The sequence below is a fragment of the Grus americana genome, chromosome 11, assembly GCF_028858705.1.
Source record: "Grus americana isolate bGruAme1 chromosome 11, bGruAme1.mat, whole genome shotgun sequence".
Taxonomy (NCBI): Eukaryota; Metazoa; Chordata; class Aves; order Gruiformes; family Gruidae; genus Grus; species Grus americana.
In genome coordinates this window covers 23,229,887-23,363,265 of record NC_072862.1, presented here as the reverse complement: position 1 = coordinate 23,363,265, position 133,379 = coordinate 23,229,887, and the positions used below count along the sequence as shown (strand labels likewise).

At 43.6% G+C, this 133,379-nt stretch overlaps 1 protein-coding gene and 4 long non-coding RNA genes across 5 annotated transcripts; 2 read left to right on the top strand and 3 right to left on the bottom strand.

Moving 5' to 3' along the window:
* Positions 1–5,051: 5,051 nt before the first annotated feature.
* LOC129211286 (uncharacterized) lies at positions 5,052–7,326 on the bottom strand. Its single transcript, XR_008578807.1, has 3 exons — positions 7,164–7,326; positions 5,411–5,505; positions 5,052–5,171 (listed from the first exon to the last, which is right to left on the bottom strand). It is a non-coding gene; the product is annotated as an uncharacterized LOC129211286 (long non-coding RNA).
* Positions 7,327–11,749: 4,423 nt separating this feature from the next.
* LOC129211284 (uncharacterized) lies at positions 11,750–15,089 on the bottom strand. Its single transcript, XR_008578805.1, has 4 exons — positions 14,962–15,089; positions 14,780–14,882; positions 14,148–14,269; positions 11,750–11,859 (listed from the first exon to the last, which is right to left on the bottom strand). It is a non-coding gene; the product is annotated as an uncharacterized LOC129211284 (long non-coding RNA).
* A 355-nt stretch (positions 15,090–15,444) lies between these two features.
* LOC129211283 (uncharacterized) lies at positions 15,445–18,055 on the top strand. The gene is made up of 2 exons (XR_008578804.1): positions 15,445–17,559; positions 17,660–18,055. It is a non-coding gene; the product is annotated as an uncharacterized LOC129211283 (long non-coding RNA).
* Positions 18,056–19,072: 1,017 nt separating this feature from the next.
* Positions 19,073–23,225, bottom strand: LOC129211285 (uncharacterized). The gene is made up of 3 exons (XR_008578806.1): positions 22,908–23,225; positions 19,301–19,408; positions 19,073–19,194 (listed from the first exon to the last, which is right to left on the bottom strand). It is a non-coding gene; the product is annotated as an uncharacterized LOC129211285 (long non-coding RNA).
* Positions 23,226–37,129: 13,904 nt separating this feature from the next.
* Positions 37,130–76,421, top strand: WNT7A (Wnt family member 7A). The gene is made up of 4 exons (XM_054838722.1): positions 37,130–37,963; positions 38,937–39,163; positions 50,925–51,196; positions 72,848–76,421. The coding sequence occupies exons 1-4, from the start codon at positions 37,893–37,895 to the stop codon at positions 73,325–73,327; spliced, it is 1,050 nt and encodes a 349-aa protein (XP_054694697.1). The 5' UTR covers positions 37,130–37,892; the 3' UTR covers positions 73,328–76,421.
* Positions 76,422–133,379: the final 56,958 nt, after the last annotated feature.

The following is a 133,379-nucleotide window of genomic DNA, read 5'->3' as shown; positions in this document are numbered from 1 at the left end:
ACCTGATTGGACATACTGTGGAACTGTTCCCTCCTCTAAGCCAAAAACAATGTTGCTTCCCAGGTATGGGTATAATGAGCAACGACCACCAGTGCATCAGCATGCATCTGGCAAAGCCCAGCCCCAAAAGAACACTGTCACTCAATGAATATTTCCTACTTTGAAAATAAACGTGTCATCTATAGAATGCTTCCTTTTTTGGCAAATGCTTCTGTATCCCTCCTCATTTATCTGCTAGCTGGGATGAAGTTCCTTGTTACAGCACTCTGCTCCTCCAGCAAATCCAGGCCTCCAGCAACACGCACTGTAGACACCGTAACAACCTCTAAGTTACTAAAAATGTGTGCTTGGATTTACATACACCTCTTACGACCTGTCTGAATACCACTCCTTTAGTAACCACAACTTCTAGTAAACTTTGTCGGCGTGCTAGCAAAAATTATTACAGTGGTTAAGCAAAACAGAATGGTAAGATGGTATCTGCTGAACGTGTTACTCAGACGGTTATTTTTCTGGGTATTCACACCCCATCTTGTGACCTACAGTGGAAGTGCAGGAGCTCCCAAGGCGCTTCTCGGTTGTGCCTGGCAGACGCAAAAATTTCTCACCCTAACAGGAGCTGTAGCTTCCGTATTCATCAGAAAATGAGCCAACTTATATCTGAAAGTAAAGACTAAACAGTAATTTAGCAGCTGACAGAACGTGCACGACACAGTTTTACCTGCACAAATGTGAAAACTGCACGTGGGTTCTCCTTTTAGCTGTCGAGGGATCGTGATTTTAGTTTGTTCGACGTGCAAAATGTCTGCCTTATCCAGACAGGTGCCGGGTCAGTCTGTTTAATCTGTGTGTTGCTCTGATCACCAAAAACAAGACCCCATGTTCCCTTCTCTCATTTGTGATAAGAATTATTATTTGTGAAGTAAGACAGGACACCACACATGTAAGAACATCATTCAAACTCTAAACTTTTACAAAATTGTTAAGAACTCATGAAAGTTCCATTATTTCCAAAATTTCTCAAAAGAAGAAAATAGAAAAGCTTATTTACAAAGATTGACAAGATTTCTTTGTGCACTCACGCTTTTAAATGTATCTCTATCCCAATGATCCTGTGGAAATTAAGCGACATAGTAAACGGATCTGCGATTGAAGTCTGTTTGTAAACACAGCATTTCCCTCCCTGAACTTTTATGAAGTGTGATTAATATTGCAGACACAGAAGGACCATCTCTCCTCCTCTGAAAGACTTCGATGTGCCCTATAGTCCCTCCACATCCCCAAAATATTAAAAAAAAATAAAATCAGAAACATAACTGGAAAAGCTATTTTGATCAAGTAACACCAGACTAACATAATACTTGCAAGTCAGATTGCTTCTGAAGTAGAAGAGGATAAAGCCCAAATGCAGAGGTAGAGAGAAAAGTACAAACTTTGCCAAAAGTACACAATTCACACTAGACAGTCAAAGGCGAGCTAGAGGTTTAACTTACCCAACTGCAAAGGCCACTGGCATGGAAACGGGAATCACCTACAAGCCCGGCTGGCAGGAAAAAGACTCTCCCTCTTCCCAGCAAGGAGCAGTCCAAACTCATTACTTCAAGAGCCCATTGGGATGGAAGGGAAGGATGAAGAAAGAGAAAGCGCTTCAGCGGCTGCTCCCCAATTAAACAAGATTTATAATCAGACAACGCCATCAGCAAAGCAGTTAAAACTCCAGTTGTGTTGCTCATTCAACCATCTACTTAGACTACAGAAATAGGACAAAAGCAAAAGCTGTTAATGCCAAGGAGGAGCAAAGCCGCTCTTGCAATGCTGGGCAGCTAAGAAGAGCTCTAGATAGAAACTGCGCCTACAGAGAGCATATTTACCTGGAACCGCCACTGCTCGCCCCCTCAGGAGCGCTTGCTAAACACGCCGTGGCTGCCCATGCCGGTTACTTGTTCGTTCCGCAGCTGGCAGTTGTGATTTACCCGGTGCCATACAACTAACACCGCGCCATAGTCCGGAAAGCCACGGCTTGGAAAGGGTTATGCGTTATCACTAGTGTCTCGCCTTAACCACCGTCCTTCTGACCAATTTCCAGCCTCAGCAGCTTATGAGAAAGAACGCAGAAGAGGCTCGAAGGGCGACGGCGATCCGAAGCCCCCAGGTCGGGTGACCGCACTAACGGGAACGGAGCCCAGTGCCTGAGTTCTGCCATCCCGGGAAGCCGAGCCGCTGCTGGCCCCAGCGCTACGAGCCGCGGGCTGAAGGACACAGGCACGCCAGGCGACGCGGGGCCGCCCGAGCCAGACCGCGCAGCCCTTTCCTGAGGGAAAAAAGCCAAGCCGCGGGCTTTGGGCACAGCTGCTGCACCCGCACCGCCGCGGAGAGGCGGCCCGGAGGCGGGAGAGGAGGCGGCCCGGAGGCGGGAGGGGCCGCCTCCCGCTCAGCCCGGCCGGGCGCGGCAGCAGCAGGGCGGCCGCCGGAGGCGCCATTTCAGGGCTACCCCGAAGGCGCCTGAAAAAAATGGCGGAGGGGGCGGAGCTTATTTCCCCGCCATCCAGTGAGGATAGTCCCAGGTGGAGGCGGTGCCGCACGGTCCCAAAGCCAATGAGCGTGAGAAGCGGTGGATGATGGACGGGTGGCTCCCTCCGCCCGGCGCAGCACGTGGGCGGGGCTTAGCACCCGTCGGCCAATGGGGCGGGCGGCGCGGGGCGCGTCGCGCCTTCCCGTGGTGCCGCGCGGCGAGCGGCGGCAGGAGCGGCCGCGACTCCATCCGGGTCCCGGCGCGGCTCCGGGTCACCCTGCGGCAGGTAACGGGGCGCCGGGCGCGGTCCCCGCGGGGCGCCGCCATCGCCCGCGTGGCGGGTGGCGAGCAGGGGGTAGCCCGCGGGAAACGGCCGGCGGAGCCTGGGCGCAGGAGTCGGGGCGCGGGCGGGGCGGCGCGCGGGACGGATGGGCCCGGCCCGGCCCGGCCCTGCCCTGCCCCCGCCGCGGGCGGGCGCCTCGGCCCGGCCCCTCCGCTCGGCGCCGCCGCCCCCGCGGAGTGGGGGCTGTTCCCCGGCGCGGGGAGCGGCCCGGGCCGCGGGCGGAGGCGGTGACTGCGGCCGCCTGCCCCGGTGAGAGGCGGGGGCGCGGCCGCCGCTGCCAGGCGGGACCTCCCCGCCGGCCCTCCCCCCACGCCCGGTGCCGCTGGGGTCTCCGTTCATTATCGCTCTTCTGCTAATTGAGGCCTTTTTTTTTTTTTTCCCTTTTCCTCCCCCTTCTCTCCTCCAGACTAACTTGAAGGCCCGGAAGTGCCGCCCCCGGGCGCTCCTGAATGGTGGCTTGGCCCCGCCGCCCGTCGGGGATAGGCCGCGGATGCCGTCAGCGCCTGGGTACGTCACTTCCGCTATCAAGTGTGTGGGCAGGGGAGACCTTGGCGGTGGGGGGAGGCCCCTCCCGGTACCGGGGCGGCGGGCGGCAGCGGGGGGCACCGGCCCCGCACGGGGCTGCCGCGCCTCGGGGCACCGGGCAGCTCCGGCCGAAGGAACGCGCGGCGGGGCGGGCAGGTAGAGGCGGCGGGCAGGGGGCGGGCAGGGCCGCAGGCAGCGGCGGGAAGGGCGTTAGAGACGGGCAGAGCGGGCAGGAGGCCGAACGGCGGTGGGAGAGGTGAGCTCAGAGAGGAGGCGGCAGGAGCTGAAAGGAAGGAAACACCTTGGCAAACCAAACGTCCTTTGGCGAGTGAGGGTGGCGTCGGTGAAGCGCAGGGCTGGGGCGCAGGACGCTGCGCTGGTGGAGCAAGACGCTGCTCCGGCTTGAGTTGGCACGGTGTAAATCCCTCCCAACACGCAATGCCGCGCTTACGGTGACACTTCTCGCACAGCGCAGTCAGTTGTAGGGAAGGGCATTACTCAATCAAATTATATTTTTATGGCTTATTTCTTGTAGGAGTGGAAACTCAACCCGATGCTCAAGGTTACGATAATCCTCATTCATAGATTTGCCTTTTCTACACTGTGTGTGCACCTTTTGAATCGTACTGCTGTGCACAGACAGTTTTCGGACTGTAATGCAAGTCTTAACTGGCGTGGAAAAATTGCTTCCGTTAAAAACGTACATAGCCATTCTACAGAACAATCCTTTATCACAACAATGGGTCAAATTTAGCGTGTGACAACTTTTGAGAAAAATGAATCTGTCCCTTCAAAAGCAATGATATTTTTTTAACTTAATTAAGCAACAGTTAAGAAACAGGGCATCATCCTCTTCCTAATTTTTCAAGTGGATAAACAGCCCCGGGGGGCTTCACCAGAACAGTTACTCACTGGTGTGGCTCCTGTTGTCAAATTTGACATGTTCTGTTCACAGCAACACGCTGTTGATGTTGAACAGCCTGAACTTACTCAACGAGTTATTTGCAGTAGTTGCTCAAACTTGCTGCAGTCTTTCCAGTCTAGTCAACACGCAGTAATAAATTTAATAGTATTTTTGTGCCCTATGAGCTAGCTTTGTGAAGAGGGACTTACTAAATATCTGTACTGGGATTTTTTTTTAATATAAAATTGTTGGTTGTGATTTTTTTTTTCTCACCGAGCTTTTCACCAAGTTGTGCTCTGTATATCTTAAATGCAACCTGAATTCACATAGGTCATGCTAGCAAGTTACTCTGCATAATAAGACTAGGGACTTGGCAAAAGGAAGTTTAGATAAAACATCAAATCACTTGCTTTGTTTTTCTACTACTACTAAAAAGCCATATCCTTATTTCACTTTCCTTTTGATAAATGTCTGTTGTTAGTAGCGGAAAACATTGGTTCATTTGCAAAATAGTGAAAGGTCACTAGGACTTAGGGCAATAGATGTTTAATTATGTTGCCAATTAGTAACGTAACACAGCATTCTTGAAAACGTTCTCGTGCACTAACTTCATTATTTGCTGAATTTGTGTAATTATATTAACATGCAAACTTTATGCAGAAAAAGTTAGTCACGCTTACTAGTAGCGTGTCCTAAGAGAGACAAATCTGGGGAATAACTACACATTTGTATATTAGTAAGTATACACGCCTGTTTGAAGCAGGAATAAAAAAACCAACATGATGGTTTCCTTGGAGCAGCGCGCTGAGCCCTTTGTGCCATTTGAAGCTGTAGCTAAGCCGAAGTGTGCTCAGATACATATTTCTTCTGCCAGCGTACCGACAGACCTGTATTCAAAAAGGATTTGTAAAAATCTGATAACATTTTAGCATAGTCATTTTCTTAACTACAGTGTGTTACCTAATTTCACTGAGGTTTTTGCCAGTACAGGACTGTAATGCATACACCAGTTATACACAGATACTAACGTTGTGAAATCAGATACGCGTACAGGAAGATGCTAGGATTCGTATTACTTTGGTTCTTGTTCATCTTAGAAATTATTAATTATGATCACATACTTTACCTTTCCATAGGAGATATGCTTCGTTCAGTGCAGGAGTGGGCAGTAGTGACTTCTAATGTCTTTCAGGCTGTCGTTTCTGGATATTTATATTCCATCTGTAACAAAACATGGTTAGAAAAATAAGTCAAATATACTAATTGAAAACATGGCAAACCAGTAATATTTTATGTCATAATTGCTTAAAACCAGAATGCTTTGTGTTAAAGCAATTTAAGTGGAATATAGATCTTGTAAAAAAAAAAAAAATTAAAAGAAAAAATTGGCGTTTCTAATTGAGACATGAGATAAATACATTATTGATGACAGTCAAAAGTATTAATATTACACTCGTATGAAAAATTCCAAGAAATACCGTATGACACACATCCCTGTCTAAGTGCGTGGACTTTGGTACTGCTCATGCTTAGAGTTACAGCACATCTCTAAGTCCGTGTAGCATTGTGCACTGAAGCTGCATGTACTCCTTTGCTCCTCTTTGGCAAATTTGCCTGTCCAAACAAGTATTCTGGTGAGATTTACACTTACTGCAGCGTATTGCTGCTAAATGGACTAGCATATCCAAATAAAGGTCTTAAATTTAAAATTTTTGTAGCATAAGCAAGGGATTCTTGAAAAGGTGCCTGGATATCAGCTGGCAAGCTTTACAATCTGCTGAAAGAATTTTTGCTTTCTTGGTCAGTGCCTGTTCTCAGTGCAGGTGAATTTGCTTGGCACAAAGTGAAAAAAAACCCACCAAAACACAAAACTAATCTGTTTAGTCTTAATCTTCAGCTTTTTAACTTACAGCTTTGACTTCTGTTACACTTAATTTTATCCACTGAATTGCTGAAGCTGAATTAAAGCACTAGAGTAATATAGCCTTTTCAGATAACATGCTGTTTACAGATTTACAATTTCCAAATGATCTTTTCACAGAATGATATACTACGGCATTATATACGTCAAGTTAATGTATCCGTTTACTTCCATGCTGCATATAGTAGGTGTCAGTAAAGCATGATTTGTGTAGGAACTATTCCTTCTACAAACACACTTTCAGCTTTAGATGGTTTCTTCTGTGCTGCAAAGTGGACAAAACTGGGAGAATAAAGCGCTTGTCTTTTAGGATCACTCTGAGAGGAAACAGGACTTTTGTTATTTCGGCAAATGTACATTTTGTTCCTTCAGCAGAGTAATGAATAAAAATCATAACCATCATTTGAGCTATTTTTTTTCTCTCTCACAGGTTGGAGAATAGTTTAACTGCTTATGTTCTGCTTCGTGCTACTAAACAAGAACGTGTAAATTCTTGAGTTTTTTTTTCTATGCAGTTTAGGCTCATTTCGGAGGTTTTAAACTTACAGGTAGCTCAAGAAAACCATGAAAGGCGTACTTCAGAGTGCTAGAACCCATTTAGATTCTACTGCTGTCACTTCTCCTGGACACAGATTAGGAGCAAGGCTCTAGCAGGATAAGCACTATGTTAATACAAAGGAAGGTACAATCCAAAACTCTGAATATAGAAGAGGAAAAACTTTTAAATCACACTAAAACTTTTGTGTCAGTCACTAAGTAATCTTACTGAGCCTCTTAGAAAGGGAAGATACGAGGTATGTAGGTAGCACGTGATGACAGACAGTGTCATCACATAGTAGTTGAGTGAAGCGAGGGGAAGCAATAATGAAGGATAATGGAGTTTGCGTTAATCACGCTGCTCCGTTTCCCCCCCTCCAATTCTCACTGGTCAAACAAAAAGCCCACAGAACGAACAAACCTGAGTTTGTAAGCCTGCACGTAGCCAGTCATCGGGGGTGCTCTGTGTGCAGGCACTACAGGTGCAGCTGGAGAAGGCAGCAGGAGTCAGGGAGTGTGGCTCCGATGCAGGGGGTGCTGCTGAAATCATGGGGTAAAATCTTGAGGATTTGGTGTTAGTGCTGATATCGTAAACCCTGGAGCTCCATCGTGTGGTGAAAGCTGCGTGCAGGCTGGAGCCTGGGCTGCGGTAGGCAGCTTCAGTGAGGTCATGTTTGGCAGCGAACACCTTCATCGGTGCCGGTGTGATGTGAAAGTTGGACGGTTGCACAATTACAGCGTCGCTTCCTTTGCTTTCGCTGCTTTGGGGATTTAAAAATGCAAACACATGGTGACTGGAAAAAGCACTTTGGACTCAGGAAAGCAAATTAACCATTTATTTCTTAAAAGCAGAAAGTCTTTGTTGCTGAAGGAGAGAACATGCAGGTAGATAACCCAGAAGCTCTGGTGCTATACTGAGGTGTGATATCATCAGCGCAGTGACTTCAGCGGCAGGGATGTGTGCAAGAGCAGATTCACTCGACGATGAGAACATACCAAATGAGTAGAGGCTGTGCCAGGAGCATAATTTATCAAGCATGCTGTACGTCAGGCTGCTCTGCTTCTGTGTGTGCCAGAAAACCTTAACGCATGATATCAGAGAAGTGGCATACGGCAGGCCTCCAAGGAGACCTGGCAGATCTCATTCCGTAAAAGGACACTGCAACTTAGGCGATACAGTTTTTAAAAACTATTAGAAACAACCCACAAGTTAGTAACCCCCAAAACTGCAGGATTAATACAAAGCAGAACACTAATTTGCTAGACTTTGCATGAATATGCTGTAAAACAAACAAAGAAAGATAACCTAAGCTTTTTCTAAAAGAAGATTTTTTTTTTTAACTAGAACTTTGTCTAGACCCGTCTGTATTAAACTGAATTAAAAAAAAAAAAAAAAAGATACCTGAGTGACATAAGATCAATAAAATTGATTTTCTGTACGAGAAGACAGGATACCTGATCTTTCCTAAGGTGTATTTGTTAAAGGAGAAGATTTTCCTAATCTCCTACGTACACTTTATGATCTCAAGCCAGACTGCTGTTTATAACCACAGGGTAACAACCGGAAGTCATTTGTAATATTTTTGCATGGACTCTTTTTTTTTAACCTTAATTAACAGTCCATCCAGACCTGTATTAGATGAAAGGCTCTTGTTTCAGGAAGCTGAAAGGAGACAGATTGTTAAGGATTGAGGAGCAGCAAGTACTTAATGGGAAAATCTTTCCGATAACAGAATTTGCTTGGGAAGTCCTACAGTTAATGGAAATAAAAATAAAAGCTGCTTGATAGATTGCCTCAAGTTGGTCAACTTTACAGCTAACTTTTGCCTAAAGGGGTGAAATGCAACAGCTCAGGTTCTAGTTTATTATAGTCCTTGTGTCCTTCAGGCATCATTTAAAAAAAAAGAAATATTGTCTTACATATTTTACACATTTTACATTTTTGACATAAGCTTTTTCTGTGGTGACACCTATTCAGTTTTTCAAAGCGCTTAAACCATTTTCAGTACATCAGAGACTCGTCAGCTTCATCTTAAAGTTCCTTCTGAAATTAAACATCTGGGACTTCATTAACTTCATGGAATCGCTAAGTAACAAACTGAAGACATGGAGTTGGCGCTCTCTGCAGCGAGGCCTCAGCAGGCTGCCTCTCTCCTTGAGAAATGGGTTTTTTACATGAATCCTGCTCAGCTGCTGAGGGTTTGGATTCAGGAAGAGAGAACTGAAAGGACTGTCGGCTTCCCTACTGAATTATCTGCTCGACAGCAGGACCTCTGCCTGAGCTAATTGGAAAGGATGCGATGCGTGCCAGTGCTTCATAACGGTTTGACTTTGTCCTGGTGCTACTGTTCCAATTTATTTCTGTTTCAGGCATTAGGACCAACTGCTTTGTGTCCATCTGTGCATGCTAAAATATATGTTCTGGTAGGCGCGTAAGTTAGGAAAAGCAAATAGTGGGATTTATACCAATTATAAGCAAGATTTTAGGAGTGATTCACCAAAAATTTGTCATCAATATTTGTATAAGGGATTCTGGAGTAAAGCATTGAGGGGGCTGGAAAATACTTCTATTTTTTTTCTCCGTTCAAGGAATAACGTCATCCCTTTGTATATTAATGCATTGGATCACGCGTTGTGTTTTTTGGCAAGGACATTAACATGCATTAGGGCGCTCTTGTTCTATCAAGGCTTTGTTTGAAGAGTGGTCTGAAAACCTCTGTTTAGAATTGGGATGAAGTAGTAGTAAAACATGTATTTAATGTTTTAAAAACTACATTTCTGTAAACATTTTCAACTACCTTCTAAATTACATTGACAAAACAATCAGTTTTCCTCTCCAGCTCTGTTCTCAAGATGTCCTTGCTAAGAAGGGGATTGTAAGTCACACATCCATCTGGCAAGTATTTTGATTTCAGTATTCTAAGATTTTTTACTTCAAGGTCATGTTGAGCTGCATTAACGTAGAAATTCGGTTTCAGGTTCTGTCAGGAGCAGTTGGAGAAACCCACTGGTTTCTGATCTAAAAACAATGTCTATTTTAAGTGGCCTTTTGGTAAGGCAGTTTAACAATTAAATGTCAGGGTATAGGCCATAATCAGGGTTTTTTAATAATAAAAGAATCCCTGTGCACAGGGCTGTATGTAATTTAAGACTAACAGAAGCAACACAAAATACTCCTTTTGACAGTACATGATTTTCTTTGAGCTATTAACTGTTACGATAGCTGAAAAAAGTTGCTATCTGTAATATTAATATTTATTTAATCAGAAATATAAATATTAGGGCCTCATACTGATCCATGTAGATTGGCTGCGTATCTACAGTCCTAGATTTTCCTATTTTTAAGTTCTAAAGAAGAAGAAATTTAGGTCTGCGTATGATGTTTCTGATAGATTTTTCTTCTGATTTCAGATGAGAGGTTACATCTGTGGAACACAAATAGTACTTTAACAGAGAAGTTTAACGACTGTAGTTGCTATGACTACTACAACTTGCTAACTGTCTAAAGATGAAATGTATTAAGACCCAAGCAATTGGTAAAATTTGGAAATTAAGGGATCTTATCTGTAAAATGACTTTATTGCATGACTGGGGGGAGTAAGGGGAATGTTTTTTCTGTGATCGATATTGTATACTGTGGATGCTGTCTGCGGCTAGCCTAACCTGTCTACTAAAGCAACACTCTTTCCCATCAGCTCTGAAGATGCCTGCACTGTGGGATGAGGTAGTAGGTTGTATAGTTTTAGGGTCATACCCACAACTGGGAGATAACTATACAATCTACTGTCTTTCCTAAAGCAGCAGAAAATCAACAATGGAAACTTTTCAGTTTTAAGCTCAATGTCAGATTCTACTGAACTTCTGTACTTCTAATGCTTATTCTAGGGGAAGATATTTCTTTAACACCTATGGGTAATTGTGGTTAGATTTTTCTAATTCTTGGAAAAGCTAGGTTATCATTCTACATCAATTTTTCTCCTCTACTGAGTAAAAAAGACTAGATTGATTCCTATATGTATATGGTGGGGTAATCAAATACAAGTTATTGATGTTCCAGTTGTGTTGTTTAATATTGCTAACTGAAATATCAAATATCCTTTAGAATGAAACTATGGTTAGCGCTTAAGCTCTTTGCTGAAGTATATGCTTCTCTGTCAGAGTGAGGTAGTAGATTGTATAGTTGTAGGGTAGTTATTTTACCCTGTTCAGGAGATAACTATACAATCTATTGCCTTCCCTGAGGAGTAAAACAAACTGCGGTCCTTTGCAGTCATTCATGTCCGCATTGAGTAACAAATAGATCTGTCAGATAAATTTAGGGTCGTAAAGTATCAGATTAATCAGTGGCACGATTTGCAGGATTGATAATCAGTGTATGTGGTACAACCCCCAAGTGATACATTTAACTAATACGACTTTTCTTTCAAGGTGAGCGGCACAGTGCTGACTGGATATTGAAAATGGTTATGTATATATGATATAGAGTGGGATACCTGATAAGAGTGGAAATTATTCTAAACCAATTTGGCTTTGAATGTAAAAATACAGGTAGCTCAAACTTGTACATTGTGACCTAAACTGTTTTGAGACCTCAATTTCTATCGTGCATTAAAGTTCCATGACTCCAACTGCTTAGTGAAAGTTGGAGGGAAAACTTAACATTATACTTTACAAATAAATCTGTTTATTTTTCTCCAGCTTTTCTAGCAGGTGAGACGTAATGTAATACAAAGTTGAAGCATTGAATGGCCAAAAGTGACCCCTCGCCTTTTTGGGGGAGTGTAAAGCTGTGAAGTTTGAGTGTCCAAGATCCAGAACTGTAATTTTTCTCTGAGGTGGTTATTGTTTTATAAAAAGACGTTTTAAGCTTACTGCATTCTTTTTCCTCCTGATGTCCTAGGTGTATCCAGTCTAACTGCTTCTGCACTAGAGTGAGCAGCTAGCATCCTGCTAGAGTAACAAGGAAAAGCATGAAAATGCTTTTTGGGACTGAAAGTTTAGCATAGGAGGTCAGTGAAAATGAAGCCATTTGTGAGTATTTAATCCCAGAGCATTAAAACTGGTGAACAACTTACCAAGCAGTGGTAACAGCGTACACTTGCAGTACGTTCCCAGACCTAAAAGGCAGAAGACCAAAAGCAGCTGGTAAGCTAAACTGACTTCACAGAGCAGCTGCTAAGTAAGAAGAACTGCAAAAAGGAAGCACTGGGCTCCTAGGAAGAGGTAGTAGGTTGCATAGTTTTAGGGCAGGGATTTTGCTCAGAAGGAGGTAACTATACAACCTGCTGCCTTTCTTAGGGCTTTATTATAACACCGGGACCATTTTGGCTCCATCCTAACCTCTGCAGCTTTGGTACGTGAAGAGAAATGACAAGCTGTTTCTAAGCATATCAAGGCTTAATGAAACAGGTTTTTGGTAGCGCTCAAGCATAGTGCTGCTAGCTGGAATGCAGTGTGGTGAAATGCTGCATCTGAGGGCGTGCTTGCCATTTTGGTGACATCGGGTTGTGATATCCTGCGAGTAGGAGGTTACGTTTGGGTAAGATGGAGTTCCCTGCAATTAGGATGGAGGTGGTATGCACTTCTTAGCATTCACTCGGGGTGCTAATACTACGTACTTAAACAGGTAGCTATAATACATCTTTCTTTGGCTTCGGGCATGTCAAGCGGAGAAACTAACGTTTTCCTTTCCCAAAAGGCTCAGCTTACAACTGACCTGAAAGCTGGTGGCTTCTCAACAGGTATAGGCACTCTTAATAAAACAAGCTCTCAGTCATGGATTATTTGCAGTCTTGCAGGAGGGAGTTTTCAGTCCCTTAAAGTGAATGATGGCGTGGTTTGTCCCTCATGGAAAGCAGGCCATGCGTGTTTATGTCATTATGCTGCACAACAGCAATAGTTCTGGTAGGGCTGCAGCTGGACACGCTATACCATGCAACACAGAGACTTTATTTTAACTGCTGAGCATCTTGTAACATTGACATGTTACGTCTATACCAGCCACTATTTAAACTTTTGACAATAGGACAGAATCATAGATACTATAAACATGTTAAGTATGCTTATATTGAACATCCTGTATGAATTTAATTGTACATGTTTGATTTAGTTAATAAAATACAGCATTTTGTGCAACTCTTACGGTGAATGGACTTTACTTTTTCCAAAATAAGGAAGTGAATTTTATAAGAAAACAGTGCCCATATTATTTCAATAAAGTCAAGACCATGTTACAAAAATTATCGTGTTAACTAGAATTAGTGTTAACTAAAAATTATTCTAGCGTTAACTGTGACTTTTGTTAAAGAGCTTTGGTACAAGACTTCACTATGTGAGGGGGAAAATCCTTATTTACAACATTGCTGATGAACGTGCAGGAACTCTTCTTACTCCAGGGCTGGTTTCTGAGCCTAAGTTTAAAATGCTGTATGTAAATCTAAACTTTAGGAGGATGGGCTTGACTAGTCTTAACTGCACCTTGGCTTTTACATAAATGCAGCTGGTAAGGTAAGATGGGTAAGATTCAGGCAGAAACATACCAGTAAATTTTTTTTTTAGCAGTACAAGATGCCTTAAAAGCTTTAATATACTTAACATTCTATAAGTAAGTATAGGGAGTATGCTTATAAATGACTTAATCTGTGCTAGCCACTCCAGCTGTGATACTGCTGTTGTATCTGCCACATTTGTAAAGCCCCTTTTGTGAAAGAAATAAATAGAACTTGGGTCCTAGATGGAAATGAGTAGCTGCTTTATGTTGAGTTTGGAGTTACACACCAGTTTTAGGCTTGATGTGCCTGTTTCTGCCATTCTGTTACTATACCACTTGATATTGGTGCTCAGCGCTGCTGGGTTTCTTTAACAGCATACTTCAGAAAACAAGAAATAGAGGAAGCTTGTCATTGCTTAGTCTCTGACTGAAGTTATATGCGCCTCAATGTTATTAGCGGAGCCAGATTTTTTTTTTTTCTTTTTTAATAACTGTTAAAAGCAGAACACCTCTTCACTGAGTCCTAAGTGTTTCTTAGGCAAAAGTACCTGAATTTGGGGATTAACGTCTGTGTTTTCAGTGTATTGTGATAAGCAGATACTGCAGAGAGCTACTGCAGTATCGGTTCTGGCACATTGAATGTAGCCCCTCTCGTGCAAGTGGCCTTCATCGTGTCTTCATAGAAGAAGGCAGTACTGCTGAGTTAATTTTTTAAATGGTTAATTAGTTCTGCTTTTTATCGAAGGATGCTAACCCTTGACTCCCATCTTTCTACTACTGATTCTGTCTTACCTATAAGAGGTACAGGCATTTATTTCCTTGTAATTGGAAGCAGCTTGATTAAGTGATACGGCTCAAACTAGAAAGGAATTACGCTGTGGTTTAGCAGTCTTGTCTCATCAGATTATCTCTTACCTTGACTTATCTGTGGGCTCCACCTAGTAAATGGTATCTGCTTGGCACAGGATTTGTTTGCCTCTTTCTACATCTGTATTCAGAGAAGAGTCCAAGGATGAGGCGACAACACGGCAAGAATCCTTCCAATAAAGAAACAGTGGTTAAAGAATGCACAGCAAACAGTGCAGAAAAGTTTGCAGTAAGAGTAGAGACACGTTTACCACCCATAGCGAGGTAATTGTGTCATGGTGGTCTTGGAAACATTCCAGTAGAGCTCCAAAAATAGAATACAGCCTCAGCACAGATCCACATCCCAAGAGAATGATTTCTGTTCCGTGCCCTTCCATGCAGGAAGGTGTGCTCTGAAATCTGGTAGTGTGAGACCTGAGACCTGTTGAGCTTTTTCTGTAAGAGAAAACACTGCTAACAAACATCCTTGTGCTTCCGAAGGGCACTGGGCACTTGTGCCCTGTTCACAGCATATGAACGTTATGCATTAACAGTTCTCTCCCCTACGCTGCCTTGTGCCGAGAGCTGGGATTGTGGCAGACAAGAATTGCTGCGGTTATTTTCTATACTTTGTGCTACAGAAGATGACAGAGCTGCTGGAGAACAGCTGCCGCCAGGCACACACAGCAGTTATACCCTACCTCAGAGGGGTGCTCTCTACTGGGCTTTCCCAGGTGGGGAACGGGATTTGCATTCGTAACCGTCAGTTTTTCTTTGTGCTTCCGTATCCAGTCTCCTTCCAGCCTGTGAGAACAGATGCAAGGCAATTAACCTTTAGCTATCAAACATATATAAAAGGATGTTAGCAATCACAGAATCTAACCATGAAAGTTCTAGGTGCACGTTGCGAGGTCTGATACTGTGGCTGTTGGAAATGTCGCCATCCTTATGCCAAAAAGCTCTTCGTGCTCTTTCTTTTGGTACCCAGCAGGCTGGACTCGGCAATAGGTGCCTCCAGGTGGTTCATCTTTTGGCTTTACCATGCAAACTATAAAATATCTGATATATGGGGGGGGGGGAGGGAAAGTCTTAGATAGACTGGTCAAAACAGACAAGTATGACAAGTTCAGCTGAGTACCAGTGGCTTCAGCTGAGACTCCTAAGAGACAACTGAAGTCCCTCAGTTCTAGAGGCGTGGTGTGGCCTTCAGAGCTCTGCTGAGCTGTAAGGAGCCCAGCAGGTGAGACAGTTGGGTTTAGGCAAGAAAACGGATTTCACCTAGCAAGCTTAGTTGTGTATTTATTGGCATAGTTCTGTAAAGATGAGTTACGGCAGGAGCTACCGGACGCATCAGATGTCAATGTATGTTTTGTGGCAACGCAAGGAATGAGATTTGTTCTTATTGCACAGGCAGGCTTACTGGAATTTTGTAGGAGTTTCAGACACTTAAAACCCCTACAGCGTAGAGGGCTTACACACATTAGAAAATAAGACACTGTTCTATTTCAGCTGATTGTATTAAAGCAATCTTCAAAATAAAGCCATTGCAAGTCATGTAATGCTGCTAAGGACTGTATTTTTGGTGACTGAGAAGGTTCTTTCTGAAATGGGAGGATGTTACTGAAAAATACTTCCTTTGACATTAAAACTCTCCTATATACACAATGTTGAGCTGATTAGTTAAACCCAGCACAGCATAAAACCAGAAAGAAGGATCAAATTGTGCAATTGCAAGTCCCAGTTCTGTGAGGGAGTTTAATGCTCCCTGTATACAATACCTTATATATTGTGCAGCCTTGAATACGTTACCCTTGGAGAGATCTGCGGTCTCAGTACTCCCAACAACTACCCATAAATTGCTGGGTGAAAGTAGTAAGGAGTAGTAAATCAGTCCCAGTATCCTGAAACGCTGTTGCACGTGAAACCTGATTCATGTCTGGAGTCTTTGGTGTATAAGTGGCTCCTCCTGCAGCAGCTCCCTAAAATGAAGAGGGATAAAGGAGGAAAAAAAAAAAAAGAGGTGTAGTTTAAACTTCCTAGCTCCTACAAAAATAGATATGTACAATGTCAGAGTGCTAATACTTGTGATTAATGTTTTTATCACAGACCGGTTTGGGTTGGAAGGGACCTCACAGCCCATCCAGTCCCACCCTTTGCCATGGGCAGGGACACCCTCCACCAGCCCAGGTTGCCCAAAGCCCCATCCAACCTGGCCTTGAACACTGCCAGGGAGCCAGGGGCAGCCACAGCTGCTCTGGGCAACCTGTGCCAGGGCCTCAGCACCCTCACAGGGAAGGATTTCCTCCTCAGATCTCATCTCCATCTCCCCTCCGTCAGCTTCAGGCCATTCCCCTTGTCCTGTCACTCCCTGCCCTTGTCACCAGCCCCTCTCCAGCTTTCCTGGAGCCCCCGCAGGGACTGGAAGGGGCTCTAAGGTCTCCCCGGAGCCTTCTCTTCTCCAGGCTGAACCACCCCAACTCTCTCAGCCTGTCTCCATAGGAGAGGTGCTCCAGCGTAATTCTGCCCGAGGAAGCTGTGACTGATGCTATTAGCACCTGGTACATAAAACTAAATCATATCTTATGCCAAAACAAGCACAGTCAAAGACTTTCCTCAATTATTTTACAAAAAAAGTAAGACTGGAGCTGTTTTTAGAGCCTGATGTAATACTGTCCTGATCGTTTCTTCATCAGCTGGCATGTACTGCCCCACTTGCGTTACAGTACATGCTGTAATGAAAGAGGTGATGCATAGCTGCAGAAACCAGTGGGTAGACGGACAAAGCAAAGCAAATTGTCCTCAGTTTTGAACAAATGCAATATATTTCCTTTTTCTGTTACTGTTTCAAGTTAAATACAGCTACTGTGGAGAGTACAGGAGAGCTGGCAGTGAATGCTACTACCACTGCGGTGCAAATAAGCAAAGTCAACGCGTCTGACTAATCTCCCTCGGTGCAGTATTGCTGCCGTTCCCCCCCTCCGCACCATCCTGCTGCTGCACGTACCCTACAGCAACACCGCCGCTGCCGTTCCGATACGACAGCCCAGCACCGATTCGTATCGGGTATTTCTGGTGCTTTAACAGGTGAGAGAGGCAGGTCAAACCTCAGCAGGCCAATGGAAAAAACCTAAAGGTAAGTACACCAGTTGGAGCATTGGGCATGAGAAATAGTGTGAACTAACTAGAGTATATGAGTATCTGAAGGATGCAAATGCAGGAAATGGGATTCTTGTTAGGATGCTGTTAAAAGGTTTCAGCTAACTGTCACAAACATTTGCAATGAAGTACGTGACGCTATGGTGGAGATACTGTAAGTGGATGAAGGGCCAACAAGCGGCTCTGGAAAGCCATCCTCTGGCAGGAACAGACACGTCTAAACCTTCCTTCAGCCGAAGTCAATGGAAATCCTCCCCTTAATCTCAGGGCAGGACTTCACTTTGAGCCCCAGCAGTACAGTTTTTACACAAGTGATTGAAATAAGGTGAACAGCTAACTCATTATTGTGTGAATCAACATATTGATATAATTGACAAGAGATTAATATGCATTAGTCTTTTTTTTTTTTTTAAATCTACTCACAGCTAGGCAAGGCTTGTTGTTTACTGAGCGGGTAGCCAAGCTGCATGAAGGTGGTGATGTGGAAGAGGCAGGAAGCTGTTCTCCAGAGTCATCGCCCTGCCAGGTCTGCATCGCTCAGCAGGCAACCGCTGCTCGTCTGCGCTGCAGGACTGCGACGGCTTCCAGAAGTGGCACTTCCTTCAAGGAGCTCGACCATGTCTGCTTACCCTAACCAAGAAGAGGAAGATGCCAGTTAGTAACCACCTAATACGGAGTTAGTTATTACAGTATTGTTAGTTTATTCATATGGAAGTGAATTAGACCATATGAAATTCTCGAAGACATTTAAAAATATTTCTCAGGTGCATGATGAAGTTTTTACTCTTAATAAAATACCCGTTTTCTGTTTCGCATTTCAACCCTGGTTTGCCCCGTGTCCCCACTGGATTACGATGACTCAGCACACTCCATTGTGTTTCAGAAGTTCTGAAATGCGGCCAAGAAGTGCCTTCCAAAGATTACCTTGTTAAAGAAAAAAAATATCCGCTGTATTGCGTGCCCTTCAGATCTCATCCAGTGACCGCACGTTGTTGTATTTCAAGTAGGGGCAACACAGGCGTTTTCCTGTCAACTTCGCTTAAAATACAGGAACTAAAATTCCCTCCCCAATCCCCCTCTCTCCTTTGGTTTTTGGAGCAGCATCACGGTCCTGTGAAATTCAGAGTCCATTTCTGGACCCACACGTGGCACAGCTGTACCCAAAGCTGCCTACCTTCCCTGCCAAGTCCTTTCCCTCTGGACTCACACACGGACAGCCCAGGTATTTTAAAGCTGCATTTATACACAGCTGTGGCAGTAGCCAAATTTAAGCAGCTCTTGAATAGTGTTTATTAATTTTATGGTGATGAGCGTGAGTGCCAGTGTTCAAGAGCTAATTTCCAAAAATACAAATTAAACAAGTCCAACATGCTGATCAGTAAATTTGATTGTGAACAGTGTTTCCCCCTGGACAGCAGCATCGGGTTGATCACTGTGCGGTCCCTCTCCAACCCAAACAGTTTCCTCCCTCAAAATCAGCAACAGAAAATAATCAAACGCTGCTCTTAGATTCAGTGCAAATTCTGCAACTAGATGACTGCCAGACCTCTCCTGTGCAAAGAGCCTTCAGCGGCAGAAGAATGAGTTGTCAAACAAACTGCCACATTTCTTTGTTCCTTTCTGTCTTTGAGACGGATCAAGAAGCAATGAAATACTCGTACATCCTTGATGCACAGGGGTTTTCTAACATGTTTTAAATTAGGCCCTAAAAACCCCAAGTGATCAGCAACCCAAATACCTGGAGATTTCTGTGTAAGAGCAAATATTTAATTTTATGAAGACATCAGAAAACCTGAGTGACCGGCACCCGTAGATGCTTTTATACACCTCTGGCATGCCATCTGCATTTCCAGCAGAGTTCGCTGTGTCTGACCTGGAAAGAGTTCAGCGTGCAAAATACCGTCAGCTGAAAACTAAAGTTCTCAGATCACAATAGTTGTTTACTAAGCAGAGCAGGATTCTGTAAAAAGGAAAAAGAAGAGGGCATAAGTATTGTGGGATAGATTTGGGCCTAAAATTTCATTTTTAAGGCAAGAGAAAAATACATGAACTCTGTATTTCCTCACCTCCTGCCCTTTCCAGGCTGTGACTGATGCAGTACAAGCAAGAGACCTCCACTTGCCAGCACCAGACGTGTTCCCTGTTGGTCAGATAAGCCATGACAACTGTTTTTCCTACAGTAAAGTTAGAAAACAAAACATCATTAAATAGACCTGAAAGGTTTGATTCTCCACAAGCTCTGTTCAGCAGTGTTTAGAGATGTGGAGCTCAGTACACCCGGAAAAACCTCATGCCCTTTAGACAGTGTATACCAAGTAGGGTTAAATGACTGCATGTGTAAAATGGTTTTCCTCTTGGAGCGTTACGTTATGGATTATTAACAATTTAGATTTTACGGTAGGTTCAAGAAACAGATTTGCAATATTTATAGGTAGATAACACATTAGTCTGTGGATATGCACCTAAATATTTTCTCAAATTGGTTTATGGTCAGGAAAGATGGGAAAAAGACTTTACGAATTATGCCATTTCTTCACCACCATAGATGGCCTAATGAGATACAGTTTTGTGTCACCGTCTTCTATGTAAATTCTTTTTTAGGGTTGGTAAGAGCGGTAACAGTTAGCCACTTCATAAAGAAAATGGAACGGACAGAGCTCAGTTATTAGTCTCCTGAGACTGTAACACACAAACGCCATTTTTCCAGAGGTGATTCCTTGAGTTTCCACATTTCTGCTCATGGTCAGCAGGGCTTTTAGAAGAACCCCCATGTGGATTTGCATCCTAAATTCACACAACAGTTGCATACAAAATTTTTTTTAAAGTGTTGTATCTGATACCTAACATACAATTAACAGGCAGCTCCTTTTAATAGGCATCTTTGAGAGCTTCGTCAAAACTCAATTCATTCCAACTAAGCATTTTGAAAATGGTTTCCTACCGTGACGCAAAACTATTTTCTCTATTGCCTAAGCCTGAACCGCGGTGAATAAATCCCTCCAGTTCCCTTCCCTCAGATTTTTTAGATTCTTTACTGGACATAACATTTCCTGGGTCTGTTATTGCTTGGCTAGTCTGTGTGTCTGTCCAGAAACCAGCCTACTATCAGGGACAGTACTTGGGTATTTTCCTTGTACGGTAGTAAAAACCTAAGTAAATCCATACAAGATGCACCTGTACAACAGGAGTGGTTTCACTTCAACACTGTACAACCAAAAGAAACTTATTTTGATACTTTGGGCATTAAGGAAAAACAAAATTTACTTGCCCCAGGAACTGGTCTTTAAACTGTTATGCCGGGGGGGGGAAGAGAAAAGCAAAAGAAAAAAAAAAAAGGGTTTAGACACTGAAGCTAATTCAAAGTTTTTAACATCTTTTGCTGTCAAGGAAGTAGTAACAGATAGAATCTCTGTTCTGCCACTAAAGCCCCAGTTCTTTGAACCATTGGTGTCACACATTCAAAGAAACTGTAAATGTAAGCATAAGCTTGTGGGAGAATTTTCAAAACAAATCACCGTGGTCATTGTTTCTGTTAACTTTTTCATGGACCTGTGAGAATAAAAATCACTATAATATTCCACTTTATTTTTTTTTTAATGAAAGAGGTCATAACTATATACCATGCAATGAAGGGCAATAAGACTACCATCATGTACAAAATTAATTTGGTATTGAAAATAGTAACCTCAGTCACAAGGAACCACTTCTGCCCCATAAAGATCCCATAAACTGGTCGCTAGGCGCAGCACCTCGCACAGAGTCCGGGGTTGCCGCACCCCCCACCGTTTACTGGCTCGTAGCGGCTGCAGGTCTGAGAAAGCTGTTACCAATTTGTTTGGGCTGGTCCCCGTGCAGGTTTTCACTCTGTGCGTCAGCACTGGGTGCGCTGGTTGTCATTTCTTGATACTGAAAGTTATACGCCCCTGTTTGGAGACGGGCATCGTGCTCCACCTGTATGCGAAAGGTTCACAGGAAAAGTATTCTGCTGTGCGAGTATCCCGATACGGTGACATTAAAACACACAGCCAATTCACCGGGTGAACTTGGTAAAATACAATCCCACGCACCGGGTGAGTTTGGCTGAAGGAGACGGCGCGGGCGCACGCTAAGGCAGCTGGTGCAGGCACCGCTTCGTCTGCCAGAGACGCCCGGCAGCGAGCGCCCCAGTCCCAGGAGCGCGATGGCTTTGTGGGTGCTCAGAGCCCGCACGGAGCTCTCTGGTGCCCGCACAGGCGGCGCAGCTGGCCGGCTCGCAAGAGCAGACGGGGTGGGTTTACTAAGGGCACAGTTCCTCACTGTATTAGCAAGCACATCGCTGTATCGCCAACTGACACCCTTTGAAAGGGTAGCAGGACCAGTTGCAGCTGTTGCCACCTTCATCTTACACGCTCAGCGTACAAAGAAATGAAGTCGAAGCTTATGGTTTTCTCTCCCGTATTCCCTCTGTCCCTAGAGGGGCTTTACTCAAGACTTTGATTTCTGCCAAAGCACCAAAAGTAAAAAAAAAATAAAAATTTAAAAAAAATAAAATCGAGTGAACCTGCAGGTAGCGGCTTGCCACCAAACTGCCATCAGGTTCTGCTGGTCTAAAAGCACCATTGCAGAAAATTTCCCTGCTAATAGGCATTTCCCATCCTACCTGGAAGCTGTGGACCTGAAGCTGCCTGACCCATCTCCCCAGTTAGGGTGATACCTCTGGGGTGAGAGACGCGGTAGCTGCATCGTACAGTCATCTCACAGCCACAGGGCGTCTTTCAGCATGGCGAGGGGAGGCAGCAAAGCTGGGGCACCCTGAGCTCCATCCTGCACTGGAGGGTGTCGTGGTGCTTCCCAGCTCAGCAGCGAGGGCGAGCACAGCCCTGGTCTGCTGGGGAACGGCTGGGGCTGGCGGCCTCGCAAAAGGCGGCATGGTGGAACCACCTGGAAGGGGTTTTGGTCGCTCCCTTTGACGGTGCTCCCCCTCTTCGGCTGCGATGCCATCGGGGAGGGTCCCCGAGCAAGCTGATGCGCTGCGAGCCCATCTCTCTAGCACAAACACCAAGGTTAAGGGGGGGGGGACCTCCCAAGCAAACCCAAACCAAGCTTCTGATCTGCCTTTTTGGTGGCATCGCTGGGTTTCATCCAGCTTCTGTGCCCTGAGAAAGAACCAGAGATTAGACAGCTACAAGTGTTGGGTAACATCTGCCTGCTACAAAGCGTGGTGGTTTGCACCCAAACTGGGAAGCACAGGATGTACGAACAGACCCCGACAAGCAGGTTGGCAGGAAAAGCATAGCCCAGGTCTCGCGAGTGGTAATCCTACCTCTCGGGCATTTTCCCTTCCCCGTAGCCTCCGAGCCATGCAGAACTCATGTTAAAGCCTGCACAGGTTCTATTTTTTCACGTTCAGTAAAATCTGACTCAATTTGTGCCAAAAACTTTCAGGATTGTCCCTCCCCTGTCCCCCCCATGAGTTATGTTTCCTTGAAAAACCACAACCCTCTCTAAGTACCTTAGAAATGCACCATAAGCATTAAGCCAACGCTAGACAATAATAAATGAGGCAAAATTACATGCCAGGATGTGCTGGTGATAATGTTTTCCACTGAAGACAGGAGCAGTGAAATTTTCCAGCACAACAACAGAGGCACCGTTCCCCCCCTCGGCCCCGCGCGAAACACAAGTGACCTCTACCTTACCACCCCGCTCCCGTGCGCCCTGCAAACCTTCACCCATCTGATAATGTCCCGTAGGTGACACGCGAAGCCGCCCGCATAGCGCGCAGAGGTTGGCCAGCCCGGCGATGCCTGACCTTTAAATCCATCTTGTCTTGTCTGCGTGCCCAAGAGGAAATCACATGTGTGGCACGAGCCTGACCCAGAAATATTGCAGGGAGTAGGATATTTTGTGCGAATAAGGAAGGGCAGGGTCTGCAAGATGAATCACCGAAACAATAATTATCCTGAGGAAAAACCTTGGAGGGTGGATTAACCGTGATAACTGCCCTTTCAAGGTAACAACAATGCGAGCCGTCAGCTCTTCTCAACTGTGAGGAACAGAAAATGCTTTAGCACAGAACATAAAAATAAAAATTATGGAAGTTCATAAGAAGAGATGGGCCAAGGAGGCATCCTTCACTTCCCAGCTGCTCTGCCTTCAGCCTGCGATTGTTCTACAATCTGCCACAAAAATTGCTCCAAAAATTATTTTTAGCACACCAGTAGCTCTCAGTGAAAATAAATAAAGGGACAGACAGTTGCTATAAAGGCAGGAAATAAACTTTAGAAACTATTTAGCTTTTGGCTAAGCAGGGCAACTGAATTACACAGTTCCTGAGTGTGCATGATAGTTGCAGATAAGATGAGCTCCAAACGATAATTCTCTTTCTTTCCTCCAATCAGCCCAGCTGTAACGTAACGGTCAGTGCTTTGCGATAGCTCCACACCTGGAGCCAACGCCAGGAACCCCAGGGCGCTGCAGTCTCCGCATCCCTGGCACGCATCAAATCCGACTGCGACGCACGGCATAGGGTGGGCAGCCACCATCTCCCCCTAAGCGCAGCTGTGGTGCGCCTACGCCTGCTCGCCGTCCCTGGGGGCAGCCCCTCCCGGCCACAGCCCGGCCCCAGGGCAGCGTCCCCCTCCCTCCTCCCTGGCTCAGGCGCAGCAGTGCCAGTGCCTCCTGCAGAAGTCGGGATAGCTCTGCTTGCGCCGCACTTAAACCGCTCAGAGGAGCTCCAAGCATCCCAGAGCCACGGCGCCAGCGAGGGAGACGGGACGCGTCCTCCCACCAGAGACGGGAAGAGCCCTGCAGAGCCACAACGCGGGGAGTGGGCGCCGGCAGATACGCCTGCCCCCACAAACTGTTAGTAATAGTCATCTGCTGCTAGTCAGACGTTCGCTGCAGCAAAGGAGGAAAAAGTAAAGGCCCGTTCTGTCTCCCACCTGAAACAATATTCAAACTTCTGGTCATGAGCCAACCTTGCGTCCAGCCTTGGTGACCTTAGCTAAACACGCGCAGCCACCGCGTTGTCAGAGCTGATCGCTGGGAGGGGACAACCTTTTGCCACCTTTCAGTTTTTCAGCCGGTTATCTCCCTCAAGCCTGCTTCGAGCATCAGGCCTGCCACAGCCTCGTCTGCGCTTCGCCCCCATCCACCCCCCCGGGCTGGCGACAGCGGTGGCATTGCTTCTGCAAACACTGCCTGGTGCAGACGCCTGCGGGCGCTGCTTGGGGCGAGAGCTGGAGCGAAAACACCCCTCCGGGGTCACTCAAGCTCCCTATCGCACCTGAACAGAAAACCTCACTGCGGTGACATCATTTGGGGTAAATAAACCAGAATTTGGAAGGTGAAACCGCAGGCAAGCTGTACTCTGCAAAGGTCGCCGTATACAGAGCACGAGGCCTCGTCTGCCCGTTCCTCACCAGCCACGGAAGAGGTGCTACCTCGCACGCAACCTGCGCTTACAAGGAATGTGCCGTCAGACTCGCAGGGGCGCACGCGGAGGAAAGGCTCTTCCTGCTCTTCCCCGAGACCAGCTGAACGGCTGCCAGCAGCCGGCGCAGGGACAGCCACGGAAAGTGAAACCACAGCGCCAGGCGGGAGAGAAAACCGGGAGAAGGTGCTTCTCGGGCACTGCCCTTTCGCGCTGATAGCGAGGGCTCGAGCTTACGGTTACCACAAAATTGTGCCCTTTGCAATTTGTGGAGTAACACTAATAATGATAAAATAAATAAAAGCATTTCCCTGTTCCAATGTCACGTGGATGCCTTTCCATCTCACCGCTCCTGAATTATGAGAAAGAGTAAATACGATGGTTGCAACTTACCATTACTAAAACTGTTTGCCGTTTTCTATGCCTCTGCCACCGCTTCCTCTGACCCAGCCAGCCAGCATCCTCTCCTTGCTCCCCGCAAGCCTTCCCCGAACGTCTCGGACGTCTGTTGTTTGGAGATGGGTCCATCAGCACTTGAAGGGTGGTCTGGGGGTAAGGTGAGGTCAAATTACTTAAACATCCTACTGTTTTATTTGCTTATTTAGCTGTACACGGAGTTCCCTTCTGACCACAGTAACATCCCTCCCCTCTGTTTTCAATTTCAGGTTTAACAACATTATTTTTCAGATTTTTATGTCCCCAACACATAATAAAACCACCTTCAGCTTGGACTCAGTCATGCCTCTCTGTGACAGAACGGGAGTAAAGCACGTTATCAATTTGAACAGATCAGTTTCCTTTATGGTGGAGTTGTTTTCAGTGCGCTGTGATGTGTATTACAAAAGCCAAAGATATAAATGATCAACTGGAAGCTTGAATTAATTTTTCCTCATGTCTAAATTAGGAGAGTGAGTAATTGCTGCAGTAATCACAAGCAGAGCCTGTTTATCAATGCCAGTGAATAATTGGCTATTAAACAATAGTGCACTTTGCCTTTGAAAATTCACAACACTCTAACAGGAAGCACACTGCCAGTTTTATATTAGCTGGATGATTGATGAGAGGAGTGGCAGGATTACAAACGCAGTTTGGGGAAAAGCTTTCTGACATTTCTCCCCCAAAAGCATCCCTATGCCTAAAGAGTTACCCTCGCTGCAAGGATAAGCACACAGTGGGCTTAGATTACAGCATCTGATGTCACAGGGCCAAAATAGCACAAGCCTAATTCTGTAATCAATCAGTTTTGATTGCAGGCAGCCAAACGCCGTACCTAGAAACCACAGGCAGGAGCTGCCTCTTGTTTTCTGTTTTTGTACACGCGTCCGTCTGCCACTCGGCCATTGCTCTGACCTCACCCTTTGTTCAGAGCAGCGTCTGGCCCTGTTATCTTCCTTGTGCCTGCCCATTTTCCATGCCAAGCCTATCCTCTTCCCACCATGCTCCTCATCCCTCCCTTTAACAACTCTGGATCGAGTCCCTGTCATCCTGGAGTTCCACCCTCCCCACCCAGCTATGCCGAGCCCTCACCTCCACCTGTTTTCAGGGCCACCGCTGCATTTCTTTCCTCTCCCGGCTGTTTCTGGGCTCTGTGTGCTCACCCCAGGCACCCACAGCGCCTCCAGCTCTCGGGACCTCCCCTGTGCTCTCTTCCTCTTCTGGGCAGCTTCCTTTCTTTCTCTGAGCTTCCTGGATCGAGAGCAGACATGGTGCAACTGGTCAGGGATCCCTCCTGTTCCTGCTGCTTCCAAGCGCTTTCTCTTGCCCAGCCTCTCCCCATCCTCCTCCTTCACACCTGACCAAAGCTCTTTCTCCTCCTCCCAGATTCCCACATCCACTCGTGGTGGTGTCTGGCTCTGACGTGACAACCCAACCGATTTCTTACATTGGCATCTCCGTACCCTTGTGCCTTCAAGTGATCTGCAGCTCTTCCCTGAGTCTCTCGGTGACTCTGAAATGGTTAATCTGCTCGGTTTTTCACCTAGCACTGCTCCTCCTCACCTCTCTGCTCTGCAAATTCCCCCTCTGGTCACTGCTCATCCAGATAATTCAATTACTTTTTCTTTCCTCCTCTGTTTGCAGACCTCTCCTCCCTGTCCTTTTCTCAATTTGAAAATTGCTCATTTGCTTTCAAGCTTCATTTCAGCCCAGTCTAGACTGCCTTCCCAGAGTCTGGCCTACTGCCTTCATTTCACTGCCCCTCCCCGCCCCAAGCTATTAACACAGCAGCAAATTCATCCTCTCTACCTCTCTGTACTGTCACCTCCCCAACTAAGCAGCTGTAAGACCCAGCTGAATCTGAAGAAGTGCATCTGCAGCTCTGGCTGATGCAACTTCTCACTCCTCAGCCACTGTCTCCTCCCGGCTCCCCTGTTCTCCCAGGCAATACGAGCTGGCTGGTTTCCCTCCTCTCTGTGGTAGGACACTGGTCTGTTCTCCCTTCCAACAGCATCTCCGTACCATCTCAGTTTCTCTCATCCCTTTTAATTCTAATTATCCTTCACTCTCTTCATTTGACCTCGAATCCTGCAATTTTCCCCCTCACTAACATCCTTTAGCATCTCCTTTAAGATGTACCAAAAGGTCCTCGATTTCCCTCTTGTCCATCTAGACGCCGTAGCTCATTGCCCTTTATAGTACCCTGGTGTTCCTCCAACAGTTTCTGCCCCTCACATCTTACTGAAACTTCTCTGGTTGAGGTCTCTCAGATCTTCTTCTTACTGAGATTTCAGCCAGACAATTCCTCTTTCTTCATTTACTTTTAGCACCGTTGACCACACTCTTCTTGAGACCTTGTTCTCTGGGTTCAGCACCCCTTATCCTCTGCTTCCCATCATTCATTCAGCATGTTTGCTAAGTATTCTTCTTCACCAGCCTTGAACAGGTCTTGGTCTCTTTTCTCTTACCATCTCGTTTCCAGGAGAAAGAGACCCGCTCACCAAACAAAACAAAAAACCCCAAACTCGTCTCCGTGTACCACCTCTGCAGAGGTACCTGCTGTTTTACTGCTCAACTCCAGACCTGTCCCTTCGATCCAAACAGAAAGTAAATAATAAAAATAAGAGATCTTTCTGCAAGGTCATCTCTTATTTAGATCGACTTTTAACTGGGGTTCTTCCTGGCTAAGCAAAGCTCCTGCCCATGCCTCCATGTAACCCCTCTTTCCTTCACTACTGACACTAGGACCCCGTGTGTCAGTCACCCTGCAACCCACCATGGCCTCCAATCTCTCCCCTGATGTCCTCTCCTCCAAGTGAGGTTTAATTCTCTTGAATTTTTTCTGCATTGGGCCCTAAGAGCTGACAGCCTTTCCCAAGGGTCCCCTCGGTTGAGCTCTCACTGTCGGACACCTTGATTAGCGTGCCGGTTTTACTCTTGCTTTACTCACAGCAACCCAACGCTCTGCCGCAGAGTTAGTTTGTCGCTGGTGTTTTGACACACACCCCTCCTTTCGCATCCCTCTTCTGACACCTCCTCTTTATCATCGAGCATCAATCAGTTGACTTGGCTTTCAGGGCCCCCATGACATCCTGCCATTCACTAAAGAGAAGCTGCTCTATGGCTGGCCCACTACAACGGTCTTTATTCCTCACTGTCGTATTTCCAAGGAAGCATCTTTCTTCTTTCTGGGTGCCAAACTCCCGCTTAGAGCTCGCTATGAACACTTGCAAAAGCACTTCACTTCTCCAGCCACAGCAGCTGCTCCCCACATGGATGAGCACGGTTTCCTTCTTACTCTCGTGTCTTCCACCCTCATCTTCTACTTACATAGTAATGCTTTTTGGGGATGACACTCTTTTTTCTTCTGCCTTTGTAGATGATACTGCAGAAAGGCAACCTGCTGCACAGATAGGCCTATATCACTATCAAGAAGCCCTGGTTTGCAAAGCGCAGCGATCTGCGGCAGATGGAATTACCAGGGTCTCCCCCACCACACATCCTTTACCAAACACATCCATCCTCCCGGGGACCCTTTCGGTCTGTGCCCTCTGTGCAGCTTGAGTACGATGCTGACACCTTCCAAGTGACCCTTACTCTCTGGTCCACAAGAAAATAATTTCACAAGAGCACAGATTTCTGACAGTTTGTGTGTGCTCTTACACCCTCCCCTGGCCGCGACTCCCAAACGCTTCCCAGGAATATGCCAGAAAAGGCTGAATTCGCTGGTGCCTTTTCAGGCTTTCCCTTCTGACGAGCAGCACAGCAAACTCCCCTACCGACAAGGGCACTCGCTCGAATCAGACCAGCGAGAACACGGGTGGGAAAGCCAACTCACCCTGAACCACAAGTTAAAAGTTACGTCTGGAAGTCGCTCCTAGCTCAGAGAACAGACACGAGCGTTTTGCTTATCCTCCGGGACTGCATGACAGCGCTGGACCTGCATGCGGAGCTTATCAGAAAAATTAGCACAGGAGCTGCGGCAGGACGACAAGGCAGCATCGCTAACGCAGCGTAAAGAGACTTGAGTTCCCTGAGTCTGTTTGCCCTGCTTAAGCCAGCAAGCTCTGCTGAAGTCGGCGAGGCCAGAACAAGCCACGACCACCCAAAACCTGGCCCAGACCCCCAACCAGCCCCTAGCCCCTGTGGCCCAGTACAGGGCTGTTGCGTCTTCTCAACCCTACAAAGTACGCGCTAGGGCTCGATCGCGCTGCCTTCTCTATCACCCCAACAGCTTGCAATGAGATGTTTGATAACTTTATTTACTCCACAATTACCGTCAGGAAATACATCACTGGAGGGCCGCATGGCTCACTTGAAGACGTTACCAGGCGTGCTGTAAGCGTCTGCACAGGCAGCCTTCCCAAAACCACCCGTTAGCTTAGTCAGGTGTTTTCCACGAACGCATTTTTGACAGATCAGTTCATATTGTTTACGTAATTTTAAACGCAATAGTGAATGCAAGCCTGTTTTGCCTTACACCTTGACATAAAAATCTCTCTCTGCCTGGGTAGATAGGGAAGAGTTCCCGGCTTTGCAAAGAGATAGGAAGTTATTGGTAAGAGCCCTGATATCTGCAACACAATACCCTTTCCTAGGGTTCACAGAATTCCCCCAAAGCTCTCCTATGAGCAAAGGCTGTTTGAACAAACTTGGCTGGAAAACAAGATCTAGTTCAGTACTTTTCCTTTTTTAACCTGCAGTGCTATTTTAAGACCACTTTTATGGTTACAGTTTAGGCAATGGCTAAAACGGAAGGGAAAAAAATTACAATATTTCATAATGTTTATGTGCCTTGCTCATAACTCTCTCTCCCACTGTGAGATCACCATGGCCTCGTGCATTTCTAGTGACACCTTGACATCAGCCTTGTAAAAGTGCATCTGAGATCTTTGAATTGAGGGAAAAAAGGGAAGCTTCATTTTGGAGAAAGACAGGTTTCGAGTTCCATTGTTTTAACTATAGCTATAATTATAGTGATATTAATCTCACCACCAGTAGTAATAGTCTCAAAATGTCTTCTGCTGATTGTCAGATTTGTAAATACGTGTCGGTCCAAGGTCAATCTTCGTCAGAACAAAAAGTGGACCTGTGTCTTTCTGTGCCCTCCTCCCCACCGTTCCACTTTCCCCACCCTCTCTCTCCTTCCTGCCATGAACATGAGCTTGCTTCCCCTGATCTCCACATGATTTCCTCATGCTATTTGTTACCCCTTCCCATACACAATTTTGTGACTCCGCCCTGCACACATTCGGGGAACAGACAACACCCTTGTTGTCCAGGCTGCTGTTCTCCACCCAGCCGCACAAGCTATCTGCTCCGCACATCCCCGCGCTCGTGGTCCATCTGTCCAACAAAGAGCTCGCGTTACTTTTGCGGCGGCCAGCAAGATGCACGTTTGACAGCCAGCTCTCCTCTCTTCCCTCCACGTGCGCTATTGCTGCTCCATCTCTCTGTAGACTTGGGGAGAACCTGGCAGTTTTGGAAATACCTGCTTTTAACAGCATCTGTGGCTCTCCGGTTCTTACACTGCCTGGCAGCCCGTGTCATGTTTGCTGGATCAGACCCATGGTGTTTAAGACCTTTCTTTGGCAACAAATAATCTGCTTTGACAGTTCATCTTTTCACCTCTGTGTACATTAATAAATGTGTAAAGGAAATGTCAGGTCTTTTTTTTTTTTTTCTAAAAAAAGGCAAAAATAGTATTTGCCTAAGTGCTTGTTGTGATAACTGAGGAATATTATTTTTTTTGCAAATGCAACATATTCCCCAGTGCGTTTGTAATTAATAACTTGTTATGGGGCAGAATCGGAAAAGTATCCCAAAAAAATCACGCAGGGGGAAAAAAAAAAAGGGAAAAAAGCTTGGATGAGCAGCATTCTCAGTGATGAAATAGCTGTGTTTATACCTGTCAGGGGACAAAAGGTAAAAGAGAGAAACAAAACGAGCCAGGGTAGAACTGGAGGTCTCCGTGTGATGTGCAATGGGCCCCTGGTGACGCTTGCCCATTGCTTGGGGGAGCAGGAGATGCAGATGAGCGGACTTCGCACGCTTAGCTCAAAATGACTGACAAGAAGGGGTCTGTTTCTCTGGTTCTGCTATTGAAGTTAAGGATTACTGTTTGAGAGAGCAATTCCTTCATGGACATTAATCATTAGCTCCTTCTCTGGCAGGTGCAGCCACTGCAGGGTCCAAACTCAGAGCAGTTCAGGTGGTACCTGGGGGGCACAAGCTGCAGCCATAGGCAGGGTTAAGCCCGATCCCATTTTGGGACACAGCCCCAACACCGTGCCTGCGGGAGCCCAGGAAGCCAGAGTACAGCAACAGCGAGTTACCCCATCCTCGAGACGGCACAGAAAAGAGATCCAGGCATTGTCTAAACAGCACACAACCAACCTCCAAGTTCTCCTACCTGTGGTTTTTTAACACTCAACAGTATCGACAAGCATGCCTTCACATGGGGAGACCTCTTCACCTCCGAGACCCAGCTGAGGCTTAGGGCAGCTCCATCAACCCATTACTTCAGCTTTAACGTAAAGTATTCCTTCATCCATACTGAGATTAAAAAGCCTGAGCAAACCCAGAGAAACCCTGGACTCACAGACCTCAGGTCCAGAAGCTCCTCAGGCAGTGTCCAGCTCTGAAGCCAGGAGACGCATTAGAGGCTACAGCAGAGGAATGAAAACGCCTGTCTGGGTACTCGCACACAGACACAGCGCTGCACCACATTGGCATTAAGTAGCTGTGTCTTCCAGGTCACCAAATAGCCACCAGACTCCTAAATCATCCAAACAGAGCAACCTTTCCCTTACCCCAAATCCTCCACTGGCCTCTAGCCATCCATCTCTCCTCATCTCACTCCTAGAACACTCTGAGCCCATCAGTTATTAACCAGATGAAGCTGCAGGTAATTAGCTCCCAGGTACACCTGCTTGCCTGAACGACTTTTGCCGGCTGGCTTGCATTAACTGCCGAGGTGACCGTCCGCCTGGGTGGGATGGGTCCCACCTAGAGCACAACTTGGTGGGACCTGGGGAGCTGGGCTTCCGCCCAAAAGGCTGCAAACCCCCTCTGGGTTTCTCAGCCCCCTGTCCTGAGCTTCCCAGGCAGTTTACATCACCAAGTCCATCAGTCACGAGGCGATTGATCACCACAAGGGACGTGTCACCTATATATTGCCACAAGTGTTCAAAGCCAGATGAGACTCACTCTGGAAACCCACCCTGGCCCGGTGGCGTGGTCAGCCCTGTCAGGCAGGGAGGGTGGCTCTCGCCCTTCCTGAGCCCTGACCCGCCACAGCTCCTTACGTAATTTACTCCTCACAGAGAGAAACTCTGCGGCAGGCTATTTATTGCTCGCTTTGCAGTGCTGGTCATACAGCTGCAAACCGAGAAGTTACTGTGGTTGCTGATGATACGATATATTGCGGGAATGGGCCAAGAAGAGCCTGGGAAATCAACTGGCTTTGCAAATGTTATTTATTTATTGTATTTTTTAAACAAACACCCTTTTAGGAGGTAGGAGATTCTTCACACAAGGAGCGTTGGTATATTAACCTCACATTTTTGCTACTGAAAGGACTCTCCAGTCTGACTTTTGCAGGAGATGTTTTGACAACAAAACAGTGCGGCTATGATTAGCCTGATAAAAGGGAGCCAGAGTTGGAGTATCGATGGTATGCGCATCTAGGATCTAGTTACAAAATGGGCTTTTAACCACATTCTCCCTTGTGAATTCATGTTATCAGAGGCCATCTTAAATAAAAAAAAAAAAGAAAAAGAAAAGACAGACTGCCTTTCTTTTTCATTTTATGTGGGTATGTTTCTTGTATTTCTTTATGTTTATGAAAAATGAGACATTAATAACCTTGACTAGAACCACACACTGAGCAGACAGGCGTTGTGCAAACCTCCTTACTTAGCTTCACTAACCAGCGTCGGCGCAGAGACCAGGAGCAGCGGTGAATCTCTTCAACGAGGGGGAACTACTGGATCCAGTCGTGGTTTTGTGAGGGACTCCAGTAGTCCAGAAGGATTGTATCGAGACCCACAGACTTTCCAAGCTTCTTTTTTTTGTCCTAATTTATTTTGAGAATACATTTTCAGAGCTGATTAGCTAGCGTACTAAATCATTGCGCTGCCTAACCCCAAAAAGCAACCCTGACAAACAATTAACAATAGAAACACCACTGTGGCAACAAGTGATGGATGGCTCCAGGGTGTAGCTTGGGCCTAGGCTTTGTTCAGAAGAAAGTTGCTGCTGCTAAATAAAGAAATGGGCAGTAAAAGGTGAGAGCGAACAGATCATATCTGGAATAAAACTATTCGGTCTGCTCGCGGATATGTTTCCTCATAGCAGCGAGCATCTCGGGAGAGACGGGCGAGCCCCAGGGCGGGCCACGAGCCAGAAACCACCATGCGCCAGCCCTCCTCCTGCCATAGCCTGGGATGGAACGGTCTCTCAAGGTTTCTCCTCTTCCACTGTGGCGAAATACGGCGCCTGCTTGCCCGCAGGCCGGGCGCTGAGGTGGGGTGACTCCCGGGATACATGTTCAGGACTCGTACAGAGGACCTGCAGTTTCAGGCCTGCGGAGACCCTCTCTCTGCCTTGCTCTGACCTCCCTCGTTCCTTGGGGCTCCGCCGCAAACGCCCGGCTGGGGATCCTGCTCTGTCTGCCAGCCCGTGCCCAGCGAGAGCCGCATCCCAGTCCGGCCAGGCTGCCCGACGTCTGCGGAGGGCTGCCCGCCGTGCGCTGGGTGCGTTCCCCGAAGCAGGGCGAGCTGGGCTCTCCCAGCTGCCTCGGGCTCTCGTAGACAGCAAGTTCGTTCCTGCAAAGGGACCACAGCGTTCCTCCAAGTGAAGAATCCGGAGAGCTGGATTTTTACCTGCAGACACTTTATGAACCAGGATGTCTTTTTAACCCTTTTAAGCACATCGTTTCAAATTCATTTCTATTGCCACAGGCAATTTCCTGATTCCTACTTTTCTGTCATTAATTTCTAATCGTTGTTCCAAGTTTTGTGTTAATTTACCAGTTTGCCTGTAACTTATTGCTGTACTTTGTTAGGAGAAATAGAATAATCTATCGTAATGCCTCATATTGATTTTATTATGCAGAGATTAGAAAGTAATAAATATAAGCACATAGTGTAAAAAAGCAAGCTGGATATACATGCACTGTAAAACAGGTGGTAGGTAAAGATTAGTTACTACAGACCACTGGAAAGACCACATGGTTGGAAGGACTATTTAAGGTCTACAACATTTTAAATGGTGATTAAAATGTTTGAGAAACTTTGCCAAACAAGACAAACTACCCTTCTGTAATCTGCACAGGAATGTTATTTTATGTATGCTTCACATGCGCATGCACACATGCGCACATGCTCACATATATCTAGGTTACAATTTTTTTAGGAGCAAACAGAGTAAGAGAAAGTCATTGATTAGTCCAGTAAATTATTTATCTGCATTTTCTGAGGAGGCTTTGCCATTTTCCACTCTTACTGAACCCTAAGACAACAATTTAGTCAGCCTTGACCTATCCCATACCCCCGCTTTGTGTTAAACAGCCGACTTGCTGAGGTTGAATCAGACAAAACATTTCTAGCTTCAGCATTGGAAATACAAAAGAAGCAAAAATGAAGCTGAAAGAGCTCCTGGACCGTATTTTATGTGCCAGATCACTGTAGTGGGGAATATGGACTGAAACTCTGAAGGAAATTTAAAATGACCTCCCAGTTGTTTTAGTGTTCAGAGGTTCACTTTGGGGGTAGATTTGTTCTCTGGAAAGCAGGTTTAGTTTCAGGATGAGACTTCTGAGACTGTTTGTGCCCATTTCTGCTCAAGGACTATTGAACCGCCGTGACCAATTGTACTAAGAGCAACGAAAAAAGCAGCAAACCCCACCTCCACTGTGTGTCCCCAAGTCCTCTTCAGCAGCAGCAGCTCTATTGCTCACCTGCAGTATTTTGGTGGTTGTTTTGACTGCCCCAGCCCTTCAGAGCCCAAGTGGTGGATCAGGACGTCATTGTACTGAGCTATGCATGGAGCAAAGATTAAAAACCTTCATTCACAAATCCACGCAGGCAAAATACATGCCTTGGTGACCAGTGCAGTGATGGGGGTGTTCTGACACTTGGGAAATTTCTGCTCGATATGCAAAGGGGATGGTGCACTGAGCACATCCATGTTTCCTTACAGAACTGATAAAACTTATGCTATAGTGATGCTTCATGCAGGACCATCCCACCTTGCCCAAACCGCCAGCCTATATACCTCCCAAGAGCTAGGTGCACGTCTCTATGCATTTGCTGTAGGAGTGTACTGTGTGCAGGGTACACCAGTTCTCCAAAATCCTCTGGTGTCACACACCTTTCCCCGTCGTTTCCCCACACACGCAGCCGGCAGCGGTGCTGGTGCAGAGTGTGGGGTGCCTGTCCCAGCACGATGTCTGGGGCTGGGCTCACTGTTAGCGTCAACACAGCGTGTTCTGGGCTCATCCGAGGGGACGATGGATAAATGCATGTTGGAATAACGCCTTTCTGCCTCTCTCAATGGCACTTTCCTTTTCGGGGCCGGGGCGGGGGGGCAGTTTCCAGCCCACCCAAAGAGGATATGCCCTAAGCCTCGAATTTAATTCTCATGAATACATGTTGCCCGTACAGGGCACGTATAGCTTCTGCGCTCCGGCGCGCTGGCTTGTGCCTGGCGCTGGGTGCGCTCCGGGGCTAGGGGCCGGCTCTGCTCCGCTTGAGCCTGCAAAACCCTTGGGGGCAGCTACTCCCACTGCCCCTAAACACCCGGCAGGTGCCGGGAGCTGCCCGCTGCTGCCCGCTGCTGCCCGCTCTGCCCGCGCGGGGCTGCGGCGGGTGCCCCGGCGGCGCCCGCCAGGTGTCGCCCTGACAAAGAGCTTGCGGCCTGCGGCCGGCGCTGCCCGCCGCCCCGCGCCTCCTCCCTGCGGTGTGGGCACACGGCCTGGGGCCGGCCCGCCGCTGGCTCCGGCTGCCCGCGGGAAGGACGGCGCGGCCCGCGGTGGGAGCCTGCCGGGCGGAAAGGTGATGCGAAAGCATCTGCTGCGCCGGGAAACACCGAGCAGATGGGAGCCCCCCCCCCCCGCCCCGGGCACTCAGCGGGGACAGGCTGGGCAGGATGCCGCCCCCCGCCAGGGCCGGCCGCCACCCCCGCTCGTTCCCCCCCTTCCGGGGCCGTTACGGGGAGCGGCGGGGCCGGCGGCGGGGCCGTGCGGGCGCACCGGCGGGGTCCGGCAGCCGCTCCGCTCCGGTCGCTGCCCCGCGGGAGGGGCTGCCAACCGGGTTCCTAGGAGGGATCCTGAGGGCCTTTCACTGGGGTTTTTTTTTGTTTTCAGAAAAACACTATCAGCAGAACAATTCCCGCACCACACCCCTGTTATCATTTAGGTAACCTCCCTGTTTGAAATATTTTAAGTGGATAATAAAATAGTCACCATATCCGTGTAAATTCTCGCAACGAGGAGCCGGGATACTCCTCTCGGCCGGGCCGCCCCCCCCCCCGCGGCAGGAAGGGGGCTCTGCGGAGCGTCCCGGCAGCCGCAGCCGTCTGCTTCCCCCGTGGGGTCGGACCAAGTCCCACAGACACCTGACGTGAGCCCACTGCCGCGCAGGGTCCGGCGGGACACCCGGCTGCGAGCGGCTAAGCGTCCCCGTCTTTGTCATTAGAAGGCTCAATCAAAAATTAAGCGCGGAGAGGGCACCGCAGGTACGCGGGCGGGGCGTTTGGGCAACGCGGGGCTTTTTCCGTGCCCGCCGGTGGCCGGCCGCCCCTCCGTACCTGCCGGTACCACCTAACCCCCCCCCCCCCCGGGGCGGGACAAAGCGGCGCTCCCGGGCGCGCCGCCGGGGATGCTGCGGACTGCCAGGGGCTCACCCCGCCGGTTCATCGCGGCTCGGAAACCGGGAGGGAGAGTAGCAGCACGTTACACGCGGGGAGGCAGAGCGAGGGGAGGAGCGTCGGGGCCGGGGCAAACGCATAAAACCAGCCCCAGGTGCTCGGCAGCCCCGGCGAACGGACGGCTATCGCGGAGTAAAAACTTCAGCCCCCCCCCCTCCCCGGTGCCGGCCGGCGCGGAGCAGCGCGGGGTGCGGGAGGAGCGCGGCGGCCCCATGCCGCCCGGCGGGCGGGGGCCAGCCCCGGGGGCACCCCCCGGTGACACCCCCCGGAGCCCCTGCCGCTTTCCCCCGGGCCGTGCCCGCAGGAGGAGCCGCGCTGTCCGCCCGAGGAGGATCGCGGGGAGCCTCCTTGCAGGCAGGTGATCTGCCTGCCATTTCTGGTTCCCCTTCTTCCCACGTCCCCCGCCTTTCTTCCCCCCCGGCTGGACAACTCCCTCCTTTGGAGAACACGCCCAAGTAGCTGAAGAAGAGAGAAAGGGAGGGAAAAAAAAAAAAAAAGGAGAGAGAGAGGGAGATAGTTAACATTGAACCTGGGGGGAGCGCCCGGAGCCGCTGCCGCTCAGGAGGATCCCGCAGCCCATACATTGCCAGCAATAAAGCGCTCCGTGTGACAGGCATACAAATCCGGGATAGAGGGAGAGGAGAGCGAGAGGGGCAGAGGCAGACGGACCGCCGGAGCGCAGAGCCCCGGGAGAGGGACATGGTGAGTGCCTGCGGGGGCTCGCCAGCGCGCAGCGGCGGGCGGCGCGGGGTGCGGCGGGGGCTGCCCCTCTCGGCCGCGCTGCCGTGACCCGCGGCTGCTCCGCCAGAAACGGCCCCGGGCCGGAGCGTGGCAGGCATCGTTTCGCATGTTGGTCTGAGACACGGCAAGCAAGGAATATGAACAGGAAAACAAGGCGCTGGATCTTCCACATCTTCCTGAGCCTGGGGATTGTGTATATCAAGATCGGGTAAGTAACTTTTTATTTTTTTTCTTTTATAACAATTGCGCTCTCTCTCGCTCTCAGCCTAACCTGCCCAGACCTGTTACTATTTAACTCGGGAAGTCTCAAAAAAAAAAAAAAAGAAAAAAAAGGTGATGGTGGTGATCACGATTATTTCTTACAAGACAGGTAGAGCCCCCACACCTTCGAGCGACCCTCGGGGGCGCAGCCTCCACCGGGGCGAGGTGGCGGCCCCGGCGACGTGCGGAGCCGCGAGGGGTCGGGCGGCGGCCCCTGTCGCCGTGGGGGGGTGTGGGGAGGACACACACGACAGCCGGGGGGACCCCGCGGGGCAGCCGGTCCTTCTCCGCCCCGGCCTGCGGTCCCTGGCGCGGGGTGCCGCGGCCGCCCTGCCCCGGCAGCTACCTGCCGCCGCCCGCAGCTCGGGGCGGCCCTCCGCTTCCCCGCACGGAAATCCCTCGGTTGCTGCAGGCGGAGGAGACGCCGCCGCCCGCAGCGAGAGGGGAACAGGGAGGGTGGCGGCTCTCCGGTCTCGCAGCATCCCTGGCCCGGCCCGAGCCGCCGCGGCGCTGCCCGTCCAGGTGCGCCCGGCTGCAGGGGGAGGCGGCGCAGCCCGGGGGCAGAGAAGCGTGGGTTATCCCCTTTCCTTCCCTCCCTCCCTCTAACTGTTCAACCGGAGAGGGAAAACCCTGCCGGCCCCGCTGCCTGTGCGTGGCCCGGACACGCACCGCCGCTGCATGTGCTTTAATTCACGAATGAGGAAGTCGGGTCCCGTTTTGGCAGGAGCCCACGTGCTCCTTATCTCTGCTTTGGCTGTGGAGAGAGGGAGAGGGAGAGGGAAGCGACAGGGGGAAAAGGCGGGTGTTTTCCGGGGGCACCTGCCAAAGCCGGGCCCTGCAGCGTGGGAAGGCGGCGGGGTGCTGCGTCCGCCTCCGGAGCAAGTCTCCCCCCAGCCACCCCCCGTGTCTTGTCGTTGCAGGGGTTTTTCCTCTGTGGTGGCCCTGGGAGCCAGCATCATCTGTAACAAGATCCCGGGTCTTGCCCCCCGGCAGCGGGCGATCTGCCAGAGCAGGCCCGACGCTATTATCGTCATCGGGGAAGGGTCCCAGATGGGCATCAACGAGTGCCAGTTCCAGTTTCGCAATGGGCGCTGGAACTGCTCTGCCCTGGGAGAGAGGACCGTCTTCGGGAAGGAGCTGAAAGTGGGTACGTTGCCTCTCTGCTCGCTGCTGACCAGCTCCCACCCGCGTGACACCAAAAGGGGGACATGTGGGGAGCACCATGGGGCAGAGCTGTTGGCGTTGGGAAAGGCCAGCTAGCTCCCACAGCTTGTGCCAGCTAGGGCAGGGCCCTCACCTTGAGCGTGTTCACCCGGATGCCATGGCTGTCGTTACCAACGTGACTGACGTCCATGCTGATGGTACCTGCCACGGCCCTTGCTGTGGTTCAGGAAAGCACTTCCACCACGGTATTTCACTGTCCTGCTCTCACAAATCCTTTCTGAAACATTTTCCATTTGTGTGCACAGGACAGCAGCCTCGTTCATGTACTTAAGGACGCGAAAAAGGTGTTTGGTTCTGGTTAAAGCTAGCGGTCAGAGACCGAACGCTGAGCGGGGGTAGCATTACATTTCTGGGGTGCTAACGCCTCGACAGCGATACTGGCCTGATGTTTCTGCTTGTTGGGAGTAAGGTCCGGCAATCTGTCTCATTAGAAGAGATTCCCACCACATAAAATAGTTATTCTATAGCAACTATATCTAGTGCCCTCTGTCCCACCAGAAAGAACGGGTGTGTTCTGGTTTGAGATGTTAGGGCATTTACAAATGGACTGTTCCAGTCAACAGGCACAAGATCCCATCTCCAGTTTCCATTTTTTTCAGTTATTGCAACAGTACAAAACATACCAAAATTCTTAGCTAAAACAAGCATTAATAACGACAAGCACCAATACCTCAGGAAACAGAGCTGAGGTTAAAACTCTCATACCCCGGTACTGCACAACACATAGCAGTGGAGCTTACTCAATGTTTGCTGACTCCACAGCACTTAAAATGTGAAGAGCGAGGAAAAGTCTTTTCCAAAAAGAGGTATAGCCATTTTTAGAGCCATCATTGAAAGCCATCACAGTATGGCATTCTGCGTCCAGAAGTTGAAGTTGGGATCTGTAGTTTCCAGCCTTGAGGTCTTTCTGCCTCCTCCCCATCTAAAATGTAGATGCAAAAAAATAGAAAACCAATCAAATGATGCTTAGTGTGAGAGAAAACAGGGATGTTTCATGAGAATGGAAGAAGTGACCGAGGACAGCAGCTAGAAGAGCCCCGAGCAGTCATACAGCAGCTGTGCCTGGCTTCTAGCTTGTTGGGAAACCCTCTGGACTGGGCTGGCTCCAGGCACCGGTTAGTTACATACAGACAGGCAGGATACGGCCCTAGTGCCTCATTCCTTGCGTTCCCATGAAACGCAGAGAGACAGCATTGCCACTCTGCTCTGGAACTCCCGAGAACGCCTGGCATTAACTGAACTTTATCACACGCGGGCACGCCGATATGTGTATTTTCCAAAACTTAGAGATATTTAAGGAAAGAACAGAAAGAGAACAAGACGACTAAATGTGAAAGCCCCGTGTGGGTTACCAGATCTTTCAACACCTTTGATAATCAAACACAGTGAGTCAAGTAGGGAATGTAAAAACCACCCTGCACGACACTGTGAAACATCTGAAAATGGACCATTTATTCAGATTAGCTCATTGTTTCTATTCCTTGAGCTGAGCTGTTCCTGTCAGTGATCCATGCAAGTGTTTGCCACTTATGTCAGTGAAGAGTCCATTTGGATGGCTGACAGGTTTGGGCTCATTTAGTCTAAGAGTAACATTTCCTTAAACAGAAAATGTGAGAAGGATTTCTTCTTCTCCAACAAATCATAAAACTGCAGAGTTATTGTGGTCTGTTGTATAAACATGCGCTCAGTTCCTCCCCCCCCCAAAATTGAATTATTTAGCTAGCGGGTTATATTTAGGACCTTTTAAAGAAAGTCAATATTAAAGGAAGTAGACTTTGATCTGTCTTTGAGGTGATAACTCTTAATACGTTCTATCTATCCATTACCAGGCTAAGATGGATAGGCAAAATTCATTGTTGGTTTCGGAACACTGTCAGGTGTTGAATGGCATCCAAATGATAAGACTCATTTAAAGAATAACCAAAAACTTCAAATTTAAGCAGCTTATACATTTACATTTGAAAATAAACTTTGATAAAAAAATCACACAGGTTTGAAATCTGCAATGGTGGATTCAACTTGCGCACAAGACACGCGTGGTGCCTCGAGGATAAAACACTCAGGCCCTCAACCACCATGAAATAGCGTAATGTAACCACTCCTGCTCAGGCTGTCTCCCTGTTCTTCCGCTTCTTCCCTATCAGCATGTATAGAAACCTGGAATATCTGACACAGCTCATCTTTCTACGGCTATAAGGAGAAAGCAGCTCTTCCCTACATTCCTCTCTCTTTCCCTACGGTCTCTGTGTCGGGATGTGCTCTAGGCGACCATTCAGAGAAATATTTTGCTCTGGATAAAAAGGCTAAAACCTATGTGCCATAAAGCCATAACTCAAATTTGGTGCCCACAAACAGGAGATCAGGCCCGTGTGGCTTACCCTAGACAGGAAAGAGAGAGACACGCGTGACGTGGAGGACCATAGACCCTATAGGATGTATTTTAAGGTTTCTGTGCACGAGAACAGTCCAGGTTAACATCAGGGCAGAGATCCTGCACCCTTGTAGCTTTTTAATTAGCAGCAACAGCTCTAGATTCTCAGTCCTTTGACATGGTCTGTGTTACAAAATACTATTCAAACGTTAGTACCTTCGATAGCATTCAAAGACTCATATTTCTTGGCCAATTGCATCCTTAAAGTTATTACCTCGGAAGTACGCGGGGCACCTTTGTCTTGCCACTTGCAATAAAGTCAGCGGGCCACACATGACCTCATTCCGCTTTCTCTATTAGTGGCTTCGCTCTGCCTCTGGAGTGGCACTGATGTACTCGCTCTATGATTAGGGTATGACTTCAGAATGACAGTAATGCGGCTGGCCTTGCCGCTGCGCTGCTGAACACGTGCAGCGAGCAACGTCTAATATCAATTTGGGAGGATGTGCTTAAGTAACTCTTATGCTAATGGGCTCTGCGTGTGTTAGTCCATACAAATAAGTTCCCTTGGATACCGCAGATCCTTGTGAACTATTTCCCAACCCATGATTTTCGTGGCACGCCAAGCCAAAGCTTTTCAAAACCAGGTTTCATTACTTTTACCTTCACTGGGTAATCTGTTTTATGAATGTTATGCAAACATACCCAGATTATTTAAATTCTCTCGTTGACACTGCCGGGTGATTCAGGAGGGCTAAGTTCTCCTCGTGGCTCTGCCGTTGCGTGGCTGAGGGACCGTGGCACTCCTCTTCCTCTGTGCTTCTCCTTTCCTATTTTTAAAATGGCAACAGGGAGACTAGCCCTGGTGAAACGCTGTGACGTCAGTAGAAGGAAAGCATCAAACAAAATTTTCCTGTTCTAATCTGTAGCACGTGCATATCTGTATTTTAACAAATTCACATATAATCCGTCTCCCAGCGATAATTTAGCTGTAGAGTTATAGTTAGCAACCATTTAAATTCATCCATGCTTCATACGGTGTATTTGTGATCCCAGACTTGAGTTTCCAGCTCATTACAGCATGCTTCCAACCAGCGCACAGCATATCCTCTCCATTTCTTGTGTCATTTTATCAAGTTTGTCCTTCAAAAGAGAGATTCTTCCCTGCTGACATACTGTGGATATCTTATCGTGACAGCTGGTGACAATAGTGCCAATAACATGAAGAGAAATGGCAGAGTAAAAGTGACATCAGTTTACTCCAGCTGAGGACTTGGTCCAATTACGACAGGAAATGATAAAGTTGCGTTCAAGATCAACACAAGGATTTTTTTTTTCTAGACATTTCTGTAGACACCTTATTAATAATGTAAAGTCACAAAGAGAATTTTTAAAATAACCATGGAGATGACGCAACGCTGCAATTATGGACACTTTTAAAAACAAACATATTTGTTACAGTGGTCAGCAGTTCTGGTCCTGCAGAGGGCCACAATCAAACCCAAGGTTTTAAAGCAGGATAGGCCAAAAAACACCTGCCCACCTCTCTTCAGGTGAAATGTGGTTCAAGCCTAATCATCTGAGCACCCGGAGATGCCTTTGATAGAATCTGAAAATCAGATTTGGGCGCTGATGGATCACAGAAAGAGCAAGTGCTATGGTGAAGGCTTTTCACCCGGCGCCGTAGCAGCCCATTCTGCAGTGTGCACCCTTGTGAGAGGTCAACACCCTTGCCAACAGTGACTTTGCTGTTTGTGATGATCACAGGCCAAGGAGTGCCTATCTCAAATAGTTGCCTTAGGACATGCGTACACGTCCTAGAGGACAGCTCCATATTGGTGTCATAGGGCAAACATAAACAAACACGTCCTTTTGTCGTAACTGAGCAGCACCGCCACTGTTAAATGAGACGTCCCGAGTAAAACCAATACAAGCTGTGTGGCTGCATCTCTACGAAGCCATGCAGCAAAGTGGAAACTCGTTTCAGTGCGGGTCTATGAAAAGAGGCACTACAACCTTGCAGAAGCTGTCGTGGACTCTGTATGGGAGAGGATGGGGGGAATCAGCCGAGGGCTATGAAGGCATGTGGTGCTCTCTCCGAAGAGCATTACAGCAAAAGTGGTTTCAACCAAATTTTCATCCTGGTCTTACTAAAATGCGTCAACTCTTTGGTTTCTTTTACACTGATAAATGTTTCAGTATAATCACGTTGATATCTTCATCTATCTGATGTTACTCATGCGCACAAGGAAAGCTGAAATCTGAACAAGAATCCACATGGACAAACTGGTCTTAAAACTTGGGAGCGTAGCAGGCCAACTCGGCACCCATGTACGTTGTGCACAATGCCTTTCACTCGGGGATCACTACACATGTACGCGCTAAAACAGGAGAGGCTGTTAGCTTATACAGGACACTATTAGCTCTACACTGCCCACTGGACTGAATTTAGCAGTGATTTATTTTCCATATATTAAAAAACTTTTCTTCTACGGCTTCAACAACATAAAGCGAGAGGGGACATTCCCACTCTTGCCTATTGAAACAAAGGACAACTATCCTACAAGCCAAACTCTTAACGAGCTTGTTCAGCAGCTATCAGGAACTCTCTCTTTTGCTCGTATGCAAAAGAGAATGAGGTGTAGCTCATTCTCCTGTCTGGTCTGGTAGAATTAAAAGAAAAATAATAGAGTAAAACTTCATTTTGTCACTGTGTTAAAGACAAACACTTTTGGAAACATCCCGGTACAGGTGTGTTCAAGAGAGGATTTCCTCTTCAATCATTTTCTAGAGCTTTTTGATTTTAAATACCAGTGTATTTAAATACTCTTGTGTCAGGTTTTAAAGTCTGATTCTTTGAATTACAAAATATCAGACCAAGGAAGCAAACACTGGTAGATCATCATGAAAATGCTTGCTGCTTTTATATTGCATGGAAGATTCCCTGCACGAGCCTGTGGGAAACTAGGTTCTAAGTGCTGCTGCACTGTTCAGTGTGGTCAATATTTAGAAGAAAGATTGATAGATACTCTCTTTTCTGAACCAGTGGTGTTACGAACCCCCCAAGATATACAGAAAAGAAATACTGTCATTAAGAGGAGTCTTGCTATCTACTCAAGGAAGGTCAGAATTTGCAATTCTGTGCTAAGTTTCCAGCTCTTACAACCAGTTTTTAATGTCAGTATTTTGCACAAGAACAGTTATTTGCAGGCGAAAGAAAGGCCAGGCTGAAATATGGCCTGAACGTCCAAAACCCAGCACGCTGCTTTATGCCAAAAAGTCAATCTTTCTCAGCAGGGACTGTCACAGAAAGATAAAACATTGCCCCAAGGTCACTGCAGTTGGAATTCCCATCAGAAGGTTTTCATACCTGCCTTCGGATGTGTCTTGTGAGTACATGTTTCAGAGAAACAAAAAGATTACATTTCATTCGAAAGGTAGAATCTATCTCCTATCGCAGGGTCAGTACCTGGCGCTTTCTGAAGGCAGGCGGTGGTGTGGAGGGATCAGAGCCGTCCGAAAAGGGGAAGCTGTTGTTTGAACTCCAGAATGCTGCCTGTGATTTCTGTAATGCACATGCCTGGAGTAGTAACTTTCTAAGTTTAAAGAGGGTATCTCCAAAAATAATTGCTATACCTGGAGTGTTTCCTCTCCAAGAATTTCATGTGTTGATGAAACAAACTTTAGCTTGTGAAAGCGGGCAGTGACTAAACTCCCCAAAGTCTCAAATGCCTCTTAGAGCAACTCTACTTATTTTATTTATTGGTACTAATCTTTGCAAAGAACATGCTCCCGATTTATAGGGAACAGTCATTTTCATTTCAAGTCAGTACAATATTTTAAGGCACCAAACCCCTCAAAACTTTCAACCGTTACAGAAGGGGGAAGAAAAACAGGAGAGGGAGACTTCAATGATTTTTTTAAGCTACCATTTTTATTAATCACACATGCTGGGTTAAAGAAAGATAAAAATAAAAAACCTGCAAGACCATTCATAGCCTACCAAGGTAGGAGGAGGCACACCCCAAAGTAGGCAGAGGATGAGTTCTGTTCTTCATTTTTCCTAGCTATGAGTTATGACCTCTATAGAAAGATGTGAAGTAATGTTAGCCGTGGCACATAATTGGCAAGGTACGTTGTATTTTCCATCTTTATATTTTCACATTCATATTTCAGCTCATGTCACTGCAGATAACTCCCTCTCTGACCCTTTGGCTTTAAATAGCAAAAAATACAACCCGTGTTTTCCAGTGAGATAAATAGAAATTTGTCTTTTTTATTTCACAGCTTAGTCAATTTATGAGGGGGACTGATAGGGCGGGCCAAGCTGTTTAGGAACATACCTAGATCCCGAGAGGTACCGAACTGCCGAGCACCTACTGACTTCCTGCAAGTCAATCTACTCTGTATCTTGCAGGCTTAGGTCCCGTTTCCCATGCAACACCAAGGTATTGTGCTTCTTTTTAAAACTTAGTTCTCATTTCTAATCGGTGTGAGGGAAGCTTTTTACAAACTCTTGAAATTTTAAGATGAAACGTAAAAAAAAATTAAGTTAGCTAAATTAAAACCAGAATGCAGACCACTCTTTGCAGCTGGTAGGCAGGCCACTTGCTGATCATGGAAAGCCCAGTCTCACAAACGTTTATACACAAGGGCAAAGAGAGGCATGTGAGCGTTTGCAGGATTAATGCTCCAAGGTATGCATGAGTTGTCTATAATTATGCTCCATGTTAGGAGAGCCACCTGTGCTGGTAATATTTATGTTTGCACGTACCTGCGATAGTCTCAGTGCTTCCCTTTATGACATCTGACACTCTGCGGTGGTGGCTGCCTGTGCAGAGCTCAGAGACGAAGTTAAAGACAGCTTGGGATTGTCACATGCTACCCAGCGAAGGGCCTAAAGACAGGACTCCAGAAATATCGGAAGCCATGGATGCCGAGCTATCTGCCATCAGAGCAAATGGAGCTGCAACACACTGCGTACCTTACTGAAGTCTAGAAAAAAATAGAAAGAGCGGGGAGATGTTTATGCCTGAGACACGAGGAAAAGCCTCCATGTTCATACAGCGCTGAAGCACTCGTTTAGGCTGAGGACAGCCGCCGGTCGGGATGGGGGGAGCAGGCCAGGCAGACGTCGGTGCCCGCACCCCTTGCCAGTCCGAGTGCTGACGAGTGGCACTGCTGGGGTCAGGCACAGGGGGTGCCCCCCCATCTTCCCCCCAGCCCCAGCACATCTGCACGGAGCTTGAACATCGCCTATGGTAAGACAGCAGTTATACCTGGAAACGCTGCCATGGTTGGAAACCCCTATCAGATCACCGGCCTTGTAAAGGACCAGAGCAACCTTGGAAAGACTGCCAGATCCTTTCTGGATGTTTCCAGCGCTTGGAGTTGGGCTCTGGCGTGTGTTTAGCCTTTGCTTGTTGGAGACCACGAGAAGAGCATGTCATTCGGGAGCTGAAATGACAGCTTACGATTCTTGTACGCATGTAGCTAACTCTCCACCTTTGTCCACAACTCCTGTAGGTCTCAGGCATTCTTGCTTTTGCCAGTTCACTCATCGCAAGTGCTTTTACGTGCACCCTTGCAAGTCACTGGCTGGCAAAGTCTCCAAAAAAACCTCCTAAGTGTATCCAGCTTCTGGGATCCTGATTTGCACCAATCCTCTGCAAAGATCAACTGATCAGTTCATTATAGGCATTTTAAAATTTGTAGTTGTTTTTCAAATATTTTAAAAAAAAATCATAGCTTTAAGTTCAGTTTCAGTTTAAGGATGGATTCAGTGGGAATTGACTGCAAGAAGATTTAATTGCTGGGTCTCCACCCAACGCTTCTAGCGAATGGGTCAGAAAATTGTTCAAGAAACCGTTTGAGTAGCTCATGCCAATGAGTACATTTTATTTAAGCTCTGTCCAAAGGTCCTTTCTGATCTCACTGCTGAAAACATACCAGTTTACTTTTCCAGCTACTGTCTGACCTTTCTAGCCATCTAGAGAAGGTAACGACTGCAGATTAGGGTTTTCCACACCCTTTCAGTTCTACAGAAGAGCAGAACCCTTGATGTTACCATCAGCTTACTATCTGTTTTTGCTAGGAAAGAAATGTTTTGCTTATACTGGGCATTAACCAAAGTGGGCTCTGTCTCTCACACGGTTTGATGCATTGCTGCCCGTTCTGTTCTTTCCTTACCCTACGTTCTGTACCGTATCTCCTGTCCGCTTGCTTTGTCCTCCTGAACCAGGCTGTTCCCACCTAGGAAGTATTTTGTGATGCTACAGTCACCATCACTTAAAGTAAATACAAGAGAGTCTCAGTACTGTGTTGATATCAAAGCCTGACCCTTTTCTAAAGCTAAGATCTCGAATTTTTTAACTACTAAGATTTCAGAGGGAAAGTAAGGCACGGGTCTAAGTTGGCTGTCAGATGCACATAAAAAGTGTAGGATGAAAAGTAAACAAGAAAGAAAAAAAGTAGGATCCAATTGTTCTCCCACATTTCTGGATTCCGCCAATCATATCAGGTCATTTCCCAAATAGTTCATCTTTGGGAACCCAGAAGTGATGTGGCTGCGCCTTTCAACCTATCCATGTTTTGAGCTTAGGCTGACAGTGGCGCGGTACTTCCCTTACCAGCCTGCTTTAGAGCTTCGGCAGAAGCTCAGAGGAAACAAACTGTTGCCTGCACGGAGCAGCTGTCTGAGCGTACCTTCTTGCAGCAGTGTTTCCCTCTGAGATCCTCCAGGAATTTCTGCTGAAATCAGAAGTAGAGCCGTAGTATTCATTATTTAAAAGTGGCAGGAAAACACATGTTCTCATGTTATCCCATTTGGTTACAAAAGCCCTATTACACTGTTTTGGTATCTGAAGCACCGTCACAGAAGAGGCTCAAAATGAGCTAAGCCTACCCTGTATGCTGACATTTCTATGAGCCAGCCAAGGGTAATGAAGCTTAAAAAAGTGAATCATTTATGGAAAACAGGGATAGTTTGATGCAGACGTGACAAGCCCGTGCCACTTTATCAATGCTGCACAAGTGCCAAGGTACTTCCTACCAGGATCAATTCCTCCAGACACTTGCTTTGTTTACCTTCTAATCTCCTAACTTTTAGTTTTAAAAAGCTGATAAACTTTCCCCCCAAAAGACAAACTTATAAAATAACTAAATTTGTGTAATATAGTTTATGATCAAGCTTGATATTGGATTCTGATTCTGCTTGTGCTGGTTTTATACCCTTTGCGTTGCATTTTGTTCCCCTCTCAGAAGCAAAAGAGCTGCTTAGGCTTTACAACGTTGAGTGTGTCAGGTGAAAATGATCTCCAAGTGGGTTTTCTTCTAGATCTCGAAAACAACTTGTGCTAGATCAGACACCATCCAACCAAAGGAAAAACAGAACCAGATACAAATTTCAAATCTTTTTTTTTTTTAATCCATTTTTTGTCCATTTTTGCTGCTTCATGAAACAGAAATCTGGTGTAACGCATTGTTCCCTTCTGCGCGGAGAACCCAGGGTTTCTTATTGTACCTTCTCCTGTTTATCAGTGCATTTTTCATAGCGTTGTACTTACAATAGCGATGGTATTGTTGAGGATAAACTGGAAGAGGAACTAGCAAGATGCCCTGGCAGGTCCTTGTGGATTCACTCTGGAGTGGGACCCCACTTCCAGCTGCCTCCTCTGGTCTCTCCACGCAGCCGCAGAGAGGCCCTGGGAGCACAACTCCAAATTTTCCAAATTTCTATGCCACAGTCCGAGTTCCATAAAAAGCTGCTAGTTCTAGAAAGCCTCATCTGCAAAGTCCACAACATTTTACCATTTTTCTTTTTTTTAAATAAGGGAAAACAAGAAGGAAGTCTGATACTTGACAACAAGTTCCTCAATAAACGCAGTGCACAGCAGTATCAACGGATATATTTCCTATGCTAATAAAAGGGCACGAAGTTGCCTATTAACAGATTTTGATTACGTCATCTTGTTTTCCATTTTACTTCCTTGCCATAAGAAAGTGAATATTTTTCATTAAAAGAACCATTTAGTGACAAGTACAAAAATCTAGATCATACACGTGAAAGGGATGTAGCTGAGAATGAAATGCTTGTAAGATTTCTTTCCCAAGTGATTATTTTTTTGTGAAATCAAATAAACAGCAGAAATGTGCTTGTTTCACGTAGAGTAAACTATTGCCAGGAGTTGAGATCTGCCAGAACTTAACTGGCGGGTGTTTGGAGACGGGAAGCTGATCCTCCCATCTGCCCCATCCTAATGAAGAGCCTGATTCTGATCCTACTGATGCAAGGGTACGCTTTGTGATTGGAGAAACGAGAGTAGGGCTGTTGGACATACACGGGCAACCTCTGCAAACCTCCTGGCGTTTTGAAGAGGTTCTCTCTCAGCAGGGCTGGTTCCAATAGCCGCGCAGATCCCATAGGATCCACACGCGGGAAGTCCACACACCGACACGCAAGAAAGCTTCGAGAAGATAAATTAAATCACAGATTTAAAGTGAGAACCCCCCAATAAACAGAAGCCTGTTGTTATAGCCATATTGCACAAAATAACATTGGCTTAACCGCTGCCTCACGGCCTTCTGGTGAGGCTGTTACTTTGCTTTGCTTTTGTCATGGTACCTACAACAGGCCAAGATTTATTTTTCCATCCTGTGAGAAATTTTGAAATTCAAATTGAATTAAACCCCAAACTTATTTCATTGAGTTTGCACAAATGTCCATGTTGAAAACTTTGTGACCCCTACAATGTGAAAAAGTGTTCCAACTCAGCTAGAATATTTTCAGAACAAGATTTCTAACAGAGGTTGTTTTCCTTTAAAAATACCTTTTAGTGTAGAATTAAATTTCTAAATAAAATCCCATTTCCAAGCTGATTTTTTAAAAAGTTGAATATGGATGTTTTATCAGTTTCACCCCCAATTCCACCTATTTTCTTTTTTTTTCCCCTTTCTTTTTAAGCTAGAGCATTTACCACCCCACCATTTTGCTATAGGAAGTTTTGTTTGACTACTTCTAATACCATCTGGAAATTTTTATATATATATATATGTATATATATATATATATATATATATATGAAGTTGCCTAAATAATACTTCATCTCCTATTACCTTATGGAGAGCTGTCATTTTAGAGAGCGAACGTCCACAAAAATCAATACTTAAAAGAGCAGAGACCTGCTTATGCCTGCAGATTTACAGCACTTCTAATAATAGCCGCCTGATGTTTGCACTGCAGGAACTTACCTATCTTTTTCTAACTAATGTCACCGTGTTGTAGCATGTATTCACTGCACTGTTTTCATTTCAGGTAGCAGAGAAGCAGCATTCACGTATGCCATCATTGCTGCTGGAGTGGCCCACGCCATCACGGCTGCCTGTACGCAGGGCAACCTGAGTGACTGTGGTTGTGACAAAGAAAAACAAGGACAGTACCATAAAGAGGAAGGATGGAAATGGGGAGGCTGCTCTGCTGACATCAGATATGGAATAGGATTCGCCAAAGTGTTCGTGGATGCCCGGGAGATTAAGCAAAACGCCAGGACGCTCATGAACCTGCACAACAACGAGGCCGGGCGGAAGGTAAGTGCCTCTGCTCTCCCCCCGACACGGTCGTCTCCGGCCCGGGATGGGAGATGGGGCTGGATCGCGTACAGTGCATGAGAACTACGGCGCGCTTTAATGCTAACCTCCGTTTACAGTAGACAAGTAGGCACCTTTGCAAGTTATACAAGCTTGTTGGACCATCTGTCCGTCACGTTTGTCTAAATGTTACTCTTTACAACCGTAAAAAGAAAAAAGCTAACAAACGTTTTATCTGTAATGTCAAATGGTACTTGTGATAAAAAGCTTGCCTGCTACTGTGTGGGTGAATGGGATTCTCGTCAGGTTCAGACATGAACTTCTCACTCATTTCAAAAGGGATCATTTTCACCCAAGTGTTTAAACCTTGCTCTTTGTGTGAGGACTACCTCTACAAGGAGAAAAATACTTTAGCAAAAGACTGACTCACTGTTACACCATTATAGGGATTTGGTTTATCATTTTGCACAGCGCGATTCCCCCCACCCCTATTCTTTGGGACGAGGTAGCTGAACGCAGGTGCTGCAGAACCAGCGCTCGGGAAGACAGGAATTCAGCACCTCCCACCAGGCAGGCTTCCTGGGGATCCCGGGCATGGCTGCCAGGCGTTTGCCGCCTTTGCCGTTCGCTGCACTCGGCCAGTTCTCGGACTGTCGGCGGCAGCCGCTGCAGATGCAAGACCCAACGTGATCGCTGCTCCTCAGATCGCCGCAGGTCAGGCGCTGCCCAGCACAGCTCAGAGCAGGCTCTGTGGTGGAGGGGCCCTGACCCACACCGGCTGGGGATAGCCAGGGGATGCCTGTGCGCTCTCACACGGCCACGGGCAGGTACCGTCCAGCGCTGCTCTCCACACCGGAGTTACAGTTTTGCCGATCGCATCTTACAGAAGGAACGTAAATCCTCTTGCTCTCTCAGCTCTCTGTTTTACCTTCTCCACTGTTTGCCCTCCTGTGCGTTCGTACTGATTACAGCATTATGTTAGTGTGACTTAGAAGCAAATGGGAGAAGGAAGTTAGGAACAGCAGTTAATTTGTGGATACTATTTTTGTTGTGGTAATTACCTGTAGGCTCTGAGACATCTCCACTTATGCTGGAGCCAAGCAGATGGCATTGAAGAAAAGCCATTTCCACCCCAAACAAAAGCCTAACTTTTCTTTTATTTAATGCTACTGTAGTAGTTTTATAGGTCAGATTATGGTTTTTACTCTGCCTACTATCCCAAATGCCTGTGTCTGGCTCTCCAGTGCAAACCTGGTACTTCAAAACACCAGCAAAATTAACACTGAATTCTGAGAATAACTCGAGGACTAACCATTAATCTTTGCTAATCAAATGATCTGAGGTTCAGTATCTTTAGTACTTGGCTTCTGGCAGCATGAAGGCACATACTGAAAAGCGTGGTAAAACACCGAGGCCCACAGTCTGCTCTGCTATACAAGCACAAATCCACTGAAATCAAAAACAGCAGAGGAGTTTCACCTTTCTGGGCAGGGTCCTTCCCTGAAAGGCCTGCTTTTATTCGGTAGGTGCTGGCAGTAAAAGATTGCCAAGAAGCGACACACCAGCCTGTCGAGGACCGCAAACATAGATGGAACTGGCTACTGGCTTGGAAAACTGTTTCAATTACAAAGCTCACAAATACAGAAGAAAAAAGAAGTTGCATTTCTTGGATCTGTTATCACCCAGGTGTGGACCTAGGGTAGAGGAGGAGGGCTACTAGTCCTGGAGCGGGCCTGTGGGAAGGCAAAACACTCAGCAGCCTCCCCTTGAGGACGTGAGCTCCTTGTGTTTCTCACCTGTATGTGCACAATTTGCTGTCCTAACAGATCATGCCTGGAAGATTCAGCTCTACGCATTGTTATCTGGGAGAACGGTGGTGTGTCCTATCTCTGGCGATCTGCCATTTCTCCAGCAGGCTCAGGAACTGTTCTGATCTAGAGATATTTCTACGCTTCTTCCTGCATCCCTTACAGAGCAAAATTACTGATCTTTGTTCGAACAAATCTCTGTTTGAAATCTTCAGGGGAAAGAAAGAGTAACACGACTGAGAAGAGGCATGTTGCTCCGCCATCCTGTAGAGAATGAATAAATGATGTTTTTGCTAGAGAGATTCCTTTCAGGCTTTGCTCTTATGTGAAAGATCACAGTATTTAAAGACAATTGGCAGAGAGAGGCCATTACGGGTGTTTGGCAAGCTAGGTCTCTCACAACCTACCCCTTTCACAACAAAGACTGTCTTGTTTTGAGGTGGTACTCTCCCTTTTGGAGCAATATGGATCTTATCAGCCTCCACACAATCTGTTCTTGGTGGCTTTCCTCTGGGCTACAAATTCTTGTCTAGTTTTACTTGCCCATGGCTAGGTTTTTGATGATATTTATGCACTCAGGAGACAGACCGGCACCTACTGGGCTTCCAAAAATAAACTAGATGTTCAATTTGTATTGATTTGCTGTCTTCACCTGTAGGCACCGCTATGCTGTTCAAAAGTCAGTCCTCTCTACTTCTCTGGTCTTGCCACGTGAAACTGCACCGTGCACTGTGCTCACTCCCCCGGGGCTCACAAATGACCTGTGAAAGGGTCCTTCTCTAGGATGACACTAGCTGCAGGTGATTCAGGATGCGTTCCAGTAAATCATACATGTATTACTACCTAGCTGTCTTCTTAAGAATCACTAGTAAATAAATCTGTTCCATCTTGGCGAGCAAGAGCTGACAGACTGCGCACTGCAGTAGGCAGGCCTGCTGGGCTTACCAGGGAAACTGGGCTTAAATAGGACTGCACGGTATAAACCAACAGAGGACCACCAGGAAAAGCCTGATCCAGACTTTTTGGAGATCTCATTTCAAGACTTACCGCTTCTCCTAGTCTTGTTTTACCCAGGCAGGTGTGTCTCTGCTGCCTGTGGTGCCAACAACAGTCTCTCTGAACCTACTGAATATGTGGCTCTGTCAGAGCAATAGTATGAGCATCTGTCAGCTCTTTCTAGAAGCAAATAAAAACTCACTGTGTCAGATGTGGAGGGTTTTAGAGGTCATAGGTGGAGAACATCCATGCTGCTATTCCTTTTCCTGAACAGCCTGGCTAGTCCGATGCTTGCAAAATATTTGTGTGCACACCCAGGATGCAGCGAGAAGCAGTCGCACCCGCAATGAGCGTGTGCGAAATGTCTCCGTTGCCAGCTGCTCCCACACTCCAAACTAAAGCCAGCGGTTCCTGCAGGATGCTGCCCATGCTGCCTCCGCTGCTGGGCTGTGGCGAGTAGTTTTCCTTACTGTTAAAGGACAGGGCTCTAACTCTCTGTTCCTCTCTCTGTCTTGGGACGAACCACCAGGACTCAGTTCTGTAGCACTTGGGCACAACTTCAAAGTTCCCCAGCTGCTTGGAGGGGAAGGGGCAGAGTTCAAAACAGGGATCGCAGACACCCTACAAAACCGGCCCCAAGCAGCCCGAGAAGCCTCACATCATTTGTCAAACCTACTGGAGAGCAGCTATTTCTGACCTCCAGAAACAGTTTAGGGTGTCTTTCCTCTTTGAATTAGTATTTCCTGAAATGCTGATTCACTGCAGGAAGAAGCAAGCAGTACAGGGAGAACAGGAGGAGAATTCATAACAGTTGGGTCAGAAAAGAGAGATAAAGCTTGAATTAATTTAAAGGCATAATCCTGATTTGCCCTGCAAATTTCCATCTGAGGGGTTATAATTGCAAGACTGAATTGTCTGTTAGCAAATTTGTCTTCTCAAGTACAAAGTTAATTAAATTACTGTAAGTAACACAATAACGTATGTCTGAGAGATATTTATGCTCCAGGAAATAAAAATGTTATTCTCCAAGTTATCTTGCTAGAAAATAGCAAAGTAGGTACTGAAAGGTTCTACATATTTTGGCTGTAAACTTTTCATTTTGACAGCACGGCAAGGTACATGACCAGATTGCTCTCTCCTCTCTTTTTCTCTGTGACATTGAAATTCCACGAATGGCATCTTGCATCAGCGTTACATCATATTAAGTATAATGCAATATTATGAGTCATTGTTATAAATCATGGGCACAGGCTGCATTAGAAGGCTTTTGCAATTCAAGAGCACATCAAGGTGGATTTTTTTTCAGCTTTTCTCTTTGGAGGCATACCTAGGTGCACTAACTTTGCAATGTATCTTCATCCCCTGAATCAGTAGCATTTCAGTTTTCCCTTTCAGCTCTAAGGCTCACAGGAGGAGCGCAGTATGTGCCTAGCAGAGTTGCTGCAAATACCAAGCAAAGCTATGAGAAACCAGAAGGTGTTTCTGAAGTGGATCATGCAATGATCATAATAGACTGAAGCGTTTACTATTTTATCCTTTAGGGAAAACTGTAATAATGTTGAAGTATCTGGAAAGCAAGGAGTTCAGGAGTTCTCCCAAGCTATTCTGTAAAGCCTACACTTATGACGCTCACTCTTTTTACTTGCTAGCATCTCTGACCTCAGAAGGAGATTGCTGCCATATAACTTTCCTGAACTTCTTCCAGTTCTTGCATAGTGTGCAATCACCACACCACTGCAAGAATTTAACTATCCTCTAGAGGAGGCAGCTATTTCTACTTCATTCAAGACACCTTTTACTTTAACTAGCCTATTAGCCTGACTACAACAAGCAGCACAGAACACAAGCTCTTGCAGAAGAACCACTTGAAAGGTTGTAAGCATCTAGCGCATTGTTAGAAAAGAGACAAGGCTAATATGAGAGACTGCCAAACAATTTAACATTTATAATTTTTCTGAATATAGGCATGAAATTCTAGAGATTTAATAGTTCTGCCTGAACTAAGTCTTAAAGCACATGAAAACCTGGCACTATTCCTGCTTGCACCCGCGGCTCAGCTCAGCTGCCTGCAGAGGAGAGCTTGTGGGCTCGCAGCCCTGCTGGGGTGGCCTTGCCCAAGGAAGACCACAACCTTCCAGGGAGACCCCAGCAGTCCAGCAGCTCCTGGTAGGAGCTCTGCTTCCGGAAGATGATCAGAGATGCATGCTGCCTAGCAAGCGCAGCGCTAGCAGGGTACGGTCAGTGTGCCAGGAGGACACGGGACCCATAGCGGAGCCGAAAGATTCCTTCCCACATATATGCACCAGCTGTAATCTGGCCCTGAGCAATCTCCGCACACTGGCTAATCGTAACCAAAACCATGTGCTTCTGTATTCAGCTGTCTCTCAGCTCCATCAGAAAGAATGTCTCTAATGGTACATGCACACCAGAATAAAGCTTGCCTGTGTCTGGAGCTGCTGAAAATTACCATAGACTCCAGAGAGTCTAGGAGACCAGCTTCGAGCAGAACAGAACTGGGTGAGGCTGCCCTGATACTCCTGGCACCCGCAATCAAGTGATATTATAGTATCAGCAGCACAGCCACATGTTTCTTGGAGTTCAGAACTTAACAGTGTCCTTGCAATTGCACTTCACATTTTCCAATGGGTTTTCACTTTTTTTGTGGCGTGGCACAGAAATATTCCTGATTTTTGTATTCAGAAGCTTCTAGTTCTTAATGCTAGGGATGCTCCTTAAATACAAAGCTGATAAATTATTTTCCTCTTTACTGGTAGATACAAACTCCTGCTGAAATGATCAGACCTGTGGTACATTTGGTACATTCCTGATTTAGAGTGGCTTGAAGTTGGAAAGCATTTTTCGGGAGTAACTTTCCACTTCTAGTTACAAATTCCTGTGAGGCATCCCGAAGAGAGAAGCATACCCAGGACTAGTTGTGATGCCTGCTTGCTCCAGAGCTTGTTCATTTACATCCAGCTCCCCTTACTGCTCCCTCATTTGGACCTCCGTCGTCAACAGATGTGTTGAGCGAGTAAGAGCAACAAGCACAATGCTCAGCCCAGTGCTGCACCCACGCCACACAACCAACCGAACCCTTTCCAACGTTTCTTACCTGGCTGATAAGAGACCAGGAAAAGGTCCTATGCATCCATCCCCGTAGGAAGATGGGGACCTCTCTCTGTTGGCAGGTAGGTGCCCCTTGTTAATAGTGGCAGTAGCAGTTCTGACAGATGAGGTTGCTAGACGTGTGAACACGGAGCCTGGCAGTGGAGGATGGGGCAGAGCAGTGGCACAGCTGAATAAAACAGACAGTAATGGAGATAACCATGCTGAAAACACCACGAGAATAATCTTCAGCCAAAGCAACACGCAACACTTCCACTCACAAAGCAATAGTAGTCTTAACAAATAAAAAATGTGGCTCCACTGCTAAAATGTCCTGTAACATCTAGAAGATCTGGTGTTAGGTGCACCAAATATGCCTATGCAGATTGTCCTGATACCTGTCTTGCTTAATTAAGCTGTACAATATTTTGCCTAAATTTTAAACCGGGCAGATGGAGGTAGTTTAGGAGAAGGTTTATCCATGTGGCTTGTGCCTCACTGTGAGCAGACGGAATATGTAAAAACCGCTACTGAGAGATCTCAAACTGACATGGCTGTCCAAAGAGAAGGAGTGTGCACCCACAGACCTGGGTCCAGTTACAGCACGTTATCCAACGTAAACCCAGTCCTGTCCCACCCTACGGTTCCAGCGTTTCAGAGCCCTCTTGCTCTAAGTACCTCCCTTCTCTCCAAGCACTCCAGCCTCGAGGCCTGGCACCACAGTTGTAGTTCAATGCAATTAGAAAAGGAGCGTTAGATGCAACAAAGTCTTGCCTGGCAACCTCGCCACTGGTCATTTGCTGGGGGGCAGCAGGATTTCCAGAAAGGCCGAGCACTGAATTTGGAGGAAATCCAATTCAGTGAATGGGAAAACTCCCATTGAGGTTGGTGGGACCACAGAGGACACAGCTGAGTGCTTCCGAAAACCCCATCCCTACTGAGCGTTTGTAGTGCACAACGAGACTCTACTGGGCGATTTCCTAGGTGTGAAAAAATATATACATCCTGTGCACTCTTACAGTATTTTGTTTGCACTTGAAAGGATCAAAGTTCTATTTTATGGCTTTCCTACTTTTTTTAGATAATAGTCTTAAAACAAGTCCTAACTTGACAGACAAGCTCTGCATCTTCTCAACAGCCCAGAGGTAAGATAAAGGGAACGTTAATGTTAGTCTAAATTATGAGGGGGATTTGGACTGCACAAGAACTGTAATCCACAAGAATGAATTTTCATTCCACTTGTCCTCCACTTTCAGCTAATCAGAAATTGTGATACATGGTCCTACTTGTATTTTGGCTTTCAACTCCCTCCTATATCTTATGTGGTTGAAAACTGAATTCCTGATTTATGCTGAAGATTAGGGAATGATAAATGCTATCACTTACCTCCAGTTGCAATTTTAGAGGATTCTGGCATTATGGGCAAAACATGCATTTCATGTATATGATTACTAGAGCTGACAATCTGTCACGCTGCTGACAAAGATAGCTGAGACCGAGGGCCAGGGTCTGTTAATAAATAACAAAGATCTCAAATTCCAAATTTTAGACCATGCACCTTTTATAACTGAAATAATCAGATGCTCGCTATAATGATTAATTTGCTCAGCAAAGCCACTGGCTGGGTCACATGTTTTTGGACATTTTTATAATTTAATTTGGTCCTTCTCTTTGGACAGTTAGCAACATTTCCCACAGGGGATACACTTATCATTCAGTACTCAGAGGGGAACATCATCCGGACGAACATAGCTGCTGTGTAGATTATTCAGTTCTCCCACTGTTTTCAGCACCTTTGGATGCGACCCTTGGTAGAGTCTTCAGTGTCTCTCTCATGTTGCAGACCAAAAGCCCCGATTTCTAAACAAACAGTACTGATTTGAAAGAAATGCAGCTATCACAAAGCATAAGCACTTCAAAGCAAATACGTGCTACGTTTGGGTATCATAAAACTTATGCTGATCATGTAATAAAAGTTGTAAGAAAGAGAAACCATAGCACGTACTAACCTTAACTCTGACCTATGAGCATGTTTTGCCTTGTATTATTTCTATTAACCTGTGCTTTTTGATGTTTTATTGGGAAATTAAATCAGAGTCCAACATTTTTGAGCTTCATGCCTAAATTTAGGCCTAAGTTGTTGCAAAATTTTCAGAAATAGCTGATGAGCACAGTTCCGCTTCTCCTGTATTCCCCAGATGACATTCATCAAGCTTCAAGTTTAGGTTTCCAAATCTAAAACTGGTTTAGTTACGTAAAACTAGACACTTCCGTCTCCATATTTTAGCAATTTTAGCAAAAAACAACAGAAGACCGGTATTGGTCTGCTAACAAACTAATGGTTAGGCCAGGCTATTCACTGGGAACGTTTTTAGTTCACAAACAGGCAGCGTTTATACTACACATAAAGTTTACACTGAGTTACGCTGGAAATCTTGCACTGTGCAGTCTCATTCATTACATCTCTGACTAAGTATACCCGCTCATTACGTAACTCTAAGTTTGTGCCGTTGAATCTCTGCTACCATCCTGTGTCAACGGGGACAGAAACAGGAATCTTCTGCAGTTACAACCTGAACCTCTAGAGTCTGTGCTGAAAGTATCTCCAGGAACATTTCCAAGAGCCTTGCAATGATGAGTCAGTAACATGAACTCAGTTACTTGGGCTAAGTAGAGGCGTTTGGAACAACACATAACAGAGGTTTTGGTAAAGATGGAAGTTAAGCCAAGATTTGGTTCAAATGCTTTATTAGAAACTTGGTGGCAGAAAACTCTGAAGTCATGAAGCCCTGAACACTCCCCAAAAGCAATAATTGCTAGCATTTGCTGTACAAATGGATCAGACTTTTGCTTTAATGGAAGGAATTTCCAGGTATTTTCAAGCAAACAATTAAAAAATCGATTAAATGAAGAACAACCGTTTAGTCCAAGGACACAAACAAGGCCTGTTTTGGTCCTGGAAGAATGTAGAATGGATCTATTAAAGGATAAGGGTTTCAGGTAATTGCAGAGAGGATGCTTGGCTCTGCATGCCCAATTAGTGCCAGAAGGCACTAGTATTAATTTGCATTAGAACTGGTTATTGAAATGACCCTGAGCCTTCTGGTGCTTAAAAGTGAGCCGCAGCTAACAGACTACATTTGGTCCCCTGGGACAAACAGCAGGAGAACGTCAGCATTCACAGCCTCCAATGAGATCTAAGCCAACGTCTCTTGCTAGTGCTCTGGTGTTCCTGGTAGCATCAGCTGGTGGCCCACACTAAGGAAACTAGCCTTGCCCTAAACGTACTAGATCTTATTCTAAATATAAGACCACACACAATTACACAACCATGTATTCTCTTACAGGGCTGTTCCCACAGGAGATTTTAATTGAGTCATAGCACATATCGTTATCTTTGGGTGCATAAATCCTGCAGTCGTAAAACAATTAACTGTTGAGATGGCACGATAGTTAGCGTGTAAATAAAGAAGTTCAATAAAGAGTCAAGAATATGTGTCCAAAAGGCTTGGATAAAGACCTTGGTTAAAAAAGAAAAGCTCCAAGCAACGTAAACAGTGGAGATGCTCTCCTGCAAAAGTACATCTTACAGGCGATGGCAAACTCTTTGTTTGTGAATTGCCCAGGATCTAACACCACTGGCCTTCACACTGCCACCTGGAGTATTTATAGGATCTGTGTCCTCCCTGTGGTCTTGTATTTCACAGAAGTTTCTTCTAAATGTCTACCCTTTGTCATATTTGGTTGAAATCGCTAAAAAGGTGCAGCCGTTACGAATGGCATGTGAGCAGATAGGAAGGCAGAAGGGAGACAGACACCAGGCGAGCACTCAGGCTTTGTTTTCTCAGGAAATCAACCTGAGAAGTCTGCCTTGCTATAGTTGGAGCAGATTTAGGCTAAAAGGTGTAACTGCAGTCTGAAAATATTTTCCAGAACATTATAGATTTAATACCTTAGCATTAAGATTTTTCTGTAAGTCTATTTAACAGAATTATACTTTATATTAAGGTTCCTCTTAAAGAGAGATTTATAAAATTAATATCTGATTAATACATTAAACATGCGCTGCAGACATGCACGGTTTCTTTTATTGATAGGTTTATGTACCGGTGAAACTGGTGCTTAGAAGCTATTGTTACAGGCATCCTACGGCCTTCTGAACTAAAGACCTGGAGCAATTGGTTAACCATTTGTTAAAAACACAAATCTTGATATCAAGAGTCATTTATACATGGCTTATAAAGAGAAACTATGAATGGTATTGTTGGATGTTTCTACTTAGCCCATCTCTAAGTAGTAAAGAGGTAGATCTATTAACAAAAAGCAGCAGCTATGTCTGGTCTGGAGGGTGAGCCGACCGACGGGAATTACACGCATCTATATGGTGCACCTTAAAGGCCAATTTCTGTTAATACATGATTGCTCACCTGTAAGGCAAAAGCTTCCACCATTGCTTAAAGCACCTGTTAGAATGAAAAGGAGAAAATCTAATAAGCCAGGTAAGCAAGGCAGAAAACCAAAGAGGTTTGCTTAGACTGCACTAGGCATTATGCATAAAATTAGGAAATTCCACTTTCTTCTGTATAGGAGGAAATTTTCACTGACAACAGGCCAGAAGATCCTTGTTAAAATTCTTGGCCTGGATACGGGCATGCTGATCTTGGCAGCTGCTAGGCTACAGAGATAGGCTCTGCTGGTAGGATCTTATCTCTGATAAGTGGAAGCTATTTGAAAACATGGAAGTGTGGATCTATTGTCCCAGCTGCAACTGGAGGGGGAAAACTTATGCATAAAAATTAATTTGAAAGTCATCTTTGTGGAATAATTATTCTCACAAGAATATTACAATTAACACCAAAATCACATTGCTTTATGATAATGTGAATATTTTGCATTTTAAACACAAACTGTGTGGAAATATGCACACAAAACACGATGTGTTATTGTGATCAAGTTTCTGCCTTTTGATGACTAAAATAATTGCATGCTGATTAGCTGGAGGACTAATGGGCAGTTTCTCTTAAAATGACAAGAATAGCTATCACTTTCCTGAGCAGCTGTTGCTTCCATGGCCACATACCACCCAAGGTACAACCAGCCTTGGCGGTGGGCTTGGAGCCTCTGCCGCAGCGTGGGCTGTGTTAATCTCTGCAAACGAGCGTGACCGAAGGGAACAGAAGTGAGTTTGAGGTAGCTCAGGTGCTCTTTCCTGCCGAATCAGCGGCAGGTCGGCAGAGCGGGCAATGGGTACACCTCCAGTGTCATTCACCAAGTTGTGAAAAGCACGTTAGGAATTAGGTTAAGGATGTCTCTCTGTGACTCAGACATGAAGACACCTGGTGCTTCTTTCTAGACCAAAGGAGTTAATGGAGAAGTTAAGCTAAGAAATACTGCGGTTTTATAAAGGCAGTATTGAAAAAGTAATGTAGGAGTAGTTTGAATCACCTGAAAAGCCTGACAGAAAGGAAGAAACATCCTTTGTTTACTAAAACTGCTGCCTTGGGGAACTGACCTTTTAATAAGTTTTTCAGCATGAGAAATAGGCCTTGCATAGTATTATTTGCCGAGTAGCTAAGGGTTAACTCTCATAGTTTGGTATGCAACTAAATGAACCTATAATTAACTGTGTGTGGCTATTGGTTAAAAATGTTTGGAAGCAATATGAAGTGATATTATTTTGCAACTAGTACTCCTGCCAGTACCTGGCTTTATTAGTTTAGCACAAGAGGTGTTTTCTGATGAGTTGTCTGGAACAAGTAAGACCATTCTTTTGGTTTTTATCACGCTTTGGAAACTTTTCTCTCAACAGCTTAAGCATTTGTCAAAATGCTCTACCTGGTTGCTCCCAGTTCTTTACTATAGAATGCCAGCACCACTTCATTTGAGTGCTTCACCACCAGTGGGGAGAGTTACATGGAAGATGAAGTTTAGTGGGAATGACTCAACCCTGCACCGTTCCTCTCTCTGTGTACATTAGCTGCGATGAGGATGAATTCCACTCGTGTCATTTCCTGTTTTCCCTACGTATTTTTTACATGCAGAATGACTCAGGCTCCATGACATAGCCTAACGTGATGGGCAGCAATGACATCCCGGCCTGAATAACCCCCAAGACTTTAACTCATTGTGTTCCCAAACTGAGCAGCATAAATGAGTTTTAGTTCATCTTGCCTGGGAGTACTTCCAATTTCTTCAGAAATAGCATGCTAAAATATAAACTATAAGCACAATTACTTTCTTTTTTTTAAAAAAAAAAAAACCCACTCCATCCTACATTTTAATGACAGCTTGATGCATTGACATTTAGAAGCTCAGAGTATGGATGAAGATCACTGTCCCAAGATCAAAACTAAAACCAGACACAGTGGACATAGGACGCTAGAAGAATTATATTGAAGAGGTCCAGGTCGGCAGACATCACTCAGTTGAGATTTCATTGACTTTGTTACTCTGATCCATACATTGACTGCAGGACTGAGCTCCTAGACTGAAGTAGGGATTAGGGAAAATGGTGTTTTTAACAATGGACATTTGTCATCTTTTGAATAGATGGCAAAATACTGCACTGATCGCTATTTTAGAGGGGCTTGGTTTAGAAGTATCAGTATTTGGGGGTGATTTTTAATTTGTGACCAGAGCGTAAGGAAGATAGATATGATCTAAGAAGAAATGTTATGTTGGTAACATGTCCAAATCCAGAAAAATTGCTGTCTCATTTACTGTGTAAAATGTCTTAGTGTCAGTGAACACCATGTTGTTTCTTCATTTTCAAAACTCCTTGATCATCACCTTTTATTCACTTCTGGCATGAACATGCTATCCAGTATCTTTTTGGAGAGGAAGACGCGTACTGTAGAAAACTTATGTAGTGATAGGAAGGTAAACTAGATAATATAACCAACAACTCTGTAATTCTGTTAACGCCATCCCCCTTGCCAATCTATTTTAGCTTCATTGTACAAAGTGCCCAGGTAGGCCAGACAACAAGACTATTCAGTATTTCACAAGCTAAAATCCATCATATCCACAGTGTCAGTTTTGCTTGGACAGCAGCAAATAACGAGCCTAGATAAATTTTCCCTTAATCGCACAATCCCATTTCAGTAAGGGGCAAGGAAATCACATTTTCACTTAAACAAATATAGAATATAAAGTAACATGTTGAATGTTTTTAAGGCAATTCAGCTATATTCCAATGGTAGTGGGTGAAAGCACGTTAAAAGAAACCAGAATTTTTTCAGAACTATTTTCTCCAAGTTCCTCTTCATGACTGAGCTTTAAACTTCCTACATGATGACACTTACTTGGCATTGCGTTGATCCAGTCTAATCTAAGTGATAATGGGTCTCCCAACAGTTATTTTTTAAAAACAAGTAGTTTATAAAACACATTGACAGTTATGTTTTCAAATTATTTCCATTTTCTGTTAAAATATTTGCCTTTTAAATAGAAAAACCACAAAACCAAACTGCAGGTCAGCTCAGTCTTGCAGAGAGATGTACCAAGAAGCCATCGCAGCGGTAACTCCTCGATAAACTGCCAAGCCAGCTCTCAAGTACTGAACTTTTGTCATCGGCAACTCAGAAAACAAGAAGTCGGACAGCAAGACCCCCCATCTCACAGCCCGATTGCCAATAGCACAGTAGGAACGTACTGCTTTCAGTCTGTTTCCTGATATAAAACTTACCTAAGCATTAGTTTGGTAATCCGTGGTTGAGAAAAACTTTTAAAACAGGACTTTCTGCCAATACAAGGAAGGGTTGGTAAGAAAGTTTTGTATTTGATATTACGCAGAAAACTTTGTCACCAACCACATCCCTTAAGTGTACGCGAAACTCAACCTGGAGCTCACAGTTCCCACTCGTGAATCAGTGGTTTCAATTTACATTTTGATGACCAGAGAGAGACGAGGGTGCAGGTACTTTCTCTCTGGGGAAAGCTGGAATGTGTTCGTGAGAGACGTAAAAAGGCAAGGAATCCCACAGACGAGCTTGCAGCTGTTATCAGATACGATGGAAAAGGGAGGGGGTGAGGGAGAAGAGAATACCTGGCATGAGACCTGCTCCGAGGAGGGACTGTTTGACGTGGCAGTGTGGATTTCTGCGTGTATCATTCCTCTCAAATCTGTATCAGATTTTGCTGAGCTATTAACATCAGGTGTTGCCACATCATGCCCACTATCTCTGCAAGCGGTATCTTGATGAAGATAAATAAAAACTTAAGAACCTTATTTGACTTTCACGGGCCACGATTAGATTTGCAGAGCTGTCAAAGAAAAATATTGAGGAATGAGCAAGCTAGATACAGACTCTGAGCCACGTACATGGAATCCACTTTCATAGCTACTTTTGCAAAACTGAGAAGGTTTTGGCAGAAGTTTATCCTAGGAGCAGCTACTGCGGGATAGAAGGCGTTCTCCTGGAAGGACCCCTCGGTGACAGAAAGCTGAAGTATTATGACACCTTGTTTTATCTCACATAACAGTTCCTACAGTTTGAAAAATGGCAAAGGCCTTTTAAGGTTTGAGAAGAGCATTATTAGGTTGTGTGAGAATCTGTCGCATTCAATCTCTTTTTTTAAAAACAGCAATGTCCTTTTTATCCTAAGTCCAACTATTCTTCAAAAATAACAATTATGAAAGCATCCCGTGACATTTATTTTCTACTGCTCTTTTGGTTTTTTGGTCCCAGAAGTGCTGATAAATTGATATAGTACATGGCAAGTCATGAACGTTATCAGAAGTATAAGAAAAATATGTAGGAGAAAAAATTTTTTGCTGCATTCCTCTCAGCTTTTACTGGCCTTGCTCTCAGACTTCTGTGTTCATTTGCTATTCTGCACAGTGCTAGTCATCGAGCGAAGGGTACTGGATCTTCTGTCCTCTAATTTAAACAATACAACTTACCCAGGGAAAGAGAAGAACATCTGACTCCGTTTGTGTGTGCTGACAAGCCTGCATGAGTACAGTGACCATACTGAAAGAATATTTTTTTCTTTACTCACTTGATATATTGTAGAAATAGAAGTTGCGTTTAGAAAATAATTGCTGCGATATGGTCAACTTTTTTTATAAAGCTGAAGTAAAGGGCAACTAATATTCCAGGACAGAAAGTATAAAAATCATTACAAAACTCTGTAAAGTGCATATACAAATTGTAAGGAACCTCCTGCTTTGTGGCGGCGTAGAGAAAAGTCAAAGATAGTACACAAATGGTTAAATTTATGAGAGTGCAAAATTTCTGAAGTCTTCATTTTTAAGGGTATCATGAGTTAGAATTTGGGAAAAGTGTTTCTGCTCTTTAAAATAGGATATCCATTATTGAAGGTAGATGGTGGTATTGGGAAATACCACCCATCTGTGATGTTCCTAGCATTATGTCATCGATCAGCATTCTCTTGGCTGTCTTCATAATTAGTCCTCAGACCAGAGTGTCGCCTGATTTTCTTTAGACATCTATTCCGAGGAAAGTGCAATGGTGGTTTGATTGACACAGGTCACGTGCTGTGGTGATCTGTGATTTGAAACAAAAAATTTCTTGTAATGAGAAAAAATGGTTCAGCCTGCCAGGGGCAGTGGTATTTCTGGGATAGACTGAACACTGTGAGCTATAACTATTGAATTTGTTTGATAGCGACTTCAGATATTATTCTTTTGCACAGGTTTATTAATCAAAAACATGAGAAAAAAATCTTTTGGCTGGGCTTAATAAGGTCTTCATAATATGTTCAACTGAAATATGAAAGACTGTCTGGAATGAATCACTCTTAATATGGGACACAATCGGTTCCAAACTCATCCACAGTTAGTTTGCCATGGGATATTAATGCAAAATACGTTATGTTTCTACTGAACACATTTTACAACAGCTCTATTAATATAGTAAGTGAACATCTACTGATGTAAGTAATCTTTTCTCTTTAAATATGTCTTTGCTAACTTTAAGCTTGCATTTGGGTACTTTTTTATTATGCTGTTTCTCACATTTCTTGAAGGTTTCATAGGGTTTTGTCTTTAATGGCAGTGCTGCTTCTTTTGTGCTCACTCATGTTCGTTTGTATTTTCCAATGAAAAAGCACCAAGTATTATTTCTACTTTCCTCAAGTTTCAGAGCTCTGTGTTAAGCCAGTCCTACAAGTGATTTAAACAGTAGCGTCCTTTTGAGATTACTGTCACACTTGAATAAAACAAGTGGCAGAGTCATTTCCTAGTCATTTTAATTAGACACAGTCCTTTAACTGCTTGTCAGATCAATCTTATGTATACATCCACTGCCCTTCCCAATGCCTAGTCTCACTCTAGACCTCACTGCCAGTTGCACTAGATATGATTTAGTTCTGAAGTTAATTCTTGAAAGACTAAATATAACAAAGTTTTATTGTATTACCTTAAAACATTATTTTTACTCAACGAATCCTTCTTCAAAAGCAAACCCCATATCTCTGACGTCATTCCTGAAGTTTGAGGAGCTTTGTCTTATAACCACAATTGCCTCTGAAAGTAATATAAATCATAAATCCTAGTAATATAAATAGTAAATCCTCATCTGCCACAAGCTGAAAGGGGCAGGTTTGCATGTGTCCATTGGTATCTCCAGCCCACGGAAATGTCGTGACCATTCTCCGAGCCCTGCCATGCGTGTTCCTCTCCAGAGTGAAAATTCACTCTTGTTTTGCTGATAGTTGTGTTTTCTTTGACCTATAGTAAATGTGTGTGCAGGCACCTGCAGGAGACAGGTATTTCCTGACCCAGATGATCTGATGTCAGACAAAATTAGGAAAGATTATGGCCTTGGTGGGATAGGAGTCAGTGGCTGCTGTCTCACTAATTACATCTGCTTCACATGTAGACTGGAGCCTTAGTTATTTCTGCTGAAGCAGTAAAGGGTCCGTGGCCTCAGGCATGGTGGTGTTTCTTGGCAGGGTACTGACTGCGCGGCAGGATCCAGTTTGTATGGGAATCCCGTTGGTGAAGGAGAACGCACAGGCTGGAGGTGCGGTGGTCCCTGTATTTCACGCTGTAGGTCCTTCAGGACAGCTTTGGCATCGAGTGTGTTAGTGTTCTGGTGACCAAACGCAGTACCTGAGCGGGGATGTGGGGTCCCAGACTGCCCTGGCTGAGGCGTTTGGAAAGTCAGCTGACTTTAGATGCTGGGAACCCAGGGAGGTACAGACCACTGACGAAGTCGGGTAGAGACACCGAGCTGAGAAAGCCCCCTGCACGAGGGTGACAGTGTTTCTGAGCACGCCAGCCACATAACAACCTCTCCGTTTGCCCAGACCCGAGCACCCGCAGCGCCCGTCCCACCCAGGGTGCACGCCTCCGACGCGGCTGCAGGGCAGCAGTGGCAGCACTCGTAAGCAAATGCCACTCCAGCGCCAAGTTGCACCAGCCAGCACTTTCTGCTGGTTTCACTGGAACCCAGGACGGTTGGCTGAGCCAGCCCCCAGCCAAGGTACTGCTACCGGCCAGCCCTGCTCGTCACTGCCCGCTGCAGGACCACGGTGCTCATACCAGCCCACGCAGCTCCTGGGCTGCTGCGTTCTCCAGAGCTGCAACTTGCCACCCTCACCTAACGCACCCTACGCAGTCTCTGCAAAACTAAAGGCGAAGAAAAAACACGTTTAGTTCCTTGTGGCAGTGCCCAAAGGTACTATATCTGGCGATAACATCAATAGAGAGAGCGAGCGCAAGTTCTCTTCACACAAACTATTTCCCAGAGGCTAATGGCAAGGGGGAGAGAGAGAGAGAAAAAAACAAGTACTGACAGTTTACTGTAGGAGCTCAAAGAAAAAGTGGACAAAGCTAAAAGAACTCCAGCTCTTTGTTCGCATTTAATCCAGTTCAGAGCATTCACTGGTGCATACAGATTTACTTCCCATGGCTGACAGAGCTGGATATGGTCATTTGGTAAGAAATAGAGGACCTAGGATTTAAATTTTGTGCCCTTCAGGCTCTTACATTTTAGGAAAGTCAGTCTACAACATATATAAAGTTTTAATCTAATGTAAAAAGTGTGAGCTGCTGGCTAATACCTTCAAAGAAACAAATCCTAATCTTGAAAGGTGAAGAACACTCTGTTTTTAACACAGACAAAGTTTTTAAGGGGCAGAGCGCTCCTTTTGGCTCATGGAAACCAAGGCAAAGACCGAGGACTCTTGTCCCTACCCAAAGAATTCCCTATTTTATTTTCCTCCTCCTTTTTTCAATTCTTGTCTTGAATTTATAAAGGCACTGATCTATCAGAGGCTACATTAGTCTAATGTAACAGTATTAAAGTACCACCGTCCACATATTTTAATGCAAAACAAATGGTCCAAGCACCTGATATCACAGTACAATAAAACTATCAAATCACCATTGCAGGCTTTTGCTTTTGCTGAGGATAGACAGTTCAAGTTACTATTTTCTAAAGGCTATAGAGTCAATTCATCTCTGGCTGAATTTGCAAAACACCGCGCTGAAAGACAGCACCAGCGAGGAGGATATATCTACAAGAACAGAACCAACAAAAGGGTTTGTGAGTGAAAGGTAAAGGGGCTGGGTTAGAAAAGGCAGAATTGGCAGGGAAAGCTCAGCTGCAGAGTACAGTGGACCCCAATTAGGCAGATGTGCTGGAGCAACACACCCCAACAAGTGGGAAGAGAAAAGGGAAGGTTAGCCAGTAAATCTTAGGAAGTGCTATCTATTAAAAAAAAAAAAAAAAAGAAAAAAGAGAGAGAGATAACAATAAATGTGGCACAGCAAGCATTAAGACAAAACTCTTTCTCACCCCCCTGCCTCCTCCCGTCCCCCTCCAAGCATTTTTGGTCAGCCTAGTACTTAGGCTCATGTAGTGTTGCTCAAACTTCTCATGTTCAGGCAAAACCAGACTTTTTTATCCTAACCACTCGTGCTGAGCCTTAGCTGAGACCAGAAAACCAGAAGCTGGTTCTGGTTGGCATCATGTCACCCGGAGCAGGAGACAAACACGTGACGTGAGGCTGCCCGGTTGCTGAACTGCTCCAGCCGCTTGCTCAGCTCTTTCCAGTGGAGCTGCTCATTCTCTCAGGGATTGCTGGCTGTAAATGGGATGCTAATGAAATAAACCAAAAGGCAATTTAGGCTATTTAACTACACTTCAGGAAAAAAGCCCTACCTGGATAGATGACACTAAGCCATGATGCATTTTGTATAAATGTTTCAAGTCCGTCTGGCAGATCCTGATGGAAGGCGAGTTAGAAATATTTTGTTGCAAGTTTGAACATTGTACCAGGATAGAAGGCCAGCCACTTGCACAAGAGCAGTGATTGAATTAGGGCTGAGAAATGTATCCCTGGCTAGTTTCAAATTAAAAAAACAGAGCTTTTTAAAAGGTACAAATGAGGCTAAAAGAATTTATGTTATTTTTCCGGTTTCTGTGCTATAACTCCTTTTCCATCTCCTCATCTATCTTCTAAGTGTACTACCTTATGAATGAGTGAGCAATAAAAGAAGTATGCAGTGGCTGAGAGAGAAACTCAAGATAACAAGATAATGTAAAACGTAAGCCAAAGCTTGAGCAGAATGCAACTTAAGATGTAGATCTGAATATAAAAGTTTCTCACATCTAAGTTTTAGGGTAGTCATTAGATAGTTTGCATGAAAATGTAATTTAAAAGCAGTAGCACAAAATGTGACCTAACATATGCTAAGTTCACATTTGTCAAAATCTTGGACCTATACTTTCTAGGGGGTTTAATCCTGTTTTCAGAGCACACATGCTGACACTTCGCTCATAGACTAAAATGATTATAAAGCTATTTTAATGCCTTTGAAATCCCTATCTTCATTGGAAAGGGGCAGAGGAAGGACAATGAGTGAAGAAGCAGCTACAAACTCTCCAAAGGTTAGGCAACAGCAGTTACTGTGCCGAGGGGACACGGGAACAATCTCAAGACCAAAAGGTATGAGAACAATAAGCTCCTACGTGCAGTCTTTAAATTACTTGGTTTAAGGCTGCCAAGAACAGGACGGAGCTACGTTCGCCAGTGTTAGTGCACTACTTAGGATCTGCGGGCTGCACAGCTTCAGGTGTGCTCTTCCTCCTTGCCACCCCCAGTTGAGGCTGAGGTTTTAGACCTGAAGTCCCAACACACGCGTCTAGCCTTCGAGCTGGACTTGGCTCCTTCAGCGCAGGCTACTGTTTTCAGCAGCAGCCGGTGATGGTGTCTGCATGGTGAGTTTTCCAAACATCCAAAACTGAAGGGGGGGTGGTTATAGCAAAGGGTTAATTCAAATTTCCGTATCACTGACCTCCCTCCAGCCTTCTAGGCTGCCCAGGTTTGGAGCTGTACAGATCAGCTGGGGTTTCTCAGGGGAAAAATTACGTGGCCACTCCCTGAACCCAGATAATCCCTCTGGCTGGGCTTTCCACTGCTGGTATCTGCCAGGTTAGGCAGAATTTAATCACCAAAATTATTCTGTTCTCTTTCAAGCAAAGACCAGTGGGAAATGAATTGCTGGAATTAGGTGTGTTTGCTAGCATTAACCCAATGTAGCTGCTAAGTGAGGTCAGTTATAGGGCTCAGGACAGGCAGCAGGGACTAAGCCGGTCTCCACTTCTATTTGGCAAAGATTGGGTTGGTAAACAAACAGCAGGAGGGAGAAGGTATGAGGATAAAGTTTCAAGGGATGTGAAGGTTGAAGGGAAGATGAAGCTTGTTATCTTCAAAAGGAAAAGAATGACAACTCAGGCCTAAGTGTGTGAGACCCCTACAAAGAAAAGAACATGAGACAGGGTGGAGCAAGCCATGATGTTGAGGTGGTTGAGACGCTTTCACAGTAATAAGGAGGTAGAAAATTTGTAAACAACAATTGATGAGAAAACGAAACCAGTTCCTCATCTTTACTCGTACCCTTTATGCTCTAAGACAGACCTGGTTCTCTTGCAAAGCAGCTGGGGCATTTTGTATGCTCCATTGTCAATCTGAGAGGAGGCAGAACACTTCAAACCCTCCAGAAAGCGTGAAGAACTTAGGACTATGGTATATCGAAATAATACTTAGATTTCCAAACTGGAGCATTAACTGGCAACATTTAGAAGAGATGATGGCTGTAAGAATAAATGATCATCTGCTCAACACTGTTGATTAATGTGAGACCAACAGGAGGATAAGCATTGGCAGAGTTTATCTGCTTGTTCACATCTTGCACCAGCTTATGTCATTTCCAGGTGCAAGAACCGAAATGCAGTTTATTGTTGAACCTCTGTTTACAAAAATCAAGTTCTAGTGCCTATTGTTGAACTTTCAAAGCATTCTGCATGTGGCATTTCATGTACAGGTGTGATTTTCTGCCAGGTCCTAATTTCACTCCCATACGCCAAAAATCGCAAGAAGAGACAAATCTGAAGCACTCTATTATCATACTGCAAATGAACGTGAAGAAAAGCTGTGGTTAAGGAGGGTTCCATTTTACCTTTGGTCCGTGGGCTGTGAAATTTGGCAAAGTTCTCTTCCCTACTTAACTCAAAGCACAAATGGGCAATCAGTGTTGCAGGCAGAACTCAGTTGATGCTGCTCAACATTTGCTACCTGGGACGGCAGCATCACCAGGCAAGCAAATCCCGCAGCTTTGGTGGGAACGTGGCTCGTGTCTGGTGGCAACCCTTGCTGGAGAGCAAACCCGTCCGTGTCTGTCATTCCATACACATCAAATAACCCTGTTTTTTTGAAGAGATTCTAGCTTGTATTAACGCGTCATTCTTTGTCCTTCCAAATGCAGATTCTGGAAGAAAACATGAAGTTAGAGTGCAAGTGCCATGGGGTTTCAGGATCCTGTACCACTAAAACATGCTGGACAACCCTGCCTAAATTCCGGGAGCTGGGCTACATCCTTAAGGACAAATACAACGAAGCTGTTCAAGTCGAACCGGTGAGAGCGAGTCGTAACAAGCGTCCAACTTTCCTCAAGATAAAGAAGCCACTTTCCTATCGCAAACCCATGGATACAGATTTAGTGTACATAGAAAAATCTCCCAATTATTGTGAAGAAGACCCTGTCACTGGCAGCGTGGGAACGCAGGGAAGGATGTGCAACAAGACAGCCCAGCAGTCCAACGGCTGCGATCTGATGTGCTGTGGTCGAGGTTACAATACACACCAGTACTCAAGAGTGTGGCAGTGCAACTGCAAATTTCATTGGTGCTGCTATGTTAAATGCAACACGTGCAGTGAAAGAACAGAAGTATATACCTGTAAGTGAGTACGGGGCCGGGCAGGCTGACGCGTCCCTGCCCACAAATACATTTGCACATGCACTCAACGTACCTACACAAGACTGTAGGAAAGACCTGCTCTCCCAGAAGAAAAGCTGATGAATGGAGCCCTCTCTCTTCTTCTCATGTTTCATTGCTTATGTGGATACACGTTTCAGACTCTTATGAAAGTCAGCCAAGAAACAAAACCAAACAAACCCCACCCCGAGCCACCTGACACACGAAACAGGGAAAAAGATCATCTCGGCTAATTTGTGCCTCTAAAGCAAGAAGCATTGACCGCCTTGGGAAGAGACACCAGTCAGAGAAAAATCTCTGAGCGTGGCAACTAACTCTTGGTTTGGGAAACGGATGGTCAAAAACTTCAGTGTACAAGGAGCAGGGAGGGGTAGGGGGGAAATCCTCCAGAAAGGGCTTTGCACAGGACGGGACGGACAGTGCCCCACTGTGAACGGCCTGTGCGAGCGTGGGGATGACACAGATTTAGGCTTCTACACTTGCAAAAGGCTTCTGCTGGTCTTGCCCATCTTTCCACTTCGTACCATTTGCTACAGCAAGTAGAACTGTTGAAGTTTTCTGTAGACACTGCTTTATCTGCCTATTTTGTGTGTGTGTGTGCTGCAGATTTTAGCACAGGGATTTGGGACAGTTGGGCATAATAATAGCAATATTTAACAATTCAGATAAAACTAATATTAATTTATTTAATTAAAAAGAACTCTACCAACATTTTTGGAACTATTCTGCAATTAAAGTAGATAGCTGGCTTTCTTTGTGGAATAATTTTGTAGAAACAGCAAGGAAAAACTGGAGCTGTATATATTATTCTTAACTAGGATATTTCTATTAGTTGGACTTGCAGGATATGTTCTACAGTACTAGATGTTTAAGTACAAAAGCTGGCATCTTTATATATATATGTACATACACAAACACACACTGTTGGTTTTGGTTGGTTTTTTTTTTTTTAGTTTTGTGTTTTGTTTTGTTTGGTTTTTTTTCTCCTGTTTGCTGCTAGTTGTCTGGAACAAAAGTCAAGCGGTAGGGGTTACAAATCTTTACCAGTTTTGTTTTGTTTTCTTCAATTAAAGAAAGAAGCATTAATAAAATCCTGTTTGGAATATGCCTAAAAATAAGAAAATCCAGACAAATTTCCATCTTTTGGAAAAATCAACCATAGGATAAGAGAGTATATTTTGTAAGAGACTATTTTTATATAAATATTTTATTTATACTACGTCTGCTTGTTCAACCTGTACTTTTTCTCAAAACAGGCATACAATTTGTAATTCTTAGGCTATTTAACACAGAAAGGGTAATTAGTTTGTGGACACAACAGCAGCAAGCTGGATACATCCAGCTGCAGTCGGTGGATGTGTCAGAAAGCAGAATGAACTTTCTCTCCGGATGTGTGTACAAACTGGCTCTTTTCCTGCAGCTCAATTTGCAGAATATGCAAAACAAGAACAGGGTATGTAGCATCAATTTTGTCACATGGCTTGAATTCATGATTGGTATTAACTGGATGCTCATTTATCCCATTCAAGGAAAAAAAAAAATCCGAATTAGCTTCTCACATGCGTCAGTCATTAAACTGTGGCGTTATGACTAGCAAATGTGCTGTGTGTGCTGTCAGTTAAACCTCTATATTGTGTTACTGTCAAATTTGATTTTAATCACTGGAAGAATGTAGACTATGACTGTAAAAACTAGCATGACACACATCATCTGATTCTCATAGATAGGATACAAGGCTTACTTTTTGTCCAGCTCTTTTTGGCATTTACATTATTCTTCCCCCCCTCCGCAAGGCCAGAGAGCTCAAAAATCCAGAAAAACATCTAGGCAAATTTAAAGACCGCTCACTTGTTTTCCAGCGCCCAGCTAAGCCATTTTGCATTCCCTTCACAGTATTTTCTTTTTATCACTGCTAATTTCTTCAGATATTTGAGTGGTAAATATTTCTCTGGTTTTAGAATCGTTCCATTCCTCCTGCTTGACTCATTTGTCACCAATTAAAAAAAAAATGTATTTTTTATGCTGTTTTTCATTGGGTAAGAAACATGGCCTAGTGCTACCGATGATATTGCATGTTCTGTCCGGGACAGACCAGCCTCTTCCCTACTTCTAGACTACAGGATTTCACGCCTTTAACGTGGGGCATCAGCAAAGGAAACGAACCACCGTCTAGCACGCGGGGCCTTTCGCTGACTCCTGTGGATAACAGCGAGCGTTACAAGGAGCAGATGGCACAGACACATCCTGTATCCATCCAACTTTCTGAGGCAAAGCTCCCACCTATGTCTGCAAAACCAGAGAAAGTTTTCTGAGAAAGTAAACAGAAGCATCACAAAAGATGTTGCAAAGTTTCGCTCCAACAACCTAACCTTTTAGAGCTTGTCTGAATGGGGCTTTTTTTTTAAAAACCTCACTTCTTGTATATACATTATTTATGTAAGAACATGAGCCCATGCAGTACCTGATCCTGGCAAGGTATAATTAGGATTAAATACACAGTTTCTTTGCAGACCTGCCACTTAACACAAAATAGAAATTTAATGCAATCAGACACCAGCACAAGATATCAAAGTAAAATGATTAACATACTTTCCTTTCAAACTTATGACTTGTCGATAGAAAGCAATATAAAAGCAATTCTTTTGGGTAATTGAGTCATTGCTTTTAGTTCTTCTAAATTCCACACATCAAGAATTGATAAAACATAAAATGCAATGAAGTGCAAACAGTATGGATGTTAATTACGATGCTGTATTATGGTTAAATAATTCCGATCTAACATTTAATTTTGGAATCTCTCCCTCCCCGGTTTGTGTTGGTTTTTTACTTAGTGGATACCATATCATAGTCAAAAGTGTGTTTTCTTCACTGATTAGATTTATTTTATAAATTATTACCTTTGCAGCATGTTTTTACCATAGAAAATAATCTGTAAAACTCCTGCTTCCTGTATATTTCAGTATGCAGTGATGTGCAATGTACAGCTAGCAGATTAATTATTGAAGGACAAATATCTTTAAGCAGTTTTACTCACAATAATAAAGAACTGGATGCGCAACGAAATTAATTTGGTACATACTTTCCCTATATTTTACAATATTTCTGGCGATCCGTGCGTTAATTAGAGAAAATGTCGATTTGGTTGATAACTGGAATATCAGTTTGGGAACTGTGAATTAAAGAGCAAGGAAATCCAAATGCTGCATTCAACTATTTGGAAATTTGGCTGTGTCATCTTAGATAGGAGAAATCTGGCCCATCGGAATCTGCCATGATCTGGAGTTAATTGGTCATTCTCTAACTGGGCTTGAATGGCATGAAGAGTAAACAGGAGAAGGAGAAAGATTTACGATTTTGTAGATATTCCTTCCCGCGACAACAGTTTGTTCTTTGTCCTCGGGGATAGAAGAGCTCTGTTTTAACTCGGTGAAGAACCACACAATGGGTGCGAAAGGCACACAACTGCCAAACAATACAGCTCTCAAAAGAAAATACATCTTTTCATCTCTACTAACCAAGGGAAGCGCTCGATCGCTGTCCACATTAATAACCTAGCTGAGGCTTTTAAAGAAAACATACATTGAAGAAGCAGGAAGAGTAAGAGGAATAGGAAGCGTAAGAGAACAAGCATAATTGCAAGTTGGGAAGCTATTATTTATGAATTCTCACTTCCTTATTTGATAGCGGAACCGTGATTCATGGAAATGAAGCAGTTCATGGAAACGAAGCAGTTCTACCTTGGAATTCGTAAGCAAGTGTTAAGGATTTTACCTCTCGGCCTTTTCAGAAGGACAACTAACCTGAAAACAATTAGCTTGACTACTCGAAGTACCTACATAAAACATGAATCAGTCAATGATTAAGTTTTCTTTGCCATGTATGCACAAACCTAATGGAGATATGTCTTTCAACAGTGATAATTAAACTGAAAACATCCTTATAAATGTACTCCTAAGTGGCTCATTTGGTAAAGTTATTGTAAGGGTACATAGTTACTTAGAAAAGGAAAATAATAGACACATACCATATTACACAAGGCTCTTAATGAACTATCTTGTGGATTACAAAACTGTTTTTAACTGACCACACTCAAAAATCAATTTATTGAATACAGAAACATTGCAGACTGCAGTCGAGGTGCAGATATTCAAATTAAGATTCAGCATAAGTATTTCAGACAAAATTTTACATTTATCATTATAATAGATACCAAGAAATACACGCTGTGAATGTCCAAAATGAGTGTATTAACTAATACAGCCCCTCGTCCCCAACTTGTAATGCCAAGAAGCCGAACAAGAAGCCCTGGTAACCCCCACCTGAACAAGCAGCTCTCCAACTCTGCTGTTGGTAGAAGGACTGAACGGCAGACACAGGGACTGACAAGCCTAGGCAGGGCTGCCCAAACCTGTCAACCAACAGGGGTACAGTCCGAGTCAGGCTTGAATGTTCCAAAACTGGCCAAAATTGAACCAAGTACAGGAATTTTATCACACAGCAGAATTTCAGATAATGAAGCTCATCTAGATTCCAAAACATTGTCCCTTAATTGATGGTTATCTCAGATAGTTGTCACCATGGCAAGTGACCTAATTTGCTAACCGCTTTCACGTTCTTCTGGTTAATATCATACCAATAATTCCTCAAAGGCAGGCATTTTAATCTTGAACACAAATTAAGGGAATCCTTCCTCTGGAAACAAACAATTAATAACATATGATTAAGTCAAAATGATGAAGAGATGTACTTGGATCTAAAGGACTCCAGGTGTTTGAAGAAGGACATCAGAACTTTGTGATACCAGAGGTGACACTGTAAACCACTAAAGGCTTCTTCTGATCCTTTGGAGTTTTATGAAATTACTGTTTTTTTCCCATTTTGTTGGTATTACATATTCATAGATTCATCAATAGCACACATCATGTAATTTGCAATTGGGAGGTCAGAAGCAAGTCCCAGAGAAATCACACTTCTAAGTGTAGCACAATGTATTTACTACTGGTGCTCTCAGGCTCATTACCTTGATCTTGTATTTTTGTTAGCAAAGTCACTGCGTCACACTCTTGGTAGGAAAGATGCCTGCTTTGTAAAGAGGTTTGATATCTCTAGGAGAAGATGAGATTATATTTACATTAGAGAAATGTTTCCAGGATTGTATGCACACAAAAAACCCAAAAATGAGGTAAAGAGGATAGTATCAAAATTGCATCGCTTACCTACGATTATTAACACATAGCCAAACTCTCTTAGCATAGAAAACTTAACCCCAGTTTTTGTGTTTCCTATGCTACCTCGCATCCTTTCCCTATACCCCCAAAATACAAGTGGTGTATATCATAGCAGATCCACAGCTGATTTTACGGTTTCTGATGCAAACAATTCACTAGCAGTACATCACATACTTGATACCATCAGCACAGAAACCCCTGTGCAACTCTAATTTATGAGAATGCACCGAAGTTTTCCTTGGGAACAGCACATTATGCACAACTTTCTGTTACTGCAGTGCTTCACTTTCCCATCTTGGCCAGCACGCCTGCTTGCGGTGTGTACGTGCTCAATAGTTTATTCTCTCCAAGCACTTGGAGTTCTAGCTCTCTACCGAGTGCTTGTAAGCTCTCCGATGCCTCCCCAGTCACTGATGGCTTGTGTGTCTTGATTTTCGGTCCCTATGTGGGGCTACGACGCAATAGAGGAGGAGGACTCTCAACGCAAAAAACCATTCATCCTGTGACAGCATAGCTTTAATTTTTCAGACCAGAACAAGAAATATGGAATTACTCCAGTCATCTAATACACCGTGTTGTCCTAACTCACCTTTTCAAGATTATTGAGACAGCTGCACTGGTGGTTATTTAAAACAAAGTTAGAGAGAGTGGACCAGAAGAGGTGTTCTCTCATCAGCTAAACTGGCTTTAGAAATTGTACCAAAACCTGTAAAGACACAGCGCTGAGTTTTGTCCTTCATCAGACTCATCAATTTAAATGGGACTTCACATGAACTGTACCATAGATAGTGCTTAATATTACTGGTTAATCACATTCATTCTTTATTTACAACCCTTTTCCAGCCACTGATTTTTCTTATTATCTCAATGTTATCGAGCTTGTTTCACTCACATGGTGTCAGCAAACACTGCTTTAACTATTAAGATTTTACAAATTAGTTTGGCAGATTCCCTCCTGATCCTTTATGCCATTGCTTCTTTTATCCCGAAATTCTTTTATTATTTACACAAAAAGGCGCCACAAATACCACAACACTCTTAACACCTCAATGACAAGAAAACTCCAAAGCTTATTTTTGACCCCATAGAATTTACAGAATAACTTCAATCAAATTCCAGTCGAGAGGTTTGTGGTATTGTCCCAAGGGTGACATTTTACTGTCACGTACTTTGACTCATTCTCGGTAGTAGAGCATAGAGTTTCTCCAAGCGATGGCAACAGTATCTTGCAGAAAAGTACTTTCTACGCAACTCCGACAGACCGCGTTTTAGTGTGGTCAGAGAAAAGCAGTTCCCCAGACAAGAACTAGTGTAACTAGGAGACAGATAAACTAATGGCCTATTACAGATAGGGTGCAGCCCAGAAATGCTTTAGAAAACAGCAGACAAACCACATAGGAAGGAACCCCCCCCAAAATTCAATGTATGGACGGCACTCTACTGAGTCTACCGGGGGACACAGACAGGGCTTGGCTAAACGGGCAGACCTGAGCCCAGGCTGAGACTGCCCAGTTGTTACGCAGCTCACGGTGCAATCTCATTTGGCTCAAGCCAAATCCAAACTTCTGTTCCATGGACTCAGCAAGAAACCTGTTTCGTGAGTTGTTTCTCGCGCTTAATTTCTTTCCGAGCAACTTAACTTTTGCACGCGGGCCCATGGAAATATGCACTATGGGCATCACATCTGCCCACGTATAGGTTATTTTGGAATGATTTAATTTTGATCTGAACTGTTTTAAACTACAGAGGATATTAAATAGCTGGCACCTTGAGAAAGAAGTTAACGAAGGACAGAGAAGATACGGTACAGGTAGTAGCATTAGACCATAATGCCATCACACAGGACTGGAAGATACATAACTTATCACAAAAGAAAAAAAAAAAAATTCTTTTTCATATATTTCAAAAAAGAAATTAGGATAATTCCTTTTAGCCTTCTATAATGCTGTGGTGTCAAGTTGTAGAAACGTTCTGTGCTGAGCCTGGCCTCAGTCAGCCACTATTATCCCCATAAACAGACAGGAAATCAGGAGACACAAAGCACAAGAGGGTTGGCCAGTAGGCACAAAGGAAGCCTGTGAAAGAATTAGGACTACGGCCCAGATTTCTCAGCTTTTGCCATCCTGTTTTAAGGTACTCCAGCAATGTCTGATTTGCCTCCATTTATAAAAAGACATATCCCAATTTTAGCGCTTTGGAAATATATTCACTGCATGTAGTGGGTTTGCTGCTTGTTGCGTGTAGCTGAAGTAAGGAGATTCCTTCTTCTCAACCTCATTAAATGCTAAGCACACAGTAATTAATATAGCCTCTACATTAAGTATGAGTCATGCACCAGGGAAATTGTAGAAACCTAGTCTCGTGTTTTGTCTCTTAAGTCAAACGATTAACAAAGATGCGAGGCAAAGGAGGTAGCAGAGAGTAGGCTTTTTAACTCAGGAGATGTGGACAGCAGTTCCGCAGGGGGAACAAATAGCCTTTGGCAAGCTGAAACTCAGAGCAAAGCCCGAGGATCGCCGTAAAGCAGGGACGAGTTGCTGTGATGCTTCATCACCACAAGCATGTAAAAAAGTTAACAAATATTCTAATGGAGAGTGTTTAATGGAACAGTGCTAAACCACACTGCATTTTCTGCCACCAAAAGAGGGGGATGTGAGGTGACTGACTCGGGTCACTGAGTTGTACCAACTAAGTACAAATTGTCAGAGTCAGAATAGAAGCTAAAAAAAAATAATAAATGGATTAAAGCCTTTCTGAGAAGTTAGAACGGCAATTTATCTGCTTCTGTCTCTCCTTTTGTACTCCGCTTGGGTACCAGTCAGAATATTTTGATGCTTGCCCATCTTTAGTTACAAGCCACATGAGCTGAATTCAGATTAAACAGTAAAGAAAAAAAGCTTCCCAGAATATAGATTGTGTTTATTTAGGCCAGACCAACTTGGACGAAAGTGCAGAATCAAAGCCTAAAAGGAAGCTGGCAAGCTGTCAGTGCCTCAGCACATCCTATCTGCGCTTCCTCCATGAGAAAGACAACGGCGAGGGGCTGAGAAATTCTTTGCGTTTATAACATAACATTGGTTTATATAACAACAAGATGAGATAAGGTGATACACGGCCCTTAATTAATGACTGCACACCAAAGTTGTCATTTTGATGACTTGTTTGGGCAGGAGTGGTAGTGGCTGGGTGATAGATTATTCTCTCTTTATCCTGCCACAATGACATCTGCTTTATTCACAGATCAGCCACCAGTTGCTACAACAACGCCAGTGTGCTTTAGAAAATGTTGTTGAGCTGCTGAGAGAATCTTGGCTACCCATTAGCAAAATGTTAACTATGCAAAACCAAATAGCGTTTGGTTTTGTTGCAGGAAAGAAGTCAATGCTCCGCAATAAGTAAGAATGTCAAAAAGAATTTACATTCAAAAAGTAGAGAAGGGGTTTAACCCATGATATCACCATGATTCAAAAATCCCCCTGGAATTCATTAGTGAGACATTAGGCCTGAAGAATAGAGAAAATAAATAACGAGTTTTAAAAAGAAAGAACAAATACACTTTCCTCTGAGCAGCTTGTTGTCTGCAACGTTTTAGCATGTCCGTTGCCCCTTCACTTTTCCTGTTCATTGTCTTAGAGTTTTACACAGTAATCCTTTCCTAATAGGGCTTTATTTATTTTTTATGTCTTTCTTTTCTTCCCACTTAGCACTTTGAGGACACGCTAGGTGCTGTTAAACCATGCTAGGAAACTGATTTGGCGGCCAGTAAAGTCCCTCGCTCCCACTTCAGTAGAAGGTGAGAGAACCTCGCTCTCCAACGTGTTCCTTGGAAAGCCAATTATAGGAAAGCATCTGCAGGCATTTGTAGGAGAAGAGCTTTGTCCTCCAGCCAAAGAACGCGGCACCGCATTCGAGAGCCAAAGAGGGCAAACCGTGCCTGAGGAAACAGGAGCACTGCTGGGAGCAGGTGAATGTCCCCTGGTAAGGTAACTGCGGGTGGCATAGTGGCGACGGGGTCAAAAGCACTGAAATCTCCCGCTGCTGAAGTAGCTACTCTGTGGAAGAGGTGTCCGAGCTGCAATGTTTAGAGTGAAATTCCTCCAATTTCTAGGAAAGTGCCGCTTGTCATCTCCCGAGTGATTCATGTTGGGCTGCCTGCCACTGACGGTGGTATTAATACACGTCGGACGGCATCTCACAGAGAGAGGTTTCCCCTGCTCCCGATGCGTGCTTTCTTTTGAAATAGAATGGCTCTATCTGTCTTGGTCATAATTTTTCATCCACCTCAAAGTTAAGTGAATATAATTCTTAATTTGTTTTCCAAATGACTCAAACAATTTTCTTCCCTTTGTCTCCCCAGCAAGATCAGATCGATTTTACAATGTGTTGTACTTCAAATTTAACTTCATTAAATGTTTATAACATTAAGAGACTAATGACATAAGCCCTGTCTGTGGTATTTATAGGCTTTATGAAGAGACTGAAGACCTGAAAGGACTGAAGTTCAGGTTAATTCCTTGAGAACTAATTTCAACACCTATTCTTATCTGTAAAACACAAAATTCTACTGCTATTTCAGGGCTATCATGTTAATTTAACTGCAAGTTTATCAACCGTTGGAGTTCGAAATCTAAAACCAGCCCATGATAGATCATAGGTGTATTGTTTTTCTGTCACAGTAAATAGATCCCAAATGTTAATCTAACGATCTAGTTACATAACCAAGCTCAAGAAAATTTCAGCTACTGATTACTGGAAGAATATATGTGGAAAATCATCAGTAGCTGGTTTTGCTACATTCTGAACGTTTGTTATAGTCGCCTCCCCAAAGTGGTTTACTGGGTTGTATGTGCCCTCAGTTTGATTATTTTTAATAGCTATTTTCACATCATGATTGCCAACCCATACTTTTAAGCGAAGAACGCACCTGTATTTTGCTGCTCTCCACCATCCTCCTGTCCAACTACCATATGTCTGTTTCCCTTCCTTGGTCCTGAGCTTTCTGCTTCTTCCAGAGATTCTTTCTAGAGCTGCTGCTCTTCAGTCCATGGAAATTAAAGGGAGCTCAGGAATACTAGCAGTAATGCTGAATTAGCACTAGTTGGATTATGTTCCAATGCAATGTTAATTTTCAAGGGAGTACAACTGGGAAGTGGGGTTTTGCTTTTTGTTTTTTTTTTTTTTTTCATTCTTGGGGTTTTTTTTGGTTTAGTTCATGGTATAATCAGAGCTTCAGAAGTGCCAGTGGCAAACCGTGTTCAGAAAGGGATGGCTGCAGGAAGCCATACCTGACGTGCACATCGGAGCCTGCTTCTCTGAGCGCTGCCTGTCCCGATCGCCCAGGGGAGGCACTTCTGAAGCGCGAGAAGAGACATACCCCGAGCACTGCTGCTGTAAGCACTCGAGAGAGTAAGTGTAAAACAGGGAAACGAGGTGTAACAGGTGACTAATGGGTTGCTTGAAGTTTTTTAACATGTTGATTCATACCTTCCCAACTTTACCCAGGAATACCAGCAGACATTGCAGTGTAACTGAGCAGCAGATTAAATTCAGATTTCAGTTGGTCTCACATATATGGAATGAGTGTACGGGACTCAGTGCTGCTCTTTTAGACTTAATGCCGTTCAAGACTAAGTTCAACAGCTCAGCACATGTACCCAACGCACTGGCGATTCACTCAGCGTTTCATCTTTTCAGAGGCTAAAGTTCACTCTCGACTTTAAAGAAAGAGCACAGTACAAAAGGTAATTTTTAAAAGGACTCTCTGTATCACAGGTATGGCAAGCAAAGAGAAAAGCAGTATTCGCCGGCATCGTTGTCATGACTACAAATTGAAATCTCTATCTTCCACATGCACGGTATGTAATCTGGGAAAAGTCCAAAGAGCATCCTTAAAAAGCCACTAACATCTGATGGCAGCCTGGAGCCCGGAGTGAGAAGCGGAGGCGGTCATGCTGGCTCAGCCCCGGAGCCGATCTGCTCAGCGAAGCAGCGCCGGCGGGTGCCACGCTCGCTTGGCCACCGCCGGCCCACACCAGCGGCCGTTCTCTCGGTTGTCCCCCATGTTTACGTGCAGTATTGGCAGAGGGGGACGTCTCTTTCAAGCTCTCCAGCTAATAAACCAGTGCATGGCCCTACTGCCCTACGGACTGCCATTTTCAGCTAATTATATACTAGGAACTTTATTTCCTGAAAACGTATATTGCCTTTACCAAGAGGTATGGATAACATCTTCATCTGCCAGAAACAGGATTAGTTTTGACAGAGTTATGTTTACAAACATAAAATTTATCACTTTTTTTTTTCCTTTAAAATAGCACCTGTGTACACCTGGAACAAGACAGTAGCTAATGATTTATGTCGGACAGTAACAACGGCTGGTTTTGCTGGAACTATGCCATAACTTAGTGTCTGTTACTCTGCCCTATTGGGTCAAGACAACACATCAGTCAAGTAAATCACTTAAGTAAATTATTGAGAACTTAAATTGACTTTTTCTACATAATATGTAATTACTTCCTTGAACCAACATTCCCTTACATCACCGATCTAAAAAGCTTTCTATTTATTTTTTAACTGAATATTGATTGAATTTAAATTACAGCCAGCATGTACTATTTTTCTGCAGTTCAGATTCTAGGGAACAAACTTTCCAGCAACTTTGTGAGCCTTTGCTTGCAGTTCCTCACCACCCACATGCCCACGTCACTCAGCACAGCGAGCCTTGGAGCTGCAGATCTGCCCAGCACATTCACAACACAAAACCGAGCCCGATACATCTGCTCAAAGTTTTTCAGTGCCAACGCACTTGAAATTAAATTGCTGGGAGATGCTGAAGGTAGTGCAACAGTACAGGGGAAGATGAAAGACAAATTTGCAACATCAAGTTCTCACCGCAACGTTGTGAAGCAATGAGGATTTTTGCTGTAGCCAGCAAGACAGTTAAAGCCCAGAACTGAGAGTTACAAGTGTAAAGTCTCCACGGGGACTTCTGAGATCTAGAGTTCCCCAAGGCTGCATCTGCTATTGACTACGCATATACTCCTATCACAAGTCTAGAAGAAAAACCAAATATGCAGAGATTTCTCATGTCGCTAAAGAAAGACAGCAAGAGAGATTTTGCAGATCACATTCTGCTCCTGAGCTCCCGCCCTTACTTCAAACACAGGGTGCATGTACCTGGCATTGCAAGGTGTCCAAGCCCAACAGCCCTGAGTCAGAGAAACCTGGCCAGGTCAGCTGCTCTGCACAGATTTTTGACCCGTGATCTGAAGCATGAAGGCAATTCAGTTAATAGGATGTGGGCTTGTATCACTGGAATCATCTCCAAGGGCAGGAAAAACCCCTCTGAGTGCAAATATTCTTCCTGTCAGATGGTCATTGTGTGCTGTCCTCAATCATCCTCCCCAAAACTACCCTTCAAAAACCTATTAAAAAAAATAAAAATCCCTCTGTAAAGTATTTTTCCCACTTTAGGAGATGATAGAGTGGAAAGAGATACCAATCATTTTCAAAAGTGTCTGCATGCAAGTTTGGTGGAGGGGAGGAGAGGCAGGAAGGAGACTCTGGACTCAAAGAAGGAAGTTTTGAAGTTGGAGGAGCCTCACAATAAAACCTCTCACACAGACAGAGATGGCGTACCCTGTGCTGCTTTAGGCATAAATAAAAAGCCCCTTAAATTTAAGTTTGAAACTGTGGTCAGATGACCCTGGGCTGCGAAATATGGCTGGCTTTAAGAAAAGGCTGAGGAGGTGGCTGTCGATCCTAGCAAGGGCTAGCAGGAAATCAAATTTGTCAATGTGCAACCTTTAATATTCCTTAGTCAGAATCATTTCTGGTTAAAATTGGCAGAAGTGGTGAATATAATTCTCTTAGTATTTTATTAGTGAGATGGGAAGTTAATGGGAAAGGGCAGCTAAAACTACGTCTTTCTGCTAAGACTAGAAAATACATTAAAGTCAGTGCTGTCATGGATTACACCCAAGGTCACAGGAATTGATTACTGATATTTACAACTCAACAAATTGCTGCAAGCAAGCGTGACATCATGCCCCACACTATTTACCAGAGGAACTACATACAGTGAGGCTATAAAATAGCTCATCAGTCTGTGAGTAGGTCAATGTGTAGATCTTCAGCTAGAATAAGCATAATTCTACTTGCCCAGTCCAATATTCTGTATGAAGCCACAACTGTGTGATCCTAGGAGAGCAAGAGAGGTGGTGTTAGTCGAGTTCACGCACTCCTGAGCACGCTGCTGACTAACATTCATAGCGATCCCTTTTATTCAAATGTGAGATTAGAGAAAGCCGCTATTTAATGCATTTAATTGTATTTTAATTAAGAATAATTTTAAAAAGCAAGGTCCTACTTGTATCTGTTGCAACAGCATAAAGTGAATCCTCTCAGCACAGCAGCAGACAAAACAGCGTGCTGTGCCCGAGCCAGCTCCTGCCTGTATCCTGAGAACTTCTCGCTAGCAGACAGCTAGGGATGCTTGGACTGGATCTTTGTTCCTCTCCGTACCACAGATCCCCCTTCCGGTTCTACAACACACAAGGTCAGTTTTGTGCTGCTGTGTTTTACATTAGTTGAACGTGTCAGTGCAGACAGACACCAGGGAATCCTCAACCAGGAGTCATTTCGCAGGGTGCCTACGGTCTGTGTGGACAGGCAGCTGGAGGACAAAATTCCTGACCTGCCCCGATGGGGGTCTGCACGGGGACACTTCCTCCACACGTGTCCCAGGAGAAATCTGAGATAGGAGCGCTCCCAGACCCCGCAGACAGCAGGGAGATGGAGCTGGCTTTAGCTCAGAGCACCAACCTGGCCCGGTGGCCGAGGGAAGCGCTGATGGGTGCTCCATTGTGCTGATGGGTGCTCCACCTCAGGCCCCCACCCCAGGGCCATACAGCTCCTCCGCAGGCCGTGGGCTGTGCCCCAAGCACCCCACGGAGCTGTCTGTGAGGGATGTGCCTCCTCAAGCCCCGACCTTCTTGCTCAGCAGTGCAGAGTTCTTCATGATAGAGAGGGCAGTTTTTTCAAGTGCCAAAGGAGGCAAATCCCCTTTCGTGTAATGGCAGGTGCTTCAAGGTGCTTGTGGACTTTGACCAACTGGTTTGTACAATTAGAGTTTTTTCTCCTCCCCACTGGAATCTGTCATTTCCCAATGCATTACATTACACAATAAATTGAATGTGGGTTTGGTTTTGGTTTTTTTTTTTTTTTTTTTGCTAACCTTTATGAATCCTCTTGAGTGATCTGTGGATGGGATCAGCAAACAAATTTTGCTCTAGCTCTCCAAATCCTGACACACGAATTGATTTCAGCAGGACACATTAAGTGAATGATGGATCTCTGCCAAAAAGGCATGTAGGATTTTGCAAGGGGGAGGGGAAGAAGAAAGAGACTTTGCTTTCTCCCTTTTTTCTCCTTCTTAGCCAGTCTTGTTAAGAAAGGGCAAAAGCACTTAAATTCATTGCTCTCAAAGTAAATTGGTTTTCTTTTCTACCCTCTCAGAAGTCCTTTTTCTTCCGGGCTTATCCCATTGTTGCCTGCCTCATCCTTAAAGCAAAAAGAAGCGAGATGTCTGCTCGCCCCCAGAGCCGCGTCCGCCCCGTAGTGCCACTCCACCGAGATGTGCGCTTCACGTGGGTTCAGTTTCCCACTGCCCGCCTTGGCATCGCCATCTCTGCCGTTGGCTTTCCAAGGCTCGCTGACAGTTTCTCAAGCACATTAAGGCTGGCAACAAGAGCGGGGCTGTTGTAATAAATGACAGTAAGATCACAAGCTTTAGGGAGCTTGTTCCTCTCCGTTCGCGGCTCTCTTGAGAAGTTTTCAGAGGCTGTAGTTATCACCCTGCTCTGTATGCTGAGCCAGAGCTTTTGATGCTAATTTGTTGGCACTGCAAACTCCCACTGCAAACGATAGATCCCATGACCTTCTTCAGTTACAGATAACACAAACTACAGTTATATTTAAGTGGCATATTGGTTAACCTCGGTGGCTTGCAATACTTTCCTTTGACTCAATTTCTATCGTTAATAAAGGGTTATGTTACAAAGGCACCTTGGAGTTTCTCTCAGGGAAATCTAGCCAACAAGCTCGCTCTTGTGAGCAGATTTTTGCACTGAGCTTCTGTTTTAGCCGGGCTGCGCATTACAAACGCTCTGAAACACCAGCAGCAATGAAGACATTAACGCTGCATTAGGACAGGTATTCTGGCAAAATGCTTCCAAAATTAGATGCTCTCTGTAGCAACTATTATTACTGCTATTGCTTTCAAATCCTCTGAAAGGATTTGTGGACAGAAACACCACATAAATTCTGGTCTGGCTTACCGCATCCAGTGGGACTATTGGATAAATAAAGACCACTAACAAGAGAATGGGACGGGGGGCATGATTTTGGTCTTCAAGAACACAAGACAGCTACCTCGCTAAGAAAATCCATGAATCCCAGCTCTTCTTCTATTTTGAGGGAGTTGAGTAGTGTTGCATTTTGCAGTCAGAATTCGATTTTCTCACACACATTTCAACGTTCAGTGCTTGACACCAAGAACCCTTTGCCACAACCGTTGAAAACCCATTGCTATCAGTCATTAGCACGACGATGCTAGCTGCTCCTAGCTGCGTTAGTGGAGCACGCGTGGGCTCCCTGCAATAACACCCTTAGGACCTCACATCACGGAGCAGTAGCCAGCGACTGCATGTCAGGAAGCGCATGATATGGGCATTACTTCTGCGTTGGCTGGAGGGGAGCATGAATGCTTAGTGGTGACCAAGCCTCCCTCAGACCTGTCACAAGGTGGTGACAGCATTTCAGCTCCTGCAGAAAGCTGCAGATCAAACTGCCCGAGGGTCCAGAAGCAGCAATAGTGCCAACAAGGAGATACAACTCCTAACCTTTCTGGAAAGACTTGGACAAGGTCCTTTGGTAGCTCTTCCACTCTTAAAGCCAACACACGTCCCTCTATTGAGGAACAGAATTTTCTTATTGAATAAACCCACATCTTTTTATATTAATCTAGTCAAATAATAAGAAAGCAATGAGGGTGCAGAGCTTGGGTTATGTTCCATTAGTGCATTTCAATAAGCTGCAGAACCAGATATACTACACTTCTGGGTACTAGACACGTGGATGACCAACCCAAAATTCGCAATACTTTGTGCTGTAGAAGCCTAGGACACACCATTCTTCAGCACTACTCCAAAAAGCCTCTTTCCTATTATCCCAAGCAGATCTACAATACATTGTTTTCACAAGAAAAATAAATCATAATTTCTTCATCTCCTCTCCTTCCCAGCAACAGAGTAGTGACTTTTGTTTGCTAATGAAGCAAGGCAGCCACCGCAGGCTGTATATACTGCTTCTCCTTCAGCTCTAGATGTGAAACCGGACAAAGGGGTTAATCCATACGAGTTCTTGCTGCCATTGACATTTCAGTCAACTTTTTCCATGGATATTTGCACAAAAATGGTACTCTCAAGAGCAAAACTGGTAGTGTCCACAAAGTGTACTTCTGACCAGTGCTTTATACTTGCATGGTCTGTTAGTCACCTTTGAAGGAAGTGACTAACCAAAAGCAAAAGTCAAAACAGAGTTATACAGATTTTTCTGCTTCTCAGAAGGACATTCAATACCAAACCAAAATATTCAGTAACTCTTAAATTTTACTTCATATGGCTATATCATATCTACTTTTACCTGTAACTGTCTAAAAATCTACGCAGGGTTTCAGTGGACAATGCAATTTTTGTCTTACTACTAGTGGTGGTGTGCAGCTGTAGTAAATTTAGCCCCGTATGTTGTACACTCTTTAGCTTGTAAGTTAAGAATGGTATCATCTTCATCACAGAAACCCTATTCCACATCAGAGTTGAATCCATGGCTCTAGATCTCAAGAAGTTATCATTCTTCTGAGATATAGCACAGCAAGACCTGCAGTATGTTGTGATAAAGTTTACATCAAATGCATACACAGCAGTCAGGTTACAACAGTGTTTCAGGATACCATCAATCTGTGTAAGTACATAGCATACAGGTGATGATAGTAGTCCAAAAGTTGTAAAGTATGGAAAAACTAGTGGGTTCCAAACTTGAACAATTTTTTTTTTTAAACAAGGTTGTTGTTTTACAGTTCAGTCAACATGGCACATAATTTAGAGCTGCCTTTCACTCTGGTGTGCTGCTACCGAAGGGAAAGAAGGTGCAGACAGCTGCTCACTCCTCAAGATAAATAAGTTCTAGATAATTTACCTTGTTTAAAGACACATGGAAGAGCCTAAGAAGTAAAAAATCTACTAAAAGTTTAAGCTTCTCCCTCTTTAAAACAGAGAACAAAATGAATGGGTACCAATCCATGCAGATAGGTTTCATTTACAACTGTGATTCTTATCCATTCCCTTCTACTCTCCATCCCAGTACCTCCATCTTCCATGCACCAGTTCCTCTCCCCTTACTCTTGTTTCTTTCTTCTCACTAGTACCATCTCCCCATTCACTGCTTGATTATGCAGAACCTGGTAACTTCAATCCAGTAAGGCACATCTGCTCCTTGTTTCCAACAGATCGCATCTGAGTCAATTGTGTGCCAAAACTGTCTTAGACCTTCTAAAAGTTGATGTAGTTACATAAACACAAAGTCATTATTGAATTGGCTACAGATTTGCTCATTCATCTAATTCCTCAATAGTTTGTTCAAGAATGTTAATTATTATAAGCTTATCATTAACCTGCTTGCTTTTGTTACCAAGATTTGTCTTTGGTTTGCCAGGGACAAGACTGCTGAAATTCTGTTCTGTTGTCTGACTTGCATCTTGTTGAAGGTTATGAACTGGATTTATACAGAATGAAATGATGAATGGGGATTGAGTCATTTCATATATTAGCATTCCATACTTGCTTAAATGAGACAATTAATTAAGATAATTTCTACAACATGTGTAAGTGTTCCTATACATCTCAAGTAAAGAAATACTACAACTTCACTATGTCATAGTAAGTCTGAGCATCCAAATATGTTTTAATCCTTTCAGGGAGATTTATGCTCATGCAAATGATACATCTTCTCCTTATTACTAAAATAAGGCACTAGCATATGATGGAGATGCCAGCACCTGGCATATCTAGAACAACATTTAAATCCACACAGTGATGCACCTACGCTGCAGCATGTGCACTCAAACAAGTGTTTCTCCCAGAAATATTTTTTCTCTTTTTTGCACTTTCCTGGAAATATTTATCATCAACTCAATATAGTTAAGGAAAGCATTCTGCTTTTAAACATGCCAGGGCAGATTATGCTGCCAGTAAACAGGGTACTCGGTTGCAGCAAGCCCAGAAGAGGTAAAGTCTATCCTTAGGCCTATGCTACAGCACATGGGAAGTGCAGAATTGCAGCAGTTTATGCATCCACCAGGGATGAGTTATCCAACTCACTTTCCCATTTCTCCCAGTCCTAAAGGTGACAAGCAGGACATAGCAACCAGTTAGATAGAGAGGTCTTAAAAACTGACAATGAATAGAAAATCAGAGGGACCTCCCCAATGCTCAGTGCCAAGTGGCACTCTATTTCTAGACAAAAATTTCTAGCAAAGAGAGGGAAAAAAAGAGAGATATCTGCTGGCTTCCGTGAAGTGTGTATAGTGCAAGACTCATTCGATAGAACCCCACTCCATTATGCGGTGTAGGTAACGTCACTAACCTTTGTATTTTACGCAGCTGCAAGCAATATTGCCACAACGGACTCTTCTGAAGCAACCGTTGAGCTACAGGCCCCTCACCTTGGCATTCATAATTCCCGGCAGACACCACCAGCTCCTTCTCCTGAGCACATTGCTTCCTTTCTCCACCTCGAACCCTTTCTAGACTAGCTCCATTTCCTTTCCATAGCAGTCTCAATGTGAAAGGTACCTTCTTGGATTGATATTAGTAGTGTAGTATTTTGAGGTAATTACATTAGATTGATGCCCTCCTTCAGTTATTGCTGCAGCAATTAAAAAGGATTAACTAACAAAGATAGCTAGGCTTACTGAATGACTGCATATATACAACTGTAGCGTACTTTAAATTATTCCTCAGCTTTCAAGAGTAACTATTATAATGTACATTAATGTATTACATTGAGCACTTCCTCCTATTAGATTCTAATGTAATGAGATAATTTTCTTCCTTCAGGAGTAGTATCCCTATCAACATAGGAGAGAAAACACATTTATTTGTTTCTTCTGTGGATTATTTGGAATACCTCCATAGTCCATTCTTACAACTGGTTATTAAAGCATGGGTAGCTCAGCTCAATTAAACAGACTGAAATCACACACAAGTTTGACCTACTAGGGAACGCAATCAAATGATGCTCCACTACATTTCATGATGCAACAATGGAAGAATAAACCCCAGATCCCTACAAAACACATGGCATTAAAAACTACATTGCAATGTGAGACATCAGGGCGTGTATTATTCAGGACAGCTGAATTCACATAGTCAAATATCATTACATGATAATTGCACTACTTACTTAGGTTTGCATTTTGTGGGGGCCCTATTATTTCATGATTTAGAGCACATTGTCTCATTCTCTAAGCTACAAAGCATTACAAATAGGATTTGCAGGGTGGGTGTTTCAGTTTTTAAATGAAAACTGCTATAAAGCAAGTAAAATGAAGATCTGTAGATGTTTGCGGGAAGAGTGGAGACAAGTACAGCATAACCATGATCAGCTGACTCCTATTAGACTACGCATTCAGGTTACAGAATCCTTTAGTAGAAAGACACTCCCTGAAAACAAACAAACAAACAATAAAACCCTCCTCAGCGAAATACACCCCTGATGTAAGACTGTGTGGGAAAATTATTATTATTCTCTACAATGGCTAAGGTCATGCCTGATGAGCACTGAAGAACCATGACTATATCAAGACCAAGTGCAGGGCTTTCATTCTGCAAGACCCTGGTATTCACCTAAACATGGCTTAGTAATTGCTGACTGTGATCTGGACTGTGCTCTGGTATGATGCAGACCCATGTATTTGATGTAGTCTCATACTGAAGCCTAAAAAAAACTTTCATTTAACTCTCCTTCCATGCTTATGAGTTTGAGTATAGCAGCCAAAATATTTGAACGAGATAAGAAGCTCTTTGACTTTTCCAACCCAATTTTTGCAGACGAAATTGGCACAGATAGTCATGTCACAGTTATCATCTGTCCTGAAACTGAGCTTTCCGAGCCATTTCGGCACAAATTCTCAGGCTGTCCTTTGACACACAGATAAAGTCCTTGACTAATGCTGTTGTGAACTAAAGTAAATTCAGATACTGTTGGGGTGTTTTGAAATGCAGGATTTGGCTCAGACCAGATTATCTTCCAACATTTAAACATTTCGGTCTTTTCTTGGATTTCATCATCTTTCATTTGTTGTGATTTAATCCAAGAACAGGGAATGACTGAGTCCTTTCGAACTGCCCCTTCCGATGGCTTCTTTGCCACATCACTCCCTATTCACTCTGTCACTTGTGAAACCATTAAAAATGCCTTTTGATCTCACTGGCCACATGCATTTCAATAACAGGAACCTCCTTCTGCCTGTTTCTCCCATTGCATCTTACACCCAGACTTAAGTCAGTTTGCAGTTCAGAAGATTCTCAGAGACAGAAGGAATGGATACATTCCAACTTCACAGATCACACTGACAATTTTGAATTCCAGAGTCAAAAAACATTACAGTTTGTGACAAAACAGAGTAGTCTTTCTTGAATTTCATGGGTTGTATGGGTTGTGACCCCTTTTTCAAATTCCTTAAATATCTTCAAATTTTCCCCACAGCACATTTGTACTGGTTTCGCTGAAGTCTTTAACCAGCAATCAATAACTCTTGTCAAATCACAGTAGCATCTCAGAGATGTCCAAGGTGCTACTTACAGTCTCCATGGAATTACTCTGTTGGCTTGTCACTTCTGTTTTGCCACTGTTTAAGATGAAATTAGAGTGTGGAGACTAAATGGGTTTTGATACCAAAACACTCTAATCACAGATATATACAATTTTATGAATTATACTACTCCCCTTTCCCATGGGAGAGGCAATGTGGTTCAGGAAAAGAGTCTGCCAGGTCAGTGTAGCGGTACCAGCATTCCTCGTGCAGGGTTGTGGGTTATCTCGGGTTCCCCCTGTTCTCTTGGCGCTGGAAAGATCACCCCAAATTGCGGTGCAGGATGTTGGGGTCTCCTCCAAGTATCTCAGGTTCTCCCTCCTTTCTGGCTTCCCTCTGAACTTTCTCTTCTGGCATCTCTGCCCCCCAGAGTCTCCCCAAAAATTCTGTGGTTTCCCTACTTAAAGGATTGGGCAGAGAATACCTCTTTGGTGACTGATCCAGTCAAATCACACTGCTGTATTCTAATCTGCTGTTGTCGATGTTCCTGGTTTGCTTGATCAGAACGCTTCTGGGCAAGCTTGTGCTTCATGATGAACAGGTTGTTTGGATAGTTTGGCTATCTATTTTCTTGAGTATACAAACACTAATCATTCTATTTGGGACAAGGGGTTGGTCATATTGTGTGTACTTCCATTAAAACATCCTTGTAAGATAGATAAATTTATTTTGTCAGTGAAGAATATATACATACATCTCTAAAAATGAGTGATGTATGAAGCTTTAGATTTAAGTTCTACGTTTCATGAAACCTACAGAAGCATGAATTTGGTGCTCAAGGACCGAATGCTGATTACTAGAAGGGAAGTGCTCACACCAGGCAAAGCAAAGAAGTCCCATGGAAAATACATTCATTCTGTCTGCAGAGTCCCAAGTGTCAAAATTTCGGTGAAGTTAATTGCAAAGTCACGACTGGAGTCAAAATTAATCTGCCGAACTCCTTTTCACATGTATTCACAATCTGTGCACTAGTGATATCAAACTGTTCAGAGCTCTTCATGTGAGCAGTTGTTAACTGACTGGGACTTGTAAACACTTTAAAAAATTCTTGCAACTTAAGGAAATCTTATTATGATTGGGGAAAATTCCTATCCTTTCTCCTCATACTAGGCAGCCAGAAAACTAGGATGCTTTAAATTCCTTGAATTTAAAGGAGTTTGAGATGTACTTTGAAATGAAAAATGTATTTCCTCTTCCTGTCTCAATTTCCATTTACTCTGAATGGCTGAAGTTACCCTAAAAATGTTTTATATTTAACAGAAAAATTAACAGCAAACAGATCAAACACAGAGAATATCAGGACTCAAAGTCTATTTTTTTCTTCCCTCCCCAGCTGCTTCTATGCCAGTTAAAAGAAGGGAAGCAGGGCCATGATGTTATGAAGAAAGTCCAAACCACACCAATCTTGCAGGTGTATGCATATGGGAGAGGAGAAGGAACATCTGAGAGAAAATGCAGTTCTCATTCCTTCTTGGGGTAAACCCCAAAATTTTTCCCTTTCTATGTGTGACAGCACGCAGCCTCGGTGAACACAGCGACTCTCCCCAAGAAACTGAGGCACCCACCTTCACGGGGCTGCACGCTGGACTTGGAGAACAAAGCCGCGAACCTGGTCCTTCCACAGCCCTGCCTTTAGTCCCAAGCACATGGTTATTCAGAGCTGAATAGACTGGGGAAATCTTTCAGCACTTTGGTTTAAATTAGCACATCCTCACGAAAAGTTTTCCCAAATACTTTACAATCAAGTGAAATACTACATAGGTACATCCAAGCTATTAAGAGCATCTGGAAAGGCTCGCTCCATGGCACACGTGAACTCGCCCCGGTGAGGCGGCGTGCTGGAGTACAGCATGCTCTCCCCCAGGCACAGCTGTGCCCTCGGTCCGACAGCCGAGCTGTTTGCTGAGGCCAAGATCGCCGTCCCCAGAGGAGCTCTCATTCCTTGCATTTTTAAGGGAAGAAATTCTGACACTTAACAGAAGCAGAACCAACAACAGTTGGTTGTTTCTCCTCCTCTCTTCTACCAACAGGTGACTTTAGGCTGAATTAAAATGGGACTTGGAATGAAAAATAGCCACTTTTACTGTGCAGCCTCTAATTACTCAAAGCCATTAAGAAGCTCTTGTAGAATGGAAAAGCTGCAGTGTTATTTTCACTTCTCTTTTCCCTTGCTGGTAACCTACGCAGCATCTGAAGCGCTCTCTTTGTGCACACTGAGCTGGATCTGTAAAACAAAGTCTGTACAACACACTCCACCTAACGAAGCTGTTTGAGGTAAATAGCTCCCTGACACCCTTTGAGATTTTCTCTCCTCTTATTTCTTCTCTTTTTTTTTTTAATTCCATCTCAGCAATCGCTAGTGCTGTGGCTGAATGCAAGGCCCTTCCTCTTCAGAAGCTGATTGTGGCAAGACTTAGATTGCTACCCCTTTCGAAGAAAAATGCCTCTTGACAGCTCTTTGGAATGAAGGGGGAGTTACGTGCAGGGGTGACACTGGCAGAAAGAGTTGGCTCTCACCGTTTCTTGAAACTGCATAATGAATGAAATGTTTAACAGCAGAGAGGATGTAGGGCTGGCAACACGTATTAGTTAAAGGGCTTTTTGAAGCCATCTGTCCACCAGCTTTAGCCACTACTGAATGAAAATTCGTTTTGAAAGCAAAAGGGACAGACACTCTAATCTTCCAGCTCTTCATCCTCCACTGCAAGCCAACGAAGGGCACTTGCAATGCTCAGGGAAGGAATGTGCTCCTCAGCTAAGGGAGGACTGCTTTGCAATCATTTAAAATCGTGATGCTGACAATACTTACATCAGTTAACAGTATTTATAAATGCAAAGTACCGCTGAGGACTGAAACAATAAGAGTCAGCTGCATAAAAATCAGCTACCCTTTACATGCACTTCAGAGTGCAAATTATCAGAATTTTAGATAAACCAAAGACAGCTTCAGTCTGTTTTCCAAAAATAAAACTGCAGTTTAGCGCACCAGTCAGAAGTCCCGACTTTCAACTCCTGTCTTTAATCACTGAACCAAAACGTCCCTGCTCTGGCTGGCCCTGCTGATGCTAGTTTTGGAGGTACCGTTCTTAATGATTTATGCTCACCTCTATTTCTGCACAGACTGAAGGATAGAACAATTCCCGTATTGTGGGGATAATTTGTGGTATTTACTCTTCACAGGACATGGATCAAATAAAAAGCTTACTAGTTGGTCAGTGCAAAACTGAGATTTGTAGACAAACGTTTTATTTAAAAGTCTATGAAACTAAAGTACAAATTGCAGACTTAAGAACTCTCTACCATCAGTGAGCAAACAGTAAGAAACAGATTTTCTCACACAGCAGAACATGAAAATGCAGTTACTCTCTGATGAAACTCATCGTACTTGAGACCCACTTCCTACCCAACACTGTACGCTCTCGATTCAACACAAACGTAAAAGAGAATGAAGCCGTGTTTAACCACTAATCCTATATTACCAAATGTGGGAAAATGACGTGTTAATTTATGCAACAGGATCTGAAGAGCAATGTAAAAGGAAAGAAAACCATCCAGGCAAATGTCTTGGGTGCGCCCTGGCCTACTGGATCCGTGCACCTGGCAAATCAGCAAACTAAAGCAAACAAATGTGGGAAGTAAGTTCATGTTTCTGAAGAAAAGAAAATAAGACAATTTCCCTCGCCCCCATTCTAAGTTTGCATTATTATACTTTCCCAGGGCTATTCCATGTTAGTTGTTACCATCATTCACAGCCGTTGTTTAGACAGCTTGAGCCGTGGCAACAGAAGTGAAGTTGATATTTATGCAGTTGAAACTATCGCATACAAGTGCATCTTTGGTCCTAATTTCAGCAGGAAGAGATTATACGGAGAGAGTTAAAACGGATATAATGTTTGAGGGAAAAATAAGTCCTTGAAAGCTTTGTCCCAAAATGTTAAAAAGTAGCATCTGAACAATGCATTCTCTTAGTGGTACCTCACTGCTTAGGTTGCATGGTTTGCCATCTGGAGCCCAAATAGCTCACACAAAATTACAGCCTGGAGAAAAGAGCATGGAGCTCCAGCCCTGCTAACAGAATATTTTACAATCAGCTTGCAAAGGGCCTATTTGGTAGTTACAACGCGTATGTGCGTGTGGTGAGAAGAAATAAGGCGACATTTGGAAACACTTGCGCTCCTCAGTTGGCAAAGCAGTGAGAATCTGTGCGTGAATCACGTACCTGTGAGACAGCTCTGGGACTCAAGGCCCGGAAGGAATTACATTGATCCACCGACGGGGATCGACGTGGTCCCACGTGGGTGGTACGCAAGCCAGAGGCAAAAGCCGGCAGGAGCCCCAAGGGGATCGAAATTAAGACCCTGTAGTGAACGATCAACTTCTCTCCCAGGGGTCTGGAAAGCTGCGCTAAGGGGCTCTGGCAAATCTGAGTCCAGGCTTGGCTGGAAGAGCACGAGCAGAGAGGAGGACTTGTAGGTCTTTAGAGACCCGGAGGAGCGGTGTTAGGGAGGAAGGTGCAGAGCTGCGTGGCCCAGAACGCAGCAAACAGGAACAGCTAACAGACACAGCAGTTTGTTATTACCGTTGCTATATTTATTACCATTGATCAAAATATTTATCTGCAAAGCGAAAATTTATTGAAAAGCTTAGTCCTTTGCTGTACTCAGAGTATCTAATATTTACCAGCCTTTTCAAAGTAGTACCTTGCAGAAAAATAAAGCAAAAAACCTGAAGGTAAATTGGAACCATCTACCAATTCCATCAGTGACGTACTAGCCTGAGTAAGTAGTAGTCCGTAATTTACCACTGGGGAAAAACAGTCACACTGAGCTGCATTTAATTTAAGCAGGGCTGGACAGAACAGATTATAGCATAATATAATGCAAGGCAGAGAATGTGCTTTGTCCAAATGGAAATGGAGTTTGAATGAATAGTCATATAAAATAGAATGTGTATTCTTGTTTATGTGAAACAAGTATCTACAGACTAAAATGACTGAAAAGTATCTATAGAGGTCTATTTAAAACTGGAAAGAGAGAGGCAATTTGAAAAATAACTATTTTATCTGTTAGCAAGCTGATAAGGGAAGCAATGTGACTGAATGCTGCTTTTGTTTAAAAGCAACTGAAAAGATAAGAACCAGAATCCTTGCAGAGATGTGTGGCCAGGCTACATTACTGGCTGGACACAACCTAAAAAACCCAACCCCTAACTAAAATGGCAAATTACTTACTTGGCAAATACAGAAACATAGCCCCGGCTTGTGCCAACTCCCAGTCCCAGCTCCGCCGAGGCACCTGAACAAAGGCCTTTCATAGGCAGTGTAATTTAGGCTACCCGAGTTCGTCAGGATGCTCAGGTGTATAGAGGGGCCTCACGGAGCGCCAGACAGAGACAAATTCACATGGAGTAAGCGAAGCACTTTGCTGGCATGTGGACGTGGGTTCCGGAGGCTATTCCCAACACAGAAGACAATCACTGGCAGGTAATAAAGGAGGCATTTATGCGATATGTCAGCGGTTAGTGCAAAGCTTAAAAGAAATGAGATCATGTGGCAAGATAGCATTCTCTGCCTTTCCCCCAGGGGAAGGAGCATTACTGTTATTACTATAAGCCATTGTTACCGCTACTTCTTTGAAATAAAACGTGACACAGTATCGTCAGCTGATACTTGTGCGATCGCAGCTATCATAAATTGTGGTTTCCAGAATATTAATCTCCGGTTACGCTATGCAACTACCACACAAGTGTGCAGCATGGAGACAGACAGATCCCTAGGAAAAAAAACCCCTGCAACATCCCTCGAACAAGACTGCCTGCCCCCAGACACTGCTTTACTGCGGGCTTTCGAAAGTTGAAAATAAAAAAACAAAGTACAAACAGGTTAATACAAGTTTCACTTACCCTCTTGGCATAGACAGGGTAGCTATAGCAATTCAGCCCAAGACAGCCCAAAGAAATGAAGATCTTCACACCCCATTTGCTAGACTTTATCAGACTAATTTTCCATTTATTTTCTATGTTTTATATAGAAAAAATAACTCCAAATTAATCCTTCATTTGAAATGTAAATCTAATTGCTTGCTGTAATGTACATGACAGGTACAATATGGCTCCTATTAAGATAGGATATCTTAAGCAAAACAGCTTCATTCCAATTTCATAGTACAGGGAGAAAACATAATTTAGTGAAACGAGTTAAAACATTGAAATATCTGAATTTATTTGAAATTTCAAATTAATTTTTATGGTATCCATAAAAAATTATTTTTTTTTCTCCAGAAAACTCATGGGCATGCTATTATTTTCTTTTTAAACTTTACATGAAGCATAAGTATCATAACTGTCCTTTAAAAAATTAAACGAACAGATAATTGAAGACCAGATGAGTGCCTTCTGAGATTGAACTGCTGTGTATCTGTTAAACCCCTTGTTAAACCACTAAATGCAGGGTTTTAGAAGCTAACCCTGTCAGTACACCATAAACCAGCTATAGTTTAGTTATGTCCAACTCACGGTAAGAAGGTTTAACCATGCTAAAAAGTATTAAGCGAAGTAAAGAAAAGAAAACAGTGTGAATGCTCACATTTATCCCTCTGTGACTTGCATCTAACTATCAATTATTTTATGGTTGTCAGTTTTTTGCTGATAACTAAATTACATCACTTATTGAATGGAAAAGTTTTTGCCCATGGATTGCAGGCCAGGAATCAATGATGTAAGAGCAAGAAGTACTAGATGGAACGAAATTTCTGAACTGTGGGAAAAGTGTGCTACTTATTTTCAACATAAGCACACAGAGTTGCAGCGAGTGAGTATGTAATAGCATCAGAGCTATGTAATACCACCAGAACGGAGATCATTAAAAGAAAGTTTCCCACAAGAAGCCCTGGCCAATTCAGTTTCTGTTTAGTTTCTCAAATACTCTTCTGCAAAGATGTTTCCAACTACCTCCTTGATTACCACTTAGGTACCTGCCAGGGCTGGTCCCAGTGCAGCATTTGTCACTAATAATATCCTGGATTGCCCCAACTACAGCAGCTCCATACTTTCATCTGTAGGAGTCAAATATGGAATAAAGGCAATATGCACAGCCACAGCTTCATTTCTATTCAAAATACTCCCTTGTTTCCCTGAACTTTGCAGTTATGCGAGAGATGAGCAAAGAACATCCTACAGTCCAACAGCTACTGAGTTTATATCCTTACTCTCCAGGGAGCAATCTGTTGCAGGTGTAGAGAACGTTTCACATACTATGAGATCCTACAGCTGACGGACTAGCACAGTGGCCCCAAATTGAACTAAACCTGAAGGGAAAGTGGACTAAAGCATCTAATTCCGTCTCTTATACGTTGTAAAATATTTCATACAATAAAACTCCGTAGAATAAGCCAACAGGCTTTGATGTATATTATAACGCAATCAACAGCCCCATTTTTCCAAACACACGTGGTCGTAGTTTCCATTCAGGACAGTTTAAAATCTCAAAGTCAGGTGTAAGTGCATGGAAGGATTGAACTGAATAGCTAGAGACATGTTTATGCCACAGTTATGATTACCAGTGTAAATGTTCTTAGTCAGCTACCTGGCTAACTGTCTTCAGTTTGGCATTTTAGTACAGATCTCTGTCGAAGGGGCTGGAAAGTGGGTCCTAGAAGACAAGCTGGGCTGCTTGTGCACATAATGCATTTCCCAAATCAAGAGCAGACAGTTGCAGAGGGGCTTAATGAAGAAACAGTCAGGTTGTGGATGGAAAGAAACAGCAATGCTGGGTCAAAAAGATGAGTTTTGTCGATCACTGCAGTTGTTATACTACTGAAAGTGAAGCACTGGAGAAAACTGTGGTGTAATGGAAGCATTTCAAAGCAAAAGGAAGTCCTTTACAATGACAGAGAAAAGTGTATATTCCTGCTGTGAACAAGGAGATAGGGACCAGGAGAAATATAAAATATGAACAGTGCAAAAGGGGGCAGGAAGAGACAGAATCAGCCGATACATTTGGAGATATGGAGAATACGAAATAGATAAAGAAGTTCAGACAGTAAAAAATGAGGCTTAACAGATAAGCCAGCACAGAAAGGCTGTAATGCTGGATCCCAGTGGGGGAAAAATTAACAAGCACCAGCGTGTGGATTGTGAGCGTGGGACATGATTTGGCTGACTGGGGGGTGGGACTGTCTCAGCGGACAAGTTTAGGGAGGAAGATAACCTACTACCTTGGACAGAGGAAAGGAAGCAATCGGCACAGCAAATTCGCTAACTCTGGTAGTACAGCAGTGAAGGAAGGAGATGCTGGAGATAAAGCAGAACTAGTGAGATAGGCTGTGAGAGAGGAAAAGGTAATGGCGTAAAACTCAGAGTGGAGCAAGTCCATATCTGTAAGAGAAGCGTAACCATGAGCCAAGAAATTGCTCACGTTCTTCATCTGCTGGGAAGGAAGAAAGTTGAAAATGCAGTAACGGGCACAGCAGTGAGCTCGGCAATCCAGACTAAACTCTTTCTTTCCCTCTTAACCTGTCCTAATTTACAGTTCTATTATATTCCTTAGCTCACTTTATTATGTTCAGGCTGCTTCAGTTTGTTCATAGAGTTTTTAACACACTGGTAAAAGCACACAAGACCTATGACATGAGAGGTTTTAACTGTATGTGTTCCCTTAGGTATAGGGTACTGCTCGCTACAGAGCGGTTCTCACAGAGTTTGTACACAATGCATTAATGACCCAGATGATGTTCATTCTTCTTACTGCCCTGTCGATTAATTTGAGGGTTCTGCCACCATCCACATGTACTCCATCTCCACTCTGCTCTGCAATGGAGTTTCCACCAATAACTTCAAAAACTTAATGGACCCCCAGATATGCAGACAGAACGCTACAATAGATGGATGCTTATTTCGACAAGTAATGCATTCCAGCGCACAGAAAACCCACATCTCATTTTACTGAAAACCCCATACTTCCCTCCAGGCAGCTCACAAAATTAAGAAACCAAGCAGGATTTTATTTCTAGCTTATACTTAGCAACCAAATTACTATGCAAGCTTGAACAGGAGATCCGAGTTTTGGCCTCCCCCCCCCCCCCCCCATTTATACTCATACAAGGGCACCAGGTGGGAAGAGTGGAGCAGCACAAGCAGTCGGCAGAGCTCATCACCAAGCCTGACGTACAAAACCAGGAATGATTAGAAACTGCAGAGCACAGGTTACGTGTACTGAGGCAGCAGACAAGTAAAAATAACCGACAGCTTCACCTAGTAAGCAGGACTATCACAATGTGGTTTTATTGACTCATTCAAGCAATAAGTACTTTAAATTATGTGTTTCAGATAAGAAGCCTCTTGGATTGGTGGCTGGTCTCACACAGGCCAACGTCTGCAGTTCCTTTGAGAGGTGTCCTGTAGAACTGCAGCTTCTAGAGAGAGATGGCCAAAAATGACAAATTCTCTTTCATGCTCCTCTGCAGCCATGGCCAATGAAGCTAAGATACACCTCATTTTAATCTGCTGGAGGAAAGATCTATGACAAGGGAGAAAGCGTAAAGACTATGGAAAGAAAGAAAAGCTATAACGAAAATGTAGTTTAGAAGCAAGAGTCAGAGAGCTATACGCAGTCAGACGGGTGTGTAAGAAGTCCAGCAACTGAGAGGCTTCATCAGCATCCAAGAACATGCCGATTGAATGCAGTTATCTTCCAAAGAAAGATTATTCAGATAATCAGAGCACATCTAAGGCATGCGACAGAGTTCAGACATACATGGTATGATACAATATTGCCAGTATCTCAGAAAAGCATATTTTGCCAGAGTTTCACACACCAGGTAGCACAAAACAGACATTACGAAGGCACCAAAGATGCTTCGCAGAAAGCTAACAAGGTCTCACCCACCCTCAATCCCCATAGTAGGGTGATGAAAGAATTGTTTTATGGCAGCACTGCAGAGGTGTTTCATGAACCAGTGTTGCTAAAATCCTCCAAGTTACCTGTGTTCCTGCTTTTGAGTTTTTCTTTGTTAAAAAAGCAGCGGCCGACAGGAACTAATGATGGTCATCTTCCACCCTTGGAAGATGAGTTTCTGGGACATCGAGTTGTAATTGCATGGAGCACAGGACTAAGAGAATATTTCAGCCTCTAAACAAACGATGAATTTTGCCTGACCCCAAGCAAGATAATGGCTTCTGGTATTGCAGTGGGAGCTTTAGATCCCATCGCTTGTCTTCATGAGTATAATGACCTGACCTATAGACAGGACTAGCAGTTTGAAAAATAATGTCTCTCTCTCTATTAGATTATAACTATGTGGACAGTGGCTATTTTTTCCCCTTTGATAATATTAATGCAATGAAATCTAAAGCATAATCCCTAACAAAACACAAATAAAAAGATCATGATCTGTAATTAAATGGAATTTTTCTTGTTGATACAACACATACAGATGCTTCTCTTATCTGATGTATCTCAAATCTTATTGGATGCAATTTTTCTTATCCTGCTTTTGGCCAAAACCCGCAGGCCTTCCTTACAAGAAATCAAAGAAAGACCTTCTAGAACAGGAGGTCTGGCACTGCCCAAAGATCTAGTCCTTCAAAGCTGATTCCCATAAACTGCGAGATTTGCCAGGAATTCCCTCTACATCGCTAGAATCCTGGGAATAAGTCCCAATTGCTGGAATACTGTTTAGTAATGAATTAATAGAATTGTCTTTTTTCTTTCTCTGCAGTCTAGCTCAGGTGAGGTCTAAATAATTTCTAAAGAATAATGGATTAAAAATTAGTGTGAAGACCACTCATTACTTCATAAGTCAACAGATTGAAAACTTTCTTTTTAAAAATATAATTCTGCTAAATATTAAAACCTGCTGTCTTAGAGTGGTAAGCCTAACGTGGAGTCCAATGCAGAAGACTCCTCCTAGTCTCCTACACAGGGTAACTGACCTTGATTTTCATTACGTTTTCAGCCTGGGACATATAACTCACTTTGTGGTTAATTATCTTGTACTGGAGTCCATAACAGTGGTTTGAGTGTAGAGCTATTGTGGGTATAACCAAATCCATTAGAGTCTCACTGAGTATGGGAGCAGACCTAAGCTTAAGAATTTACCAACTCACTCAGTATAATTACTGTCAGCATGAGGCAGGCAGGTATGGAAGGAGGAAGGGAAGGATCTATTCTGGTTTTTTTTTTTTCCTTCCCTGGAAAGTGTTTGATTGTAAATGGATGGCAGTGCTAAGGTGAGAACATGCTGTAATTCCTGTATAAGGAGATAAGGTTTATTTAGGTTCCCAGTCTTCACTTCCCCCTTCCTGTTTGCCACTTAGTAAATACCTGAGCTGACCTACAAGTGATTAGTGGACAGTTTAAGCATTTTTTTTTCCCCCGAAAAAGTGCAAAGTTAAGGATATGCTGTTTTAGAACGATGATGAGCAAATATTAAGGAAAGCGGTAAGAAGATGCAAAGGATACAATGGAAAGAACTGAAAAGTATTTATGGAGCAGCAATTGCAACACTGCAGACAAGTCTTGGCACAGAAGTCATAACAATTAGAGATAATTCTAATTGCATTTCAAATATATGGAAAATAGACTTGCAGTTTAACATACATATTAAGTAGGGCTGAAGTGCATGCAATTCCCTGAACAGGCAAACTCTGCAGGACAGCAGGTTCCTTTGGCAAACCCGCTTAGCTGTCACCTGGGCAAAATTCAAAGGACGCAGGCAGAAGTGGCCCATTTCTAATGGAAAGTTGTGTTGTAATACCGCTGCTTAGTAAAACTAATTAGATACGCTGCTCCAGCCAGGGTGCCCGTCAGCCCGAGGGTGGCAGCTTAGAGATGTTGGCCCCTCCACAGGCACCACTGGCTGGAGGAGAGACTCCGTCGTTATGCACGGAGGAGTTTTGACCGAGGTCAGAAACCGTCCTGCCGGCGCCGGAGCCCGGCGAGGAGCTGTCCAAGGCGGCGGAGCGAGCAGCGCTCCCGGGCTGCCCGCACACCTTGTGCTGCTCAACGGCGGCTGTGGGCTTTGCTCCTCTCTCCAGCAACACCCCACTGTTCCCCCAGGCTCACACCATAAACCCCACAGGTTTCTGTTAGAACAACAGAACTGTTCTGTTCTGCTGGGTTTCACTCTGCAGTTTCGGATGAGAACAGGAGCTGTCCTCCAGGGTCTTCAGTACCAGCACAGTCTCTTGTGCCTCCCAGAAAGTACATGGCTTCTGAAAGCAATCAGGATAATCACGCTGTCCTAAAAGGTTGCTGTTATTAAAGACTATAAAAGTTCAAAATACATATTCCCTTAAAAAAAAAGAAAATCACCTTTCCACAGGGAAATATTTGCCAGCCACTGCATAATCTGCAGATTCTCTTTAAAGAAAAGTGACAGAATCTGATAGTTGTTTCTTTTCAAGTAGATGTGGTCACCAAAACCAGCTTGGGCAGGTGCCGCCCTTTCTGTTTGACAGCAGCATTTCCCAGATTACTTTTGGGGTTTGGTGCTGCCACTATTCACCATGGTTTGCAATCTTAGCAACTGGGAGGAGAGAAGAGAATACACAAATCTTATCTTTCAGTAACTTTTTTCCACAGCAAGTGCTGATCTGTCATGGGGACAGTGGACTTTTTGGTTCTTGATCTCCTGTTTACTTGCATGTGCTTGCATTAAGAGGGAGGTACGTCTCAACTGCATGTATTTTTGTCCACGCTGTTATAAAGCGTCCCCAATGTGTTTCCATCTGTGAGAAGTTAGTATTAGGTAAATACAATTATATTGCTAATATTTGCGCGAAAGTGGTACTTTAATATCTGTATAAAACGTTTCACGCCCCAAGCTGAAGACGTGCAGCTCCTGAACAAACTTCATGTACTATTTTCCAGCAGGACAGGCAGGTATCTGAGTTCCCGGAGAGGCCCTTTTTGCTGCTGCGGTGTGCTCCTCACATCATGCGCAGTTTGCCAATTGGGCTCCCGGCTACGGGATAGCAGAGTCAGCCAGGCAAGCAGCTCCGAGCTTCCGCGATCCCGCTGAGCCCCAGCGCGCTGTCTCCTAGGAGATCCAATCCCTTATCTCCCGGTACCTATGTTTTACTCTGCAGCCTCAAGAAGGATTCGTTCAACGCTGTTCCACAAATACGTTGAATATTCAGTTTGCAATAGCATTATTGAAGTCTGTGATAAAGCTTTGCAACATTTAAGCACTTGTCCAGTTTCACTAGGAATTTACTTGATGTATAAAATAAAAAATTAGTACAAATATGACCTGTGCCTATATAAATATTTGCCCACATTTGGTAAATGTTTGCATATATAATTTTTGAAAAGCTCCTCTTACTATAGCAATTTCAAGGTTTTAAAAAGAAAAAGAAAGATCTTTTCTCCCTGCTTTATTCACACTGTTACAGGAAATTAGTGGTTAAGCAAACTTTTTAAAAAAAGGCTTAACAAAGCATGTTTTGCAAATTCATTCAGTTTTGAATGAACTTGACAAATTTTGAAAGCAACCATCATTGGAGTTTGACCAATTTCAGAGCACCGATGAAAGCTGCCTTTGCTATTTGAATTTTAAAGATTGGCCAAAGTCTTATGTCAGCTGCCTTGTTCTGCAGCCTGTCTTTGAATCCTCTTAGGAAAGTCAGGGATACCCACAAACAATAGAATTAAAATCTGTCTTTAGGACTGGCAAACCATTCAAAGTTCTGTCTAGCTGCTTAGCATAGACTGTGCTAGGCCTCAAGAAGAGAATAGGCCCCTAAAGAAGCAATAATTTTCAGATTGTTGTGTACAATGCAGTGATAAAGCTCCCTGTCACATTTTTCTTCCCAGTTACTGAAGTTCCCATTCAGATGAATTGTCACAGCTTCTTCAATCCAAACAAGCACCCTTCCGGCCTTGTTTGCATTAAAATGTGATAAAACTAAAGGTGACTTTAGCACAGCTGTGCAGAAAAGTGGATTAGGTCAAAGTGACAGCATTTGTTAGGCCTTGCCACAAAGGTGGTTCAAGATTTGTCTAGAGCGCTAATGTGGGAGAAGCAGAAGTTTCTTAAACCCAGACATTTGTAATAAGGCCACAAACAAAAAATAGTATTTCTTTCATCCAAACGTAGTTTCCCAATGGCAGTGGGCCAGCCTGTTGACCTGTTGTCACAGAAAAATTTGGAATGGCACCACAAAACAAAGTGCCTTGTATTTTCTGTCATTCTCGCCAGCCATCGCGCACAAGTCAAGCGCTGCTGTCAATACCCAAAGCACTGACAAGGCGAGGGCCAGCATCCTGACAGCACGGTGCCATTCAGACTCCTCACGGACGGACAGACAGACGCTGGCTCCAGAGCTCTGCGATCCCAAAATGCAAAAATGTTTTGTAACGCTATTTTGGAGGCAGAAGTAAGGAAGGTCTGTTTTTCTTATTCGTAGTGAAGCTGTAATCGCCAGTCTTTCAGCAAAGAGGGCATTGCTCACTTCACCATCTTTTAAGCTCCTATTTCTATTTTATTTTTAAGGGAAAACCCCACCAAAGCCAAAAGCCATCAGAAATAGCACCCTTTGCATGCCACCTGCTGGCAATTATTTGTATTTGGCTAAGATGGTGGCAGAGAACAGTTTTCTCCGTGACAAGAAATAGTTATTATCTCAAAGGTTGGCAGAATAATCAGTGAAAGTCCCACGTATGAGCACATTGGGTTGAGGAGAACCAGGACAAGGCCGCCAAAACCCACCTTCTCTCCACAACTCTGCTATTTATTTCTTCAGCTCATTTACGGCTCCTAACCCTCAGAGACACAGATACATGCCGTTAATCTTCCCAGTGCACAAATAAAAACCTCTGAAGACGCTATTGTGTAACAACAGGATTTATACCTCAGGCTCTACCTGACGCACTTTTACTAGTTAAAAGTACTAGGAAGTTTCCATATTTATGGGATTTATTTTCAACCTGGACTTTACAGATAGTTGTCATGATTTCCACGCCCCCGTGCTAGTGTTACTTCCAGGAAACGTGGCCCCTCAGCAGGGATGGTCTGTGCCACAGGGTGCTGCTACATCACACGGCACCAAGAGCAACCACCGGGTGAGGGGGATCCCAGTGATGCTAAACTGAAGGAAAAATAATAAAGGGAGCTTTAGAGACTCTTGGGTAAGTTATAAGAGTAAGAAGTTTCTGAAGGAGAAAGCTCTGCATCAGTTCATTCTTGCTGGCAGAAGAAATCACTCAATCTGCTCCAATAAAGGTACTATAAGCTTCCCTTGATGCAGGTGACTCATTGTACAGTCCCAGTGAACGCAAAGCAGAAGCGTATTTTTATTTTTACATGTCTAACCAAAAGTTAATTGTACACAATTCTCCTCAAAGCCTTCCTTCAGCTGATAAGAGAAGGAGCTAAACATAGCCTGTTGAACAACCACAACTCTTCACAGCAGAGAAGGGCCACAGCACTGCTGCTAAGGGCAGCCGACCTTCAGAGAAGGGTGCCAAAACACCCAGGATTTTAGTGAGGCACAATGGTTTATTTGAAATGGTCTCCTAGAGTGAAGAGGTTAGGCATCTTTTGAAGACAGCTATTTAATATCAACTTACACAATCTATTGCCGTCTGTATCTGCAGAATTAGACACCTGCTGTGACAGCAAGCCAAACTGTATTGCTAAGAAAGTCCAGGAAACCACTGTCTTAAGGAGCTGGCCACCATCAGTGTAGTCTCATAGCAAAACGCAGAGGAAACAAAATCCATTCCTGGCTTATGACAGGGCTTCACAACCCCTTACAGAGAAAGGAGCATAAAAGATAGGTCTGTCTGGGGTGGGGTTGAAATTTTTGGAAAGGGTTCAGGAATTCCAAAGGATAGGATTTTTTTTTTTTTTTGAAAGCAGAGGGCAAAAAAATCTGACTTTAGAAATTAATATACCCTGGAAGCAAGTGTGTCTGAAGCCTAGCCAGATAAGAAGCTAGCTGACATTCGAACAGCTCCGTAGCTTGGGCGATGCTCTCACAGCTAACTACATACACAGCACTGATCTACAGATGTAAAACCCAACACTTGCTGGTGTAGCACATGGGAGAACGGAGCTCAGCACATGGTCCTGCTAAGGCCAACTGCGTAACAAGGCAAAACCAGATGAGACAGATTTTATGACAAAATTGTTCACGGTATAATATATAAATGTATTGGCCATGGACATTAACCCCAAGACTACCAGCTACTGGGGGACTGCATAGCCACTGTTGCATTTTTCCCTGAAGAGAGCATTGTTTGCTACAGTGAAGGTATTTCATCTGCAGAGATCAAACTTCAGCAGGATCCTCCTCCTTTGGCAATATATTTCCCCACAGAAAATTCCAGAATTACTCCCTTTCCATCACTTCAAATGTATTGCTACACTGGAGTTTGGGCTCATCTTAAGTTACTGCTAATTAACTTCAGCTCACTTATGCCTTTGTAAACACTAACTAGGCAATCCACAAGTGCAAATGTGCGCAGGTTACCTTAGCTTTAACCCAGAGAAAATATCTGTAGAGTATTTAATCGGTATTTCTTTTCCCCCGCCTTTGAAAAGGAGCTTGGTGAGGTCCCTGGAGATCCCCACAGCACAGCAAAGCACGTAGCCTGCGTTTGGCACTGGGGCTAACAAGCCTTTAGGTGACTTCTCTGCACCATGTTTGCCCACGCCTCTGTTTCTGGAGTTAACAGAAGAGGAGCCTGATGAGGAAGGAGCAGACAGACTGCCAACTAACCTAACTCCAATTTGCGTTCAGCAACGTTAATAGGGTTATGCGGTTTTTCCACATTGAGCCTCCAGGACAAAGCCTGGTGAAACCTTTTACTGCAGCCCATTTAGCTCTCAATAATGAAGTATATAAAGATATTTTCAATCGAAATTCACTAAGGCGATATTGTTAGGGCAATAGTACAGTAGTTTAAAAAGAGTTTCAAGCCTCAAACGTTCACTTGTTTTGGAAATGTTAAGTCTGGATTAGAAAGGATCAGCGTTATTGTTCTCATTTGTTGCATCTTGTGAAGTTTTCTGCTAAGTCATCATTCCTTACTATTCAGGCTGTCTCTGTTAGAGTTTCACTGTCAGTGTTCCACACACAAAGAACAAACTGTAGAAGTATTTATTTTACAATAAAAAGCATTGGACTATCATCTTTACTGGCTTGACACCAATGTAGTTGAAAGCTGGCCTATTCCAATTTGTTGAAAGGTAGGGATGTTTACCATTGCATTAATTTCTAAAAAAAATTAAAAAAAAATAAAAAAATTAATTACCCCCGCTATTCTTCTGGCAGAAAGGCCAGCTCCTGAGTTTGACAGCAGGTCAAATGAGCAATGTGTTTTCCTAATTGTAAAGTTGTTGATAAGACATCTTTAAATTGTGTTTAAGGAAGTTTTAGAAGTTACAAACTGCATGTTCTGTTCTTATTTCTAGAGGCACCTAAAATTAAGAGGCCAATTCCTAATCACTGACCATAAAAAGATACACGTGTTGAAGGCATTATACAGATCTGTTAGCGTATTTATATATGGAATCATGCAGTGATTCCTTAGCTGCAACGGCCAGAAGCGCATTCTTTCTGAACAGTACTTCTCAATCCCAAAACACACTCTAAAAGCGTTGGTATAATGACTTAAGGAGTTCGTATCGCATCATGCCCTAAAAGAGCCTAAGGAGATTAAGCACTGTTTGGCTAGGGACAAGCCTTGCAGTTTGAGGGAGTTCTGCAGGAGACAAGCTGAGAAACGTGGAGTAACCGATGGCCGAGAACGCTGCCAAGAGAGGCAGCCCGAGGCCTTGCAGACGTGATGCCTGTTAATTGCCAAGTTCATCAAAGCAGGAGCAGCCTATGTTACAGAGAGAACAGGTCCCACTGAACCCGCTGACACCTCCGATCGCCCCTGTGCCAGCACTGCTGTGAATTATGCAAGCTCTGCCATGGCTTGGGAGCAGGCGTGCAGAGGCTGCAGGTGCCTGAGCTCCCCCCGAGGGCCAGCCTCTCCGCTCCACCCCTCCTAACCCACAAAGTTCCCTGGCCACGGCTGTGCTAGGGGCACTCTTTAGAAACTTCTCGGCGGACACCAGTGCATTTCACTACAGCAATCATGATGGAGGTCTACACACATCTTATGTCTGTGAAAAGGAAATGCGCCAACAGACGCCTACAGAAAGCAGATACAGGCAGATCAGTGCAAGTTTGCAGAAGAAATGCAGTATTTCTACGGGAGCTCACTAGTCTGCCTAGCTGGTAGAGTAGATATTTGAAAGTCAAGGAGTCACCTTCACCCTGCTGATAGGAAAGGGATGCACTGTCACCCACCTCCGGCTGTTCTAATGCTTGCTAGAAACTACTGGGAAGGAAGGAAAGGGGAAGGAACAGAAAAAGAATGAGAGTAGTACCTAGATACCCTTTCAGTATAACAATGAAACCGGGCCTAGAAATTATTACAGTGATTCAGTTCGACTGTGGAAATAGCAGTGTCACTACTTTGCTAATTAGCCTGGCCAGGTGAAGGTGGTAACACTACACAACCACAAGACAAAAAGATGCCCCCTTCTTCGAAAACAGGTAAGTCTGAACTGGCTGGCTTTAATAATTGGCACAAGGATATAGAGTCTGCAGTTACACTGGCTAATTGAAATGCAAACTCTGCAAGCCTATCAGCATGGTATAATTTCCTTAAACCAAGTCTCACTCCTAAGACTGACCTTTAATTTTGTACTGATTAAAAATAATTTCTTTTTATGCCATTGCCCACACCCCATACTCTGAACACTGTAAGTACTGTAATGACACTCCCAAGTATTTTTATCCTTTGGTTTCTTAATAATTATGACCTTTATTATTCTTGTCGGAGGGATTTTCACCTTGTTATAACTGCACTCTCCAAAGCAAGAGAATGAATTTATTGTCTTTGCCGACTCTTGCCTGTTGATGCATGCCCCTAGGTCAGTAGTACATACGAGCTCTAATCATGCCGAGATGACGTTAGTTTAAGTTTTTCCCAACCTGAAGGCAAATGCCTTCTTCATCACCAAAGCGTACTTTCATTTCAAGGCATCCAAAGTTAAACCTCCAGGCTTTGGATTCAAAGTAAATGCATTAAGCGCATAAGAAACAATTTGGTGCAACAGTTAGACACTATTTAACCTGCAATCAAGACTTTTCCTTCTGTTTTTTCCTAGGAAAAGAGAAGGAAAGAAAGAAAGAAAGAAATGTGATACACTTTCACAGATATGATAAATGAAACCAGTTCAGTTCAGCCTTCTGTTTCAAGAAGTGCATTTTTACAGAGTCAAGTGAGGCAACACTTCCCTCTAGAATAAACATGGAGATATTTTACACGCAATTTACTTAAACTTTACCTTAAGTTGGAAGCTAACACTTTAAAATATCTTTAGTGTTAATGATTTGAGAACCTAACATATTCTATCTACTATGTATAACTTTCTGTGGTTCTCTTAACGCACCCACTTGCCTCAAACAGAATAAATATGAAAAACCAAAGCCCAGATAGTGATATTTAATAGCTACTTTTCATGGCCTGTGTGCATGCCGATGTAACTTTGTTTAGATACCAGATATCACAAGGAGAGGATTCGTTATTAGTTTTGAAGCTTTTGGCTCAGGTGGGGAATGTTTTACATGATCTTTTTCCTTCATCCCCACCAAAAAGCTTCAGCTGGAGGAGCTGGGATGAGTTGACAATAGACACTGTCCTATAATAAAGTAGGGAAGAACTTGGACAGTGGTCTCGGGGGCAGAGTACCAGCCACAAAACAAGTCCCTCCTATCTGGTAGGCCCCCCAACATGTTTTCTAGGAAGTCTGAAAAGCCACCTCGGTGTTCAGCATGGTATACAGGTGAACTGTGAGGTAAGGTGACCCCATCTCCTCCCTGTACAACACTTTAGCTCTCTGTAGAGCTCTTCGCTGCTATGCTGCTGCCTCACATACTTGCTAAATCAGGATAAACACACTCCAGTGCTGCCCAAGTACATCACTTGGAAGGGCTGGTATTTCAAGAGGAGCCCTGCTGCCTTTTGTCACATTGCAGAAAGTAGAGTAAGAACAAACTGTTGCATTTTATAGACCTATGAGCTTGAACCACAAACAAACAGCTGGCTGAATCCACCTGCGCCACGTGAACGCACATTCAGGCACACACCTAAATGCAGACACAGGGAGTTCTGCTTTTGATTTGCCAGGTGACTTCTCTTCCCTTGTATTCTTTCTGTTCAGCGAGAGTACCTTCCAAGAATGATAGTGATATTCCTATGCCTTCGTTTCCATCTATCAAATAAGAATAATTTGTATATTAAAGTCAATGAAATCTAAACAAGTGCTGAGAAACTTTCCCCAAATCTGAACTTGGACATTTGCGTCAGGAGTAGTGCTGCAATGAAATATCCAGTCTTGACTAACAACCTCTCAAATGGCAGCCCCAGATTCTCTCTATCTGCTGATTTCAACAGAAGGTATCATAGATCACCAGCTACAGGAATATCATCTCTACGAAAAGCTTTAAAGTGACATCTTATCATTTCCAACAAACCTCAAGGCATCTGGAGCTTCACGGAGTACTTTAAGCAGTTGCCACCACTACTGACGTACCACTCTGATCCAAATACTCTTAAACTGATAAGAGAGTCTAACTGGTGCTGAAACCTTGCAAGCTTAACTAGATGAAACCTTTCTGCATTGTTTCACAATATTATTTCAGTACAAGTTTGTCTGCTATTTAATTAGAAAAAATAATTAAGCAATAAAACAGGCACATACTAGCCCAAAACAGAGAAAATTGCTTATTTGTCTGGAGTACTGGCAACTAACTTAGACATTATTTGACTAGAACTTCTTTCAAGAACTGCATAAAAGCAGAAGCAGGATAGTCAAAATTTTACATGATCTTTCTGTATAATTTACTTTGTTCTAATAACAGACCAAAAAAAATATCCCAACCTAATAAAAAAAACCCAAACACCTCATACCATGGCTACCTGGGAGACTACATCATCACTTACAGAACATCTCATGAATCACTTGTGTATTACGACCACTTTTTAGACAAGCAATTAGATCAACATTGTCAAAATTGGCTTTAAATTTTAAAATTTCACTTTAAATAAAGGGCGTTTTCTTTCCTATTTTTTTTCTCTCCTTCCTCTTTTAATTTCTTTCAAGTGGGTGGAGCATGCATGGTTCTAGCTGCAGTCATCATGAAAAGTGTCGGAACCCTCAATGATGGGAAACTTGAACCATGACTACAGTTCTGCAAACCCTGAGCTCATGAGATGCGCCCTCAGCTATTTGCTGCTACCCATTCCTCAAAACTGACTGTTGCTGCACTGTAATTAAGAGAAAATGTATTACTGCCTCCGATGTTCCAGTTTCACCTGTCAGAGCCTGAAATTGTGTACCTAAAACCAAAGTCATGCAAACACTTGGAGAAAATGTATATCGAAAGTGACTGACCCGAGAAAGTGGTAAATGAGAGGAATTCAGGGAATTTCAGATGTATTCTTCACTCCCCTGCCTTCCTCAAGTACTGTTCAAAGATGTTTCAGAGGTCAGTCAGACATCCTTTATGCTTACACCACCATTTTTCCATACTGCAGTGCCTCTAAAGTTCAGTGAAAATGTAAGTGATGGTGGGGAACCCAAATCTTGACAATGAAATCCATGCTAGAAGTCAAGTACAGGCATTTTCATAGTAAACTATGAAATAGTCAAAATCCTAGTGGGATACAGAAAAATTTGAAGCAATCTCTTAAGACGTGTGCTAATGCTGTGAAGAAATCCCATGGGTATAGAGCATCTTTCTCTTCAGCAGCATTCTTCAGTTTGATCTCCATTTCAAATTAAAAAGGCTCTTTTCTTCTCTTACTTTATTCTGAATGCGGTATAATGTTTCTGTCACTGATCATAGATTTGCATAAGCTATGTTAATAGTAGTTAGGTTGATGCTATGCTCTTCATTTTAAAACCTATAATTGATCAGAGAGTATCACTATTATGAGCTATATTAATACATTCTCCCCTCTTTTTACATTGAATTTTACTGCCACGTATGTTGCATTATATGGTGAAGGCAAAGAGCTTGTAAGTAAACTAGGTGTACATTAAATTTTCTATGTGAGGAGGTCACCCCATCTTTAGTGCTCAGTGGTTCAATACTTCTGTGAGGGATCCAACCCTTGAAGTTGTCCAGAGTTCAGGAAAAGTGCTCAACAGATGCCTCAATCTACAGTTTCCCCTTCCCGTGACGGGTGTGGAAAGGCTCACTGTGGGACAAGAAACAGATGGGCTGAGCGCTTGTCCAGTCTGGTCTGGCAATTACAACATTCTTAGCACATCTCTTAAAAACCAAACTACACACACGCCCCCCAACACCACTTTTTTCTTTTTTTTTTGTGCTTCTGATTATTTTGGTTGCATTTTTGAGTTTCATTACAGAATACATGGACTAGGTACTGAAGTGAGCAAGCAAAGCAATGTTTGTGGGGAGGTCTTCACTGAAACTTTTTCAGCTGGTCTAAAGCACTGAAACCCTTCTCTAAGTCTGAAGACATAGAAGCATCAACCTTTGTACCTAAAGACAAGTTGAAAGCAGTTGCTGCAAAGGCAAGCAGCTGAAACCTGCAGAGTACTGAGCAAGAACCCGCTGACAAGTTCAGCACGCGTCCATGGTGGGGCATGAGGAGGCCCTGGGGAAGAAGCGAGGTTTTGTAGAGCTGCAATTGCCATGAGTGCCATAAGGCTATCCAGAAAAGAAAAACAAAGACGACTTCAGTATTTCGCCACACTTTTGAGAACGGTCCGTATAAAAACCACTACATAATAATTACTGAAAGACTTAGATAAAGGGAATATTACTTACGATTGCTTGATTAGAAGATTAATCGGAAATTAGGATGCCAGAATTTGTAACAGCTTTCTTGTGCAGGTGTATTATTACAGTTTTAACAACAGAGAAACATACTTAGACAAACAACAACCCAAACCAAAATACCAGAATCTCTTTTTGTTTAGTCCGTAGCATGGCTTATATTTATTCAACAAACTATTCCGCATTTTTAAACATTTGATTGCTCAGTGTGTGGCTTTGCTAGAACTCTGTATAGACCCAACAGAGACATGTTAAGTGTGTGTTTTCTAAACACAGCATTGTCAAGCCTGGCAAATGTTTACACCAAAACTTTTCTTCCCCTTCACTTTCAAAAAATCTGTTCTTCAAAGCTCAGACATGCTGAAATGTCTCAATTTAAGCTTTTAACATGAGCAGAAATATTTAATTCTTCCCAGCCAAGACTGAGGCATTTGTATGAAAATATTCTAGGAAGAAATAATAATAAAATCAATCACTGAATGGCACAAGAATTACATAGTTATTTCCACCTTAGAGAATTTCTAAGTTGGGTCAAATTTTGACAACTGAAAACACAGTCTTAAGATAAAGGCTGTGCCAGCCCCCGAGTATTATTCTTCCTCACCTCCAGAGGGAATGTTTCATTCGAAGGACTCTCAGCATTTCTTACACAACTAATTTAACTTCATTCTTCCACTATTTGAAAAGTAGGAAATAGGCCAGAGATTTTTTTTTTTTTCCTTTTCTTTTAAAAGGATGATCATCACCCAAGCTCAGTTTTTATTTCCTGTTTGCAAATCAGAAGGTGAGCCGGAACCCTTTCCTCTGCACAGCCTGCTTACCTTCCCTTCGGCACTAAGGGAAAACCTTGCTGTGAAAAACAGGTACGGAAAGTTACAGGGAATTTATATAAATTTATATACATAAAAAAAGCTAGTGGCTGGTATTAAATGTGTTTGTATGAGCTCGCATGAAACTATGTCGGGGCAGCGCTTGGCCTGCTATGTATTGACACTTTCTGAGAGAGACGGTTTTGATGTTCTTTTGGCCAAATATAAAGCGACATCTACATTGTTGCTTTTACAGTTTGCTTTCTTGTCGTTAATGTGACTATTAAACACTTGTAGATTTTACTGCAAAGTGATTATTCAGAGCAGAAGATAGTTGTTTGCGAGAGGGTTTCAAGAATTCGCTTTCAAAACACTGGTGAAACAAAGCTGATCAAATACTAAAACGTAATAATTTATTTCCATCTTATATAGTTCTGTAAATACAGTTCGACGTTATATCCTTCCAAAAACAGGGGTTAGGCTTTCAAAGGACTACGCGGGGGATTTAGCCACAAAGTTCCCATTAACATCAATGACTCACTCAGCACCACTTTGAAAGGTTACCCCGGGCGGTTATCCTCCTCTTACTGCACGGGGGTTTTATACCCCCAGCTCCTCTTAATGTTAGGAAGAATTAAGTTTGTCTCTTTTCTGTTCCCTGATCAGAGAATAGTTTTTTGTAACTTCTGACTGTTAATTTTCTAAGTCCCAAACTTAAATGGCTGTTTTGCTTTAGGGAAAGGAGGATCAACAGGCTCAAGGTTTTCTACCCTTAATATCCCTCTTCTTAATGCTAAAGAGCGCAGAACATATCTTTTCAATATTGCCGTTGCTAAGAGTTTCATTTAATTAACTGTATGCACATACACACAAACCAATTCTGTTTTACAATCCTTAGCCAAAGCTGCATGTCAATCTAAAAATTAAATAATGGAAAACAGACATTTAGCTTAGTTTATATAACCTGACAGTGCTCCTATCCTTCCTCTGTTTCACCTAGTGTCATCTTTCAGTGTTCCTCTCTAATTTTATTTGGAACAAAATAAAAAGATTAAGATAAAATAATTCCCAAAAGATAATTGCAAAATGATTTATGTGCAGGTGTTAAATTATTTCTGGCATTGATGTTCCATAGAGTGCAACATTATGGCATTCAACAGAGCATCTACATTTGATAATCCTGCTAATCATCAAAAGACACTGGATCTGAATCCCGAAGGCAATGCTACATTTTGATTAAATTTTATCATCAGTGATTCTGTTTATGGTTCACTAAGGTATGAATTTCTTTCACATTCCATTGGGTTTACCGCTTATTGTGTTTGACTTGGAACACAGTCAGTTTAAGCTTTCTATAAGCCACCAGTTTTTCAGCTACTGCTTTTGCACTCTTCAGATATACCGAGTAATCCTCAATTAAACACTTTTCCAGTGTCTCCTCTTAGCGAGCTCTATTACTGTCATGACTGCAAGCCCTAGTCGCACACAAGATGCCATCACGGGTTGCTCAGCGGGTCCTCTGAGCCACACGACATTTGTGCTCAGCTGGCTCTTTAAGAGAGCTCAGTCGGTAACACACGTTTCTAAAATTGTATTGCCAAACGGTAGAACAACTTGTATAGCAGCCTGTTAGCATATATTAGTATTGTGTACGTTGCTGCAAGTTGTGCAGTAATGCTTGAGAGAGCTTGTTGTAATTAAACTCTACTCCTTTGGAATCTTAATCCTGAGGCTTTCTGATTTGTAATTCCACCTTCACGGCTGCACGACCAATTTTCTATTCTTCAGCCGCTGCAGCACAGCCCTAGGCTGCAGGATCCTTCCACACCAACCAGGCAGCGAGCAGGGGACAGATGGCAGAAACTTCACTTTAAATCCATATGCCTGGCTGGAAGAGCCGTCGCTTCTGAAAAGCAGCTTGGTGCCTGTGGTTACTCTTCACACTTATTCCAAATCAAATCAAATCACTGCACCTTCACAAGGTTTCAAGTTTTTTTCCCCCCTCCTTCCCTTTCGTGCTGCACTCAGCTTGATACCACACCACCTCCTACCACTGATGTTACTTGTACCCATGCTACCTCTACACACACAGTTCAGAATGTACTTGGCAAATGCATGTATATAAAGTAGATTCAAATGTAGTTCTTCCCCGTTTAGCTACGAGAGGATTTGGGAGGTGAAAGGAAAGGAAGTGTTTTATCGGTAAGCTAGGATGTGCAACTAGACAGGCGCATGCGTTTGGACAATACAGTTGATATTAACAATTAGCCACTTATAGCAGCAATTCTCGTAAGCAGAACCACGTGAAAAAATGCAGCCAAGCCCCTCCTTGCCCTGGAGGATACCAGGGTATCCCCAGCTGCCAGCTGGGGATACCGGGCTGCTATCGCAGTACTCGGACCAAAGCGGCATTGCTGTCCCATCGTCTCTCTGCTCTGGACTGCCGTAACTGTGCACACACACCACTGCCTGCCTTTACGCCACGACAAGTAACAAGAGCGGGCTCTGGCAATTGACACCTTGGCATAGGAGCTTATGTTTGATGTGTCACGAGGCAGCAACAAAACCTCTGGCTGGGGGAAGGCAAGAGGAAAACGGGAAGATGGCTGGTTCTTTATATTCTTAAGTTTAAGCATTTCTCACATTTTGAGGAATAATTTTGAGTTGCTTTTTGATATAAGAGCAGTTTTGATATCAAACAAATAAAGAATAAAGAAAAATGCTTAGACAACAAAGAAAAATGCTTTTAGCACTACAGGTTAAAAAAAATGAAAATATGACTATGAACGTTAACTTTATTTTCAACATTCCTCACATTTTTTTTGGTGATAAATGACTTCACATGTAGTTGCCTTCAGGGTTATAGCCACAGCATTGTTTCATGTTATTCTAAATAGAATTTAAGGTGGACACTAGAACAGGCTTTGCTAAAACCTAACTCTGTAGCTGGTTCATGCACACAATCTACATTTGATTCACACAGGGAAGAAAAACAGAGTGAGAAGCAATTCATGAAACACTTGTTGCAAGCAAAGCTGGTATTTTCTTCCTGCCTACAAGTGCATTATTCCATGATTAACCTTTCCCATACTGTTAAGACAAACTTCAGTAATATATACTGAAAAGGTGAATGGTAAAAGGAATTAAGCTGTTACGGGAGAACTAGAATTTGTGAAGTAGCTTTGATTCCTTCCTGCACACAAATAAATAATGATTTCTTGTAATGACTGGGTAGCTTTAGTTACAAGAATAAGGCAGAACTGAACAGAGGGAATGGTAAGAGATTCTCATATTTCATCGCAACTAATGAAAAATACCAACTTAACGCCTGTAACATTCTACAAGTCAATCAATGGGGGCACACAGCCAAGCAGTGTGGGGGACATGTCATTAGCCTTTGTTTTATGAACTTGCTCAGCTCCACTTAATTGTTTCAGAGGTTCAGTTTAAAATTCACACAAATATTTCTTTATTTATTTTCTTTTTTTGTGTAAACAAAGAGTTTTGGCATTGACAAAACTCCATAGCTGGCACCTGACAACCTGCAGCACACCAGCAGCTAATTATTTCACTTGTCATTTTGTTTATAGTTGCACACAGGTGGTGGGAGAGGACCTAAAATTATTTTCACTTTACAGTCAATGCTTTCACCCTTAAGAAACGTTGGGGCAGCAAGGGCAACAGCGGCCGTCTTATTTTTCCCCTCTGTGAGAGCGCTGGAGATCTCTATTATGGAAAGCGGCCGTAAGTCATTCCAACTACCATCTTCTGACTAAAACGAGAGAGTTGGTTCCTACCAAACGGTTGGGTTTTACCTTCCTGACCCCGCTCACAACAAGGGTTGTGATCTACAAACTCCAGTGGCCTGCAGTACCTTGTAGACAGTGGTGCTGCATATTCCTTCCTCAGGCACAGGCAGATCACAGCTCTCTTTCTCAGAAAGGTCTCACGGTAGCTTTAGTCCCGTGAAGTACGCAGGCATTACCTTACTCCGACACCATCTGCAGACAGGATTTTCTGGCTCAAGCGAAGTGGTGCTCTGAACCCAGGCCAGGTAACCCACTGTGGCAGGTGGTGCTGGCTAAAGATCAAGGGTTGCCAGCGTGCCTAATCCTGACAGAGGACTCCGATACTCACTGCTGATAATTCCAGTCCTGCTGTACAGCTCTAGCCTTCTGCACTGGGATGTGACCCTTCCTGCCTGACTGGGTACAACTGTAACACAAATCAGGCCAAGAATGAAGCTACACGAGACGTTTCTCAATTTTCTCAAATTCGCCACGTGCAATAGCAGCACTGATCTTTACAGAAAACTGACAGGAAAGACACCCAGCAAAAATGCGTGTGAGGAACACGTAATGCATGCAGGTGCATAATTTACTACATAGGACTTTGCAAGAACAATATCAAAATACTAGCAGAGACATACAGACGGAACTCAAGAATGTGTTAACTAAGAAACACAATGGAAATGTTAATCAAAGAGAAGAATAAGTGTGTAGAAGTAAGATAATCCCTATCTCATCAAACTGCAGTGACCAAGACTAAGCTGAACTTGGGATTGTAAGAAAGTTTTTGGTTTTCAGTAGGGGAGCAGTAGACAGTCATAAGACAAGAACTCTAACTTGAGGGTATAATGAGATTCCACCGTGATCCTAGAGGATTATTTCTTATTACAGTTTCTTTGCATGTGTATGTTTATAAGTGATTATTCATTTATGCCTAAAGGCCATCTACTAATAAAGCTACGCCTAAGGCGAGCTGACACCCAAGCGCTCATTACTGTAAGGTAAGGCACCGATATAAAGCATACCTAGTATACCTGTGCAAGAAGCACATCTTGTTCCCCTAGGAGCTGCACAGGGTAGTTTAAAAGCTAATAATGCAGAGATTGGAAAGACAGCGTCTTTCAATACCAGTCGATAGCTAGGGAAGACTATCAATAGCTACAGGTCCTCTTTCGTAGAGAAGTAGTAGAGAGTACACCTAATTCTTGTGCCCCAATGCACATGCAACATTAACTCTACCATAACGAAGGCAAGCCTGTTCACTCTGCAGTTCAGACAAGACACAAGTATCTGGGGATGTTTCACAGTGCCAGCAGCTGTTTCTGGTGGGAACTTCAGTACGTGATACCCAGAAGCAACAGGACAAAAGTGCCCGAGCTGTGACACTTGCAGTCTAGAAACCCTTCTTTTACCTCGGTAGCTTTCTCCACAGCTCACACCCACACCAATGGGTTATTGTGTTGCAAGTCATTCCATACACGTTATTGGCACACACAAAAAATCAGTTCCAGAGCAGAAAAAAACCCAAAAGCCAGCAAGGTCACAGGCTTTTGACAGCTGCTGTCTGCCTTGAGGCTTTCAGCATTGCTTTGCATTAGTTCTCTATCCATAAAGTTAGCATTTTTCTCCTCTATTTCTCCCTAAAAACTTCCAATGAACATGAACACTTTACTGCACAACTAAACTCAGCTGGGCTACAAGCATGAAGGGTCCATTTCAGTTGGAAGATGCTTTTCCTTATGCCACAGCAAGATTTAATGCATATAATGATTAATTGTAAAGAGCAACATTTATATTAGCTCAGTTTCTGCCTTTACGTCAGATGTGAAAACAGATTAAAAACACCATCCTCCAACCAGGTGTTAAAAAGTGTTTCTCCAGTGCTCCAAGATTGTATGTTGTCCTATAGATTTCTTAAAGATTTCCTTATTGTGTTACAATTAAGCAACATTATGATGGTATGTCAGAAGAGGACTTTGCCACAGCATGTTTTGTTTGGAGTAGCGTACTTGTAAGGCTTAAGTAAGAGCTGAAGGAAATGATGACCTAAATTGTTGATTAGATTCTTATCAAAGCATCTTCTCTACAAATGCCTCTGTATTATTTTCTGTGTGTAAGGCAGCTTTTATATCAAAATGGGGGAAAAAAAAAATGATAGTACACAACAAACAGTAACCAGAAGCTGACAGACAGTTCAATCTGAACTTGAATGAGCTGTAACCACTTTATTCTTTCTTTGAACTCTGCTGGATCTTTCCACTCCCTTTCACGCTGTATGCATTGCCAAATGTTACTCCCAGAAATTCATTGTCAAGCTGACTAGCTGTTAAGAGACACAGTCAATGCAAGACCCTCCAAGTCAAGAACAACAACTGGAATTAACCTACTAACTGTAATCCAAAGTTAGAGGGCAGAATGGGCCAATTTTTATATGAATTAAATGTGTGGATATACACAGAAAAGATGGATATGTCAGTAGGTGGAACTGAGGTTGCAAGCAGAACTACCCATCTGGTTGGTTTTATTAGATCACAAATAATTCAGAAGGAAAAAATTCCATACCAAAATGAGCCCACTTGAAAGCGCGTTCTCATCTTCAAATGAGCCATTTCCCTGTTTGGAGAAACAAAGTATGAATTGTGGAGCAAGATGGCAAAATTCTATCTCTGCAGGCTGCAGTACTTCAGAGGTGAGCGTTACTGCTGACAGTAGGAAAGCAAGTATAGATTGTAATCTTTGTAGTAATGGAAGGAATTACATTCATAGCAAGAAGTTTGGGAATTCAGAAGAATAATATTCTTGGCTTACTGTTTTTAATGACAAAAGCAAAAAAAGAAGAAATAGCCCTAGGAACAAAGATCCTGGTTCTCTCCGAAAAGATTTGCGTCAGGTTATGGTTGTTTTGAGTCAGTTATCTAAGAACACCGGAGGGACAAAGATTATGGGGATGAAAGGTACACTATTATACTGTTTATATGATCTGTCTTCTAATTATCTATATTGAATTCTGTAGGTAATTTTCTGAAAGATGATGCTTACTTATTTGAACAAATTTAGGAAGTCCTAAACTGCTTTCAGGCAGCAAAGATCACCATGCTATTGGATATTAGAGTGCAGTTGTGTCTCCATTGCTATACTTACCTGAAATCCTAGTTTTAATTGACTTAAGATTCCCCATGCTCAGGGAATGGAGCCCCCCTCAAAGGAAAATCCTTGCTGCTGGGTCATCTAACAGGAGGTCCAATGCCCCCCTGGAAACAGCTCACAACTACTGGCTTTGGACTTCTACCAGTCTCTTTGCTTTTCAGGAAAAAGATTTCATGTAGTTGGAAGTCTATCTTGTTCTTCACATTTTGGGAAAGTTGATTTTTGTTCTAATGCTAGTATAACTCTGCATCTTGTTTAACAAGCTCTCCTATATTAGCATTAGAAAACAGACTCGCTCATTTGCTTGTTCTATAAAATGAAAAAAATACTGCAGATGTTGACAGATGACACTTCTAGTTAAAAGCACATATTGGGATAAACCCAAGTCAATGGCAAATCAGAAAACTGAAAATACCTATTCCCTTTCATTACATATTGTTATTACCAGCATGTTAAAGAAGGGAAGCAAGTCATAACTGGCCAATAATATCCGTTAGATAAATCAGCCTGTATCTCTCAGGCCTGTTTTCTATATGCAGAAATGTCGTGTCAGTTGTTACTCTTTAGTAAAAAGATTGCACAACAGATGAAAATAGACTAGATGATGTGAATAAATACAACAGGGAATGCGGAATCTCCAACATGTGTTGCAATCAGTGCTACAGAAGGACTTTTATGGAAGTAGCAGTAACATGCGATGAGGTTACAGCACCCAATAGGCAACCCCACCAGCCTGGCAGAACTTGTAGGTGCTGTAACAGTTGGCTTTAGCTCCTAGTCAGAGTAGGTCGTGCATGAAACTCCTTGCTTGGTTTGTTCATGACCTTGCAGCCAGACTGAAAATGAAGATCGATCCTAATCAGAAAGAAGAGGCTGGAGTGCACGGCCTCCTGAGGTCCCCTGCAATACCAGTTGTCTGTGGATCTGCAAAGGTGAAAATTGACTTGTGCTTCAAAGGTGACATGGCTTGAGGTTTTTATTTATTTATTTAAAGACAGGACATTCATGTCCTCCTCATAAAGCAAAAGTGACATGTTATTTCTGGGAAAGAAAGGAACTTGCTGGTAAGAGTACTACAAAGGGAAGGTCTGTCTTCCCTTGAAGTAAGAGAGTCAGATTTCTAGTTTACACTGTAAACAGCTGCAGATTTTAGTTTCACTAACCTGGCTTTACTTCGGAAAGCTGCAGATGCCATATGGTTATGGTTTTAGATGCAGGCAAACACACACTCTCACAAATATCTATCAATATTCCAATAACAGCACCAGTAGATGGTGCTCAAGAATACGCAGCACAACTCAGGTGATTTGGAGCATGGATACAACCTGTGCACCATAAATGGCTTCCTCCAACACCTTTTTCCATGAATGCTAAGAGAAGTGCACAGGCATTGTTTCACCAGTATTAGAGTGGACAAAGCTTGGTCAGTAGCCCATCCTCACCATTAACACTACCCAGGGCAGCAGCTTCACACTGCAGAGCACCTCCTTCTACCCAGGTCATGGTGCTATCTACCTAGGTTGTACACGGGTCTTAGCTGAGAACTAACCAGATCAGGACTACTGAAACAAATAAAATGGCAACTATTGCAAACTACTAAAAGGGCCACCAAAAGAGTGGTTTGGGGGGAGGTGGAGGTTGCAGGCAACGTGCATACAGAGGTGTCACTCAAAGGCATGCACAACTCATCACACTTCATCTGTTGCATCAACACTCGAATTCAAGTGTGAAACTGGTACATTTCAGGCCCATCTCTCATGGGCAACATCAGAAGAACTCCTCCAACAGTAAGCAAGAAGCAACACCAAGTTGGTGCCAGGAACTCCAATATAAGCAAGCAGTAAACCTGCTTACTTATGACTGATGCCCATCGAGTACTCAGCAACTTGCAGCAGGAGCAATTTTCTCCAAAAGAGTAAGAGTTTGTGTCAGGCTCTGTAACGTTTTTTTGGGGGGAAGGTAGTTTTGCAGGGAGAAGACAAAATTTTCTTCCTTAAGTAAAGTTTTCGATAGTATGTCTGGCTGACCTCAAGAATGACTTAAGATGCCACACAGTTCTAGTCATCAGATCTAGTGCAGCAAAATGGTTATTCTTCCTGGGAACAGCAGTTAAGGTCTTTGCCCGGGAACTGGTATCATCTTTTTGTGGTTTTAACCTGGAGATTTAATTTTGAAACCCCATTACAGACAGAGTCATGGATATAATGCTCAAACTTTACTGAAGTCAACAGCTTGAAAGATCTGCATCACTTTTATCCCAGCATTTATAGGTTGTTAAAAACTGATGCATTCAGTTGCTAAAGTTGTCAGTTGTTATGACATCTAGCCTGTAAAAAAATCACATACAGGGTTCTTTCGGTATGCATTTGTTCACAGTAGGCTTCAAGACACTTCTTGTATGTTCAATGCCACCTGACATTCAGGATTTCTTTTTTCAAGCAATACAAATATCTGCCATCATGTCATCAGTTTACCTGCAAATTAGGGAGTCTTTGGCTATGCATCAACTGGGTCCAGAGTCCCGCTACTCAAAATCTCATTATATTTTTGCAGAAGGAATATTTCACTGGTAGTATTGCATCTTTAACTAAAGCATTTGGTAAGATGGCAAGAGATCAGAGAATATGTTTTCTTTATATGAGCAAGAAAACTTGTACTGTTCCCTAGTGGCATTCCCTATGCAGCACACAGACAAACAGCTAGGATGGAGTATTTCTTCCATCAGACCATATTATTTCCTGTAGTACCACTTGGGTTCTCAAAAAGTAATGTCTAAATAAAAAAAAAAAAATTAAAGGACGTCGAACAGGACTTTTAAAATTATCACAGGCTTTTTTTTTTTTTTTTGTTGAGCTTCTGCCCATTTGTACCTTACAAGGTAAGAACTTCTCTCTCTGAATTACACAGCTAATTCAGTCCTTTGTTGTTGTTGTTGTTGTTAACTCATTGAATGCCATCTATAAATGTGTTCGCTGACTCAAACTAAAATATAGTGAGCCAAAAGGCAGGCATGTTTAAAGAATCTGATGAGGGGAAAGGGAGGATGGAAAGAAGTGAGACACAGAGAAACCTGCAATTATCAATAGGATGGATTTTCTTCCCTTTTTGACAGGGATAGAGTTACCAAACCTATTATTATGTGGTCCTAATTACATATCTCTGCAATAGATCACTCAGTTAAGGAGAAATATCTACTGACTGGGAAACATCACTAATTGTTCCTTTTTTGTTGGCATACTATCTGATTGGAGTAATTATAGAGCTGCTTCCCCATTCTCTTTTGCTCTGAAGATTTTGAAGACATATTTCTTCATGGATTGCATAGAATTTAGCATCTTGAATCTCTTCATTTTGGCTTTTATGTTCCTCTTTCCTACCTTTTCTTCACTTGGACAGAATGCTGCCTATATAACTCTATGTGAGGAAACCTTTTGCAACAGTTTCAGCATCCCATCATGCTCTGTATTGCACATGCCACAAAAAGTCCTTGCTTTCAATCATTACAAAGATCGTCCACTAATTTTATAAAATCTTTGGACTTCCAGAATTATCACATGTAGCAGAAAGGAAAAAAAAGAAAAAAGTTTAGATCTATTAAGTGGCTTATCTCTTTAATATAAGTAGTTAGCTAATTTGCTTTGATACACTGAAGTCAAGTTTTACCTGTCTGGGAGATATCTACGTATGGTATGCAGCAAGTTATTTAACAAGAATCCACACACATAGCTATAGCTGCCGTAGCACACACTTTTAGACAGGTCACACAGCAACACAAAAGCTTCAGCACAAAATCGAAAGGGGAGCACACAGTAAGATACGGCAGGACTTACAGATCTTTTACTGAGCCCAACAGCTTGCATTTGCCTTTAAACACAACTTACAGAAAGACATTGCACCATGACTGAAGGATCCACCAGTGCTGAAAACCTGCAACCTCTTTTGATAGGTCTTTCCTACCTAACTTGACAGTTCTACATCCACCATTTTTTTGCCACCTTGAATGAAGATAAATGAAATCTCCTGATGTATAAACTTCTCCAGCTGCAGCGCTTCTCACCCTGACTAGCACAGACTATTTTATTCCAACTAGACACTGATCTTTATTAATACTCTTCAGGCCAAATCTTCTGCTCTCCTGCCATGTTGATGCTTCTAAAACAATCAAAATAGCAAGGAAAAGTTTTATGCCAAACATGGGGGGGTTGCTGTAGAAATGAATCAGAGTTAAAATCTCCTGATTCAACATGTATCTCTGGAAGCCACTATTCTTCTATACAATCAGATGCTTCAAAGGCAAGTAACCAAAGTTCACTTTTACTGGCATCAGAGTTCATTTATTCCAAGAAAAATCACCATGAGAAGCTAAAGTTCAGAAGTCCCTCTGTCTTTCCCCTAGCCCTGTACCACAAGCTTTATAACAGATTGAAAGAAAAATCTTCATCTCATTCATTCTGCCCATTCCATGCAAAGTTTTATCTTGCCTGGGTGCTTCTGTTCAGGTATATATGAATGGAAGCAGCAGAAAAGAAATTCAAGAGCTTGGTTTTATTAAGCAGATCTTAAAACTAGATGTAAACTCCAGTCTAGTCAATGGGAAAATGTTACACCACACGCAGGTTGTGGCCAAGCCTTAAACCTGGGATGATTTTGTTTATTTACTGGACCTATCTCCTGTCTAAGAAATGCTGTAAATTTTCCAAGCATCTACATAACCTGATGATATGAAGTTTCTTTATGAAGATGTGTATCTTTGGAGTAATGAATTTATCACGTGATGGACCTGTTGCCCCGGTTACTGCAGAAATTATTCAATAACAGAGCAAATTGGTATGTAAACAGTAACACTTATCTAACCTATTGGCACAAAAATAACTGCTGACAAGTGCATTCCACACACTCCAAAGGCCCTGTCCAGCTCAAATGTACTTCCTTTTTCAGAGTCCTCCTTTATTCAGATCCTATGCCTTATTTCACTGAAGTACTTCTCAGCATCCTGAAAGACCCTGATAACACCAACATCAATAGTGTTCAGCTGCTAAAGGCATCTTTTTCCTTGGACTAGGGTTGAATGCCATCCAGACATCAAACACATGGAAATAATGTCCAAGTACTGCATCCCCTATCAACCTGATGTCAACAGCTGGCTATTCCTTATCAGATTAAATGCTAAACTGAGAAGACGATTGCTCAGAAGGTCAAATAACCTAAGCCTATTGCCCCTCTTGGCTGGCATTTTTAATAAAGGATTCCTGGTGTTGAAAACAATGATCAACAGAAACAGGAATTCCTTCCCTCGCCCAGATAAGAGTGGAAGGGTCTCTGCGCTAGAGGTCCGACCTTGTGTTCACAGAAATTAATATGGTCCCACTATGCTCAGTGGGGTAACAGTCACCATAGGAAATGAGTATGTTCAGCTGTGGATGCTTGAAACTCACTTCCACAGAATATAGTATATGAAGAAGCAACTATGTAGTTTAAGACCCATCATTTTCCACAACTCCCTGTGTAAACACAAGTGTGTGCTTCTAGCACTCTACGCACTGGGTTGCTGAGCAGCCATTTTCAGGCAATGCACACCTTGTTATTTTTTCTTCGATCACATGGATTTTTTTTTTTAACTGTATGCCAAAGCATGGCCAGCTACTACCTTGGTAATTTTCACATACATTGCAGAGTGCTTTTTACCTTTAAGATTGCCTGTCCTTTCAGTAGACTTTATTAGCTTTCTTTTTAAGAAATGATCTCCTAAAACAATTCCAATTATTTTTGTGTGCGTGCTAAGTTTCAACAAAAGACTGTATAGTTTCATAAAGAAGCCTCTCTCAATTCTTGAACAGTGTTACATTACAGAATACTATACCCAAACTCTTTACTATTCAACTTTAAATGACAAAGTTTTCCTCAAAAATCTGAATGCCTCATTACTCGTCAACTCAGTCCCTTCTGGAGACTTCCCTTCTAGGAAGGAGGATTTTCTTTTTGTCCATTTCTTTTTAAGAACTTATCTATGTAGGAACTAGGTTTACGTAAAGAGCCAGAGAAGATAACACATTAACATCATGCTATGTTCTGGGATGACTGTACCAAACTGTACAAGGCAGATGTAGCCCCAACCAGCTGGAATGGGAAGGGACTACCAAGTCTCATGAGCATGATGTGACATACCATGCCAATCAGTGCTAAAGCCCATTTCAGCTGCTCTTCTATCCCTACTCCACTGAGAAGTCTGCACTTGATTTACGAAACATAAAAGGTACCTAAAAAAAACACCACTCAGCAGGAGATTTATTCTAATACACAGCATCAAAGACATTGTGAAATTTTCCAGTGGAAGCTCCACAGAAAAACAAAACAAAACACCCTACAAGAATCTATCTGCTACAGATACGTGTATATTCACAGAAGGAATTTCTATAAACGACTTGTAACAGCCATTTCTGTGCAGTGACTTAACTACATCTACAAGCTGGGTATACATGGAATTGAGAACATTGTTTCTGCATGTTGTGACGCACAAGATAATTTTATTATGAAAATGTGGGCCTTGACTCTGTTTTAACACCGCTGTGCCTACCTGGCTGTTGTTCTTATTTTAAAACGAGACATCAAGAAAGTTGCTATCTTTTTAATCTGTTAGATGATTTAAGAAACAGTGTAACGTAGCATGGCAGACTTTATTAACTATTATCTTGTGCACATAAAAGTGGCACAGAATATTTAAAGGTGAAGCCCAAGTTCAGACAAACTAAGATGTTTATTTCAACTGGATAAATTTAGACTGATGGGGTAATGAAAGGGGCATTGACAACCACTTGTGAGCTCCTTTAACATATCTATTTTCAGGAAATGTAACATCTGGTGTATACCACATCCATTATCCTATCTGTCCAACTTAAGTGCACACAAATAATATATGTGCATGACTGATTTCCCTGCTGATGTCTTTATTATTACTTTGAGCAGATGAAATCTAGACCAGTCTTTTACTGTTACATTTTGTTTTCTGCATTCCAATGTCAAATTGCTTAATTATGTGATATCTGGTCACACTCTGTAAACGTTTCTTGCTGTCATTCTAGTGCCCAGTAGTTAGAACAACAAATAGAAAACCAAGAGAAAGTGCAGAAACAAAAATTATTTCAATTCAAAACTGTATCAGTTCGTAACCGCATTACTTAGAAAAACCAGAAGCAAAATCATTAATGATTTGTCAGCGACACAGTAGCTAAAACTAGAGACTGCTTCCTGTGATTACCAGGCTAAGAGCAGGAGGGCCTGTTCTGATCTCATATCCCAACCTCTCGCTCCCCCCAGGCCCTGAACTCCACCCCATTGTATCTGCCTAGAGCCCACAATTTCTGGCTGCGTTTTCACAACTCATTCAAGTTTGGATGGCTTTGAAATAAGTAACTTCACTTGCCATAGAAAGTATGACAGCCCAGCAGTGATGCAATATCAGCCCTGGTGAGCATAGACGCTTTAACATCAAACTTGATATATTAAAGAGTTGATGCTCCTGTAATTAGTGATAGAGAAAATAAGTGATCCTAACTTTGTCCTCATAGATATTTTCTTGGATTGGAGAGAGAACCATCTTACATATAAGAACTACTGTTTTATTTTCCTGGATTGGAAAGAGAAGAGTCTTATGTACAAGAACTTCTGTTTTATCAAAGCTGAAGAAAGCACTTGTTTTGCTTTATGGAACTTTATGTTCAGAGCATCTAAACTTCCACAGGATAATGTTTCATACACAAATATGACCCTTAACATGAAGAAAATACCCGAGGCTCATCTTACCTTCCCCAGTAGCTACATGTTTATATTTTGATATGGAAACAGCTCTTAGAAGCAGCAACTGCTTTCAAATTTTCTGATAAAACCTGTATTTGTATCAGGTTTTATAAGCTGGCAATCCTCACATTTCATAGCAACCTGTATCACAATGGAACCCAGGACCTCTTTTACTGCTTGAAATGGGAAAAAAAAGAGCACTACCATAGATAATTTTTAGAGCTGGCTAACCAAGAGCAGCAGCATGCCATCACTAGGGTGCTCAGGACCCTGCTTCCCAGCGGGAGGGGAGGGCTGCAGGCAGCCTCCTGTCCTACCCACGGCACCTCCAGGCTCCAAACAGCATGTGAGTACGGCAGCCCAACTCCTCCTCTTGACAGCTTGCAGATGACACCAAGCTGCACACTACAACTTGCTGTGTGCTCAAGCACCACTAGAGACTCGTGTGGCAA

Excerpts from the sequence above, each read along its gene's own strand:
- WNT7A (XM_054838722.1), top strand. The coding sequence starts at position 37,893 with ATGAACAGGAAAACAAGGCGCTGGATCTTCCACATCTTCCTGAGCCTG. Across the intron at positions 37,964-38,936 it reads ATTGTGTATATCAAGATCGG|GGGTTTTTCCTCTGTGGTGG; the intron begins GTAAGTAACTTT and ends TTGTCGTTGCAG. Across the intron at positions 39,164-50,924 it reads CGGGAAGGAGCTGAAAGTGG|GTAGCAGAGAAGCAGCATTC; the intron begins GTACGTTGCCTC and ends TTTTCATTTCAG.